Raw genomic sequence first — 131,245 nt, 5'->3', positions numbered from 1 at the left:
GGTGCGCACATAAAGAAAGTCCCTTTAATATTTCTGTGGCTCGCAATATTCTCTCCATTTCTTTCCCTTCAACTTTGTCACTCTCTATTGTAAAATCACACCCCGGGACATGATCTGTGTTTCACTCCTTGTGTTTCTCTCCATTTTTTGACTTCCCGTTTAGTGTTATCCGACGAGGAATCGAAATATTATCGAATGCTTTGCGAAGTCATCCATTGGATTTGATTTTGCTACACTCTTCTGATGATTTGGTGCTACTGTGGCGTGCTTCAAATGAAGAACATCTTAAATTCTTAATTTTAGTTACTTACAGAGCTTGATCATGATGACTATGACTTGCTGGTTATCTTCATTTCATTTCCGATTCTTTTGAAAAAAAAGATATAAACATGATGGAGACCTTGTTAAGAAACCAGTTCTTATAAAAGTTCCATTGGTACAGCGACCTTAAAGTTTGTGAAAGACGCCATTGATGGAGGCGTCGCTTTAGTGCTTCCAGTTCACCTCCATGGCGGATTGAACCCTAATCTTAATGATTCAGTAGTATTCAAATATAGAGACATTCTCCAAGCTTAAAACCTGACTAAGCCGCCTGTGGGAGGAAGCATTAACTTACCATGTCTTTATCGTTTCTTCTCCAAGTTGGATGAGATTAGGAATGTCCAGTGACGAAGAATCGAATGACTATGTCAATCAGGAACAGATTCTTACAGCTTCAGTTCGTATCATCCATGTCTGGATGATTAACTGAGTATGGGAAATCGATCTCTATTAATTACATAAAGGACTCAATCATGATATTGTTCCCCAGAGAACAATTCTGAGAATATATCATCGGCATTCTTCAAGAAAGGAAGAAAAGACACATTCAAAGCATTGGAAATTTTTATAAAACGCCATGAAAGTGTATGGTCATGATCGTATTAAAAGAGTAGAATTGACAGTACTTGAAGATAAGCTCGAATTAAAGCCGAGAAGGTTATTTTCACAGTATATCTTTTGAATTAGGAGACTGTGATCGATACTGATATAAATGGACGGTTCACTCAAAGTTGAATTATTGATTCTATTTTCTTCTCAGTCGTCCACTTGTTGGAGGCTGATTGAACACTTTGAACACCCCTTTTGTACGATTGCTATGTCTTAGACCCAAATAGTTTTAGCTCATATATAAATGTTGCATTATCAATTTTATCCTATTGTCCATGTTAACAGTACTTTTTAAAAAAGTGGAGACAACTGCAACATAAAGCTCAATCACTAGTCTACTACATGCTAAAATGGAGCAACCTTTCACAATAATAATGTCAAAAAGAGGATTGACCAGTCAAAGACTTTTTAGAACTTTTTCTTCCTACAAAGATCTTATCAGAGAACAGCTTTGATTGATGTTTTTTATTTGTGAAAAATAACATCTTTGAGGCTCTAATGAGTGGTCTTTTGATTGCTATCTAGGGTTGTTCAGCTTAATTCTTTATCATTTGTATCTAACTAACGATTTTAATGGTATAAATGCTTTTGTTTAAGAGATTCAGATCAGAATGGAGAAGCTTTCTCCCCTTGTTCTATAGATGAAGCTCACTAATTGAACCACATTATTGAGCTCTTTAGAATCTCAGTTTTTGCTTTGATTTATGCATCTCTACACTAACATTAATTCGACATGAATTTCACCTTTCTTCTTAATAATTTTTTTTGATGAAATCGGTTGTTCAATCTAGTATGCCTATCGAGGCTGCACTCAACAATATTACACAGTTCCGTGTTTTGAATGGTTTTGGTCTGAAGTTCCATTAAGGGTCTCTTTGAAATCCCATGGAAAAGAAAAGAAAATAAGAATTTGACTATTATTATTCCCAAAAGACCAGCACTACAAGCCCTGGTGGCCGGTGGCACTCTTGTCCTTCCCCAGACACGATGATTTGTGAAATCTAAAGCCTTAAACACAAAGCAAAGAACGAGATATTCTTCCATTAATTAAGTGGTAGACACATGAAAGTAAAGGTATTAAAATAACTCTTCTCCGCTAATTACTCGTTAATCAGATGACGTCCAAATTAAAAGTGGCAGCCTCTAGAGAGAGCCTTTTGGAGGTACATCACCTTAAAGCTAAAGGAGAAGCATTCTGTTTGGGCTTTTCTTGCTTTTTTTCCCTTCCCCACATTGTGACACTTTTAAGTTCCACGCATAGGACACATTTGTAGCTGCCATACTGTCAATTTAATAACCTTTCCTAATCTTTTAGAGGCCTCAAATGGGTTGGTCATAAAACAAAAGCTTACACTGACCTCTGATGTCAACCGTTGGATCAAAGCTATGGCAAGGACCATGAGAGCTGAAGATAAGGTGAGAAGAGATTGAGCAAAGACTCACTTCTCTTCTCTCTCTGTGCTTTACTTTAGTGCAGGAGGACTAGTTCAAGATGTCTTTTAATGGGATAAGTAACCCAAAAGTTTGAAAAACTCTCAATTTGATGGCGATATAGTAGCAAACTTGCCGTCTCAACAGATCGTAATGCCGGTTAGTGACATTGAACTTTGAAAGTTAGTTTATATGGGATTCATAAGTTTATCGATTTTTTTTTTTTTACCGACTTATTTGATCCTTTGAAGTTTCATGTTAGTAAGATTAATTTGTACTTAAGAACTTCACAAATTTTGTACTAGTGAGACATAAAACAAAAAGGATACCGTGTCATTGATTATTATAAATTTATTAAACCCTAGAAAATAAACTAAACTTGGTGGCTAAGAATTTTACACAAACTTCTATCATGATTGAGTGTTTGGAGCATTGGGCACCCTCAGAATCCGGTACCATCGTCTAAAATGTACACAGTCTATGTTGATTTTTTTCCCACTTTTGGTGCAAGCAGGTAGTACAGAGAAGAAGACATGATCCATTTCCTTTCTGTCATTTCCTCTGAAGAACTTTATAAAGAAACCCACGTAGAGAACCTCAAACCCAATTCTTTGCTGTCGTTTCTGTAAAATCTAACTTTCTTCACAAACCCTTTCTGAAGTTCCGAGACAACTCTATAGGGTATTTGACACAGTGTGCTTTCTGACAAAATATTCGTTGGGAATAAATAAATTTCTGTGCATCTCCAACCAGTTGCCTTGATTGCTCTTCTTTCGTCGAGTTCATTCTTTCCAGAATCATTCTCTGTAATATTAAATGTGTGGAGTGGATAACACCATCAGTAAAGGACCACTTTCAAGATTTCAAGGACAGTCCCATGCAACTGTTGTTATAGTTCCGATCCTTAGTCGTACAGAATTTGTTCTCTTCAACAACTTCTTCGCCTTTCTTTTCTGTTTCATTTTTATTTACCAGGTTCATTGTGTAGTTGGCGTCAGTGCGTTTAAGTGTTGGACAGTGCAAGCTTTTTCCAACCAAAAATTATGAGAGAAGACGCAAGATCGCACTTGCTTGCACTTCTCTCTCTCTCTCTCTCGTTTAACTTTCTTTCCTTCTCCACCTTTTATACCTTCAAGAGCTCCCAATTCAGTGACAAAAACCATCATTTATATCTTGATTAAAAAACTTAGAAATATTATAACCACAATCTCAAACAAACTAAGGAAATTTTTTGAAGAGACTGTTGCAACTTTTTAGAATGAAATGGCTAACTAGAAAGCTGATCCGGTGGACGAACAACTATGGAGACGAATTCGATGCTGTTCAGGGGTTTAGAATCAGTTTCAACCTTTGGTAACTCGAGTGATATGGGTTCCTCTTCAATTTCTGGTGTTGAAACCTTGGAGTCTTTGCTCTTTCCCCATACAACGGTATATAGACCGATCACTATAATAATTGCTCCTATTACACTGTAAAAGAGTAGAGAAAAGAAGCTTGAGATCAATTAGAAAGCAACTGATCAAGATATTTTGTTAATGAGGATTATGGCTGTACCTTCCCAAAAAGATTTGCTCTGATAAGATGAAAGAACCCAACACTGCAACTAAGATCATGCTTAAAGGACTGAAAGCTGATATAAAGACAGGTCCTCTTGTCTTCATCACCACACCTTGAACATAATAGGCAATCCCTGAGCAAACTATTCCCTGTCCCATAAGCATTAAAATGTGTTTATTTTAAGAAATTGGTTCTCATCAATCGTCACTCATATCTGGAATAATCTATTCTTGAGAAAGTGGTAATCTTATCCAAAGGCTCATGCGTCTACGCCCTGTATATATCTATCCTCACTGGATTCTAGTGGAAAATGGCATTCGAATGTGTTGCTGCTGATCACAAATCCTACTCCATGGAAGACACCAGAAAATTAATGGAGTTCTAAGTACTTACCGCATAAACTACTGTTAAGAGCTTTGCATCCCATCGGATAGACCAAACTTTCTTGTCGCCGCGCTCCATCACCAGTCCCACTACTGCACCTTCTATCGTCCCTGCTAAGCATACTAGGGCTGTAAGCGACAGTTCTGCAGGATAGCTCCTTAACGTGAAGGCCTAAATATCCAAAAACAAGATTTAATTAGCAGAAAGAGGAAGAAAGAAGCAGAGAAAAAACCTGAGAAGGCAAAAATGCTGATGAGAAATGGCTTATTTACCTGCAATATCATGAAACAAGCCCAACAGAAGCAACCTGCTGTGAGCATGAGTGAACCCTTAACCCATTCTTTTTTAACCAGCTCTCCAGGTTGAGCCCCGACATGTACTTTTCTTTTGGACCCCATTAGATCCAAGGCGGGGCCTTTGATCAGAGTCATGATCATTGCCCCTGCTACTGTAACTAGAGTACCAACCACCTTTGCCACACCGTGAGCTTTCTTCAAGTTCACTTTTTCCAATCTGCAACACCATTACCATACCAAGTCAGTACTAACAGATATATAAACAAGTATTTGAGCAAGAAGATGTGGCTTACCTGAATATACATGCCAGCAGAAAGGTTAGGGCAGGGAGGACGTTACACAAGGCCGAGGTGAAGGATGCAGACGTGTATTTAAGACCGGCGTAATATAAGTTCTGGTCCATTACAGGTCTGTGGACAACATAAGATGATTGTATTGTTAGTCTGTTTAGATAAAATATTCAAAAGGGATGCATAAAGAAAGGTCCGATGAGATCAGTTAGGAATTTACTCCAATAAACCAAGCCCCAATATCTTAAAGAAGGTGGAGAGTGACATCCTAGGCCTGACCTTTCTGTAAAATGAGGAAACACAAAACAATATTAGTTTGAGAGAGAGAGAAAGAGAGAGAGAGAGAGAGAGAGAGAGAGAGAGAGAGAGACCTCTCAAAAACAATAGCAAAAGGAGCCATGACAGCCATGGCAATAACATGGCGATACACAACGAGAACATAATGGCTCATGCCCTGATTCAATGCAATGGTTGCAATGATGTTCATGCCAGCATAACCAAACTGTAGCCATATCACAGCCAGGTAAGGTTTCGTCCTTTGCATGAACCCAATTGCACACGCCCTCATTTCACTAGAACTGAGAGTTAGCTTCAAAAACTACCCAAAAGACAAAGAAAGTGAGCTTGAGAGAATGCAACAGCGATATGCAGATCTTATATACTTGGCTTTTACGATCAAAATCCATCTAGCCAAAACCCATTTGGATTACAACTGATTGTGAATCTAGGGACTCCATTAGTCACCCATTGGATGATGGTTGCAAACCCATTTTCTCAAAAACCAAAACACGGAGCCTTCGCTGCTTGAAATTGCCTGTCAACCTCCATTGTGCAAACTCCCACTCGAGCTCTTAATTTGTTAATAAAGTTCTGCCCACTCATAGTTTGTTACTCTTCTCTCTCTAAGTGTCGCATTTGGTCTGTGAACGAATGCAGTATCGAAGGTGTTCTTGCTTTAACATGAGTATCTAAAGAAAATCATTGCAGAATTTTGTATATTTTGCTCTTAGATAGTGCGATAGAGCAACTCGCCGCCGCGAATAGGATTAGAATAAAGATGAGTTAGTGACATCGATGTCAAAAGGAAGATGAAAGAGAAGCACTGGCCAAGCTTTGCAAGTATTTGATGTTGACAATTAACAAGTAACCAATGAAGCTTGGCCAGCAACTGTGTTATAACCTTGTATTGCAACCTGCAACTTTTAAATAGCTTCTACCACCTTATTTTGGTTCTAATCTGGACTATTCCAACCCTATTATTCTACAGTATAGTTGGGGCCCTCTAATATGCCACTACCACTCATCCTGACATTAGCTACAGAGTAAACTTTGTCGCCCAATTTATTCATAAACTGTCAATTTTTCGTTGTCAACTTGATAAATGTATTCTTCACTACCCATTCACCCATCTTTTACTTTATCTAGTTCTAAGTATGCCCTGGTCCCTTACTCTCATGCTAACTGGATAGGGTGTCCTTCAATCTATAGGCCTGTTCATCAGTTTTTGCTATAATTCTTCTAATTTTCTAGTCCTTCAAGAAGCAACCTACTATTTCCCAATCCAGTATCGAAGTTGAATATAGGACCATCGTAGCAACCTATCTCGGGTTCTATGAATTCAATACATTCTACACGATTTGTACATCCCTTGTGTTAAATATCTTATTTACCATAATTATTTGAGTGTGACTTTTCTTGCAGTCTATCCAATGTATATGTATCATGCTAGAAGCAAGCACATTTAAATTGACTATCACTTCATTTGAACTTATCACTATTCGGATTTTCAATAGCTCTAAAAAAATTGCATTTTCAAACTTAAAATTTGAATAGCAACACTTCATTTGAACTTATCACTATTCGAATTTTCAATAGCTATAAAAAAAATGCATTTTCAAACTTAAAATTTGAATAGCAACGTACTTCTAATATGAACTTTGATTCTTTCGATGTTGATATCTCTCTGTGGAAACAATGGGTTGGGAAACAGTTTACTGGGTTAGAAAATAAAGTCAAAAATAATTTTTTTGACATCTAATTCTTTATATTAATTTTTTCGTATTAATGGCATAAAATGTCTCAAAAATTGAAGTTTTTTGTTGTTGTTCAAAGCCTTCCTTCTACATGACTTGTGCTATGTCAAATATCGATCTCTCTTAGTAAAAAATTCAATTACCAAAATTCCTTTTGTTTTGGAAACTAAACTAATAGATATTTCTATCAATATATGATTTGAAATATGAGCAATGTGGCATAATAGTTAAAACTTCAAATAAAATGGGTATTGGAAAATTATAAGACAATGGGGAAAAGTGAAATATTTCTCCAATTCTTTTTCTTTATTTTCTTTATTTTCTTCTTCTTCCCCATATTTTTTTTTCATCTTCTTTTCTTTTTCTATTTTGGAGTCTCACTCGCTATTATACCATGTTAAATTTCAGTGGATGAACATGTAAAAAAGAGAGGAGAACGAGAGAGAGACAGACAGAGGAAGAAGATGATAGGCACATTGGATGGAGAGAAGCAAGGGGAAAACAATGTGTAATTTCTTTTGTCCTTGTTTCTATGCTCTAGACAATCTTAGTAATAAAAAAAAGTTTCCTAATTACAATCTAACATCAATTTTTTCAGTCACCCAATCACACCCAAATATAAGTTGCCAAATTAAACATAAAGAAGGAAAATACAACTACGAAACATCCTCTTTATTCCAATTTTTTCCTTTGAGTTTGCTTCTCTTGTGAGTCTTGTCTTTTCATGAGATTCACCTCAGATTGCATGAAACTTGAGAGATGTTTTGCATGAGTCTCGTCTTATACTCTTTTATATGAAATATTGTGTATTTTTTCATTGGGGATTTCTTTGAAAAAATCATTGCGTTTTTCTACGATCCCCTATGAGAGATCCAGTCAATTAGAATGGAAGTTAGACGAGCTCTTTATCCTTGTTGTGTCATTTATATGGAAGTTAGAGGCCATTCCCTTGACTCGTATAAATGAGAATTTTAGGGGGGGGGGGGGGGGGGGGGGGGGTGGTTTAGTCCACAATGAAGTGGAATGAACTCCCCCTGTATTATCTAGTTCATAAAAAAATTGCGTTAGTGCAAAAAGAATTGAATTGAAGTGAAATTATACCATTTCATTCGCTCAGGTAAAAACGAGGGAAATTGATTTCTACCTATTTTGCGAATCATCAAATTTCATTGCGCGACGCACGTTGCTTCTTCCCCTCTGAAACGAAAAATTTCTCCTCATTCACTATTCTCCTCTCCCTCGGCCTTCATCTCCCGATGATTTTTCACCCCATCTTCTTCCTCTGTTCTTCACTCTCTATACTCCCTCTCGACCTCCGTCGTAGAGCACAGGAGGCTGACCATCTGTCGTAGAGCCTCCCGGCTTCTCTTCTCTCTCGGCCTCTCGGCGTACCATCGTAGCGTCGCCTCCGTTGTTGTTGCCCGCTGGCCCGCCGTTGAGGAAGACGAAGACGATGTTTAATTTTTCCTAAGTTAGGAAAATTAAACCATCGTCATAATTGGTTTAATTATCCAACTAATTAAACCATTAGTTTTTCATTTTTTGTTAATACATTATTAATTAATAATATGTAAAATATATATTATGTTATTGATAAATTCACATATTTATTTATTTATTATGTATTTTTATTTTGTATTAAAATAGTGAGTTTTAATATTAAACTATATCTTAAGTTATTACAAAATAACTTATTTATTTATTATATTCACTTATGTTATTTTTAACTTTTTTATATATTTTAAATAATTTATTCTAGTCACACGTAATTAGTATATTAATTTATAATAAACTTTAATCATTAATTGGTTTAATTATCCAATTGCTATAATTAATTAAACCATTATGTTTATTTATTATATTCTCTTATGTTATTTTTATTTTTTTATTAATTTTTTATAATTTATTCTAGTCACACGTAATTATTTTTTTAATTTATAATAAATTATAATCATTAAGTAATATAATATAGTTTTTCATTAATTAGGATATTAATATATTCTAATACTACACGTTAAATCACTTATAAGTGTAGTGACCACGTTTATTTTGGTTAATTATATATTTATGTATATGTTCTATTTAAGTATATTATAAAAGGTTACTCATTTTCTTCTTTATATCATATTTTTTATTTGGGGGCACTAACGCTGAAATCTATTTTCCAGCCACTTGAACTTATTTACACTAACACCCAAACATGAGTTGAAGTTGAATCAATTCATTTCACTTCAATTTAAGTTCATTGTGGAGTAACCCCCCTCCCCCCCTTAGTCCACGAGAAATTGAACAAAAAACTGCTGAATCGGCCTATTTCTTGTGCATTTTGAAATGAATTGAATAATGAAAGCTTTCCCAGTAGGAATCCCCTTTAATGCCTCTAGTATTGATTTGATTTTGGATGGTTTTGAAAATTTATCGTTTCAATGTTTTTTAAACGAAGTTGGAGATTTTTTTATTATGGTTTCAATTAAACATTTTTGATAAATTATTTTATAAAAATAAAACAACCATGACTTTATGGGTGTGGCTTCACATCTAGTAGCTTAGTCAATTAACTATTTAGTATAAAAAATAATAGCAAACATATCCTTTTGGAAAGGCGGTTTAGTAGGTTCAAAATATAATTTTTGAAAAACTAGACAGTTTTCTAGAAATTCCTGTAATTTGATTGCTATGATAGGAGGTATATATCTTGGCTTCCGCTTTCAGTTTTTATGAATTTTAGGGAAAATTAAGAATAAGTGCTTCAGATGATTAAAAGATCAATTGAAAACCAAACACACATCCCTATCAAAGTATCATACAATTAAACAATTGGAAAAACCATTGGAAAAACATCAAGGTGTTCGGGCTCTAATAGCAATTTAGAGTAATTCCTGTACTGTGTATACAGCAGAACCCACAGAACCCCCTTTCCAAGGAAGCTCGATCATAATCAAGGTAGCATTGGTGGCAGATTAAGCTGAGGCTTCAAAAGGATTCTTTTACAGGAAATAGGTGGCTAACACTGTCATCCTGTAATCTCTACGAAAGTTCCGAATTACTCCGATCCAAGCTCCTACCACTAAGAGCCACAAACTTGTCATTGTATCTCAGCAAAGGGCACTTGTCTATCAAATGTGTTCCATCATAAGCTTCTTTCAGAAAGACTGTACTTCGGGCTCCCTTATTTGTTAAATAGAAAATACCATGATTCTTTACCAAACATAGCAACAATTTACACGGTAGCTGGTACTCAGCATGGAACAAATCTAGCTGAGCAGTGGTCAACCTTTTCTCCATTGTTAGACTCAAGAGTTCATGAAGGACAGCTACTGCTCTTTTCCGAGCATCTGGCTTAGCAGGATCAAATCTCCTTGCATTCAAATATGGAGATGGAAACGCCATCTTCTGCCATTTCTGTATTTCCTTAAGATAGTTCATATTTGGTCTGAAACTGGAGGGGAGCTTCATTTTGAAGGCAAAGTCACCTGAATAATTACCAGCCATGGAGATTGTTCTCTCCTTCCGACCCAGAATCTTGTCAGATCTTTCATTTAGACAAGAATCAAGATTCAACTTTTCTTCACGAGCTGTGATTGCCAAGGATGAATCCCAGCTTTCTAAGTCAAGATAATCTTTCCCATATATGTCTTTCACTGAGAAAAACTCTGGGTACTTAGGAATCAAACAGTTTCTGAAGTTCTGATCCAGACCCAGTTCAGAATGTATGTACTCAATCTTTTCCAAAGGAACTCGGCAATCCATTGACATCATTAATAACTTCCTCAGGTTCCTCACCGCAATAGGTTCCATCAATTGTTTTACAAATGTCTCTTCACTAGCAATTTTGTTGGCTTTCTCTGTAAGTGTCACCATAATCGGTGCTGTTTTTCCTCCACTAACTCTGAATATTGATGGATTTTTCTCAATTACAGACATGAAATTCCATTTCTGAACAAAACCCACTTCTTTTTCGAGGTCCCTGAGTAAAAGACCATTTTTTTGGCTCAATATGATCGTTTTGAGTTTTAGAATGAGAGAAGGCTTCTTCTGAAGGTCCATGACTTTGTCTAAATCTTCAACTCTGTGATAGATCTTTTTCTTGGGTCTGCCATGAGAGGATTTTTGCCTAGTTTGCAACAATAAAGGAACAAGCACAAAGTGACAACTTGACGAAAAGAGGACCCCTTTGTGAATATTCAGCATTGTTAAGTCTTCGTTCACTTGAGGAATTATAAGATCAAATTTCTGGCCCTCATGAAAGAACTTGAAAAGCCAACAGTTTGCATTTTTGTGCAATCAGTGATGGAAGGTACTTGAGTGCACATGAGCTCCAAGTGCTAATTTATCAAATATATAATGTCCAAATCCCAATCTAATTTGCACCAGATGTGCAAACTTAAAATATTTTAAAAGCTTTTGTTCAGCAAACTTCAGCATCACACTGGGTTCTGGGCTGCATCATGACCTTAGATTCTTTATTCCATGAGGATATTCACGATGGAACTTTGGGCATGGATACAACTGTCAACATCCTTCAGTCTCTTCTTTTCTTCGTGTGGCTGGAAGTACGCCAGAAAAGGACATTGTCATCATTAAAAAGAAAACGTCAACTGAACATATAGAGAAGACGGCATCAAGTAAAATAGCTTTCCAAATTACAGATTGAATATGGACTCCTTAGTCTAGTTGCCTTCAAAATCCAACCATACCATCATCTACTGTGAATGGTCATCTCCTTGAAAGTAACTCCCACTCATGTAACTCCAACAATGGACAAGGAGACTATAGCCTATATAGAGGAGCAGTCCAACTTCGATGAGTTTCACATCTGAAGGCAAAAGCAGCGAATAGGCATTTGAATTGTTCTCAGAAAGGAACTTTGATGCATTTTAACTGTACCACAATCATTGCATAACTCCTTGTGCACTGGAAAAAGACTTTAACAGATATCTCCATGCAAAGCAATTTTCTCCATCCAAAATAATTTTGACAATGATGACTAGTAAAATGACCTATTCGAATTGACACACGCATACACACAATAATAACCTAGCTCCTAGAGGATGGGAAAAAAATTATAATAGATATCCGCATCCAAACAGTTTTGATAATGATGATGAGCGTAACGGCCTATTTGAACTGACATACAAGAGCACACACACACCACCAAAGCAGCCCACTCGATTCATTAACTCTAGCTACTCATATACGCTTTTGATTCATTGACTTCAGTGGCCTTCCTGTTATGAAGCAGTTGTTAGATTACATTTTTTATCAACTGAATGTGGTTTGAACTGCAGGAGATCTTGGAGGGAATATAGATAAGAAGAGAACCGAACTTAATTCACCAAATACTATGCAATGAAAAATAAATTCACGATACATACACTGAATTATTGCTTCAGAAAGAATTATAACTCTTAGCAAAAAGAAAAAAATAAAACCCATACCTTGCCATCAAATTTGATAACAACATAAAAGGTCCCCATCCCTCAAAATGGCAAACTCTGCTATCTGACTTCTTTCTTAATCCCCTTTTAAATGTTCTGGAGGAGCTAAAAACTTGGTCATGAGTTTTTATGGTCAGTTGCTATGAGTTGTCTTACACAACCTTTCACATTTGATACCTGACAAATATATAATCAATAGATACCTTGAAGCCACAATATTGACAAAAATCACTTTTCCAGATGAGATAAGAAGCTGCCATATCCCTGATTAGTTCTAGCATGCCCACAGAAGTTCACTAAGTCATCATCCCTAACATCTATTAAACAACTAGACCTGTTTATAACAAAACTGAAGAAAGAGGGAGTTTTGTAAGAGTGTAAAAAAAATCCTTTTGCATTTGGCAAAAGGAAGAGAAGGTACTCTGAAGGAACAATTATTTGTTGCCAATTAATGAGACCTTACAATAGAATTTCACCTTTTTAAATGTTGTGAGTTGGTTGATAATTGAAAAAATATGTTGGTGCATGCTACACACCTAGAATTAGGGGGACACTAAATATGTACCAGTAACTAAGACAACTATAAACATGAAAACATCAAGGATATGATACTTGATCGACATCTTTGCCACCGGAACTGTAAAATTCTTATCTTCAACAGGAACCCTATCGACCCTTTAATCCTTTTTTCTTCTTTTTTTTTTTTTTTTGCAAACAACCCTTTAATCCTCTAATCCTTTGATTGTTTAATTTCACGAAAGCTAAGAACACGACTTTGAGGCATTTCAGCAAACGGTCAAGAGACATTACAATGTCAAACATCTACATCAGTACAAATCACCAAATGAAGTAATTAGCACAAAAAAAAAAAAAAAAAAAAGCATAATATGAGCACGGTAGTACAGATAACTAAAATAAAATGTAGCATCCATGCAGGAAGACGAAAGCCACAAAGGGAAAATTCATTCGTTAGAATGAATTACACGACCAGTTTCTCATGGCACAAGCTACACAGAAAAAAAAAGAAAAAAAAAAAAGAAACAACTCCCAAACTTCGAAGGAGTGTTCAGAAAATTCAAACGGCAAGAGATAGTTCTTACCTCTGAGACAGAAGACGATAAGGCTTCGAAGCGAGACACCAGTTCCACAATGGGAGAAGCTTCGTTTGGCACTCAACAGAACTACTGGTTACTGGGTTTAAACCGATGCCATCATCTGAAGTCTGAAGAGGCCTGAATGGGAATTTGCAGCTGCGCTAGTACTAAACTGTTAATGAAAATTTTCGTTTAATTATTGCAATGGACCAATGGCAGATGAATCAGTAGTAAAAAGTGTTTCGCATGGTTAACTCTTGACTTAATTTAACTAGGAGATGCTAATTGAATTTCCAGACCCTGTCTGCAGGGAAATAGGGAGAAATCCTGTCAACTCTGTCAAGTAATTTGCTTTTATATAATCTTTTTCTCTACCTTGTCCTCATAATCCCAACCCATCCCCACTTTGGTCGATGACTCAATTTACCATTTATTAATATTATAAAATTTTAAAATAATTTGTGTAAAAATATTATTAATATAAATAAAATAATAAAAAACTCATAAAAATTAAAGAATTTTTTATTTTTATTTTTAAAGATATAGGTATAATTATAATTTTGAAAAGTGTATTTAAGTTATTTTTCCATGGGGTAAAACTTAAAACCCATTCCATGTCGAGTTTTTCTCGAAACTTGACCATGGCAATCCCCAACTTAATTCTTCATCCTCGAACCTGGTCTCACCGGGGTGTTTAACATAATTGTTGTACGTCGAAGACTATGAGCTCCATTGTATCACATCTATCAATCTATCAACAATCTTTGACACCAAAATGGGGAAAATTATTCCTTTAAGGAAAATTGTTTTTGCACCTTGGAGATCCTTATTCATTTTGTTTCTAAGTACTACTATGTCATAAGTGCCAGGGGTACCAAGTTACAATTATCTTTGATACTACATTGTAATTCAAAATAGTATGCGATTATTACAAGTGTCATGCTCCAAATTACAACTTTCCCATTTCATCTAGAAATAATCTTATGAAATTGGAAGTTACTATGTTAACAGTAGAAGCAATACTACATTACTTAAGGAGACGATACTAGGTTATTGAAAATTGAACAATCTCCAAAAGTTGATTGACCATTGAAGTTTTTAGCCATTTCCACCCATAAAATCCAACAATCTTCATCATCAACATATTTTCTTCACTTTGATGGAACCAATAATACAAGTTGGGCTGACATGATGAAGTTTCTCCTCATTGCCTTGGAGATCTCATATGCATTGGATTCCAACCTTGAATCACACTTTTCGAACCAACAACAAAATATACAAGAAATATGAAAGAAGAACAAAAGAAGAGAGAGGATGTCTTGCTATGTGGAGGCCACATCTTACAAGTAGTATCAAACCAACTCTTTGATCGCTACTCACAAATGAAGTAAGAGAAAGAAATATGAGATGCTTTAATTCAAAGTAGAAGAACAAGATATGGACAAATACCTTATCTCTAAGTATTTTGAATTCAAGATGGCCGATGACAAAGTTGAACTTGAACAATGCCCTGGGATTAAAATTTTAATAAACCAAATGAATGTTCTAGATATTAAATTACCAGAAATTTTCCAATTATGGAGCCATCATTGCCAAGTTACCCCCCTTCATGCAAAAATAATCAAAAGAAGATTATTTGGAAGACCAAAAATATCACCCTAGAGGAATGTCATCTAAGAGATAAGAAAGATGATGAGCTTGTTTTAAAGGCAAATATGATAAAAAAAAAAATCCATGGAGTAAGCTAAGAAAAATATTTGAACTAAGAAAAATAAAAACCTTGTTTTATATGTGGAAAAGTTGGACATTTTAGTAGAACTAATAGACATCAGAAGAAGGATACAAATATGGTTGAAGAGTCTATTACCATGGTAACTGAAGTAAACATAGTGGATTCAATTTCTGGTTCGTGGTTGGACAAGGTTTTAGGGTTCATATCTACAAAGATAGGTTTTATTTTAAGATAGGTTCAAATGGGAAATAAAAATTGGTCTAGAGTCATGGAAAAAAGTATATTGGATCTCATTTTCACATTCAATAAAAGGCTTACTCTTGTACATATTCTCCATATTCCTAAGATGAGAAAGAACTTGGTCTTCTTAGAGATGCTATATAAAAAGGGTTTTAAGGTAATATTTGAGTACAATATACCAATATTGTTAAGAATGGGGTATTTCTTGTATTATAATTGTAATGAAATGTTTAAGTTGCATGAAAAATATAATAATGCTTCATCATAGGAGACTCTTGTAGTTTATGGATGATGAAATGCAAAAGTGTGATATTTGCATTCAATTCAAAATGACAACGCTCACTTTGTTGTCATGCAATCTCATGTAAGTTGAGATCCTTGCCAACTGCAAGTCTTTTGTTTTTTTACGGTTGCAACTCCAAGGCTATGATAGAAGGGAATTGTTGTAGGAGCAAAGAATGAAACTTGACTGAACATGGGATGTGATTATCTACCCTATCCTCATTGTTGTGTGGTAATGAATTATATATTACAAATATTGCATATGCCATATATGTGAGATTTTTTTAAACTTAAAGAGAAAAAAAGAAGGGCATTGTGAGGAATTAATTCTCTTCAGTTCATTAACCTAACTTGGCAATTTTTTATCAAAGGGAAAGAATTCAAATTGGTGTAGTTACTAGTGGTAACCAATATTTTATTGCATTTATAAATGATTTTTCTAGATACATGTATATAAATCTGTGAGAAGAAAAGATGAAACATTCCTCATGTTTAAGGCCTGTAAGCTGAAGTAGAAAACCAAAAGGAGAAGAAAATCAAAATTCTCTATAGTGATAGAGGTGGAGAATATTTTTTATTTGAGTTTCAAAATTTTTATGAGGAACGTAGTATTATACATCAAATGACAGCTCCCTATTCTCCATATGAAAATGGTTTAGCAGAAAGGAGAGGCCATACTTTAGTTAAAATGGTGAACTCTCTGATTCTTAATGCAGATTTACCTTTAAATGTATGGGGAGAAAGTATATATTTATAATAGAATTCCCTCAAGAAGACTCAAACTACTCCTTATAAGGAGTGGAAAGGTAGAAAACCAAATGTATCATACCTTTTGTATGGGATTGTTTAGCTTATTATAGGGATCTAACCTGAAAATATAGTACCGTGGTCCTAGAGCAATGAAAATATTATTTTTAAGATATGCTCAAAATAGCAAAAGCTATAGGTAATAGATGTGAAATCTAATGTGATTGTTAAGTCTAGTGATATTGAGTTTCTAAAAAAAAATTTATGTCGGATACCAATGACAGTGAATATACTAAATGTACTAAGGATAATGTTTTAGAAGATGATAGTAAGAAAATATAAAGTTGTACATCTAGGTTGTGTCTCCTCTCAATCTATAATTTTCCAAGTAGAAGAAAATAGAGAAAAAGTACTCAATAAAACACCTCTAGTATTAAACATAGATAATGTTCCTAAGACATTGAGAGGCAATGACTTACAGAGATTCAATTTTTTTGGAAAAAAAAACTATTAATGATGAAATGGAATCTATAATGTCAAACAACATTTGGGTGCTGACCGATTTGCCTTAAGGTTCTATAGCTATTGGTTGTAGATATTTAGAAAAAAAATGATCCCAATGGACCTTGCAAACGTTAAAGGCTAAGTTAGTAGCCAAAGGTATTTAAGTAAAAAAAAAAAAGGAATTGATTGTTTTGATACTCATGCACCTTTAACAAAAATTACTTTTATTATAATTCTTTTTGTGTTGTCTATTGGTTGTCTATATCATTTACATATTTATCAAATAGATATTGAAATTGTATTTTTAAATGGTAATCTTAATGAGGAAGTATAAATGGATCAACCAAAAGGATTTGTTCTTCCAGACAATGAAAATAAAGTTGGTAAGTTAGTAACATCATTTTATGGTTTAAAACAAGCACCCAAAAAGTGACAAGAAAAAAATTGGTGTTTTTATATTATCTTGTAGTCTCAGATATAATAGTGCTGATAAATGTATTTAAGTAATGTTTGTTGTTGAAATATTTATTATGAGCACCAACATGGTTGGGGTGGTTGAAACTGTTAAGTTGGGTCCACGGCCTATCCCAAAATAACTAGCCAACTTAGGAAACCTCTTTTTCAACTAATAAATTCAAGATCTTTGTACTCAGTAATCCATGTGAGATTATTCCTTAACTCTTCCCCTCACGTGTAAACCCTCTTTTGTAGCTCTACAAGTGGATAATTAGCAGTAGGCAGTTAGCTGTAGGCCTTCTTTTGTGGCTCTACAAGTGGATAGTTTAGGTATATGCCCTCTTTTGTGGCTCTACATGATAGTTTAAGTATAGGCCGTCTTTTGTGGCTCTACAAGTAGATAATTTTTAGGTGCAGACCCACATATGAGTACCTACTTTGATACCATGTTAAGTTGGGTCCAAGGCCCATCCCAAAATGACTAACCAACTTAGGAAACCTCTTTTCCCGCTAATAAACTCAAGATCTTTGTACTCAGTAATCCATGTGGGACTATTCTTCAACAGAAACTATGAAGTATCTTACTACTATGTTAAAAAGTGAAAGACTTAGGTGAACTGGATAATATCATAGTTATTAAGGTGAGAAAGCATATTGAGGTTATGATTTCAATCAATCACACAACATAACGAAGATTATCGATAATTATACTCACTAGGGATCTAAATATTATAATACTTCTTATGATACGAAGTTGAGCATAAATGTTGTTAGAGCTACAATACAAGTCGAGTATGATAGTGTTACTGGAAGTTTAATGTATGTTATGCATTTATACTAGAAAAAATATTCTTATGATGAATGTAAATTGAATAGATACATTAGTAATCCTAAAGTTGCACATTGGAAAACAATTGGAAGATCATAAGTTACTTGAAGTTAACCATAGGGTATGAATTAATTTAAAAAGACATCTAAAAGTATTAGAAGAATACTTGAATGCCAATTGGATGACTAGTTGTCATGATCTACAAGTGGATGGATATTTACTTTAGGTGGTTTTTTTTTTCATGAGCTTGCACCTCACATTCAACTATGGAATCTGAGTATATTGCCCAAGCATCAACTAGACAAGAAGTGAAATAGATTAGGAATTTATTATTAGACATAAAAGTATACCCTAATCCTATGCCTCCTAGGCAACTTTATCTAGAGAGTATAATTCTATTTATAATTCTTCTAGTGAGTCCAAGGTTCTACACTTTAAGCACAAATAATTGATTGAATTGGAGTTGGTACTAGGATTAAGAATTTGACAAAGGATTGAGAAAATTGAAAGAGATTTGGAAATTAGAACTCAAAACTCTCTCTTTTCAAAAACTCACTCAAAAGAACTTTTACAAAAGGTTTGTACAGGAATGAAGAGCTTAAAGCTTCTAATTGATACTTAAACATGAACTCTAAACCTTATTTATAGGTTTTCCATGCCCAACTAGTTGTTGCTAGGGGTGGCTTCGAACCGAGCCGGTTTGCGACCCGGCTCGGTTCGGATCGTTTCGATTCGTTATTTATCGAGATCGAGCACCGAAATCGGCTCGTTTACCTTAACGAGCCGAGCTCGACTGAAGCTAGGTTCGGTTCGTTGGCTCGCGAGCCGGATCGAAATGAGTTGGATCGGTATGAATCGGTAATGGGATCGCGAGAGAGCGGGGGAGCGGGAATGGGAGCGAGAACGAGGGGAGGAAACGGGATTGCGAGCGAGTGGGGGAGCGGGAGCGGGAGCGAGAGCGAGGGGGGGAAAATTTTTTCCTCCCCCTCGTGATCGCCGACCCCTCCCATCAGTTGTTGTCGCCGCCTCTACCGTCGTCGTAGCTGTTCGCCGGCGTCTATACCGTCGTCGCAGCTGCTCGCCGGCCGCCTCTGTGACCAGATTCAAAAATTACAAAACAAGTTAGACAACAATTGGAGTAAAAAATATTAATATTTGTGCATTTTAATCCATTATTGAAATTTAATCCTGAACCTCCCTTATCATTATATTTTTTAAAATGTATGCATAGTTTTATATATAATTTATTCAAAGTCACCCCTACGTGCGAGATCATAAACAAGGGAAAAAAAACTCTTTGTCCCTTCTTCATGGCTCTTAAATAAATTGAAAAGATATTTTAGTAGAAATACGTTTCTAGAGACTATTAGTGGTTTTTTCAATAAATGTTGAAAAGACATTTTTAATAGAAATATAGGGACCATTAGTGCCTCATATTTTTTTAAAATATTTTTCTAATTATAAATTCTTTTTAAAAAATCATATAATTTTCCAAGTAAGATTTTCTTGCCAAGATGGGTTAGAAAACCATATAGAAAAATTTTGAATAAGTATTTGACAGTTGATGATATAATACTTTGAGCATGAGGCAATTTTTATAGCAATTTTGTGTTTGACATTTTATGTGATTAAAAATTTATCGATAAGTATAATAATATATTAGATTAATTATTAATTTTTATTTATTTCCTTAGAAAAAGCAATAAGAGGTCCATTTAACTTTCCTAAAAAAAAAATTAAAATATTTCTTGTAATTTTCTAGCAAGTCTGTAATAGTAATAGGATTTTATTTAAAGGATTTATAGTTTTTATTTGGGTGATTGTAAATTGATAGTGATATTTTATTTAATTTTGTTGTGTTTGATTATTATATGGAGTTTATTTATAATTTTATGCAGTGTATGGAGTGTTTAGATTATTTTATGGAGTGTATAAACAATTTCATGAAGTGTTTATGGAATGTATAGACAATTTTATGGAGTGTTTATGGAGTGTTTATGCGGGTATTATATATATTGATTATGCCCAATTTTAAGTAGAGGTCATGCCGAATTTTATACAAGTATTATATATATAGATTATGCTCAATTTTAAGTAGAGGCTATGCCCAATTTTATACACATATTATGTATATAAGTTATGCCCAATTTTATGTAGAGGTCATGCTCAATTTTATGTAAAATGTATGCATAATTTTATATACATTTTATTCGATATATATTTTTTGAAAAATTTTAAATGTTGAGGCACGAACTCGAACTCGTTGGGCTCGAGCTCGATAACAATTTTAGGCTCGAGACAAGGCTCAGCTCGAAGCTCGGCTCGATGCCACCCCTAGTTGTTGCAAAACATTGGAGAAGAGACAACACTTTTTGTGCTTGGGTTATTTTTTGAAATTCTTTAGCATGTTGATCGATTAGATAAATAAGATTGATCAATAAGGCTTTGTGTTGTTTGCTTGCAACACTCTGGATGATCGGTCACTTTGATTGGATTAGATCGATAATTCTCTTTAGGTACCCAACTTCTACATTTTGTTTGATCGATCATGCTTTGTGCAGAAAGCTTTGCTACTTTTTGTTTAATTGATTGTACTTGACAAAATGATCGATCATATAGTTTGCAATTGTTTAAAGTCCAATTTTAAAACATGAAATGACTAAACATATTTTATAAAATATTTTCAAGATGATATAGAGTTGGTTTTAGAAAATCATTTTATCCTAAAGCTCAAAAATTTATTTTTTACCGAAGTACCAGAATTTTGGATGCCAATTCTCTAACAGCACTAGAGTTTTTGAGTACTTGAATTTTACTTGGACTCTACTCTTCAATTTCCTTATGTTGGAGTCTTCTTAGGTGCATCTTCTTCAAGTGACTTGTTTTTCCTTATAAGCTTGAACTCTTCATGAGGTATTTTTTTTTCGATTCTTTTTCATAGAGATTTATTTATGTCTCTTGAAGGTATGGGCATTTCTATTTTTCATGAAAGGCTTGATATGGCATTAGTACATTGTGCTTATGTTTTGTTATCATCAAAATAATGGTGATGGTCAACTCCCCCCCAATTTTATGATGACAATAGCTTTGTAGAAAATGAAAAGAGTTTATTGCTCCCCCTTAATATATGTATGAACGTATCATTATTTTAAATAGTCCCTGATAATCTATCAATTTTCTCTTCCCCTTTTTGCCACATATAAAAAAGTAGATAGATGAGCACAATAAGAAAGTCATTGTCATTTCAATGAAAAACTTACATTCAAGTGGATTCAAAAGCTTACACCAATTGGATCTTACATTCACGAAAATATCAAAGTACACACGGTGTTAGAAAAGTCAACCTAAGGGAAAATAACAATAAAAAAGTACAGACAAGACATACTCAAATGACAAATCTTGGTTTTATTATGAAGCAATCATGGCACATACTCAATCTGTTACCAATAATCATAGATTGTCCAATATTAAAAATTCTTAACAGTCCAATTGCATATAGTCGATGCACTGTTGATAAATTTTTATCTCCATTAGTATTGGGAAAGCATAATATTGCCGATGAAGAAATTGTTCCCGATGGGAAAGGGTATAATTACTGGTATTATGTCAATGTTTGTTTTAAAATGTTTTATTATCATAACCCTTCACATCGACATTCTTGGTTTATGACCCTCAATGCTGAAATTAAGAAGCACAAACAAGAAATGATACCCATTCCGCTATTGGTATACTAGTGGTGGGCCAAATTTGGGCCGCCAATATCAATTCTTTTTGAATCACTTCAGGAATTCTATGGTCAATGACGGGCCATTATTCCATGTATTCGGGATGTGAAATCCATTATGAAAGGATTAGATACGTTCTTTTTCTTTTTAGAATTTTTCATTCCTTGGATTTGGAAATGGGATTGTAAAATTGCCTTTAATGAATTACAACTACCAATCTTGCAGCGTACTTTTCATGTAAGATGGTGGAATAAGTACCCCACCTTAGAATAAAATTGTAAAAATTAAGTATGCTATTCTTCAATTTCAAAATCAAACTCCCAAATTTGTGAAGAAAACAAATATGTTAGCCTTTGACATAATCAAAGCCCAAATCAAATCAAAATTTCCAACAACTTTTGACGTCGAATTCTAATAAAAACCTTAGACTCAATTAAGGAGTCTTTCTTAACTGAATTTAATAAAGGTAAGAAATATGGTAACTGTAAAAATATGTCGATCTCTGCCTAAGGTTCTTCCAAAGAAGGCTCCGATGGTAAAGGTGATAATGACAATCACGATGAAAAAATCAGTTTTGTCCCTGACTCTTAGCCAAAAGATGAAGATGCTAGTATTGCCGATTATTGGGATGTAATTATTAACCAGGTGGAGAATAAGTCTAGAAAGAAATAATTATTTCTACAGAATAATGGAATATGCCACAAACGCTACTATCATTTTTTTTTTGCTCAGTCTACATCGTTTAGACAAGAATGTTAATGTTGAATCCCATCACTGAATGAAAAGCTCAACAAGCCAAACGCCATGAAGAATACACAGTTGGCTTGCCCATATTATGGACAATACAACAAAAGATGAGTCATAATTAAAAAAATAGATTCCCTTACATATCACAACAACTGAAAGCTGAGTTTGGCAATTGGTCGACTTTGGTAAAAAAGGACAAACAATAGACACCTCATCATAGAATCTTATCTTGAAGTCGGTGTCAAGAAGCTCAACTATGACTTTGAATGATAGTGCTCAATTATTGGGGCACATGTTGTAATATGATTAGTGGATCTCAAAATTTGGTGAACTTCATCAAATTATTTTTCTTTGTGTGTAAGGTTCTGTCCTCTATAAATATGGAACCATCTTGTGTTTAAGGCATCAAATGGAAGACATTTGAGTATATTTCTAAGGTTGTTTGTGTATGCTTGTAAGTTTTTCTTTCTCTTATAAAAGTTCGAATTAATATTTTCTTTCAATTATATAGTCTTGAGTTGTTGAAATTTGCATAGTTGTAATAGCAACCTCTAGCCATCATGGCTCTGATACCATTCACAGACAACCTGGGAGACAAACTTAGACAACACCCAAGTGATACCTTAAACTCAAGATGGTTCCATATTTATAGAAGGTGGAACTTTACATATAAAGGAAAGTAATTAGAAGGAGCTTACAAAATTTTGAGATCCACCAATCATATTGCAACATGTTCTTCAATAATTGAGCACTATGATTCAAAGCCATAATTGAGCTTCTTTACACCAACTTCAAGACAAGATTCTTTCATGAGATATCCATTGATAACACTGAATTCGTCATTTTTGACCAGTGTTGGCCAATTGTCAAAGATAGCTTTTAAGTCGTTATTGATTTGTCATTCAACGTGATGTGTCGAGGAATCTACATTTTCAATTGCAACTACTCTTTTGTTGCATTGTCCATAATTTGAGCAAGCCACTTGCGTATCTTCATGGCATATTGCCTTTTCAACTATTCATACAGTCGTGGGGTCCAATATTAACATCCTCATATGACGATCTAGACTAAGCAAAAAATTGACAAAAGCATATGTGTCTTATTTCCTCATTTTGGAGAGATAATTATTTCTTTTTAATCTTATTTTCAACTTTCTTAATAATTGCATCAAAATAATCACCAATGAAAAAGAGTTTCATACAAGATACATGGATTTCCTTTTGAGCCCCTTTCTTAGTTGTTTCTTTTGTTTTTTATATGGGTAGCCAAATGGCATTGCATAAAGACGATTGAAGCTCTCTCATTCAGTAGGATGAGGATTTTAGTTATTTTTATAATTTCTTATATTGTAATAATTTTATTAATTATTTATTCATTTACCCATTTTACTATTCTAAATATATATATATATATATATATATATAAAGAAAAACTGTTTTTATATATTTAACATCAATGGAGCACCTTCGCCAACATAACATACCATCATCTCATTGGAACATTGTTGTTGTGCTGCCTATTCGTCCTCCAATCTTGTTTCCTTAAAGTATGGCTCTGGTTTTTTAATAAAGTTTTATTCTCCTTTTCTCCTTATGCACCTATATGAGATTTGGCTTGAAGATTTTGATCCTCAATTGATAATATTGGGCATAATGACGTTTGTTTGAGAGTTTTGAAAGATGATTTTTTAAGAAATAAAAAAATATTTTATGGTGGGAAGTTGTTTGGTATGCATTGTTGTGCTCATATTCTAAACTTAATAGTCCAAGATGTCTTAGTGAAATTAAGAATATCATTGATAATCTGAGATAAGACTTCACACTTTTTTTTTGAATCTTTGCAGCAATTACAATTATGTGCAAATAGGTTAGTCATTAATTTGTCCAACTTATTGGAACTCTACTTACGACATGTTGTTTACTGCATTAAAATTTAAATATGCATTTCCTAGATTCTAAGATATAGAGTCAACTTTTGATTATTTACCAAGTCTTGATGAATGAAAAAAGGTTAAAATAATGTGTTAGATTCTAGAAAATTTTAATGTAGCCACTAATATCTTTTGTGGGAGTGACTACACTACATGTAATTTGTACCTTAGTGAGATATATAATAAAAAGGAGTTTTGAATCATTATTCTATAAATGAAAATATTTTCATTAGGACAATGATTAGTAAAATGGAAGAAAATTTTGAAAAGTATGGGGTGAATGCAACTTGTTGATGATTGGATCCAAGGGTTAAATTAATATCGATTGAAATGTGTTTTCTAGTTTTGGAAGCTAGAATGAATGTAAACTTAGTTTGTAGGACCATATTTGAGATTTATGGTGAATATGTAGTGATGTGTAATGTGGGAATTAGTAATGAAAAAATTGTTTCATATGTTAGCTCTTTAGGTATTTCCACAAGTTATTGTTCACATTTTTCATCAAGTTCAGGTTGGTCAAAGTTAATGATTTATGTGAAACAAGTAGAAATGGTGAGTTCACCAAAGTCAAAATTAGATAATATCTTGAAGAATGTGAGTATATTTGTGAAGAAACTTCACATTATGATTTTGATATTTTAGAATGGGAGAAGTGAACAACTTGAAACTTGGGTATTATCTGAAATGACAGTAAAGATTCTTGCAATTCCCATATCTATAAGTAGCCCCAAAGTATACCTTTAGTATCGGTGGTAGAGTAGTAAATCCATATTATTCTGCCTTGGTACCAAATACAGTTCATGTTTTGATTATATTCGGGTTCTTTATGGTATAAAAAAATCAAAAGGTGAATTAATATTGCTTAATTATTATTATGTTTTTTTTATAGATATTCTTGTTTTATGTAATAAATTTTTGTTTGATGGTTGTAGCCAAAGAAGAAACCTATGAAGGTAATGCTACCCATTACATGATTTTTAAAATTTTTCTCATCTTATATTTTCCATTACATAAAGTAATTAGTAGTAGAAGGGTATTTTTTTTATCAAAAAAATAATAAATTTTGTTCTTTTGTTTATTTTCATAGGTGTAGACTTTGCTCATGCATTTGAGGGAACAAGAACATAAAGGCATATGGTTTTCTTGCACAAAGGGAAAGCGCTAGAGTGTTTCTTTTGATTTTGGTTTTTTAGGAATGAGTTTCCATGCTAAAAATCAGTTTAGTATTGTGATTGTGAACAACAAAAATACAAAATTTTGAGCTTAATATTTGGTTCCTAGTTTTTGTTTGGTTAATTCAAATATATACTTGATTTAAAGTTTTTGTTCGAGTGATCAAATTAAATTTGATAATGCTATTTGATTTGATATTTTGTGTTTGGGATTAACAATATTTATACACAATTTTATGCATAGTACATGCATAAATTACTAATAGTTTTATGTATAGTTTATTTGACATGGTATTTTATTTAATGTTTTCAATGTAGGTTGGAGCTCGAGCTTAAACTCAATAGAGGAGGAGGCCTCCCCATCCCCTTTTTTCGTAGTTGGAGGGCAACTACTGTCCCCTCCCTTCTCCACACAACACTGTCCCCTCCCTTCTCCACACAACAGGAGAAGCACACTTAAGGATGAGCATAGCCCACCTTTGCAACGTTTTACCAAAAGCTAGATTGAATCCCAACAACCCCCAATGAGCTAAGGACAAAATGTGCTCTCTCGAAGCCCTAAGGCATTGTAGACTTGTGTGTAGGGCTAATAGTGCCTTAGGACTTGTGCACTAGTTGCCCCCTTAGCCTTTGGGTAGGCCAAGAGTCAGGTTGGATATGGGTTGGACCCCCCATGTCTAGGTCCTCTCTAGATGAAGTTAATTAATTTTGATGACAACAAATATTTAAGAATTAATTATAAATTTTAAATAAGTAACTTGTGTAATTTGAGTTCAATGTTGTGATTCTAGTATATTAAGCTTCACATTTAGACCATCCCACAGCTTTTGAAACTCCAAATTTTGAGTTTTAGAAATCTCATTGAGCATATACTTTAAAATTATTTAATTAAAATTAAATTGAGTTACTAATTGTTGTGGTAGGATCACCTAGACTTGGGAGTACCATTTATCATCTTTTGTTATTGTAATATTTTTCCAAATTAGATGGTCTAAGATGTATTATAAAACAAGTAATTCTTGTCGTGCTATAAATTGATCTATGCTTCGATAAGTTGATTAGTAGTTCTTGCTGAAAATCCTTTTAAGGGTCTAAATACTTGTACCTAGTTGTAGTTACCCGTAAGTCTCTAGTGTTGGATGGTATTGTAATTTTGGGCCCTTGAGTTTGTTGCTTTAGATACCATTCGACTTTTACTAAGTGAAATGTTAACTCTCAGTGAAAAGCCATCGAAAGTTTCTTACTTAGTTCTAGACTTATATAAGTTGATTGATAGTTGTTGCTGAAAATTCTTTTATGTAAACTTTGTGCTTGTACCTTGTTGTTGTTGGCCATAAGCCTCATGTGTTGGATTGGTGTTGTAATTTGGACCCTTTGATCTATTTGTAGTAGATGTTGTTTGACTTTTACCTAGTGAAATATTAACTTTAAGGTGAATAGCTATTTACTCCTTTTTTTTTTATAGTTTTGAACCCTTTCCAAATGTGTTGCCTTAAGATTGGGTGGGTCCCTTATTGCTCTTTGTATTTGAGTTCAAATATGCAAAAATGCAATAAAGGTGCAACACTACAACAACCAATGACATTTTGCTAAATAAGAAAAGTTAGGTAAAAAAATCACGTGAGAATGTCAAGTGTGAAAAAGCAGCAGATAAATTGAAATTTGGTGAGCTAATTTAAATGTAACGAAATTAAATTCAAAATACCTAAGTTCTAAATGGATACCCATTTTTAAAATAAAAGTACCTAAGTTTTGAACAGATAGACAAGTTATGACAAAACTTGGGTATATGCCAAATTCATTTTACTCCACTTGATTCAATTTAGCTTTGTTAGATTCCATTTACTGGAATCTTGGCTCGTTGATGGTATGTTTTTCAAAAGATCCAAGTTCCAAATGGAGAGCAAAATTTTTAATAAAAATACCCAAGTATGAATGAATACCCAAGTTTTATCTACCAAATTTGTTGATAAGAACCACGTCAACCATTGACGAAACCTGATACCAAATCTGGAAATTGTCCCCAAGATTTTTCAAGTTTGATTGAAACCGCGACCAGTTGCTTAGCAAAGCAAGAACCTTGGTATGGTGAAGACGCCACACACGGGGATGAAAAATCCGTTTGATAAGTCGGTTTTGAATGCCATAAGGAAAACTTGATAAGTTCAGAAAAGTGAATAACTCACAATATGAATAATCATAAAAATACTTTTAACCAAGTCTTCTATTTATAGTGGAGGATGTGGTAGAATCCTAATTACATTCAAAGTTTAACTCTTAAAGATAAACCTATCATGATAAGATAACTCAATGTAAACTAGAATTCTAACATAACTCAAACTCTAACTCTCTAAGATAAACATATCTTGAAAAGATGACACAATCTACTAGAGATCTAATATAACTAAAATTCTAACTCTTTATGAAGACTCTTCTTGGCATCCCACGATTTCACGGTGGGTTCCACCAGCTCGTGCAACCATGGTGGGTCCCACAATGTAACAGAGTAAAACCAGCCTTTGTTCACATCATTTGTTTTAGCTCTACTAATTCAATTTAACTTTATCAAATAAAATCTTAGTTTTACTTAAATTCGTTTTTAATATATTGATTTTTGGGACTCCATAGATTTAGCGCATGGAGAAAAGGAGAAACGATATGTTGGGACAAAACAGAAAGAAGAAAAAGGTTATAGACTTATGTCCTAACCCTCCCCATGAGGCTCTATTTGTAAATGAATTAAACCATAATATTAAAATTATGCCCCTAAAACTTAAACTAATTATATCAAAATCATATTTATTAGATGACTCTTTATTTACCATTATGCCACCACTATGTGGGTTTTCTCCTTGGTTTGTGGGTTTGAACCCATCTTCCACCTCTCTTAAGTGTGTGAGTCTTCCTTGACCCATCTTCTAACACACTTGGACATGTGGGTTTTCCTTAGTCATATGGGTTTTGACCCATCTTCCTCAAGCTAGGGTGAGAGAACATCATGAATTCCCAACTTGTTACAAATGGTATATATGAACTTCTCGTATAAAATGACAACAAATAAAATAGATAATAAGGGCACAAAGAAGAAAGATAAAGGAAAAAAAATTGAAAAGGAAAAAAAATTGGAATTCTAAAAAGAAACCATAGCTACGAGTCTTAAAAATCAATGCTCTGATACAATGTTGATTTTCAGGACTCCATGGATTTAGCTCAGGGAGAAAATGAGAGACAACATATTGGGAGAAAACAGGAAAAAAAAAGAGGTGATAAACTTATGTCCTCCCTTCCCCCTTATGCTCTATTTTTAGATGAATAAAATTATAATATTATAATTATACCTCTAAAACTTAAACTAATTATATCAATATCATCTTTATGAGATAACTTTTTATTTACCATCATGTTACTTCCTATATGGGTCTTGAGCCCATCTTCTACCTTTCTTAGATATACATGTATTTCTTGGTTTGTGGGCTCAGGTTCTCTTCTAACATGAGATGTGGGCATATTGAACTTTCCTTGATTCCCCGTTCGATACATGAGATACTGTTATAGGTGGGTCCTTCCCTTTTTGGAGTGTCTGGTTCTTGCCACGAATTCCGTCTCGGTTCAGTTCAGCCGCCGTGGTCTCCGCGCCTCTCCGCTTCAGAGAGCCGTTTCCAGGCAGAAAAATTCTCCCACGCAGCCGTTGGTTATGCTGACGTGGGCGTCGATTCCTTTCCCAAATGCCCAAGACCTTCAAATGCTGAAGCCATTCGGATTCAGACAGACGCGATTCGGCTCCTCCTTTTATCGTAGTCCCTGCCATTGGAAGAGGACAGTCGCCAACTCCACCAGCTCTGTTTCCATGGCGACCGCTTCTACAGTCTCCACTGAGAAAGAAGCTGCTTCAGGGTCGGAACAGCCTACGCAGAAGACCCCTTTGTCTTTGCAGGTAAGTGCACAAGATGTACTCATGCTGTGAGCTCTGGATTTTTGGGCAAGCTAGTCTTTTGAAAAGGGTTTTCCGTCTTCTTCCCTTGGACTTGTGTTCAATATCTGATTGCATGTTGGTTTGGTGTGTCTAAGAGTCCTGTTATACATTTTGAGTAAGGATGCGTTTTTTCGGTTGTTTCTACTCTTCAGGCCGTTCTTTTTACTTGTGAGCATCCTTCGATTTGACGCACAGATGGATTCTTGGTTTTCAGTTTTTAAGAAAGATTTTTTTTTTCTTTTGCTCTCCATATTTCATATTAAGAAGGCCAAGTATGCAATGGAACTAACAAATGATAGAGCGGAATGGGGAGATATTCATATAGCCTAGGTAACATAATTAGGAGAAGGCTCTGATGAATATGAATGAATCAATAAGGTTAGCTTTTTCTTGGTGTGCATTTTAGTATATTAAACCATTTTGTTACCTTAAGAGCTGGAGTTGGCTTTCAAAGTGTTGTTCAAGAGTGAGATCTATATAATCATTCATTAACTTCTACTATCCTGTGTGTGGCATGTGACTCGTCATCACCGAAGCACAATGTTACCTGAAGAGGATATCACTTATTCCTGATAAAAAGGAAGAAAAAGAAATCCCCTCCTTAGTATCAATTACTAAGGATACTCTAATCTTGCGTGGGTTAGACCTTTTTCTCTTTCGTTCAAAACCCTCTGATTTGAGAGGTAGACATCAATTTGAGTTCCTGACCACATCAAACAAGTGCTACAGAGCCACCCTTTCTTTGTAAACATATTGGTTTCGTACGGAAGAGATTGACCTTGAGAAAGTTGATCTTTTTGGCTTTGTATTTGTAATTGCTGTTTGCGAAGGGAAAGAGGAGCCAAGAGTGAAGAAGATTTGGATTGTCAACTAATGCATATTACTTCAACTAAATGACCTTCTGCATGCACTTCTCAGTGAACCTCTGCCAGATAATTGGCTGTTGCCTACATCTGCTCAAATCTTTCCTTGAGCACATCAGCCAGTTTTCGTCATTAGTTAGGTCAGGTCTCTGGTGATGATGATGATGATGATGATGTATTAATATATTAGTTGACTGTTAAATTTCTTCATTCAATAGTTTGCATGAAAGAAGATTTAAATTAAACACTATTAAGGGTGATGTTTAGTTCAAAGAAACAGACGAAAGCACAATTATTTGGTTAAAAGTAATATTTAAATGAACAACATTACTTTTCCTCTCTAATATGTCTAGGTAAAGATCACTTGGAAACTACTTGTAAATCGATTCAAAAGTTTATTGCTATAAGGTGTGGATGTGGACTTTTACAACAGCTCAGATTGCAGGGGCCTAAAAGCATTCCTATTAAAAGAGCATGTGATGTTATGGATGTTATTTGGAAGGATGTTTAAAAGTTGATCTCAGCTTGCTCTGAGAAAAGCACCTGATGCATTTGGTATTATCCAGGAATTTTTGGGTGTGTTCTTTTCTTTTCTTTTTTTTCCTTTTTTATTTTCTTTTTGTTTTGAAAAGTTGCATGATTGGATGGAAGAAAGGAGAAGAGCAAGAGAAAAGAAAGATCTGAGAGATGGAGAAAACAGTAATGAAAGCTGCATTGAATAAGGGCTCAGAAATCAATGAAAGTTGAAAACTAGAGTCCTAATATAAAATCTAGGTGGTTGTAACTTTATGAGAGATATACAAGTATGCAAAATAACCAAAATACCCCTACATCAGTATTTTAATACTCCCCCTCAATATGGGGAATAAATGTCAAATAGAGCCAGCTTGTCACAAAATACCAAATGTTCACACTTTCCAAGGGACTTTATAAACACATCACCAAGTTGTTCAGATGCATTCACATATGGGTGACAACCTTCCCTTGCATCACGACATCTCTAATGAAATGGCAATTGACCTCGATGTGTTTTATCCTCTTGTGGAAGATTGGATTACTAGCTATGTAGATGGCTGTTTGATTGTCACAATTCATAATCATAGGGTTTGAAATGTGAAATCCAAACACAATAAAAATTGATTTCACCCGCATGAGCACTAACTGTCTTAGTCATCGCCTTATACTTTGCTTCAAATCTAGAGTTAGCCACTACAACTTATTTCTTACTCTTGTATTTTACTAGGTTACCTCCAACAAAACAACAATACTAAGTGGTGGACCTCCTATCCATCTTGCACCCAATAGAGTTTGCATCAGATATCCCAACACATCAATCTTTTAATCAGCTATGCATCTAGTTCAATTCATGCTGCCACGGTGGTCAAATTTTGTGCCTATGCATGTAGAAGGAAGTTTGAAATCAGTGCATATTCCATAAAATGCATGCATGTTTTTCAAGCGTTTGGACATATATTTTATGACATCCTGGTGGTTCTCTATGATTTTTTTTTTTTTATCTCACTTTGGGGACCAAGGTGGTCCTGCTCTCAATTTATTGAGTAATATGTTTTTTCATAACATAAGGAAGCAAGACTTACATCCTTATGGTTCCTACACTACAAAACTAATGCACCCGTAGAGTTCCCTAAAAGTATTTTTTGGAGAAGGAGAGCACATGTGCGCATGGCACGCCACCTTAATGTGTCTTCCTCTCGTTTTTCTTAAAAAAAAAGCAAAAAACTTCCACGGGAAAAGAACATTGTAAGTATCACTGTTGGTAATAAGTACTGAACATCTTTCCCCACACATTTTGAAGTTCTCCATTAGGAAAGAAAAAACTTTGATTCTCAAGTTTGATCCTGTAGATGACAGTTCTAATTCTTCTCAGTAGTTATCTGATATCTCAGAAAAGATTTTTAAAGCTATCATGGTAATAGTGGTCAATCATATGCAAGTTATATCCTATTGCTCATTAGGTAGTTGTTATACCTTCAATACCAATGTGGTCTTACTTAATGGAGCCTTCTTCTGGCTGGAGGAGACCTTCAACCCATTTTGCTGCATCCATAACTGAGATTGATATTCCTCCGTGCTGGATAGCTCCTAACTACTGTGTTTTATGGTGCATACTGAACAGTTTCTTTTTATTTGTTTTATTCTCTTACACTGGAGCTCCATTAAGTGGAGCTATAGAAGAATTAAAGTCGTGTTGCTGTTTGTTGTTACAGTAATAATTTTCCACTGAGCCACCTACTATTATAAACATGGTTTTTTTACTCACCGAGTTGATCCGTGACGTGGATGGTTGACTCGAATTTGTGACTGGGCAAGTCAGGCTGGGGGGGGAGGGATCAGACTCGACCCCTCCATAATGGGTGGGTCCCCCCTGGCTCAGGTGGAATCCGACCACCAGACTCGCGAGACCTGGTCCTACTTGCCCAATCCAACTCAAAAAATCAGGATCTCAATTCCAATTCAGAAAACCATGTTTCTAAATTTTCTATTCTTTAACAAGCTCAATATTATGTGACAAAAATGTCAGTTGAGGAGAATACATGTCCTTTTTTCTCAGGTCTCAGAGCGATTGGAGAAGTTTAAGACCACAATCTTCACCCAAATGAGTTCTCTTGCCATCAAACACGGAGCCATAAACCTTGGCCAAGGCTTTCCCAACTTTGATGGCCCTGAGTTTGTCAAAGAAGCTGCCATCCAGGCAATCAGAGAAGGGAAAAATCAGTATGCACGAGGTTATGGAGTGCCTGACTTAAATTCTGCCATAGCTGCTAGATTCAGAAAGGATACGGGCCTTGTGGTGGACCCTGAAAAGGAAATCACTGTGACATCTGGGTGCACTGAAGCTATTGCGGCCACCATGTTGGGCTTGATAAACCCTGGTGATGAGGTGATCCTCTTTGCACCATTTTATGATTCTTATGAAGCAACTCTTTCAATGGCTGGGGCTAAAATAAAGGCTATCACTCTCCGCCCACCTGATTTTGCGGTTCCTCTTGATGAGCTCAATTCTGCAATCTCAAAAAACACCCGTGCGATTCTGATTAACACACCTCACAACCCGACTGGGAAGATGTTCACAAGAGAAGAACTTGAAGTCATTGCTTCTCTCTGCAATGAGAATGATGTATTGGTTTTCACAGACGAAGTTTATGATAAGTTAGCATTTGAAGCTGATCATATTTCCATGGCGTCTCTCCCTGGAATGTATGAGAGAACTGTGACTCTTAATTCTCTTGGGAAGACCTTCTCTTTAACAGGCTGGAAGATAGGGTGGGCTATTGCACCTGTGCATCTGACATGGGGAGTGAGGCAAGCCCATGCATTCTTGACTTTCGCCACCTCAACACCGATGCAATCAGCAGCTGCAACAGCTTTGCGAGCCCCAGATTCATATTACGAGGAGTTGAGGAGAGATTACTCGGCCAAGAAAGCAATATTGGTGGAGGGTCTCAAGGAGGTGGGCTTTGTGGTGCACCCGTCGAGTGGGACTTACTTTGTGGTGGTGGATCACACACCTTTTGGGTTGGAGAATGATATTGCATTCTGTGAGTACTTGATTAAGAGTGTAGGTGTGGTTGCAATTCCAACCAGTGTGTTTTACCTCAATCCTGAGGAGGGAAAGAATTTGGTGAGATTCACTTTCTGCAAGGATGAGGAGACTCTGAGGTCCGCAGTCCAAAGGATGAAAGAGAAGTTGAGGAGAGTGTAAACTTTGTTAGAGTTATACTCTCTGTTGATTAAAGTAGCACAATAAAGTGGATCATGTTACTTTGTCATGAGGGAAGTTTCTGAACTTGTGATCTTGAATTTGATTGGTAAACATTGTTTTTCAAATGAAACTAGTTTGGACTTTAACCTGCTATGTCATTCAAATGATCAGTTTATACTACCGAAAATTCTTGTGGAAACTGCTGTGATAGCGTGCAAATAAATGTCCGGACAGTTCCACCCTTCCAAGAAGCTTTAACTGTCATCGTTTATGGAGAGGTTGCTCACTGCAATCATCTATTTACAGGCAGTTGGGGGGTACTCATTAAAGCTGTGTTTGGCAGCATGGAAATTGAGGAAAAGGAAAAGAAAAAGAAAGAGAAAATGAATAAGATTTATTTTCTCTTGCTTAGAAGTTGAAATAAAATATGAGAGAAAATAGAAGACAAACAATGTTTCTCTGTTCAGGTGAATGTGAAAAATATAAAAGAAAGTAGGAAAATTGAAAAGCCACTCGTTCCCTCCAAAAGCAGGAGAGCCAAAATTAGGAGCAGAAAGCCAACCGAACAACAAGAGAAAGAAGTCCTGTGAATGATTCACTTCCACTATACTAATGAGAGGAGAAATTAGATACAAGTGTGGAAAGAAGCATCAAAATGGCTTGTTTTGAAGGACGGAATTGAGAACATGCCAAAATTATAGAGAGAAGTAGAAGCTAGGGAGGAGAAACGGAAGGGAAGAGCAAAAATCGTGGCATGAGCACATGTGTAGCTCGAAATCAACACGGGCAGTGCTAAAAAGGGTATATAAGCCTGAGTGGATCAAACAGTGAAAGCCAAGTAAAGAAAGAAGGGAGCCAAAGTCAGACTGTGAGAATTCTATTCGGAGTTTTGAGTGTTACTGCTTCCTGAATAAAGAAAAAAGTTACATGCCAGAATAATGATGTTTTCAAATAAGTGTTCAATTTGGTGAAGACGGAGAGAGGCAAGGAAGCGGAGGTAGAGGAGAGGGCCCCAGCCTACCCTTTTCTTTCGGTTCGATGGAGGTGAGCCGGACAGAGCCGCCGGTGGAAGTGGCTGCCTCCATGCCAGCATGTGGGCAGGAGAGAGCAAAAAGATGGAGCCCTCCTTGTCTTTCTTTCTTTTCTCAATATATTTTCCTATATTTTTCTAAAACTAATTCTTATATTTTTCAATTTGAATAATATAAAACTATTTTTTTTTTCATCATTTGTAACATGTCTCAAATACAAGAGAAATAAAGAAGAATCAAGCCAAAGAAATTCTAGTGAAACATTATGATCAATAAAAAAAATGTTTTTATAGCATTTTGTTACATGTTCTTATTGGCACAAACACACCCCATCATAATATATATGTTATGAAATGTAGGCTTATCGGAGAAATACAAAGAAACGCACCTTCCCGATTCAGTCGGTGTTACCATGTGAATCCCCCATTACAACGACTCGTGTGCCTACATACAAAAGAAGTAGAATTTCAAGAGTATAAAGTATTTACATATTTTCCAAAAATATTGAGGTATTTATTTTTGGGGGCATCATAAATAATTAATAGAGTAAATAATTAATGAAGAAACTTTGAGGTGGGTGATGTCAGAGTAGTTCCATCTACTCTTGTATGCGGTAGTTTTTCGTACCTAACAGATCGGTGTGTTGGGTATATTGGCTAGCCGTTATCATGGTATCAGAGTTGGGCACGCCACATCCCGTGAGAGGCGCTCAAGAATAGGCAGGATGGGTGTCAGAATGGTTCCGTCCATTCTTGTAGGCGGTAGCTTTCAGCACCTAACAAATCGGTCTGTTGGATGTATTGGCTAGCCGTTGTCAGGTGGGCTATATCAAATTTGAGGGGTCCTAATACTAAACAACTCTACTACCAAGTTCAAAGCTCAAAGACGTATAGAATGGTTCACTTGGTGATCAACCCTCTTGCCATGCATCACATGACATCAATGATGTCATTCTTTAATAATAAAAAAAAAAAAAATGAAGGTTAGAAGAGCAAACTTCTCAAAATGAGGTAATGGCCAAACCATTTTGGGCTCCTCCCACTTGTTTATGCCAATAAGGGGAGTAATCTCCCATGAAGGGAAGGGAGTTATTAATAAAATAACTCCCACAAGAAAACATAGGTTAAAAGTTGTCAAATCACAAAGTTGTATTTAATCCCCACCACCATCACAAAAACACTCCAAATTCTCTTACTCTTCTAAGAAAACATCCAAACACAAACACTCATAAAAGTACTCTAAGAAGCTTGAGGAAAGAAAACTTTTTTATAAAGTGCCTACTTATCTAACATGAAAGATTATTCTCCTATGCATGTTCCATACCAAATGAGTACACCACACTCCTGACCAAAATTAGTGTAACTTGTTGTATCGATATATTTTTTTTCCGACTATAGAATCAAAGGTACCAATTGGCGAAACTTATCGATGTGCCAAATTCGAAGGACCCCAATATTTACATGTTGCACTAGGCTAGGGTCATAACTGGTGTTATACAAGAACCAACAAATTGTGGCTATCATGTATTTTATTTTACTTTTTTAAATATTTTTAATGTAAATAATTATTTTTAAATATGAACCAGAAAAGAGTCACAAGACAGTTTAGACTTTACTTTATAATTATATATCATCTTATTTTATTTATTTATTTATTTATTTTGGGGGGTGGGGTGGGGTTTTTGTGAAAAAGTTTTCATAAACGGAATTTGGAAGTGGACCCAAGGGCCCTTTCGTGGAGGATCCGGTTTCAAAATCCGGACCGCGGATGCTTTCTTTTAAAGCAATCCAACGCTACACGTGCCGAACAAGAAATACAGTACACTGCACCTACTAAACGGAAAGTGTTGCCGGACCCACCACACGTTCTGTCGGATCCCAGATCCGATGACCGGATCTTCCAATCTAAGGGCGACTCATTCTATGCGAGAAGAAAGCCGCCGGGGACTTGTATGACGGTTGATTTAAAGATCGACGGTGCACATTGAAAAGAAGCGGTCCGTTGAGAATCTCGCTCGCTCTCGCTGACTATAAAACCCGGTTCCCTAAACAGTTCGTGAAATTTTGTGTCCTTCCACTCCTCCGGTTTCCAGTTCCGTTTCTACTCCTCTGAGGTTATCTGCTGATCTGTACTTGGTTGTTCATATCTTTGAATCTGCTGCTTCTGTTCCAAGAATTACCGTCTGGGTTTCTGCAGAAGATGTCAGTCATAAGAATCTCTCGATACAGGTCCGGGGACTAAGTGAAAGGAAGAGGGGGAGGGGAAAATATCGTCATGGAAGGGAAAAGCCCCAGCAAGCTGACGAGAACTCAGTCGTCCCTTCTTCGCTCACCTACTGTTCGATCATCCATTCATAGCCTCTCGTCTATAGACGAGGAGTCGCAGGCCTTGGAGAAGCCCAAACCCCATAAGCCTCTTTCCTTCCCCGTGGGCGGCCATGTCTCGGTCGCCTCCGCCCACCGCGCTCTGCAGATTCTTGCCGGCGCTGCCTTCTTGGTTTTCTTCTTCTTCTTTTTTACGGAAGAAATACCCGTCTTCCCCAACTTGTTAGTTCCTGCGATTCTTGTCGCCGTCGCGTTCCTGGCGAAAAGGGGTTTTGCTGTTAAGAACTTTTGGGAGGATCGGAGCCGGAAGAGGAACGGTCTCCCGAAGGGGGTTTCCGTTGATTGGACTATCGGCGGGGGTGGTGATTCTTTGTCGTTGAAGAAGGATCGGAAGAAGATTGTGAGGGAAGGGGTGGAGTTTTACAGTAATGGGGATATCTACGAAGGCGAGTTTCACAAGGGTAAGTGCAACGGAAGTGGAGTTTACAATTATTTCTTGAATGGGAGATACGAAGGGGATTGGATTGATGGGAGATACGACGGATACGGGATTGAGAGCTGGGCTAGAGGGAGTCGGTACCGTGGCCAGTATCGGCAGGGGTTGAGACATGTATATGGAGCCTACCGGTTCTATACAGGAGATAGTTATGCAGGAGAATGGTTCAACGGACAGAGTCATGGAGTGGGAGTTCAGACCTGCTCCGATGGAAGTTCATATTTTGGCGAATTCAAGTGCGGAGTGAAGCATGGCATCGGCTGCTATCACTTCCGGTGAGTGCGTAACCTGATATCGCTTAATTCTTTTGCAATTGATCCCGTAGAGGATTGTTTTCCCTCTTTTTTTTGTTTTCCGATTCCAATTTTGGATTTCTCTTTGTTCTTCCAGTAAACCTTGTTTGTTTTCCTCACCTTTTCGCCGTTACTTCAGTGTAATTCTCTTCGTTTGGGGAATAAAACTCTGGGTTTTGATCTTCTTAGTTTGCGTTTCTTGCTTACTGGGGACCCGGAAATTCGTGGGTGGATTGGACAGTTAGAATTTACCGTTGATCGTCTCTGGGTTTTCTTTTTGGGGAAATTTTTTAACCTAGTAGTAAATACTGTCCTACCAATTTCTTGTGACTTTTTTGTCTTGGTATTTATATCTTGCATGGTTCACTGTTTGTTTCTGTTCATGTTCTCTGGATCAAGATCGGGTGAACAGTAGAGTATCTTTAGGCTCTTAATTTCTGGTTCATAGATTTACTCACTGAAATCTGCATGCTTTCTGAATCATTTGATGTCTGTAAACTCTCTTTTGATGGGAAAAATAAGAGAAATAAGCATCTCTTGTTCAATCTGCTGGGTTAAGATTAAAGCATTCTGAGGGTCGCTACTCAAACCTGAAAATATCTTCTAAAGGTAAAATTAAACTCTTGCAGGAATGGAGATAGATATGCAGGGGAATACTTTGCTGATAAAATCCATGGATTTGGAGTGTACCACTTTGCCAACAGCCACTGTTATGAAGGATCATGGCATGAAGGCCGGAAACAGGGCTTTGGAATGTATACTTTCCGGAATGGTGATACACAGAGCGGAGAATGGGACTCTGGAGTTCTAAAGAACTCCTTACCGCCATCATCTGATTCGGTCCTCCGAGCTGTTCAAGTACATCCTTAGTTCATTCTTGCTCTGAAATTTTTATCTATTCAGTAACCCGGATCTCTAATTGTTTCACTGATCATTCTTCTAGGCTGCGAGAAGAACAGCAGAGAAAGCTATTAGAGTTCCTCGAGTGGAAGAACAAGTGAACAAAGCTATAATGGCTGCAAATCGAGCAGCCACTGCTGCCAGAGTTGCCGCCGTCAAAGCTGTCCAGAACCGGATGGACGGAAAATTTTGCAACTTGGATGTCTAAGAACAGGCTCGAGTCGCATTGTATTTTTTTCTAAGCTATGTGTGCCCCTGTACTGCAGAGTTAGGTGCCGGACCCGGCTAGCAAAAAACTCAGCAGCCGGATGTCCAGCCGTGTTTGTAACAGAGAAAGGTGAGAATGAGAAAGAAGACTGACAAACCCCCTTCGTCCCCCTGGTGCTTGGGTCTAATTTTGTTAACATGCTTCATAGAGAAAAGTTGGTCATCACTTCTGTAACCTGTAAATAAACACGAAATGTAGATCAATTGAATATGATTTTTCCAAGCTTTTTCATCTCATGTTTTGTCAGTATGGAGGAGGGGGGGACCCATGTGCTGCTCTTTCTCTTCACCAGCATGAGTGGATTTTTTGCTTTCTTTTTGCCAAATGGTATCACTTTCCACTTTTGGGTTTCGAACCCATGTTACAGTGATCCGCGTCTGCCATTTTCATGGAGGAATCTGGTCTTCACTTTCTGTTTTTTAATTCAAATTGCTACAGATCTTGAATCCAAAACAGGGATAGAATAACTGGGTGTCCCCCACCTCTTATTTTTTCTTTGCTTTCATCTCTCCTGCCAAGTTCTTCAACCACTCCCACCTACATCTCAGAAACAGAGTGATAAACATATCCAGGTTCAGGGGACAATAATGGATGGTTTTGTCTGCTTTTGACTCCAACGAAGAGCTTGGTGTTTTGGTTGTTATGAGAAGGTTTTGAAAATCCCAAGGGGGGTTTGGACTTGAACTGGCCTGCCATTATCGGGAACATGCTATCTTCTTCATAAAGATCCAAGACGGGAGATTAAACAAAGCAAACTGTGTTTTTTTTAGTCTTACCCTGTGTCGAGATGTTTCTGCAGTGCATCACATAATGTGGCATGTCAGTCCAACCTTCCCTTTGAAAATTAAAGGCTACTTCTGCTTTGGGCATAAAGCTTCTCCCATTATAATATTAAAACTTTTTCAGGAGAGGCTTTTCAAAGGAAACCTTGTGCGTGAAGAAGGGAAAAGGTTTGATTGGTTTTTTCTATTGGATACGAAGATCTTCACCATTTGAGATGATCTTTCTTTCTAAAGAGAAGTCTGGATCATAGGAAGATAAGGTTTTGCAGGTTTTCTGAGGGCCATGGGTTGAACCCATGAGAGTGTGCCATGTCTGACCAATTTTCAAGTAGGGGGCAAGTTGAGAACTGAACCCCCTCCAAGATCTCTCTTTTTGGTTCAAAATCAAAGTTTTCAGAGCAGATCAGGAGTTCAAATTATTCAAAGCTTCAATGCCTTAAGAATGAGATATTAGATGGTGTTGAGGGGAATTATGGGATGAGGTTTCATCATTAAGGCATCTCAGTGGAATTAATTATTGGAATATTTATCCACTTTGCATATCTTAATGACATTATTCATGTGAAAATGAACTTGGCAAAGAAATAATCATCATTATCTGCAAGTTTACATGATCATGGTGAGCACATGAGAACAATTGACTTGAAGTTTATTTGAAGAGATGACATTCAGCAGAAGCAATTTATGCTGGGATTTGCCTGGTGGCCTACCTAAGCCACACTTCTTAGGTATTCTGAAGAGAAAATTATATAAAATGGTTGATTGACATCAGAGAGAAGACTTCTCTCCCCCTGAATGAGTCTATTTTCTCTCTCCCCCTCTGACAAATGCTACAAAACTTTTAAACAGGGCAAGGTGGCATCTCAAATAGGCTTTGGCTTCAATGCAGATGAGACTTAGATGATTTCCCTTTGACAAGGCCTCCAGTTATGAGTCTTTTATCTCTCTTGTTTCCTTCCTCCTGGCACACTTCTGTTTGGAGATCTCACTTTTGGGATTACTTAGCTTAATGAGAGAGAAAGCAAGAGCTATCAAGCCACATCATGTTGATTTGTTTTATTCAAAAAGAAAAATAGGATGTTGATGTGTTTGTTTGCATTAACAATATAGTGTATGATTTCATCATGAAATAAAATAAAAATAGTTTTAGTAGTAAGCAATTGAATATGACATTTTGGGTAGGTTTATCTTTCTGCCAACCAGGCTTGTGCTTGCATGGGAAAGAAAATACTCCTTTTGCCTTTAAAGAAAATCATGAATGGGATAGCACCGACCTCCACTAATGGAGTTGATACATTTGCTAGATCCTGAACTGTTGTTTAACAATATAAAACCTACGCTTTGCTGTTAACCAGAGAGGAGGAGAAAAACAATTGTTGAATGTCCCATGAGATAGTAGGCAAGAAATGCATAGGACAAACTTTCATTCTTTGTCCTCATGGGTGGCCTCCAACTTCACTATAAAATATCTTTAATCAATTACCAATTGATTTGGCAAAAAAATAAATATGAATTTCTCCATTCGCTCATTTGAAATACCACAACACCAAGCTAAATCGGTTCGCAAACCGTTCGAGATCGGTTCAGTTCAGTTTGTACTTGAGTTCAGGTCGAGTTCAAACTTGAAATAAGACATGTTAAGTATAACAAGCCAAATTCAAGATTTTTCAAGTTCAGCTTGTTAGTTTATGAAAATACCCTTTACTCTAATTGCTCTTGTCAAATCCTTCTTTAGTTGGTTGATAGTTGCTTTTATTTATCTCAAACCTCAAAAGGGTCGATTGTTCAGCCCTTTTGGGTTCCTTAACCTCTAATGTTATTGTTTTCCAATTAAATAAACACTATTGATAGAGGTGTTTGCTCTTATTAAACTGGTTATTATACTTTAGTATGCTCCATCGCAAAGTCTTGGACTCCTTTGTGATACCTTGAAGTTCAATAGTACCATAGCCATCACTATACTTTTTTTTTATAGTTTTAAATGTAGGCTGGAGCTCGAAGTCGGCTCGAGCTTGGGCCCCACAACCCCACCCCCGCTCTCTCTCTCTCCATAAAACCGATCTAATCTCGGACCATTTGTGCCCCGTCCCCTTAAAACCCATCTCTGACTTGTCCCTCCCCCATTTTTTAACCTCGTCTCATCCCTGTGGGTCGGGTTTGGTGAAACCCCTTCTCAACCTAAAACTCAAGGGGTTTTTGTTCCCCTTCCCCAACCTCGACTTTCGGGGATGAAACTCAAAACCCAAACTCGGGGTTTTCAGGTGAGGTTGAGGTCATGTTGAGTCAAATTTCCATGAAACCAACTCGATGCCCATCCTTACACAAGAGAGAATTTTAGGCATGTATTCTTAAAAAAGGATCAAATAGTTACATGTGGGCCATGCATATCACATATGTGACATATGGGGACCAAGTAAGTGGATGCTTTTACAAATTGATTAGAATGATTTGACCTTGGAGAAGATGAGGATCTTAATAATTGATGAAAATGGTTATAGATCTGAATCATTAGATTGACAATTACTGAACTAACCGGTTATATTAAACTATCACTAATCTGAACCATTAAATGGACGGTTTTTAGTCTAAATGATCAGATAAAATGGTTATTAATTTGATTGTTAGATGAAGCGGTTACATATCCGAATAGTTAAATAAGACAATTATTGATCTCAACTATTAGATCAAGTGGTTATAATCTAAAAGGTTAGATGAGGTGGTTACTGATCTAGATAGTTGGATCATGCAGTTATAGATCTGAATGGTCATATAAATACAAAGAACTATATAAATAGACCTCTCAATGATGTGAGATAGATAAAATGGCATACACATCTAAGAAGGCATAAGATTTGTTACATCTTGGGGAGGGATCTCTAATATTTTGTATCAAGTCTATTGAAAGTACTATTTTGAAAGAGATTCCATTTTTGAAATGTTATAATGGAAAAGTCCAAGAATATAGTGAACAAAACACTAAAACATGAACTTTTAGATGGAAAGAACATTACTAGATGGGAGGACATTAGAGTGATTGTAAATGAACCTCCTATTAGTAACTCTGAAGACCATGTATCAGGAAGATCAGACACTAAAAATAAATAGTAAAAATAATTATTATTGTGTAGTGGATCGATTTTTGGTGTTCTCAATAGTAGTTTATATGACATCTACTACTCAGATGCAAAAAATAAATGTGAGATATGTGTCCAGTCGAAACAGCCTAGGAAGTCATTTAAGTCAATAAGTAGAAACTCTTAAACTACTTGAGCTTATATATAGTGACATTTGTGATGTGACTCGTATTTTTACCAGATCAGGAAAAAATATTTTGTTAGTTTTTATATTGTAAAAAAAAAGTGTAAAAATTGTTAAAAAAAAAAAAAGTGTTGAAACTATTCAAGTATAAAAATTGTAAATTAATTAGCATACCATATAATTTTAGCATAAAATTTAAAACGAATGGTGGTGACAGTGCTTCTCAATTGAGGTATTCTCAAAGTATTGAAAGTTTAATATATTTATCAAATTGTACTAAATCATATATTTCTTACATTGTAGGAAGATTGAGTAGATATACAAGTAACCCTGATAAAACTTAATGGGAAGTTATTGAAAAGACTTTTGAAACATCTAAAGATATAATTATTGTTTATCCGGTGCAATATAGGAGGAGACAAATCTCTTTCGAAGACAAAATAAACACCTCAGACCTACTAAAGGTATTATTTAAATTATTTATTTTTGTGTGATTGGTGAAGCAGTTCGACAAAGAGGTAAGCATTGACACCACCTTTATTATGTTGGATTTATTTGTCTTATTTAAGTTATGTGAGTGATTATTTGTACCACCATAGGAATTCAAAATGTTGACCAATTTTTTATTAAAAAATTTCCTTTGATCCATCTTCTAGGACTCTTATGAGAGCAATACATGACCCATTTCTTTATCCTCAACATTTTTTAAAGGCAAGAGAAATTAAGAGAAATCATGTTAAAATCCTTTCATCCCAAATATTGGCATAAACAGCTAAAAAGTTTGGTTAAACAAAAAAAATTAATTAAATTTATATTCTAAAGAAAATGAAGAGGATGGAAAAGGTAAAGGGAGTAAAATTTTTTATTAAAATATTTATTTTGATTTTTTTTTTTTGAAAATGCAGACATTCATTAAGAACTCCATCAATCCACCTATAGATATTGCTAATCAATATGACAAATAAACTTAGTCATGAGGTGAGTTGCATTGAGGGATTGTCAAGTGGTCCATGAAAGTGAAGCTTCCTTTAATTTGTATTAAATGATGTTGTCAATGGTTGCTTGAAGTTGAAGCTTTGAAAAGGTGGATTTCTTGAGGCCCCAAAGTCAAGTTAGGAATGAATAAGAGAGAAATTTATGTAGGAAGAAGGTACAAGCTTTTGAACAACTCTTATGAATTATGAATGGGGGGTGGAAGGAAGGCAAGTGTGTATTCAAAGCTTTTTAGTTTTTCTTCCAGCTATTAATGATTCTAGCATGGTCATGAGATGATGATTCCTTGGGTGGGACCTCTACCATGGTAAAATATTTTTACCTTAATGTTAATTGATTAGTTTTAATTAAAATTAAGTAAGGTGAATTAGTGAAGGAGATAATGAAATTTATTTATTTTTAAAAAAATTAAGGTAAAAGAAAAAAAAAACTTCCTTGCTTTCATTGAGAGTTGAACTCAAGACCTCCCGCTTACTAAACGGGTGCTCTAACCAACTGAGCTATGAAAGCTTGGTTGTCTAAAGTTTCTTCTTTTATAATAAAAAAATGAATTCAATAAAAGGACAAATTTGGTAATTTTATCGATTTACTCAATTTTTATTTAACATATATTAAATAAAAAAAAATTTATTACTCGAATAAGCACATCGATTATCGATTCTACCATCTGATAAATAGATAAATGAATAACATATAGAACAACCTATTCAATATACCAATAATATTTTTGATTACCCGATTATCGATAGATAAATGAATAACATATAGAACAACCTATTCAATATACCAATAATATTTTTGATTGCCCGATTATCGATTCTACCATCTGATAAATAGATAAATGAATAACATTTAGAACAACCTATTCAATATACCAATAATATTTTTGATTACCCAATTATCGATTCTACCATATGATAAATAGATAAATGAATAACATTTAGAACAACCTATTCAATAAACCAATAATATTTTTGATTACCTGATTATCGATTCTACCATCTGATAAATAGATAAATGAATAACATTTAGAACAACTTATTCAATAAACCAATAATATTTTTGATTACTCAATTATCGATTCTACCATCTAATAAACAGATAAATGGATAACATTTAGAACAACCTATTCAATAAACCAATAATATTTTTGATTACCTGATTATCGATTCTACCATCTGATAAATTGATAAATGGATAACATATAGAACAACCTATTCAATAAACCAACAATATTTTTGATTACTCAATTATCGATTCTACCATCTGATAAACAGATAAATGGATAACATTTAGAACAACCTATTCAATATACCAATAATATTTTTGATTACCCGATTATCGATACTACCATCTGATAAATTGATAAATGGATAACATATAGAACAACCTATACAATAAACCAATAATATTTTTGATTACTCGATTATCGATTCTACCATCTGATAAATAGATAAATGAATAACATATAAAACAACCTATTCAATATACCAATAATATTTTTGATTACCCGATTCTACCATCTAATAAATAGATAAATGAATAACATTTAGAACAACCTATTCAATAAACCAATAATATTTTTTATTACCCGATTATCGATTCTACCATCTGATAAATAGATAAATGAATAACTTATAGAACAACCTATTCAATATACCAATAATATTTTTGATTACCCGATTATCGATCCTACCATCTGATAAATAGATAAAGGAATAACATTTAGAACAACCTATTCAATAAACCAATAATATTTTTTATTACCCGATTATCGATTCTACCATCTGATAAATAGATAAATGAATAACATTTAGAACAACCTATTCAATATACCCATACCGATAATACCAAATACAAATAGAATTATATATAGAATAGCTTATTTTCTTCCATTTATATACCTTTTGCAACTCTACCATTTGCAACAAAATAGTGGGCAAGGAAGTAGAAGCTTGCCACTTTCCTATTCCTTCTATTGGTGGATTAAGAGCCAATCATCTCCTTTGTTAACAGGGTTTTGGCCCTCTCTTCTGTTTTTTTTATTTTTTTATCTCCTTTTATTTTGCGATTTCTCTGAATCCCTCTTTCCATGCATAATCTGATCGGCAATGGTGGTTTTACTTTCTGGAATTAGTTACCTTCTTCATTCTGAAATTTCTGATTCTTGAAGAGACACAATACAGAGTAGTTTCTGGAATTAGTTTAGGCATCACTCATTCCTTCCCTCCTCTCTGCTTCTGACTCCGCCGCTCCTAGAAGAATCGCTTTCTGCGAAGCCGAAACCATGCTTGGAGTGGGATGTTTTAATCGAGAGAATAACTTTGGGATATCCAGAAAGCAATCCCCATTTCCCTCTCTCCCTCCCCTCCTCCCTCTGTATAAATCACTTTCCTCTTCCATCTTCCTCACGTTTCCACTTCTCCAAGGTTACAGATACAGGAACCCAGGAAACAACCACAACCCGTTCGAGAAACAGCTTCATCCATGTCTCAGAACCCTCCTCGTATTCTTAGAGTCAACCTTTTCAGAAACTTCCACCTCTATTGGTGCTACCAGTGCCAACGGACGGTCAGAATCTCCGTTCCGGCGTCGGATATCTTCTGTCCGCGCTGCTTTGGTCAATTCATCGTCGAGCTCCAATTCCCTCGTCCCCGCTACGTCGTCGAGTTTTCCAACATTGAGGCGTCCCCCCGGGACCGCCTTCTTGAAGCTCTCTCTCTCATGCTTGGGCCTGCGCCACCGCGGCTTTCAGATGAAAATGCCAGACCTCGGCCGAGGAACGAGCCTAGGTCCTGGATCATCTTCCGTCCTATAGACCGCGTTCGCCCCGCGCCGCAATCGCCGCCTTTTGACAATCCCATGGGGCCACCCGCGGCGGGTACCGATCCCAGAAACTACTTTTTCGGTCCTAGGTTAAATGAACTCATCGAGGAGATCACCCAAAATGACCGCCCCGGACTGCCTCCTGCGTCCAGTTCGGCGATTGATTCGATGCCAACGGTGAAGATAACCCAGGCCCATTTGACTGAAGCTTCAAATTGTCCCGTCTGTAAGGATGATTTTGAAATTGACGAAGAAGTGAGAGAGATGCCTTGCAAGCATGTTTACCATTCGGATTGTATTGTTCCTTGGTTGAGGGTTCACAATTCATGTCCGGTTTGTCGGCTCGAGTTGCCGAATTCGTACGTCGATGAACAGCAGAATAATGAGGCCCAAGCCAGAAGAGAAGACGAAGAGTTAACGGGTCCCCGTCGACTGGGAAGATGGAACCCGTTTGCTTTGTTATGGCCTTTCCGATCTAGATACGGCTATCGTAATTCTCAGGTGGATGACATTTCCAATACTAGTCGTAATACTTTTCTTAAAACATGGAATCCTATCCACTGCAACTACTCTTCTTCATCTTCTTCAAAATTCGCTGTCAGTTTTTTTTTTTCTGAAATCTTCTTCTTTGCTCCGGAGGTTCTTGAATTTCTCTGCAATAAGTTTCTGTTTCTTGCTTAATCATTTGTTTGATCTGACTGTATCTGCGTTATAACTATCTACTATTTCCAGCATTTAGTTAATGGTGGCGGTCTTGGTTACCTCTTTCCTCCTCTATAATCTCGGCGGCTGGTTTCGAAGCCATGAAACTTCCCACTCAGATTAAGTTCCCATGTAAATTCTGAATTTGAATGAAGCTGGTAATATCTTCATCTCTGGAACCTGCATTTCCATTAATTTAGCTTTGATCTTGGTATTAATTTTTTCAGCTCACCTTACACCATCGTGAAGCAGGAGGGAGGGTTCTGAATCTCTCCATTAATCAGATACTGAAGCTTCGGTCGCTGGGTGTTCACTTGATGTGGAGATTGAAACAGCTTCGTTTGTATAAATTATTGTTCTTCTATGTGAAAATCAATAATAATTTACGATTTTCTTGTTTCTTCCACATTGATCCCTACATAAATAAACGTAGAAGAAGAATAAAACGTGGATCAATCGTAACCGATCATTTAAACTAGCAAATCGTAAAGTAGTTGGCACAAAGTGGATAGCTCGAAGTCAGGAGAGAGGAGCTCTGCAAAACCTTTAACACCCCAGTGTGCGCCGGAGAGGGGGAAGAAACTCAAAATGCCTCTGGTCAACGCGACCGTCCGCCACTGGCTAGTGGAGCACCCATTGATCTCCTCCTTCGAGTGGATCCCCGGCCGGACATTCGGCGCCTCACCCGAATTCCTCGCGGCCGTCGTCCTTTCTTACCTCTCCCTCACACTCATCCTACGCCGTCTCCTTCCCGCAAGCTCCCTCGTCAGTCCCTTCCTCTTCCGCTCTGTCTCCGCCCTCCACAACCTCATCCTCCTCCTCCTGTCAGCCGTCATGGCCGCGGGCTGCTCCCTCTCCGCTTCAGCCGTCCTCCCCACCCTTCGTCACCTCTTCTGTCTCCCGAACCCCACCCCCTCCACCGGCCCTCTCTTTTTCTGGGCCTACGTTTTCTACCTCTCTAAACTCCTGGAGTTCGTCGACACCCTCCTCATCCTCGTCAACCCCAGCGGTAAGCGCCGGCTCACCTTCCTCCACGTTTACCACCACGCCTCCGTCGTGGTCATGTGCTACCTCTGGCTCGCGGCGGCGCAGTCGCTCTTCCCGGTGGCGCTCGTCACCAACGCCAGCGTACACACGGTGATGTATGGGTATTACTTTCTATGCAGCGTGGGGCGGCCGCCGAGGTGGAAGCGGGTGGTGACGGATGTGCAGATCGTGCAGTTCGTGTTCAGCTTCGCCGTCTCAATCATGCTCCTCTGGTACGAGTTTGCTGACAGAGAGGGTGGCGGCTGCTCCGGGATAAAGGCCTGGTTGTTCAATGCGGGGTTTAACGGCTCGCTGTTGGCGCTCTTTGTTAATTTCCATTTGAAGAGCTACGGATCATCCAAGAAGGAGAGGGAAAAGGCCACGTAATTCAATGGCATTTGGGATTTTCTTGTCCTCTGCTTTTCAGCTTCGGTTCAGGGCAAAAACAAAATTATGTTCCAAGACTACCAACTGTCCAATAATTGCAGCAAATTTGGTGAGACGTTCTTAATGTTTGATTGATTGTGGATCCTATTATGGAGTCACTTTGCCTAGTCTGTGAAGTGAAAACACTCAAAAATGATTAGCCGTTACTTTAATTGCCATAAATTACACTAAATGGACTATCATGACTCAGTTGTCATAAAGATAATGCATTCAGATTACTACCAAGTACCTAGTATCGATCCGAAGCATTCCAGTATCTTCAAAAGAAAAAGGGCAAAAATCTCGCAGAGAGGCTTTGCTGTTGACAGACAATCAGTCATCAATTGTAAATAACAAATGAAGATTGTAAAGACATTGAAACACATAAGAAAACTCAATTTGGATGTAAAATTATTTAGCAAAAACTTGGGAATTGTGCTTGTCCAAGGATATGGATGTCCCTTTATCATGCACAAGCTGCACATCAGCAGTGAAGGCTGGGAAGCTTTGTCCAAGCTTTGCCTATCCCAAACCCTTACAATCGAATTACTCAGAACCCATGTTCACAACCACAAACCACCTCATCAATGAGATTATATGTAGGAGACAAAGAGTTTATATTGGGCAAAACCAAACGAAAGTATAGATTACAATTAGTGCATTTCTCTGACAGTGTCAATATAGCATCACAGCATTTTACTTCTGTTCCTCATCAATAACTTTACACCACCCTCCCATTGATTGAGGAAGATAAACCAAACTTTAAGATGGTCAGTGAGTTTTCTAGATTTGAGCATATACAGAATTCATCAAAATTTTATATTCCTACCTTGTCTCTGACAACTGGAAGGCTTCTCTGTTATACGTTGAATCCTCAACCCAGTCCAAGTGCTGGGTCATGACTGAGTACTCTTGATTCCGTATCACCTCGAGCTGTTCCCACTCGGCCCATCTCTCAGCCAATCCGACTCCTTGCAGCATATTCACCACTTCTGTCATCTTGGGTCGATGTTCTGGTAAGTTTTGTGTGCATAGTAAGGCCACCTGAACCATCATTTCCACTTCTTTTGGATCATAATCTTGATTTAGGTTACTATCCACTATGTCTTGAAGCCTTTCCTCCCTCAATAGTTTTTTAATCTGTTGACAGAAAAGGCTGTAAAAGATTCAGAACCCACGACATGGAACCTTTTCACCTTTTAAGCTTTGTTTCTTCTTCAATTAGTACACCATAATTTTCTCTCAGCCAATAAACAAGTAAAATGTCATGTATGTGACTTTGACTCTAATTGGATTACTGAGTAAAGCCAATAAAGTAGATAGAAATCTTTCCTCACATCTTCATAGGTTTTCCCTTCAAAACATGTTAAAGACTTCACAGGCTCATGTAAAGAGTTGAGTTCTTGAAAATTTCAGTACGCTGTTTAAATTTCTTCAGGTTGAATGGGAGAAGCCTTCGAGAATCATTGTTGAATAATGGAACATATTCTAATATTCTTCTGAGCAATGTTCTTAAATGCTTTAATCAGGAATGCAAAACTGGCAAGATTCATGATGTAGATGAATTGGGGAACAGAGATCAGGAAACAGCAAAATTTGAATGTAGGATTACAGTGGTGAATTTGAATTTAAGGTTAAGAAATTAAACAATGTAAGAAGAGTAGAAGATGATATGCATTGGTTTCTGTCTAACTAAACAAGATCAAATGGCACATGATTTAAATGCATTTAGAGGTAAACAGGAAGAGAATCTCAAGAATATTAGGATCCTATCCTCCATTCTGTTCCATGATGACAGAGATGGTTCAGAAGCATGGTTGGCACATTGCCTAACTGTGGCTTCTTGCATACAAATTTTATGTTGCCTCCTTTTGTTTATGCTAGGCCCAGAGGGATACTCCATGAAACACTCTTATGTGTTCATGAGAAGATCATAAAGATTGTAAACAGTTACAGGTTAATGACTGGGTTGATTACTGAGAGCAATTGTTGATGCCTGAATAGAAGCATAGTTAATACTGTCTGAATAGGGATCATTGAGTGACTATAATGTGTATCCCTTCTTCGTGGAACCACCTCGAATAAGATTCTCCTCTCTTGGAGACATGCGTAGAATCTTATTGGTACCAAATATCTAGAAAATAAGCATTTCAGATTATTATTAATATTTTTTTTTTATAATTAGCATTCCAGATTTAACCAAAATACATAGAAAAAAAATATTGTCACCTACAGTATAAGAAGCAAAAAAGCATGATGAATGCATAAATAATCACAATCATGCTTGGTCATTCTTACAAATAAATAGCTACAGGAAAATAAATAAACAGAGAAAGATATACATACATGATCAATTAGTAGAACATCCTCCTCCTCTTCTAATCTTGAAAGATCTATTGCACGTTGCCCAGTTACAAGCTCCAAGAGAGTAATACCATAACCAAAGACATCTGTCTTCTCAGATGATTTTCCAGTAGAAAGGTACTCTGGGGCAATGTGTCCCATTGTCCCACGAATTTGGGTTGTAACATGAGTCATTTTTGTGTCAATCAGTTTAGCTAACCCAAAGTCTCCAAGAACTGCTTCAAAATCTTCATTTAGAAGGACATTGGCAGCCTTCAGATCTCGATGGATAATCTTAGGATTACAGTGCTCGTGGAGATACTCCAAACCATGTGCTGTGCCAAAAGCTATACGTTTACGTGTGGGCCAGTTCAAACCTTTCTCCCCAGGTTTCAAATCTGCCAAAATGCACGTAAGACTAGCAATGTGGAAGTACCACGAAAATCATCAGATCCATAACATATCATCAGAGATACACAACTTCAAAAAGAGAACCAATTTTTTTTATAAAAAGAATGATAAGGAATGTCCATATAAGTTCACCAAGAAATCACTAAGTTCTCACCTAGAACTTTGATCAAGTGGGACAAATATGCCAATTAGAGCTACAAGAAGTATGGATCACAGCTTACTCTCCTAAGCATGTATTTGTTGGTAACTTATGCTGGTTATTATGTATCAAACAATTAGCCTATCAAACCCCTTTGAGTTTTATTCAGCCTCAAACAATTTAATGTTGCCTCTTATGGTATCGAGCCTCAAAACGTGGAGAATAACTAAACTTGAATATGCTGTAGTTCCCAGAAATTTACACAACTCATGCAGATGAAGTCTAAAAAAGAATACCTGTGTTAACTTTATACACCTATAGAAAGCAGGGATACAATTGTTTTTTTTTTTTTTTTCTATGATCCATTACCCATGTTAGAGGATGCTGAATCTGGGGAGGAAAATAGACAAACCAAGAAAAGTGGCCCGCACCCTCATAGTTCATGATAGAGTAAATTTTGCCTTGATGGTTAATCTTTCGATTTCTATTGGAGCATCTTAAATGATATGATTTGGGGTGGCATCATCACTAGTCACAATCCATGACCTCTTATTTTCACGTTACTAAGAGAGTAACAGAAAATGAAGTACATTCCTTATAAGAAAGTAGATCATCTATGAATTCACATTCTACTCAACTTTCAAGGATGTTTCCTTACTGTTCATATGTACTTATGATGTCCAGTACCGTAAAAATGCTATTAGGAAAGCAATAATTTCATTGTTAGAGTTCACATCCAAGGTAAGGTTTTACTTTGGATCTAGATATAAAGCCAACTATCGTCTTCGAATTGAACACCACACTCTACTAATATTATTTTCATTTTTTTATTGCTTCTACCATCTAATCTTTGCTTATAGAATTTTGTCTTCATATCTTATAGTCCTAGTATTAGTTCTCAATGTTTCTTTAATTTTAGCACAGCTACTTCTGTAGTTAAAGTGTAAAAATAATGCAATTTACTTCATTCTTCTTCACCACCTGTGTCCTATACTGTTTGAAATAATATCATGTTCATGCACATACCAAGAGTAGTGCAAGGTAGTTTTCAGTTTCTTTTTTTTATTTTCCATAATACTTTTTTTTGAAATAGATTTTAGATACTACTTTCGATCATGTTATTTTAATAACTTTACACATTTATACAACTAGCACAATTTTTTTGTAGGGTGGGATGAGATTTCATTAAAGAAAAGAGAGGTTAGAATAAACGAAAATGCCTCTAACAACTCAAAAAAACAACTGCTAGAAGAAACAAAGAACCAAAATTCAACAACAACGAAGCCTAACAAATGACAAGATCAGCACTAAAGATGCCTTCCTTGAGAGGCTGTCCACAATGGCATTGGAGTATCTAGGCAGGTGGGTCCAAGTGATGTCAATGTGTTTGATAACTTTACTGATTTCCTCCACTTAAAGTAATAGACATCAGAGAGGAATGGTGCCATTCTTTAACCAACTAACAAAAATGAGAGAATCTCCAGTAATGAGCAAAGAAGACAATCCATCAGTAGCAACAAAAACACCATGAAGGAGGATCTGAGCTTCCACTAAAGGAGAGTCACCATGACCAACAGGACCCAAGAAGGATAGAACTTGAATGCTCTCATGATTACAGAACGTCTCAGAACCTGTAGGGTTGGCATTGCCAACTGTACTCCATCAAGGTTAAGCTTTAATAGTACCCCCAGAGGAGCATTCCAAAAAATAATGACCATCTCACAAGCCATGCGTAATGATGCAACACTAAACATAAGAGCATGGGAATTGAAAAAAAATCCTTGTAAATGTGAAGCCAAAAGTGAGATGAATAATGTTTTCTGTGACTTGCTCACATTCTCCTTGTTGAAAAATATTATAGAAGGGTAATTTGATAATTTTTCACTGTCTATATCTCCTTGGAATAGGCTTATCTTATTCAGTATGTTTGATAGTTTGTGTAGTTTAAGTTTCATGTGATTAGGAGGTGTAATATAGGAGAGATAAGGGTGTAATTGAGTTTAAGTCTTTCGTCCAGTGACTTCTTCACCACAACGAAACTCTTGGCATGAGACTGAGGACAAATGATGAGAGGCTAACTCGTCAAGTTACATTGCCTAGTTAAAGCCTGATCAAGCTGACCTGTGAGTAAGGACATTATTATCCTTATACTTATCTTTAAGTTGTAAAAGGTGATTAGGGGTGGACCAGAACCCTAATCACGAGAGATCCATCTCTCTTTTACCTCCATCTCTTCTCCCCTCTCTCCTCTTCTTCTTCCTCTCTCAATCTCTCTTATTCCATAATTTCACATGGTATCAGAGCAGTAAGGCCTAGTTACATGCACGTGAAGCTTCTTCTTCCTACCATTGAAGCCTGTGCCTTCTTGAAAGGAGGAATTTTTGAAAACTGCTTTGACTGATTGGTAAAAATCTGAAATTTGTTGGTTTTTCTGTGACATAAACCTAGGGTTGATAGCTACTACTATTTGAGCAGTTTTGAGACTATCTACTGCCCCATGAGGGTTTATTGAGTGAAAAATCACTCCTTTCTGCATTGTGACAACTCATACCGGGATCCATGCCTGTGTTTCCTTGGACCCTACTAATGTCAGCACTAGTTTCTTGAATATCTTCATGGCTTATGCAGTTTTAAGAGCATAGAACTTGATTTGTGCCCTAAAGGGATTCTTTATTGCAATATCCTCCCATCTACTTGTTGTGCAGCCCATTACTGGGCTCAGCTTGCCGGCGTCATCACTGAGTTGGTTAATGTCAGCCTTAAAAGTTGAAGTTTTTGTGGGATTCTTGAGTTTTACCTTCAACAGTACGGGACTTTCGTTGTTAGGGCAGATTCTAACTCCCAATTGATAAATCCCTAATCTTTTTGAGAAGTGGGGCCCACAATACCTGCACAGCTATTGATGTTGTGTTGATTTGGGGCTGTCTATTTGTGGCATATATGGCTGATTCTGGTGAGGTTATTACTTATTCGAGGGACTCTAAGAACTCAAAAGGGAAAATACTATTATGATTACTTCTGAGCGACTAAATAGCCATTATGTATTTGAGTTAATGTAATGCTATGATTGTTGCAGAAAAACTAGCGAAGTATCAGAATTTAGGTTTGCCCTGCACATATGTCGACCGAACTTCAAACTAAAGGAGAATTAACTCAGCTGATTTTTGCACCCAACATATTTTAAGAGAAGATTTTTTCTTATGGAAGGGTATTTTAGTCATTTAAAATGTTCTGTATTAATCTGTATGAGTGTTAACAAGATTAGGTATTTGTTAGAAGTCTATGGTTCAGATTACGTGTTATGCTGATGTGTAGTTAGAGAGTTACTGAGTTTTGAGTTTTGAGGGGTAGTTATGTAAATAGACATCAAGTCACTCAAGTAATTAATAAAAGGGAAAAAGGGGTCAATTTTCACCCCCATCGAGTGCTTCTCTCAATGCCCTCCTCTATTCTCTAATTCTTTTTCTCCTTTCTTCCTCCTTTCTCCTATTTTTGCATCCTTTTACACTACTAATTAACAGTGCATTTAATAAAAATGACATACCTCGTAAACGATAAGCCACACTCAAGTTTTCCATAAATGGGTAAACAAGTATCCTCTCAGAAGGAGTGGCACAAAGTCCAATCAACCGAAGAAGATTTTTATGAACTGCTACACTGATCAGCTCAACTTCCCTGAGGAATGCAGCCTCCCCACCAGGATTATGATAATCACATAATCTTTTAACAGCTATCTTTGTGTTGTCCGGTAGAACACCCCTGTAAACTTTTCCAAAGCCCCCTTGTCCAATGACATTACTCTCATTGAAATAGTCAGTTGCAATTTGCATTTCGCGCCATGAGAATCTTCTTAATTGCCCAAAAGAAACTTTGATGTCATCTTCACCTGAATTAAAAGAGAGTAAAGCTTAATACAACTGAGGTTCGTCTTAATAAGATGATTGCTGAGAATAAAGCATGTCTTGCTGTCTTGGACAAGACACAATCAAGAATTACTGGCTTCATAGTTGGCAACAGATATTAAGAAAAGAGGCCCTCGAGTGATTTGCTGGGCCAGCCATCTCTAGTGAATAGCAAGTCAAGAACGTGCTTTGCATCGTTTGGCTCAAGTGCCGTGTAGCATAGTTTGCACTTAAGTGCCTTGGATCCAGAAATGATCAGCAATTTACTCAATGGTCAGATGGCTTTATTGCATGCAAGTATGAGATTTTAAAAGCAAGGTAATGAAAGGACAATAAAATAGAGTATTGAGAAATTTAATGATAAAATGTTTCTGCTACATTTTTTAAGTAAAATGCTTCTACTACTTTTTCTTTTTTCTTGAATGTCGATTACACACACATGCACTAACCCAAAACCCCCAGTGAGATTTGAACCCAAGACTTCATGGCCAATGAACCAAAGGCTCAATTTGAGTAAGAGTCTCAACAGTTGAAATTGTGACATAATATTATGATTAATAGCAAGTAAAGGATACAAAATGCCTCCTGCTACAAACTACACCTAAACATAAAAAAATTGCAGAAACAGGTAGAGAAGATTGAAGTTTAAATATATGTACAACACGTATAGAGAGAGAGAGAGAGAGAGAGAGAGAGAGTACCAGTAACATCGACGAAAATGTCATGTTTAACACCATGCACATGGTGAAACCAATTCATGAAGAGTACCCCAGCTACCAGAACTAAAAGTAGACCACCTACAGCCCCACCAACTACAACTCCAAATTTTGACTTGCTAAAAGAGCCTGCAGTTGGAATAAAATTCTGATTTATAATTCAAGAAAAAACAGGAGACAGAAACAGAGAAGCTACAAAGACAACACCTGATGTAGAGGTTGTTGACACACAAGGCTTATGAAAGTTGGACCCACAATCAAGATGTGTTTCTGCAAAGCTGAGAAAATAACCTTCCTGTTTAATGGTATCAATTTGACATAGGATGATATCGCTCAAAAAAAGAAAAAGAAAAGGTGTAAATATAAGGTGTCATTATTTATAGTTAGAAAATGTTAACCTGGCAACCACTGTTACCAGTAAATCAAACTTCTATATAATGAAGTTGACATTTTTCTAAAGATAAAAGCAAAAAGGGAATTAAGAAACAGTGACACATAAACGTAAGTTTAGCTTGCTCTGCATAAATGATAAACTAAAGGATAACATGAGCAAGTGTTCATACTTATAATAGGGAATTGAAAATAACTTTGTTGGAATTCTTCCAATTATATTGTTGGACGAAAGGTCCCTGTGAGGAAAAAGAATGAAAGATATGTCAACTAAACATTGCAATCAATATAAAATTCCACTAGATAAACTGCTCGAAAGATTCTTACACTTCTTTCAATCCACTAATATTTGCAATTGAGTCTGGAATGGCTCCATTCAGCCTGTTCTGTCTGAGGACCCTGTACCACATGCAAAATTTTAACTTCTATGACAACACAACAGAAGTTATACTAAGAACAGTTGTCAACTGAATCTTCACCTCTAGCCATAGTGACATTATACTTTCAAAACAGGTTTGTGGATAAAGGAAACTCCTAAAAGAAAATTTTTCATAAGGATTCTCACAAATGCTTAAGTTCTGTGAGTTGACCCCATGAACTAGGTATAGACCCACTGAAGCTGTTGTTTGCCAGATTTAGATACTGCAGATGGTTCATGTTTGCCAGGTAATCAGGTAACGTACCATATAAATGGTTATTCTGCAACTCCCTGCACAAAATGTTTATTTGATGAATGAGGAATCAACAAATAATAATAAAATCCATCCATCGCTGAGAACTACATCTATAACAATTAATCAACTACTTAAGGTAAGCAAATCTTCCTTATTTTTCATTAAGCTTGAAGTTGCTATGCCAGAGTAGTAAGTTTTAACATTCTTAAGAGATAATAGAGACAATTTTCAGTGCAAAAGAACGTAGATAGTCAATCATGGACAGTAACCATCTCTGACAGACATATGAAGATCTGCTACAGCCTGACTGATAAACTTGCTAACGAGAGGGTTAATCTTCAATACCTTATTTTACCAAGTCTAATGAGTCTGTTATTCAACTTTCTCTTGATGTCGATGTTTGTGCTCCTAGTCCAGTGGAGGATGTTCCTAGCACTAAATGTAGTGTAGCTTAGCTGAAACAAGCCATTGCAAGTTTATCAACACAGCAAACCTTCCAAATCAACATCACAGATTTCCTCTCCTCAGTCCTTGCCAAGGCCCCTCTTCATCTAGCTCCTGAGGTACTTGATTTGAATCTTCCCATTGCCATTCAAAGGGTGTTTGTGCTTGTGCACAACATGGTATTAGACACTCTATCTCAAAGTTTGTTTCCCTTGATTCTCTATCTGGTTCCTTTAAGACCTTTGCCTTGTCCTTATCATTTTGTACTATTCATTCTACTATGCAAGATGTTTGTTGTTTCCATAGTGAAAACAACCATAGATGTGAAGATGGAAGATTTACATGACAAGGGTACTTAGACACTATGTGGCCCACCGGCAAATGTTGTCGTTGGGTTTATGCTGTGAAGTAGAAGGCTGATGACTCCATAGAAAGGTAAAAGGCTAGACTTGTGGCAAAAGGGTATACGCAGAGCTATGTTGTGGATGTTTTTTAGACTTTTTCACCAATGCCTAGGCTGACTTAGATTCAAATTCTGATTTATGTGTTTGTTCAAAAAGGTTGGTCCCTGTTTCAATTGGACATAAAAAATACCTTCTTGTATGGAGATCTGGAAAAAGAAGTATGTATGGAGCAACCTCCTAGGTATGTTGCTCAGGCTGATACGCGATAGTGTGGAAGCTGAATAAAGGAATTTATTGCCTCAAGCAAAGCCCAAGAGCGTTGTTTGATAACTTCAGCAAAGTAGTTATGTGCTCAGGGTTTTCAGAAGTCACCGTGACCACTCGTTGTTTGTTTTGAAGACGTTGTCTGGTGTTGTGGTGTTAATTGTGTTTGTGGATGACATAGTGTTGTCAAGAAGTGATGTTAAAGGAGCATCTTGCACAATATTTTCAAACCAAGGATTTGGGCTCCCCCAAGTATTTTCTTAGGATTGAAGTAGTAATGGATCTACTACAAAGGAAGTTTTTTTTTTAGTAAAAGGTGTAAATGTCATTAAAAGAATGAAGAGTACAATACTTGGCTAAAAAGGACCTTCCCCCACAACAAGGTGTTGGAGTGAAACGCATAATTTAGCTTGAGTATCCGCTAGATGATTAGTTGATCTAGGAATGTATTTCCAATTACATTGCAATTGAAAAATTAAATTATAAATATAAAAAAACAGATCCCAGTGCCTCCAAGGAGGTTTAGAGGACTTCTCACACCAGTTGATAACGATTTTTGAGTCATCTTCGATGCAGAGAGGGCCCACCTGACATTGCTTGAAAAGTTTTAGTCCATTAAATAGTCCAGAAAGCTCAGCAATGGTTGAGTCAGATAGTCCAATTGCCCCAACGAAAGAGAAAAGAAGATTTTCATTTTCGTCATGGATAACTCCCCCATACCCAGCAAGGCCTGGGCAACCAAATGCGCTTCCGCCAAAATTTAATTTGAAGTATCCCATCGGAGGAGGGGACCAAGTTTCCATTGCAGGGGGGCGGAATGGGTCTGACATTTCAACTACCAGCCGCCAATTTCCTCGTAAGTTGGAGCTTTTTAAATTTCGAAATTCTTTACGCATGAGTATCCATGTGGAAACTTGGCCCACAATTTTTTCAATCAAAATGTTACTAGGAAAAGATTTTAGATTGAATTTTCGGTTATTTCTTTCTTTGCATAAGGCCCAAATGATATGACCAATGCAGCAAGAGATTAATTTTCCAAACTTTGGGAGATGAGCACAAAGGAAGTATGTTACTAATATCTTACAAGAGTATGGCTTGCTAGGAGCAAAGCCGGTTGAGACACCTAAGGAATAGAATCACAATTTTCACACAGATGATAATGCAGAACTCAAGGATAAGACCATGTACAAAAGATTATTAGGCAAACATATTTATGCCATAGTGATGCGGCCAAACATATCATTTGTTGTGAGCATGGCTAATCAATTTATGGAGCGTCCTTAGAAGATGCATTTTTAAAAAAAATAAAATCCTTAGAAGATGCATTTTTAAAAAAAATAAAATCCTTAGAAGATGCATTAAGAGGCAACACAAAAGATATTGAGATATTTGAAAGGGGCACTCGAAAAAGGATTACTATATGAGCCACAACGTAATTTGTAGATTGGGGATATTAAGATACAAATTATGCAGGGTCTAAGTTGGATAGGAAGTTTACATCTGGTTATTGTGTATTTGTTAGTGGAAATTTAATTATCTGGAAGAAAAAGACAATTTTTTTATTAAAGGGGATTTCTTTCAAGCAAAGCAAGAAACAAGAAAAAAAATGTGGCCCGCTCTAGTGCAGAAGCAAAGTACTAAGCAATGACTTATACAGTTAGTGAACTTTTGTGGCTGAAATCAGTGTTGGAGAAGGTAAGGCTTTTCTACCAAAGTTATATGAGTGAGAGCTATGAGGGACATATTTTTAAACTTAGTCTTGTAATCACTTAAGTGAGATAATAAAAGAGGGAGGTCAACTTTCTCAGCCTCCAACGAGTGCGTCTTCTGCACTTTCTCCTCTCATATCCTTATCTTCTCTTTCCTTCAATCTTTCTTCCTCAATTTCTTCCTTTTTTACAATATATATACTCCAGCAGGAGGTGTTGAAATACATGTAACAGGGTATTTTGGTCTTTTAACTCTTGTCATATTGTCCCTTTTAGAATACCACTAAGTTTGTCTTCATATAGGAGTTATATGGTACAATTCTTATTTAATTCAGAGATGTATTTTGGGAGTTACAAGAGTTTAAGTATAGGAACATTTATGTAACTTTCTCTTTTTCACTTAAGTGTATATATAAAGGAAAAGGGGTTTAAGTTTTGACCCCAATGAGTGCCGCATCTATAGAACTCTTGCTCTCCTTCTCCCGTGCTCTCTTTTCAATCTCTTCTCTCTATCCCTTCAACAAATGATCATGATTTGAGCTTGTCAGAACCATTTACAAACTGGCTAATTCTTTGTTCACTTAAACACTCAAGAAACATCTAGTCTGGATTAAGACCACAGATACAACATCCAGTGGGGATTAAGACTATAGATATATGAAAAAGAATGAGAATCATACAATGTACATGTCTATATAAGAACCCCCAGGACATACGACAATAGTGTGTGTTAGACGATTCTTATTGACAACACAAGTGACAGAATCTTCACATGAGAATTAATAATATGAATGCAAAATATATGTACTATAATCATCAAAAGTCTAATACAACGGTTCCAATGATTCATTTTTTTTAAATAAGTCCCAATGATTCATTGAAAGACTTCACAAGACATTTCAAATGAATCTTTACAGAAAAAGATGGAAATTATCCAAAACCTCCGTATACAGAACTCTGGCAGAACTAGTTTTCATTGAAACTTAATTCCAGCTGCTTCTGCATGTACATATGTGTAATCTAACAAACATGAGTATCGGTAGACACTTTGTATCTATGAAAAAGTAGTAGATTTTTAACTGTTGGTGGGGAGAGAATGACCAAGTGGATGATGGTACAAGTTCTACCTGCTGTTCACTTATTTTTTAGGTGATGAGCTATAGCAAAAAGAACACTGCAGCTTTGAACAAAATTTCTGACTCCTACAATTTTTTCTTCACCATATTACTTGACCACAATATTGAGCTTCTCAGCATTTAATCCTGAGTCCATATATATTGCAGCTAAATCTAATGGGCTGAAAGCAACATGAACTAATAATTTGACTAACATTAAGATTGCATTATAGAAATCTATGTTACTCAACCATGAGAGCATCTTAGATTGGTAAAAGTTAATAATAATGAAAGATAAGGCTTATATTATGAAGGTAGAAACTTACAAGCTAACCAGAAACTTCAATTTCGTAATCGAAGAGGAAAGACTTCCAGAAAAGCCATATGATACTAAACTCCTGCAAATGGGCAGTCACACACTAACAGTACTGCAAAGATGCACAAATGGAAAAAGGAAAACAGCAAATCAATCAAACATAGAAGCAATTTTGAATTTACATATCCTTAAGCGACGAGTCATGAGAAACATACATAACTGCAAAATTTCCTTTCTGTAAAGATGAACTAAGAAGAACTTACAGAGACACAACATGTTCATTACTGCAAGTGATATGAGACCAGCTATCGCAAGGGCTCACAAGATTAGCATCCCAATCATCAATTACATTGTGGGTATCATTTAGAGCCATCTTAAGTGCAACTAATGCTTCACCTGAAATGTGATGTTCTGACAGTAATAAGTAAGACTTGCCACAGGCAGACTATAATAGAACTGAAACAAAACAAAGTAGGATGAGAGTTTATCAATCCATTTCCTACTTAAAGCAAGCAACAGGTGTTAGAAACAAAACTTGAGTATCAGAGTTAGAAAATACATTAAGTCTAAAACTGATATCTATTGGCACTTGGAAAATCATTGAAGGTTTTATACTTCACGGAAGTTACTAGCTGTTGGAAAAGAAGTTTCATTTTACTTTTCAACCAAATAAGGTAATACAATAAGAGCTGTACTTTAATGGATTATCAACAAAGATAAAACTTGGAAGTCCAAAAATTCTACGGAGAACCATTAGGATACATAAACAAAGAGCAGTGACAAGTTTCTTCTTACGTTCATAATTGGGCTCCGATGAAGAATAGCCAAACTGGGTGAGCTCGGAGAGAATAATCCATCCAATTAAAACCAAGTGGATGCCCCTGCTGCCGAGAACTGAAAATCTAAAACTGAAGCTTCCTTCCAGTAACGTTTTACTAACAGATAACTTAACCAATTTGCATCCTGTGGGAAATTCCATGTGAAAGTTATATCATTCATCATATCTTGCAAAAGAGAGGAAAATAATATTCAATAGACACATATGCCGCAATATAAACAATAATTAATCATTGTTAAGAAAAAAACGATACCATTAATTGTCAAGTTTACCTATACCTACAATATTAAGTATTTTCAGAACTATAGAGGTCAAGATATCCTAGCATTTTTTGTTTTTTATCAGCTTAAGATTACTTGGCATCAGTTTTGTATTACTAAGTCTCAGTTCTTTATGTTTTTTTCTTGTGAACGTGTAGTCAGCGGAGTTGTCCTGCCTAGCTTACCCAAAAGACATCTGGTTTGACTAAAACTACACACGGCACACTCAAGACCATTTGAAAATTTCAGTATCGTATGGCACTCATAAACAGACGAAGGTTTAGTCTGAGACGAGTTGACCGTAATTTTAAAAGAATACATCCTCTATAAATCATGCCTTGGCTGAATTATAGCTTAAGACTTTTGCTTCATATCAGAAATCACTAAACAACTTCAAACAGATGTAAAACTGCCAGCAACTGAGAAAAACAAGACTCGTAAGACGGTTAAACATTACGGAAATTACGACAAATCCAAAGAAAACAAGAACCATCATACGAATTCCATAACCCTTTGAACCATTGCAAGTGTCACGCAGAAAGTCCAAACATCCAATAAAACACCCTGAAAACAGCCCAACCGACATGCAAAACATTACCTTCTCTGGCCATTGCGGTTGCAGACCAAAATGGTGAAACACAATGGAACAAGAGAAAAGACGAGGAGGAAGAAGAAGAAGAAGAAAAGCATTGCAAACGTCCCGTCGTTGAGCACTAGTTGGTGGGTTCCACTCGCCCATTCAAAAAATCCCGGGTGGCACAGGCCTCGGATCTTTGCCGGGGAATGAGACTCCCACTAACTAGTTTTTATTTTATACCGATTGTGTTTGCTAAATGATGACGGTCGCTATGATGCCTTTCCAAGACCATTGATGTGGGGGATGATTGTTGCCTCACAATTAGGAAGCCATCGAGTTTTTTATCCAGAATGGATCTACATCTGCTTGCCAGTTGATTAATAATCGCTCCCTTTGTGTTTTTGTTTTTCCAAATGGTTATTGTGCGAAGAATTGCTTTAAATTTTAAATAATTAATTTAAGTTAAGCTATAAATATTTTTATTTTTATTTAAATTACTGCACTTATCATATGATAAAAATTCAAATTTTAAAAATAATATATATTTATTCTGTTTAAAATTTAATAAGTTATTTATTATTATAGAAATAGTAATATTTTAAATATTAACATAATCATGAAACATGAACATACTGACTTTTATTATTATTTTTAATATATTTGAAGTTAATTATATTTTTTTACAATAAACTTGAAAATATATTTTTATTTGTTTAGATTAATACAGCCATTTAACCAAATTAATATAAAAATTAAATGTGTCATTTCAATTTTATTTTATTTATATATTTATTATAGATAAGTTTTAATTTATGTAAGTAAAATTAACTTTTAATAAGGTTAATAATGGTAATTTTTATATTAATACAAAATATTAGGTTAAGTAAAACTATATAAATCTATTTGTCTTTATATAAATTAATTTTAAATAAATATAATATTTAAATTATAATTTCAATAATTTACTTAGTCATTTCATACAAATGACCAAATATTATATTATTATATTTAAAATTTTGAATAACAATAACTTCTTCATAAGTTTGAAAGTAATAACTTTTTTACTAATATAAAATATTTGAAATTTTAATAATATTAATATAATTTTATAATTATTATAAATGTTAGTCATTTGATATGTCTAATTAATTATATTAATATATTTTTATAAATATATTATAGAATCTCATATACTAGTAAAGGAATTACAGTCTAATAATTCTATGAAAAATAACACTAACATCACCTAAACCTTAATAAAATTTAAAACACATGGCTATTGTCATCATACCCAATATGGTCCAAGCATGAACCAAATATTTATTTTGTACACCTCCAATAAGTAATTGTCAGTGATGACTTTGCTAGGCCTAATTACTGATACATCAAGTTAAGTACTTTTGTGACAGGGTGTTAACAGCAATGAATGAAAAAAAAAATTTTATTTGTCATTAAAATTATGATTTTTCCTCTATTCTACAATGAAGGATTTTTTATTTAATGTATTTTTTGAAATTGCATGATGCATATAATTATTAATTAAAGTATATACTTGCATATCAATTTTTTAAAAATGTAGATAAAAAAGATATACTCTCTATTTCAGTAGGATAGTAAAGTATCTCTTGTTTATTGGCCCTAAACCCTAAAGTATCCGATAAATAGTTTATTGGATATGAAATTTTTGTAGATGGATTCCTTAGATAATTTAAATCCATAGTTTCATTTGGTTTACTAAGGTTGTCTTTGGAACACATAATGTGGAGAGGAAAGAAAAGGGAAAAGGTTTCGTTTATCTTGTTTGGATGTCAGTGAAAAAACGAGAGAGAAAATGAAAAATAAATATAGTTTCTCTTGTTTGGATATATGCTAAAAATGGAAAATAAAAGAAAATTGGTAATATTTTAAAATTTTCTCTTAAGTTTCTATTTCTTTTATTTTCTCCCCAAATTCCATCATTTTATGAGAGGAAATTTGTTAACTAAGAGAGAAAGTGACTTTCCCTTTTATTTCATTTTCTCTCAACGATTCTCTGCAGCCAAACAACTGAAGAAAAAAACAGTAAAACTTTATAGAAGTCTCCTCTACACATTTTATGAGTTAAGCTCTGATTACTAAATTCTCTTTAATTGTGTTGCAGTTCTTCTATATCTCTAACCAAAAAGCATGGAACATCCCATAAATAATTCCTTTTTAAGTTCCTTATTCACTTTACTACTTTATGGCATCTCTTTTTTGTTTGTGTTTCTCAAAGAAAAAGTCTCTCTTCTTTCTGTTGTGTCTCACGTTTCAAGTAATTTGATCAATATTTAATCAAAGTCCCCTCTTCTCATTCAAAAAGTAGTGAATAATAGCTTCCCACTCAAGTTATCCACTCATCTGCTTTACTTGCTGATAGGTGCAAACTACTCTAAGCACTAACATACTAAAAGTTTGGCTCTTAAAGTTAAAGAGGTCTGGCAGCAATGGGTCAATACACTTGTTGGGGACAAACAAACCATCTTCTGATCCAGAAGAAACCCAGAAAACTCAAAGAGGGACCGACTTCAATGTGCTGTTCATCATCCATATTGTTGGCCAGGTTATGATAGAGATAAAGGATAACGGATGAACTCAAATCAAATTGTATCCAGTTACAGTACGTAGCTGAAGAGTTGTAAACACTACGGCGAACTATTTTCTTCTTCTTCCTTCTGTTTGTTTAATATGGTATCAGAGCAGGCTCAACCGTTTTCATTGTTAATCTCGTGCAGACTCAACAGCAAATATGTATCAGACAATATTTGGTCTAGTTCCAGGACCTGATTGTTGGGTTGTTTTAGGAAATACCCATTTGCTGGCCACTAACCCAACAACTGATATATCCTTCAAGAAGGAGCTTTCTGGCTTTATGACCATGAACAACCAATTACACTTCACCATATCAGTGGTGAGCACAAATGGATGGCTCAAGGAAAAAGGGCAAATCTCATTTGCTGGCAAAAATATGGGCAAATCTTTTTGCTGTACAGATAATAGGCAGAGATGAGGGTGACAAAAGGAAAAGAGAAAGAAGAAAGAAGATAATGGATAGGAGGGAAGTGGAGAATTATAGAATTCCCCAAAGTGGAACACAATATGGAACCGAATCAGAGACTCTTTCTTTACTGAAAGAAGTGGCCATCACAATCGCCTTTGATTAAGGCCAACACCAGGATTATACTTCCACCTCCTAATGATCTGCTTACCTTTGCATATATACCTTTTAATGGTGCCTTGGTGCATCTGATCCAATCCCCATGTCTGATGAGTTGATTGTGACTTTGGTGCTTGCAAGTGGGTCCAGAGTCTCAGACTGTTTTTTTTTCTTACATATTTGACCCAGGTTTGAAGATTTAGTGATGCATTTCAGAGCTCGGGAGGTCTGTTCATGGACTGTTAAGTGTTTGACTATGATAAAATACTGAAATGAATTAAAGGTACTTTGATAGTGAATTTCTTCTACAACTAGAGTTATGATTATACTGGTTACACTTGTCACTTTGAGGGAAGGACCATCATCATCATAAGGAAAAAACACATTGCTCCACTATTAAAACCTAGATAATGCTGAATTAGATTTCATCTCAAGAATTTTCCACAAGGAAACATGGTTAACTCGGAAGGATTAAGGATCTATTTCGAACTCCAAGAAAAGAAAAGAAAATTGATAATTTGATAATTATTATTCCCAAAAATAGTGCATGAAAATGAAATAAAGATTATTATCTCATTTTTATTAACTATTTTTGGAAATAATAATGATCAAATTTTTATTTTATTTTCTTTTATTTTCCATGGGCTCCAAACAAACCCTAAGTGTGAAAGAACAAGTTCACGGTTGGTTTACCCATTACTTGCTTTTGATGGTGTTAATGGTCTTTCTTAGATTTTATTATGAACAAATGGAATTTCGATGAAGGTTTTGGAGTCGTAGTTGTCTTTTTTCTATTTCTTTCTTTCAGAGCGGTTTCCCTTTACTATAAGACTTGATAGATCAAATTTTCACTATGAAGGCTTTGTTCTCAATTCATGAATTGATTTCATCTCAAGAGGTTAATTGACTCAAATCATCTCACATAGGGTCAAATGCATGTGAGAAATAATCATACTAGCTTTGTTGAGGCACTAGATGTTGGGCAGCCAATCAGGCATTTAGGATATATTCGGAACCCCATGAAAAAGAAAAGAAAATAAGAATTTGATTATTATTATTCCCAAAAATAGTTAACAAAAAAGAGAATTTGATCGTTATCTCACTTTTACTAACTATTTTTTAAAATAATTTAATCAAATTCTTATTTTCTTTTCTAGGGATTCCAAACAGACCCTTAGTGTTACCTTCTTTCTAGGCAAAAGATATCAAAGATCAACTGTATCATGTTATTAAAAAATTGGAAAGAAAGCTATCCACATAGAAGAGTAGGTTTTAAATCTAATTGGTTTTGCTGTCATTTCTTAAGTTGATCCAAAGTGTGTCTACCGAAAGATAAAGGGGGTCTAGGTATACACTCCATTTGCCAGATGAATCAAGCCTCACTACATAAATGGTTGTAAAGATTTGGAAAAGAAAGAGTCTCAATGTGAACTTGGGGTTCCAAATAGACCAAAAAAAAAAAAAAAAAAAAATTTGACCATTATTGTTCCCAAAAATAGATAGTGAAAATAAAATAATGATCAAATTATCCTTTTCACTAACTATTTTTGGGAATAATAATGGTCAAACTCTCATTTTCTTTTCTTTTCTTTTCCATGGTTGTGTCGGAAAGCAACATTACCTTTATTTCAAATAAATCTAATCACTGTCCTGGAGTAACAATAGATAAATCCGAATTCAGATACGAAAAATGTTCCTAGACAACTTAGGAAACTAAAAAACATGATTAAATATGAAATGGGTTTCCTACAAGCATACAATGTAGATAATTTGGTGAAGTAACCTACCAAATCTCAAAATATAATTCCTCTTGAACATGAGAATGGAGGTTACTTATTCAACGATGCACTTTCTCTGCCGGCAAGAAACCCTTGTGTGTAAGCTGCGTTCTTGAAAATCATCTGCCCCGGAATGCCAACAGCAGTCAATACCAAGTGAAATCAAGTGAAAAAAGACACTAGATGGAAAACTTTCTACCATTAGAACTCAATACTTACTGCAACGTTCTCCAAATCCAAACCGATATGTTTCCTAACACCATCCAAGACAAGCTGATCATTGGGCACTTTAGGGGATTCATTGTTCACCTGCAAAAACAAGTACCAAATTCAAACCTTGGGGAAAAAATCCATACAATGGGTTTTACATTCAAGCAAAAGTATTTTGTGGGAAACAATCATCATACAAAGCCATCATGCTCACCTCTGAGAGGACAGCCTTGGATGTTTTCTCTATGATGTCATCTACAAATTTCTTTACATCAGTAACTGAAGCTAAGGAAGCTCTGCCGCAACTGGGCTTTTCCACAGATCCTTTTGCTGCAATTGGCTGCACCTTAACTTTCCCTGGATATGAAAAGAAATAAAAACAATAATAATCATAATTTACTCCCCGCTAAAAAATAAATTAGTTCAGTAACAATTATGACTAAATTAAACACTATATACACATAAAAAACCAAAACTTGCTATAGTGCATCAGACATCTGTCATAACATTTTACTTTTCTTAACTGTGATAGCTGTTGTTAAGTTGGGTCCAAGGCCCATCTCAAAATGACTAGCCACCTTTGGAAACCTCTTTCCCAACAAATAAACTCAAGATCTCTGTACTCACTAATCCATGTGGGACTATTCCTTAACATTCCCCCTCACATGTAGACCCTTTTTTTGTGGCTCTACAGGTAGATAATTTTAGGAGTACATAGTTTAGGTGTAGGCCCTCTTTTGTAGCTCTACAAGTGGATAGTTTAGGTGTAGGCCTTATTTTTGTGGCTCTACAAATAGATAGTTTAGGTGCAGGCCACATATGAGTACCTGCTCTAATACCATATTAAGTTGGGTCCAAGAGGACTCAACTTAACAGCTGTCATAATTTAGATGGTTTGCTGGTAGACAGAATAACCACTTTAACACAACCCTTAATGCTTAGAAATAGACTCAGTTCTGCAATAGAAATATTTATAGAGGGTAAAAGACGAACTGGACCATTAATCCAGTCAAGAGCTAGTCACTCAAGCAGAATCTTGGATTCACTTTTCAGGTCAGAATATCCAATTCATATCAGCCAATAATACAATCCTACTACACCGAAGCGGTGAATCATATTCTTGCTCTGTGCTGGAAGGGAAGACAGTAGGGATTATGCTGTTATATAATACCCATTGACCGGTTTGAAATATGAAGCAGAGATGCACTGCCGTTAACTGCACTCAGGCATTGATAACTATCTTTCAGAGATGAGGAGTACCTTTGACTTCAGCTGACTCAACATGGTTGTCAGAAGGAATTTTCATTTGAGTCTTTTTCTCCACGGGATCTGACAGAGCAGATGCACCAGAAGGTACAAGAGCTGCAAGATCTGGTGCTTGGTCCTTCCCTACGACAGGATTAGCCTACTACAAAATCATCATCAATACTCAACTCAATGTAAGCACTAATCAGAAGCAAAAGACCCATTAAATAAACAAACAATACGTCACCTGCAAGTCAACGTATGAAGGTTGCACTCCAACGGAAATCAGAAATTTGTCAAGATCACGAGCTGCCAATGCTGGAACATATGCAGAATAGCTTCATTATAAATTCAAGCATTCATGGTGAAAATTGATATCTCACCCAAGTCTAAAACCGAGGCATACATAACAAAGATGAAACATGCTTAAAATTGAAATTTAACAACATACAGACATCCAGAAGGAAATGCCATGTCAAAATTCCAGAAAGAACCCTATGCCAATCATATTGAGTTTTTTCCTTTTTTTCCCCAAAGGCATCTTGAGTTTTATAGTATCACTTACTTTTTAAGCAGGCATGTTAATAAGTAGTACAGTGACTATAATAATAAAGGTTGTAATTCCACACAACCCAATCCACATACTATATTGTTTATTCTCTAGAATAAGACCCTTTGCCTACAGGGATTGCAGGTGCCAAACTCTCCAGTTCTACATTCATGCATCTTGTTCTGAACAATAGGGCGAAACACTGGTGGAACCCAAGCTCAACTTAACCAAAGCAGATTTTAAAGTGCGACAGTTGAGTTCAAGTCAGTTTATTAGAGGCATGTAGCACAGAACATATTTCAACATTTTTTGTTCATCAGAGGCATATAGCACATTTTGACAAAGCCTAGCCATCCGCTTAACATCAAAAGACGCTAATATTTAAGCCGATTCACTAGTTCACAGGAGACCAATGGGCAGTCTCAGGTACTTCAATGTGCACTCGTTGTAGTACTTTCTTCCTTTCAATTTTTTCTTTGTTTGCATTTCTTTGAAAAGTGAAAGGCTTTTTTTAAAGAACTTCCTTCTTTTTTTTTTTTTTTTTTGGAAAAGAAAAAGAACTTCCTTCTTTCTTTTCTTTATTCACTTTTTATGTTTTAGATATGTATTATTAGTCCTTCATAGCCTTCCCTTCTTTTTGAAAAAAAAACTAATAAGCCCAAACATATTGTTAGCTGCTTCCATTGAAAATATTTCAAGTACATCCACTCAACTTTTTACTTGAAAGGCTTAGACAAGAAGAATCTTCACATTTTTCTTTAAACACAAGAAGGCATCATACAGTATCTCTCACATTGACTAGACAAAAATATAGTCCAGATTTCTAGAATTAAATAACTTATCCCATCAAATATTGCATATTAAACAATAATAAAGTGCCAGTCTCTGATACAATTGAACCAGCCAGTTGAACTGGGTTCGATCGAGCCCAGTGCCTTTTCCATGTCATCTATGTGCAAAACCTAGGGGAGGCTGAAACCTGGCTGAGCTAGCCTGGTTATCCAGTTTTTTTCAGAGAAAGCCTGGTTATGCAGTTAAACTGCTGAAACATGCAAACTGGTGGGCCAGTGTGAATAGGTATCCAAGAAGGGCGGGAGTCGAGACCAGAGGAATTCTTTTTCATCGCCTATGCAATTTGGAAGCAGAGGGGGGCACCAGCCTCCCTCACTGTCATCCGGACTGATTGGGATGGGGCCCCTATCACCCTCTCCCCTATCACAGTGTCCTTAAGGTGGAAGGAAGGGAACTGGGTCAGAATGGTGGTGTGGGGTTCCCACGTGGCCTCGAATTCAGGAAGGTACTTCCACTGGACAAGTACCTCATAGGTGCCATCTTGGGGTTGCTAGGTACTGAAAATATGAGCGGGTTGGACAGAGAGTACCATGTCATCTGTGAGGTACTGAGGGAAGGGTTTGCTGGAAATGGGAGGATGAGCCAGCTTTTTTAGTTGGCTGCTGTGGAAGATGGGGTGGATGCGAGCAAATGATGGGAGGTCAAGTCAGTATGCCACTTCACCACCTTTGGCCAAAATTTTGAAGGGTCCATAGAAATGAGGGTTGAGTTTCTCATTGGGTTTGTGGGCCAAGGAATGGAGGCAGTAGAGCTGTAATTTCAGGTAGACCAGATCTCCTACATGGAAGTGTATGTCCCTTCGTTTAGTGTCTGCTTGCATCTTCAATCTAGCCTGAGATCTATGTAACTTGAGCTTGTGTTCCTCTAGGATGGCATCACGGTCCTGAAGTTGTTGATCAACTTCATTTATCTGTGAGGTGCAGAGAGAGTACCGAAGTAGTGTCGGTGGTCTTGACCATATAAAGCTCAAAAAGGTGTCATGCCCGTTGCTTGGTGGAGGTGGTGTTGTACCAGAATTCCGCCCAAGCTATCCATTTAGGCTAATGTCGAGGGTGGCTGCTTAAAAAACAGCAGAGGTATGTTGATAGGCATTTGTTGACCACTTCAGTCTGACCATCTGTCTGAGGGTGATAGGCGGAGCTCATGCATACGTGGGTACCTGACTGCTTAAAGAGTTCTTTCCAAAAGGTGCTACTGAATATTTTGTCTCGATCTGAGATAATGGACCGCAGAAATCCACGTAGACGTATGACCTCTCGGATAAATAATGAAGCAACTTGGACGGTGATGTAGGGGTGATTGAGGAGGAAGTGATTGTACTTGGTCAACCTGTCCACGACTACAAGGATAGTGTCGACCCCATGAGCCCTTGGTAATCTGCCAAAGAAGTCCATGGAAATGTCTTCCCATACCTGGTTGGGGATGAAGAGAGGCTGGAGTAATCCAGCTGGAGTGAGCGCGCTATACTTGTTCCGTTGGCACACCTCGCAGCTAGAAACAAATTTCTGCATATCACATTTGAGGCCAGTCCAGTACACCACGTTAACTAACTATTTGTAGGTCTGGTAGTAGCCTGAATGCCCCCCCGGAAGGGGTAGAGTGAAACTCTTTCAATAGTCAGGAAATACAAGTAGCGGAGGACGGCAACCAGGCGGTTCTTATACATCAAGCACCCCTTGACGATATGATAAGGTGGGTGGTTGTTTCTATCAAGTAACAACACTTGCTGAATTTTGTGAAGCTCATCATCCTTATGGATCTCTTGCTCCCACTCTTCTAGTCCAGAGGAACAAACTAAGGATACGACTGATACCTCCATAGTTTCCTCCTTTCGTGACAGCACATCAGCAACCTCGTTGTGAGCACTGGGTTCATATATGATCTCGAAATCAAACCCCAGGAGCTTGGTGACTCACTTTCGTTGCTCCTCCCCCATGAGTCACTGGTCCGTCAAGAAACGTAAGGTATGAATGATGAAGTGCCGACCAAGAAGGTAGTACCAACATTTTTGGACAGTGAAGATGACTGCCATCAATTTCCGCTCATAGACTGATTTGAGGCGGGCTCTGGGTGAAAGGGTCTGACTCAAGAATGCCAAGGGGCATCCTTCTTGCATGAGGACAACCCCAATATCCTTGCCAAAGGCATCTATCTCCAAAACAAACGGCTTAGAGAAATCAGGTAGCGCTAGCACCGGCACCGTGGTCATGGCCTGCTTCAGCTCGTCGAAAGCTAACTGGGTGGCATCGGTCCATTTGAAGGCATCCTTTCTGAGCAATTGAGTTAGAGGTTCAATGATCTTGTCGTAGCCTTTGGCGAACCATCGGTAGTATCCAGTGAGGCCTAAGAAGTCGTGGAGGCTCTTGATGTCAGATGGAGGTGGCCATTGGAGCATGGCTGCGATTTTGGAAGGATCAGTCAAGACTCCAATTGTCGAGATCAAATGCCCTAGGTAATTCAGTTGGTGCTGACCAAATGAGCACTTCTTGGAATTCACCACCAAGTGATAATCTCCCAATAGTTGCAACGCGGTCTGCACATGAGACAAGTGAGTAGTATGGTTTGGACTATTTATCAAGATGTCATACAAAAGACCAATATGAACTTATAGAGGTGGGCTTGGAAGATTTGATTCATCAACGCTTGAAAGGTAGATGGAGCATTGGTGAGACCAAAAGGCATCACCAAAAACTTGTGATGTCCTTCATGTGTGCAGAATGCCGTCTAGTGGGAATCCTCCTCCTTTACCTGAATCTGGTGGTATCCCGATTTGAGGTCCAGCTTGGTAAAAACTTGTGCTCCTCCCAGCTCATCCAAGAGTTCCTCAATCATGGGGATGGGAAACTTGACTAGTATAGTTATCTTATTGAGTGCCCCGTAGTCTACACAGAATCGACGTCCTTCGTCCTTCTTCTTTACCAGTAGTATCAGGTTGGAGAAGGGACTGCTGCTAGGGTGAATGATCCCCACGGTTTACGTCTCCCTTACAATCATCCCAAGTTCGGTCTATTGGTAGTAGGGAAACCAATAGGGTCTGAAATTGGGGGAAGCCTCGCCTGCCCTGATGGGAATGGAGTGATCCTGAGGCTATGATGGTGGCAGGCCTAGTACCGGTTCAAACACCCGAGGGAATTCCTTGAGGAAAGAGGCCAACTCTGGTATCACTACTTCTATCTGCTCCATGGTTTCATGGGAAAGATCAAAGGACTCTATGAGGCATCCTTGTCTTTCTCTCTCTAAAATCTTGGTCATGGTCTTCATCGATACCCCTATGCTGCCTAGGGTGGGGTCTCCCGGAATCGGACCTTCTTCCCCTGGAAGATGAACATCATGGAGAGATTTGTCCAATTGAGATAGACATCTCCTAGCAGACGCAGCCAGGACACTCCCAGAACGACGTTAGTAGCTTCCATAGAAAACAGATGGAAGTGTTGTTTAATGGCCACTCCTTGGATGTTCAAGACTAAATCTGGGTACATCCCCTCACCCTTGATACAGTACTCGTCAACGTCCTTGACTCCAAATGGTCTGCTCTGGGTGATTAGAAGTCGCAGCTCTCAGACAAGGGAGGCGTTGATGAAATTGTGGGACGCACCACTGTCAATCAGAATGATGACGTCGCACTGGTCTATGGTCCCCTTTAGCTTCAGTGTCTGGCTGGAAGTGATGCCTTCGTGAAGAGCGTTGAGTTATAGTGTGACCAACTCGTGCTAAGGGGTTCCAATTCCTCGGCAGGGGCATTGTCATGGTCCGACTGAGGGTCCTCTCCGTCGGCGACGATCATTATGTGGAGTTGTCGCAGCTTGCATCGATGCCTAGGTGAGTACTTCTCGTCGCAGTGAAAGCAAAGGCCCTTCTCTCTCTTTGCCTACACTTCAGTGTTAGAAAGCCTTCGGTATGAGAAGTCTTGTCATGTCAGCGTCGTTGGAGACCTTTCTGACAGTGGCTGGGGAGGTCGTTAGGATGTCGTAGCTAGAGAGGAAAACCCTTTCAATTTGGGGCATGCCGAGGTCCGGGATGGGATCTGATCCATCGATCCCGCGATTGACATTGTCCCCACATGCCCAGGCCCATGCCACTTAAACTCGCACGTGCGGCCCCACACCGAGTTGGGCTCGTCAATTCGGTGAGTTGTTTCCATCAACACGATGAGCGACTCGGGCGGGTTGACTCGGAGCTCGACCAGTACATCGTTCTGAAGGCCATTGATGAATGCTCCCATTAAAAGCTCATCCGCTCTTTGACCAGAAGGGCTGACAAGAGCTCGAACTGCTCCTTGTAGATGATGATAGTGCCGTCCTACCGGAGTGCGAAGAGGACCTTGTACAGGCCCTCGGTTTACGACAGATTGAAGTGTTGTAGAAGAGTAGACCGGAACTGCGACTAGGTACGCATCGAAGCTCTGGTTTCTACCATCTGGAACTAGTTAAAAGTTCATCCTTCCATGCAAACGATGATGGATGAAATCTTGTCTTCCTCTTCGATGGTGTTGATTGCAAAATACCGGTCAGTGCAGTAAAGCCAACTGTATGGGTCTTCGCTGAAGAAAACAAGTAACTCCAATCCTCTTCCTCGCTGTTCCATGGTTATTTCTCCTCGATTTCCTCCTTTGAAGTGCCACTCCTCTCGATCTGCCGATGTCTCTCCCATCAACGACTTATCTTTGGGTCTCATACCATCCTGAAATTCTAGCAGAAGCTCACGAATCCATTGCAAGTCGATTTTGTGTTCTTCCTAGGGGTGGCATCGAGTCAAACCAAGCTCGAACTTGCATATGTTTGAGCTTGGCTTGATCTGAATTTCGAGCTCAGCCTCGAGCTTAAAATTGGACTTGAGCTCGAGCCGGGTTTGAGCTCCAACCTACTTTTAAAACTACAAATTTTTGTTTTTTTTTTTTTTTTGAATGAAGATGTATAAATATATTGATGGGCTTAGTACCATTGAACTGCATGTAGAGGAGTCCAAGACTTTGCAATGGAACATACTAACATACAATAGCCAGCTTAATAGACCTAATAGAAAGAGCAAACCCCTCCATCAATAGGGTTTATTCTATTGGCAAGCAACAACATTAGATCTTGAAGGACTCAAAAGAGTTGAACAATCGATCGTCTTTGGGGTTTGAGGTAAATAAGAGCAATCATCAACCAACTAAAGAGGAAACTGATGAGAGCAATTAAAGTAAAAGGTATTTTCTTATAAAAACTATACTATCGAATCGGCTCACAGGCTAACAAGCCAAGCTTGGAAAATCTTGAGTTGGGCTTGTTATACTTAATGAACCTTGTTTCAAGTTGAGCTAGAGTCGAGTTCAACTAAAAACTAAACTGAACCAAGTTTTTTTTTAGCCGAGCTCGACGGTTTGCAGACCGTTTGGCTTGGTGCCACCCTTAGTTCTTCCATTCCAACCTTCAATTCCGAAACCACCTTTTCCACTGATTCAATTCATCCTTCCATCTTCGATCCCACCATATCCAGCCCGACCTCGCTTTAATACCAGAGTGTTGAAGACCAAAGCTACAGTAGGCATACCTGCTGTCACAGAGGTGATGAAGACGATCTTTTCCAGACTTCGAGAGTCTAGAAGCCTCCCTTCTTCAATTTTTTTTCTCTCCCTCCTCTCTGCTTGCTTCCTCCTCTTTATTCCTTCTTCCAGTAACTAACTGTCCTTAAGGGACAGTCCCATTGTTGCTGCTGCTAGGTGGATTTGCTACACTGGTAGCTGAGTTGACTCCCCTCCCTTCAACCGGATTTGCCCTTTTCTTTCTGCTGTATACCCGCAGGATTGGGGGCCTATCATATTCATTCATTAGTTTTTGGTTTATTTTCACCCTTTGTTCACCTGAGGTTGGGAATGCATGTCGTTCTTTGAACTGTCTGATATTAGTGTGTTTTTTTTCAATACTTAGTCCGGCAAAGCCTCTCCCACATTTAGATAACAGGGAGATCCTCAGCTCCCCAAGGCCGAGGGAGGAAACACCCCAGACCAATTTCTTTTTATTTAAAAATATAACCTGTTCAACCGGTTAAAAATCTGATTGAATTGGGCTTAACCAGACCCAGTCACTTTACCGAGTCAGTGACTGGCCTGTGTTTATTAACATTGGTGTCAATACAAATAGAAATAGAATAATCTTATTGAGAACAAAATCCAAGTAAACCAAAACCCTATCTGATAGAAAAAGACAAGAATCCTATGGGAAACAAGCCACACTCACATATGGTTGTGTCATTTGAAAGCGGATGGAATAAGCAGCGCTCTTGGGCTTTGAATCCTTGATCCAGTAACAGGGAAACAGTTCTTCAGAAGTGAGAAACAGGAGAGTCAGACCTCCAATCAACAAAAAACTAAATCTCAATGATTTACAGACGTACACATCAGGGAGTGCAAAGCAACTCAAAATAACTAGGACCAAAAATGTGCAACATGGGTAGGATATAATCAGATGATTATAAGACAGCTCGGTTGGATGGACTTCCTTAGTCAAGGAGAGTTATAAAGAGGCAAATTAAATCTCCAAGGAGAAAGCTTAAAACAATATATCTCACGCACACAAGATGCGGCGGGTGTCCATGAAGCACCAAAAACAGCTTAGCAAGCATTCAGTTATAGTTTTTATCACGGAAAAGAGAAGATTAGAGTGATCAAATACCGAGCAGACTCATTAATTAAGGCAAATGGAGTAACACATCCCAATGGCACCTGCAAAAACATGATTCAAAGTGACTATAGTTCTCATTGACCATGGAGCAAAAATAGTTAAAAATTGACTACAGCTTTCATTGACCATCTATATATCAACAGTCAAGAAACTTAATAGAAAATATAAGGATGCTAACATCTTGATGGGGAAAACAATTTCAACTTTTTTCTAGGAAGATAAAAAAGAAAAATTGCTATCAAGCTCAATGAGAAATTTACAGCTGAAGTTTAACTCTAGTCAATGTAGGGACTGAAGTTTAATTATGGTTGGGGGTTTTAGTTATAAATTTCGTTTTTTCTATTATTTGATTTACCCTATCTTGGATCAACTTAAGGCCAAACAGCGTTCCTTTTTATATCTTAATCTTTGTTATTTGTTTTTAGTTCATGATGATTATCTGGCTCTTTAAAATTTAGGACATTATCTCCCACTAGAATTACTCCATGGTCCCCTCCTGAAAGAAGATGTCTTAAGCTTAATACATTGGTGAATTATCAGAGACTACTTTAGTAGAATGTATATGGATTCCAAGAAAGCTGAATGTTGTGCCCCCTCTTGCAAGGACTGATATTTTTCTCTCTGCAATTTAGCTTGCCAGTAATAGTCGAAGGACATTCAGCAATGTCATTAGTTGGATTAAACTAAAACAACCTCCCCTCCGCCACCCCCCGCCACCCAGTGTACAATGGCAACATTCCCTAAGATCTGCCAATAGTACCTCAGATTCCTCAGCTACAGAGGACGCATAAAGGAGCTCTCTATTAATTGGGAATTCTTTTCCACTTTCTTTCAAGGCATAAAGATTTTCTTCCTCCATAATGTAATTATTCATGCTTTGAAATAATAAAAACCCAATAACTTCACCTTCTCCAAAAAAAGGACTAGTAGATATATATTAAACAAGTTGATGAATTAGAATTACAAAAACTTTGCTTTTGGGCACTGTGTGAAGCTTTTTGCAAGCCAAGTCCAAACCAAGATGTCTGGTCTTCCTTCTCTTCTTTCTTAATCTTTACTCTCTCTTTATCTTTATATTTCTGTTAAATGTAGTATAAGGGGTAGTTTAGTCATTTTATATTACATGTATATTTCAGTGAGTGTACTGTCATGTTCAGAATGTTAGGTGTGTCTTTGGTCCAGATTTTATGTAGTTTAGAGATGTGGTTAGAAAGTTATAAGGAGTTATATGTAAGAGTAAATAAGTAATTATTTCTCAAAATCACTTAAGTTAATAAGAAGGAAGAGGGGTCAATTTTAAACCCAAACGAGAGCTCTCTCCTATGCTCTCTTTCAGCAACTCTCTTCTTCTTTTCTTCTTCTTTTCTTCTTCTTCTCTTCTCTCATTCTTCTATTTCTCATTTCTTCTCACTTTTCCTTCCAAAACTTGTCTCAAAATAAATAAATCTAAAGCAAACATCAGTATAGAGCACAACATTGTAGCGAACCATTCTAATGTGCACTACAGGGGAACCCTTAAATTTAGAGATTCTTTTTTTCTCTTTGCAACCCAATTTCTGTGATTTCAACCATGTTAGAATTAGGTATAGGCCAAACCCCAAATGAATAACCAGGTTAGAAGGTCCCTTCCCAAGTAATAAGCACAATGCTCTTTCTTATTGTAAATCTAAGTGGGACTATTCTTAACAAGCATCCTTCTCTCATTAAAATACCTTTGTTTAATTCTTTTCATCTTTAAACCTTATTTCTTTGGTTTTTAAATTAACATCAAATTGGCCCAAACCGGAAAATTTTAATTCCTACCCTTTCCCATATACCATAATGTCTTAATCTTGCAAGCAAAATCTTCAACCCCTCATATGCATGAAAGATTCTTGCCTATTAGGTAGTTTCTTCTTCACTAGTATCTTATTAGATGTGCTTGTTTTTTTTTTTAAAAAAAAGGTGTGAATATATTACTGAGAGAGAAAAAAATACAAACCATACTAAACAGGACCTTTATTAGATGTGCTTGTGGTTATTTGGTTTAGTTTTTTTAGTTTAAATTAATTTTCCTATGAATTAAGCATGCAACAGAATTGTTCTTTTAATCTAGTAATTGATTCTAATCATTCATGTTAGGTAAACCTATCTAAAAAGAACTACCTTGCTGTCCTATGTTGCATCATTTAGAAAAATTTCCCAACCAAAATTAAAGAAAAGGCAGACCTGAAGTAATTCTTTCAGAGCTTCTTCAGGAGCCATGCGCAAACCACCTTTTCCCAAACCAAGCCTCTGCGACAAAACTGTTCAGCTTAAAAGTTACAAAAGTTTGAATTAAAATTTGAGGAAAAAAAATTGCGGAAACAGAAATGCTATCACAATTACAGCTCTCCAAGTTGAACAAACAATTAAGTTATACCTTTCAAATCCACATTTGTACTCGCTAGAGCAGAAACAACATAGAATCTGTGTTTTTTGTCCTGTATTACACAAACAATATGTAGTAGAAATTTGACTGCACATAAATTGATAAAGAAAATATAATAATATGTTGCTAACAGAGGATAATCGTATGATAGCCTTAAGTTGACAGGACTACTATTAGTTACGCATGCCTGTTACTAAGTTGATGGTTAGTGGGCATCGCTAGCTAGTTGTGGAGTAAAAGTGAACATATTTCTTAAAACAGTTTTGGGATCTTTTTCGGCTGCTGTCCAGTTAAAACCTTTGAGCATTACTAGCTTCTTCTGTCTATAAATACTCAATCATGTGACATAATTAGAGATGCTCTCGATAGCTTCCATGTATCTCCTTCAAAGAATTATATTTCCTTTACTCATCTAGCCCTCTTTTATGAACTCAATAGCAGGCCGAGTCATGCAAAGGCGCAGTGGCTAAGTCATTTAGTATTGAGTTAATTGTTTTTCTTTCTATTTACTTTTACTTCATTTTTATTTCAATTGATGAGTTAGTATGCCGCAGGGGCATTATTGTAATTCTTTCTCTTGAACCCTTGTTAGCGTAAACCCTACTTAAGGGGTGAAAGGAATGAGAAAAGGTAAATCTGAATTTAGGTTAAACAAAGGGTTTTGTGTTCTCCTAAACGAGCACAGGGTTGTGTGTTCTCCTTAACAAACCTAGGGTTTTCAAGCTTCCCTTCGGCTTGATTCTTCTCTTCTCTTTTTCTTCCCTACGAATTACTGTGTTAGATCAGGGACCGTAACAACTGGTATCAGAGCGGGAACAAAATGAGTGATTCTTCAACCTGAGAGGAAATACTTGCCCTACTCCAGGATATGCGCAAAACAGTATGTAAGATGCATTAAGATATGCGCACAACAGTATGTAACATGCATAAGGAGATGCATCAATCTTCCATTAAAATGTCCGAGGAATGGGCCGCAATCGAGACACATCTTGCTAAGGCTGCAGAGAGGAAGGTCATTTGACTTCAAATCTCCGAGTAGGGAAATCCAGAGCCAAAGTCCAGAGCCTGGAAATCCGAATTCGTGGAGCCTGGAAATTTGAAATCAGAGGATTATTATGCAAAGATCTCGTTGGAACTTCCTGATTTGGGTTCGACCTCAAAACCCCCCTTCTCACGGCAAGCAAAACGTCTCCCAGAACAGGAGAAGGAAAAATTCCAAGCGGCCTCTGTCTCGGCGAATCATTTCGGCCGTCCCGGAGAGGGTCGACCTAACTTCTCCAAGCTTCTCCGAGTGGAGAAGCACCATGTGGCTACTGTTCGCCGTCGGCAACAAGTCAGGTTCGACTTTGTCATGGGGCATAAAATAATTTCTACCCAGTAGATTCATTTTTTTCGCCGTTGACGGTTTATGCAAACCGAAAGGCAAAAAAATCCAAAGACTTCGATTTCGAAGCGGAAATTGTTGCCCTGGCGGAAGATAAGAAGTCGGGACCAGTGGGTTTCGATCTGAAATTGCTACCATCGTGCTGCAGCCTCTCGCTCTCGGCCTCCAAGCTGGAAACCGACTTGAACAAATTTTGTGGTATGTTTCTAAGCAGATTTTCTCCGAATTTTCGCTTGTTCATTCTCCAGTCCCTCGATTTTGTAAGAAAAAACTCTACAATGGTGTTGAGAGTGTTCAGTTGGGCTGAGAACCAGAAAGGTTACTCACACGGTTATGCAAAGTGGGGTAATATGGCGTCTGCAAGGGTGCTGTTCGAATTAATGCCTACACGAGATGTTGTTGCTTGGTCGGCCATGCTATTGGGTTATAGCCAATCAAATAGAATAATTCGTCTTTCTGGAATAATTGACAAATTAAATTTCCAACTGAAGAGGTCCTTTGGTATGGCTACAGTCAATTTTTGTTTCACCACTGCACAATGTTCCAGCAGTATTGAAGGTCAATCTGCACAAAAACTACATTTTCTGATTCAGACCCTTAGCAGAGATGTGGCTCTTAGACAGCCTAAGAAATTTAGAGATACATCAGATAAAACATCGCAGCCAGTGGCATTACATGACCAGAAAGAAATCTTCTTGCTACCCACAGTTCAGATAACCAATCTCTTGCAGTGGGCTAATCTTATACTTGATGAAATGCCTACAAAAGAGGTGGAGTCCTGGAATTCTATAATTAGAGGTTATGTGGAAAAGGGGAATGTGATGATTGCTGGATATTTAAATGGCAGACAGTCCTGGCATTCTATAATAAGAGGTTATGTTGAAAAGGGGAATGTGATGATTGCTGGATATTTACACGGAATACACCCAGGTCATGGGCTGAAGCTGTTAGGGAGATAGAGAAGTTGGGTGTTCCAGGACCAGCTACTTCGATGGGTTCTGGAAATTATATTGTGGACGATTATGAAATGTGTGGTGATGTTGCTGTGGGCAATTCATACAGTCCTGTGCCAACCTTAATTCTGGGTTTGGCCATTATTATAGGTGTGCTCTCTGCTGGTAGTCCCACGGGTTTGGCCGATGAAGTTACAATTATTGGTCTGTTATGTGCTTGTGTTCGTGAAGGATTCATGTCAGAGGGCCAATAGTATTTTAATGACATGTAGACTATGTATGACAGCAGCCCCAAGTTTGCACATTTCTGTTGCATGGCTAATTGTTGTGCTCATCTTGGTACTCTGGAGCAAGGGAGAAAGACGCACCAGTCTGATGTCCACAATGTCTTGGAGTTGTGTTTGGCCTTGAGAAACTCCATGATTGACATGTATCCTACGTGTGGATCCATAGAGGAAGCTGCTGGTTTTGCAGTACACGAGTTATGCAGAGATTCACTTGAATTGTTTGGTAAAATACAAACTCATGGAGTTGGACTAGATGAGGTAACTTTCCTGGGTCTGTTCAGTGCTTGCGCTCATGGTATTTTAGTACAGAATGCTGGGCAATTTGATGAACATGGACTGGCTCCAATGACTGAAAACTATGCCTGCAGGGTGGCTGTTCTCAGTCGAGCAGGTCAGTTCCATGAGGCGCTTGAACTTAGTGACCAGTTCACTCCAAACTCTTCCAACAAACCAAAGATGTGGACTAGTATGATTGCCGGGTATGCCCAGAACAGGCCACCTGAAGAGGCTGTTGGGTTCTTCAAAAAAATGATGTCTGCAGGTGTTAAGCTAGATGGTGTTGCTGTTATTTCAGTCCTCTCAGCTTGTGCCCAGTTGCAGCACTTAGATATTGGTCTGTGAATTCATGACTTGGTTCATAGAGACAATATTCCTATGAGTAGCAAGTTGGTAGTGACCTTAGTTGACATGTATGCCAAATATAGAGAGCAGGTACCAGCAAGTTCTACCAGCATGGAATGCTCTCAGTGCTGGTTACTGCAAATTGGGGAACCTTACCAGTGCTCGCTCAATCTTTTATCAAAGGGACAAGAAGAAAATACTGATCTCTGCCTTGTGTTGGAATTTTTGTGGAGCCATAGCAGCTATGTATTTTTCAGCTTGTGTGCTAAATCTTCATGCAGGTGCAGGGTTTCTCATCTTCTTTGTGGTTGTTCTCATGGTAGTTACATTGACATGGCACTATGGAAACATGAAAGAGTATGAGTTCGATTTATACAATAGGGTCTGCATGGACTGGCTAATTGATCTCGGTCCAAGTCTTGGAGTTGCTCGTGTCCCAGAAATTGGATTTATATACACAGAATTAGTCAGGGCCGTAACCAGTACTGCTGCGGCTGCTTGTGGAGTTCAAAACGATATGCAGAGTGATCCTAGAGCAGCAATTTATGTACAGAAGAGTGAGGGTACACTGGAAGAACTTGGGCAGACAGCAGTAATTATGAATGTTTGGATTTCAAAAATCAGAGTTGTGTCTCAAATTGAAACTGCCCAACCACTGGTATGTAAGGTGTATGATGTTGCTCACCAGTTACATGACATGCCTGTGAAGGCACTTCAGGTGGATGATACTAGAAGAGTCTTTGACCAAATCTCACAAAGGAATTTAATTTGTTGGAATGCAATGATGGGCGGACACTGTATTCGTGGATGTCTTGCAGCAATGGTGGGTTTATTCTCACATGGGTTTCAGAAGATTATGGTGGAACGTTGTTGACAAGTCATGGTCTTGCCAAAATGGAGCAGGTGATAGTTCAGACTGTTGTTTGGTTGCTTGACCGTGTGGTTGGTTGCTGCAGCAAGTGATGCTCGCAATGTTGGATTCTCACCCAAAAAAAAAAAAAAAATTCTGGTGGAACATTCTGCAAACGGGGGCAACCAGTGGAGGGTTTTGGATACAGCAATTTCTCTGTCTGGGGTGTTACATTGGAGCACTTACACCGCTTGTCTCGCCCAGTGGGTTGACACAGATGCCACAGATGTTACTTGGGAAGATGTGGAGACGTTTTGGCACGCATACCCTACCTTCGAGCTTGAGGACAAGCTCTTTCTCCAAGGGGGGAGTGATGTTATGAACTCAATAGTAGGCCGAGTCATGCAAAGGCGCAATGGCTGAGTCATTAGTTAATTGTTTTTTTTCCTATTTACTTTTACTTCATTTTTATTTCAATTGATGAGTTAGTATGCCGTAGGGGCATTATTGTAATTCTTTCTCTTGAATCCTTGTTAGCATAAACCCTACTTAAGGGGTGAAAGGAATGAGAAAAGGTAAGTTTGAATTTAGGTTAAACAAAGGGTTTTGAGTTCTCCTAAACGAGTTCAGGGATGTGCGTTCTGCTTAACAAACCTAGGGTTTTCGAGCTTCTCTTCGGCATGATTCTTCTCTTCTCTTCTTCTTCCCTACGAATCCCTGTGTTAGATCAGGGACCGTAACAGTAAGGTGAAGGAGGCCTTCACTTTGTTATTTTTATCACCTTCTCTTCACCCTTGGACAAAGACATCCAACTGAGATGCTCAAGTTTGAAGCGGAAAACCCTCACCCAAAATCTTAATTATAAGTAATGGGACATTTAACAACAAATGTGGTACTGCTTCCATGGTACCAACTCCCCCCCACTCCCTTCTCTCCCACACTGGCCCCTTATGAAAAAACAAACAGAACATCCACTCCACTACCATGACAAGTATCTTACTCAAAAGCTCAATCTTATTGCAGAGAGATCCCAGTGGAAGTCTTGATGCTAAGTTGAGCACCACTTTACAACTAACTTGGTTCTTTCTTGAGTAACCCTCTCTATTGAACCATGAACTATTATTTATAGTTTTAACAAAAAAACCCATGACCTTGTTTTTTTATAAAAATCATGACCTACTATTTTCGAGGAAGGTATAGAATTTCAGTTAGACACTTAAAATCTATAAAGAAGTGATGAAAAATCAAGAAGAACCAACCCCGTGCAACAGAAAAGACTAATGTCACGATTAAGTTTTTGGTCAAATACAGAAGAGAAAAGTCCCACCATGTACAAGGAATATTCTGATCCTCAAAAGGACTAGGTGTAAAAAGTAAGAGAAATTGAGAAGAGAAGAAACAGAGCAGAAAACAAAAAGAGAAGAAATTTCTGAAGTGCTGCAGTATGTAGCACACTTCTTAGAGGTCAAAATTCGACCTCACTATTTATTAAATAGGTCACTTAAGTGAAAACTTAGTACAATAACATAAATGCCCCTCGAAACTCAATTACTTATATCTCCTAGTATATATATCATATAAACCTGAAAATTTAACCCAATGTACATCATAAATAGATGAATACTCTTCTCTTAGAAGGGAAAACCAAGTTTGTGGAATACCCAAAATACCCTTGACAGTTACTACTTTAACACTAGGCAACCTTAGCAACCCAACAATTGGTCTGATCTTTTGCATGTAAAGCATTAGATCACTTGTCTCACAACCATTCATCAGATCTCTCATTTACTTGCAAGTTGTTAAACAATGGAAAGATTCAATTTGTAGATAACAAAATGCAACTCCAAAAGGTGGATCCACACAGCCACCATATACCAGCAGAAAAAAGTCCACCCACTCTAGGACCTGTCAACATCACTGCATTATAACAAATGTTTTTTTCCTTCTTAATCTACATCCCTAAAACAAGTAGATTGATAATCGCAATATCACAAAGCCCTTCCCAAATTTGTACCAAATGAATATACTTTTCTTTCAACACATAACAAGGTACAAACACTGTGGTTCTCATGCACATGCATATCCAATAACTACTACTCAAAGTTTATTGTTTAAAATTTACAAAGACCTTACCTTCAAGATCAAATTTTTACTCAATGCACCTCCTAAATGTCCAACATACTTTGCCTGCTATAAAAAAAAAAAAAAAAAACTCGCTCACTACATCAAACTAATTCCCTTTACATATTTTAAGTTAATATATGGAAAATAAAAAAAGTAATATAACCACATTTACTTACCTGAGCATCAACAGTCAGCACAACTGGATGCTCACAGATGGCATATTCAATTTGTAGTTCCTAAATGCACAACAATAAGCTGGTGAGTCCTTAACTGTTACAACCTGACATCATCTATCAAACACCTTGAATTGTCTGCTCCAATCAGACATTTTTTTTTTTAACTGGAACAATCAATTACTACAATTTTCATTTCAGAAAAAATAAACTGACAAAGATTTTTTTTGAATGTCAATTACGAACACAAAGATAATCCTGATAATCCTAACCCGGGTGAAACTTGAACCTGAGACGCAACATTAAGAACCATCCCATGTGGTCAATGAGCCAAAGCTCCTATGCACTTTGAAGTAAGATAATGAAAATCCAACCTTTCTCAGAGACTTCTCAGATCCCATTGAATTAGGTCAAATTCCCAATGAATGTGCTCAGACTGCAGTTCATAACAATACAGTATCTGAAGCTGAAAGAAACTTTGTACTGAGAGGAAGTAATGGTTGAGAAATTTGCATTCTCTGGACCAAGAGAAGATAACTAACATTTTTTTTAGAGGTTAGGAACCTTTGGGTTCTTGCACATGAAGCATTTACAGACCAATTTTTGAAGGAAGAAGAAATTAAAAATAAACATAAATAACTTGTCAGCTTTTTCATGATTTGAGGGGGACAGTGTACTTCATTTCATTCTCGAAGTGACGAGTCTGCATCCTTCTAAATATACAGCAGAATGATTGGATGACATTCTTTATTCATAGTTTATTTGTTATAGGAAGCAAACACCTGTCATTTTCCCATAATGATATACCAAATAAAAATTGAATACATGTGCACATTTGACATTGTTGAGACCGCCCAGAATCATTTTATAAGTTTTAAAAGATAGTCAGAGATGGATTACGTGAAGCACAAACAATAGAGTAGATCATCACATGCTTTTTATGAGTGTAACTCCTTTAGGTGAACTCCTTAAGAAGATAATTGTCTCTGCCCCTTAAGTCTCAACAAATAATAGAGTAGAAGGACTACCAAACCATTTAATTTTTATTTTTAAATGGCAAACCTTTTAATAGTTTCCAGTATAAAACCCGGTGCACATTTAAAAATGGAAAAAAAAAACAACTCCAGGTAACTGTAACCCAGGGACTACTATGAAATACTAACCAAATTTTATGAAGACAGGATATTAATGGAATTAGTAAAATGAAGAAACTTTGAGATGCAAAGGATTACTTGACGCATTATTACCTGGCAACAGAAACGAGTTAGCATCTACTGAAAAATATCGTTGTTCTGCAATAGAGGTGTTCACAAACAAACCCACATGGCACATATGCTATCGTAAAAGAAAACTTGTTTACTTACACATGCACAGACATCGTCAAATACGCAGCAAATGGTCTGAAGCTAAAACCACCATCATTAATCTTTGATACCTTTTTAAATACATTATATAAATTCCGATATATAAATAAAAATACAATTGAAAATTGAAGGTAAGGGTCATAGCCAATTTCAGTAAAGTACGCGCAGGTGCAGCACATCGAAGTGAAAAAAACCAAACGAGTTTATGTAATAAAAACTATGGAAAGTAAGACAGGTTGGTAAGAGAAGAAAACCTTTAAACGAGTAAGCAACTCCTCCTTGGAATAGCCCATCCTCTTTTCGCTCCTCCGTCGACAAATTCACGAAAGTACGGACGAGAGAGGGAGAGGTGAGGGCGAGGGCCAGAGGAGGTTTTAATTTCAGCCTGCGAGGAAGAATGCTAGTGGCACTCGCAGGGCACAAAAACGATCACCCACAGGAGGGCGTCAAACTTGAATCGAAATGAGACGAAATCAACCCATAATGGCCCATAATTGGCCCACATGAGATATGTGAACTATTCAAACCTTTGAAGGGTTCCTTAGAATCAAAATTGTTAGGTCCCATGAGGAACAAACCAAAGGGAATTGAATAGGTTTATGCACTTTATTGCCAAAATTTAAACTCCATTTTCTAGATCTTTGTGCTTCCTCACTTTTGTTATTTATGAAATCCTGTTTTACAATTTTGATTTTAACCTAGGATTAAATGCAAAAGCAATATACAGACAAGATTTATAGAGGTTTAAATGGCCTCGAGTTCCGAAGGCTTATCGGTTTGCTTCGATATTTCTACGCTAGCTGAGCATTTGGATGTTGGAAATCTTTGGTTGTTCTGCTTTTGCTCAATATTCGAATACCAGTTAAACATTATTTGAATGATCTTCATACTTTAATACACCTTTTTGCTTCAAGTAGAGAGCATAAATTTTTTTTACTTGAACATTTGAACGTTCTATCAATTTTTCTTTTTTAATTGCATCACCATCTGAATATAAAAGATTTATTGCAATAATCAAGTTTCACAAAGCTTTTGGTTCCTTCATCTCTTTCTTTTATCATTCAAACAGGTTGAGCAATTCAGTTCAAACTCAAATAGAACATTCCAATGGTGGATTCATGTCAACAGAACAAAGTGTTTCCTACCAAACTCAACCTTTTTATATGAGGGATTTTACACACTAGGCTCACTAGCTTAGATGCACATACAATTTCCTAGCTTACCAGTCACTTTTTAGTTGGGAGTACCTAAAGGGAAATTGGCATGTTGACATGTATGAGCCAAACACACCATGTGTGGTTGAAACATGGATGAAAAGAAAATGTAGTCGATGATGCATTGTCCATTTATTTACCTTACCTGGTTATCAAGGGTAAATGTGTAGATGAATAAAGTTTCTAACATATAAGGTATAATATATGATAAATTTCTAAAAAAAACTAAAAAAATAATGTTTATATATCAAAATATATAAAACTGCAAGGTAATGGACTCCAAATTACATCCATATATTAAAACCTTAGTTTGAGGGTGGGTACTGCAATCCAGAACCTGTTCTTGAGCTCCCTTCTTGTTAAACATTGCTTGGTTTTGCCTGGTATAGTGTCTTGTTTATTCCAAAAGCAACCCTAACAATTGATGAGAGATTAGTCTCCCTTGAAAGGTAAAATGCTAGGGTTAGCAAGCTGTGTATTGTTATTTCTGTTAGTCACTGGGTGAATAAGAGATTGGTAGATTGTGACACTGACCATCTCGGCTAACAGGAGTAAATGATAAATAACAGAAATGGGCAATCATATTACTGCAGATATCATTTCTTGCTCCTCCCTATACTCATTTCTTATCCTCATTTTCCTCACACACAAAGTGCTAGAGAACAAAGAGGCACTGCTCATTTTGGATGAGAACTTTTAACATGCAATGTACAACATGTTTCAATTCCAAAAAGGGGATTCTCATGCAACAACAAAGTTTAAGTCAATGATGCATGATGTCTGTGTACCTTGTGACCATCTTGAAAGTGATGTTGCTCGCTCCAGTGGCTTCAGTTGCAGACTTCCTCGGGCAAAGGCTCTTCACATCATCTTACATTGGGCACTAGCAGGCACATGGCAATAACAACCTAGATGAAACTTTCCATTTCCCGTACTAGGTAAACAGATTTTGAAAAGAAATAAATGGGATATCACAATATCCAGAGAATCTAAGGATAAATACAGAAGGAGAAAAATGACAGGATTGCCTAAGGTTTGCTAGAAGAAAATTGCAGTGTACTATGCACACACGATTTAAATAATATGAGCTTCTGTTGGAGCTTTCCCGATGACCATAGAATGCAAAAGTAAGCACTACATACTGAGATGAGCTTAACCATAACGTTTTCTAAATAGCTGATGCCTTTTTGCTGGATCTTTTGGCTTTTTCACCTGACCGTGCCCAGCCTGCTTGCCCCGTCCAGTGCTGTTGAAAAGGAAAGCGTTTCTTAGGTTAAACAAACCAAAAGAGGCAGAACTAATGATTCATAACTAACTATAAAAAGGTTGAATGCCCTTGACTAGGGAGTCCTTTTACATTGGATGCCATGAACAAATAACTTCTACTAGTAAAAGTATTTGCGTCATTGGACTCATCAATAAATTAGTGGCTTGCCGAAAAGACAACAGAACATGTGTAAGCAGGTCCTAGATCACAGCAATAACCCCTAATCCTAAAGAGGAAATGGAATGAATAATACCTGTACTCCATGTAGACCATGCCTTTTGCACCAGACATTGCACTCATTGAGCCCACAGCTCGGCGGGCCTTAAGGAGAGTGATATCATCAGCGTCTTCTTCTAATTGCTCCAAACCAACTGCATCATCGCCGGCATTTAAAACCTGTGACAGAAACCAGCTCTGTGACTCTACAGTATTACTTTTACAAGTTAAAACTCTATATAAACAAAAAAGAAGATAGTGGCAGGAGAGAAACCTTAGTGAGAAGTGCAAGTTGTTCATCAAGTCGATGATAATGGAGTTCAGCTCCAGAATCAGGTGGAGGCAAGCTTGTAATGATCTAGAATGATTTTGATCACTCGTTCGTGAGATACCAAAGCCATATAAATCTAAAAAAAATTCTTTTTTCCCTGAAATTTAATTTATCAAAGACAGAAAACAGGTAACAAGAGAAAACCCAGGCCATTAGAATGGGAAGGAGCTCCAATCAATAAGATGTTGATGGGAAACACCTTCTTCAGCAAGCTTATCAGCCATCTAGAACTTCCAATAACAAGATATTTACAAAGAAAAGATTTATTCGATCTGGTGATCCAGCTTCCACTTAGAAGAAGCATTTTTGCTACAACAAATTTCTCACTCATGAATAGTGTCCATAGTAACACAACTGATTGGCATAGAAGACTCACAACAAGCGAGTTTCATAATCCTCTTATGAATGAAGTGAATGACTGGCACATGATAGACATCATACCTTGAAGCTATAACCTTGGTCAATCAAAAATTGTTGCCTTTTAGTGGAGTAATACATCTCCTGCATCAGAAAGGGAAGGAAATAGGATAATGATAGTGTAAAAATAAAAAAATTTAGGAGAAAAAGAAAGAAAAAGAAGAATAATAGAGAGAAGAGTGTGTCTAAACAGCACTTGATGGGGGAGAAAATCGACCACTATTCTATGTAATTACTAAAGTGAAAGCTAATGAAAGTTACAAAATTACCCTTCATCACTTAAACTCATTACTAAATACTTCTCAAAACATTATGAAAACTGAACCTTGTGCTTCTAACAAAATACCTAACTTACTGCTTCTTCTAGAAGGATATACTAGGAGGATAAAATGACCAAAATACCCTAACATGAATTTTAAACCCCTCGCGCACACACACCACCCCTCCAGCTGGAGTGTATATTGAGAAGCACCAGTTTTCTACAAAAAATCCTGAATTTTCACCAAGCTGATTAGTAGATTGAATATATGGAGTGTCCGTTGCTCCACTCATCATTGCGTCAAGAATGAAGTAACAATCAATTTTTACATGTTTAGTTTGTTCATGGAATACGAGATTGCTATAGTGAGAAAGTTCAACTCCTATAATACAAACCTATCCCACTTAAGTTCATTAACTGTATGCGCCATAGCTTTGTATTTAGTTTCTACATTAGAGCGGACCCCCACATTCTGTTTTTTACACTTTCAACTAATTAAATTCCCAAAAAAAAATGCATAAAAGCCTGTAGCAGATTTCCTATCCAATTTGGATCCCACATAGTCTGCCTCTAAATATACCTCAATTTTTAAGTAACCATGTGGCTCATACAAGAAACCTTTTCCTGGTGCCCCTTCAAGAATCACAATAATCTAGGAGTTTCCACCAAATGAACTTTATGAGGGCACTCCATAAATTGACTAACCATGCTTATAGCAAATTATACATTTGGGTGTGCAACTATTAAATAAGTTTACCGACCAGCCTTTTATACATGGTCTTATCCTAGAGTTTAAATAAGATTTTTAGTCTTCTACTTGGCCTTATGATGGATTTGAACTCATTTTGACCAGTTTAGGTAATTCTGGCCATTCAATTTTTTGGTAAAAAATCACAATAGTATCCTTTCCATCTGAATTTCCAATCCCTCTAATCTAAGTAAACACTTTCAGCAAAGTTAGCCATAATAAACCAGAATAATTAGATCGAATAACCACAAAAAAATTCAATGAAATGCCTACGCAAGTTATGTGGCCTTGCACTAGATATTAGGGCAACTAACAATTCCAATCCAATCACAACTATCCCATAAAATGAGCAGCAAAGACAAATGAATTTCAACATACCATAAATTGAAAAAAATAAGGATGGTGTCAGCATCCAATAAGGTGATGCAGGCGACAGGTACAAGTCTGGTGACCTGTGCCAGTAATATTTGGGATAATCCCAAAAAACACAACCCTTTTGGGGGCACAAATCTCAATTGAACTGCTCAATTGGCAATAAAAGCCATCAATCTTAAGATTATGGTACAAAAGAAAAGGAAGAACATGACCCTTAACTTCAATTAGAAGGAAATCCTAGAATTCCCCCTTTTCTTGAGTATGCATAAACTTAAGAAAAAGATAAGATAACGCCAGAGAAGCTCCACAATAGAATCTCACTACTCTTATATATATAAAAATATAAACTTCTTGAAGAGCAGGTATGAAAGAGTCTCACATGACTCTCACAACAAGAAGTCTTACAGGGCCAGAATTATTATGGAATGAGGTCTCATAAAAGAGTTTCAGTTTAAAGGTATTTTAGTTATGTCAGTCTTCTATTTGTGTTCAGTTGTTCAATTGTTCTAGGACCTATCTTTTAGTGTTAAACTTTAGGTGTAACTGGAATAAGGGTAATTTAATTGTAATTGGTCTCTACTTGTTTCTTCTATTATAAATAGAAGTTCATTGTACTCAAATTACAACAAGTTAATGAAGTAATTCTCTTTTCTAGAAATTCAACATGGTATCAGAGTCACACATATAATGTGATCCTTTTCTGATCTATCATCTCAAGTAGTTTAGGTTCTTACTCTATCTTTTTTCTTTCTGTCTTGTCCCAGTACCCATTGTTTTCTAGTTGTTCACCCCCCCCCCCCCCCCCCCCCCCCCCCCCCCCATACTAAGCTTTTCATAGTTCAAATTATATATTGACGGAAAGGTCTTTGAGTCTAGTTTCTAACGCAAAAAGAATTTTGGTAATCGGAGTTTTCTACAAACAGAAATAGATATTTGAAACCGCAAAGGTCAGACTGCAAGAAAGGTTTGAGTAGCAGCATAAAACTTCAACTTTTGAGCTGTTTTATGCCATCAAGCACAAGATTTTATATAGATATTTACATGTCAAAAGAAAGATCTGTAAGTCTATTTTCTACCTTATCAAACCAATTCTCAATCTGAGTTTTCTAGAGGAAGATATAAATTTCGCAAGGGTCAATGGTCATACTGGCCAAAGAAGAAAATAGTACTTAGTTTGACCAGATTACGGAGTCCGAAATCTATCAGATTCTCTCTCAAAAAAAGTATATTTTATGAAGATATATTATACTTGGATGAAAGGTATCGAAGTCTAGTTTTAGAAGGAGAAAATTTCTTGTCAATCTAATCTATATTTAAGAAAATATTTGCATTGGAGTCAGCAAAGGTCAAACTACAGAACGAAGAGAATCAAAAGGTCATAAAAGATTCAAGAACGAATCTTTTTATGTCAAATTAGATATCAAATTAAAGTTCTTTGAATCTAGTTTTTTGAGCAAAAAACCTTTTGTGATCACGAGCTACATTTTGGGAGCTATTGATATCAAAAATACTGAAAAATAGGTGATTTGGGGAGAAAATAGAAGAGAAAATGGATTTCTGGAAGAGAGGCAGCTTTGCTGCCTTGGAATTCGAGCCAGAAAGGTCCTTCCTGCTTCTTTATAATCAAGGTTTAAGTGAAATTTTACAATAGGACAAAAATGTCCCTCAATACTCAAAATTACATATCTCCTAAAATACATGTCTAAATTGAATGAAAATTTAACTAGAGATAAAATAAGACATTCTCTATCTAATAGCCATATTATAAGAGAAAAATGTAATATTGATATTCTTATAAATGACCAAAATATCCCTGAAATTATATTTTAACACTCCCCCTCAAGCTGGAGAGTAAATATCAAACAATCCCAGCTTGTCACTAAAGGATACATGTTCACGTCTCCCCAAAGGCTTGGTAAATATATCTCCCAACTGTTCTGAAGACTTTACATAAGGAGTTACCACCTTTCCCCTGCATAACTGCATCTCTAATGAAGTGGCAGTCAACCTCTATATGTTTCGTTCTCTCATGGAATACAGGGTTGCTGGCAATAAAAATGGTTGCCTAGTTATCACAATTCATAGTCATAGGGCCAGGTAACATAAAACCCAACTCAAGAAGCACAGACTTAATCCCCATAAGCTCACTAACTGTATGAGCCATTGCTCGATACTCGGCCTCTGCACTGGACCTAGTCACAACTGTTTGTTTCTTACTTTTCCAACTTATCAGGTTGCTTCCAACAAAACAATAGTAGCCTGATGTAGAACGTCTATCCATCTTACACCCAGCATAATTGGCATCAGAATACCCCCAAGTACATCAATTTTTCCATTATGAGTACACAAAAGACCTTTTCCAGGTGCCCCTTCAAGTACTTCAAAATCCTCTGAGCAGCTTCTAAATGGACTTTTTGAGGATTTTCCATGAACTGGCTCACAACTCCTACAACAAATGAAATATCCGGCCTGGTAACTGTAGCATAGATCAGTTTACCTACTAACCGTCAGTATTGAATTTTATCCTTGAGTGTAGGACCCTGGGTGTCATGTAGATTATGATTAACTTCCATGGGGGTGTTTATAGGTTTAGCATCTAATAAACCATACTCCTGTAACATATCCAATATATATTTTCTCTGAGAAAGAACAATACCTCGCTTGCTACGAGCGACTTCGATGCCAAGGAAGTACTTGAGAGAGCCCAAATCCCTTGTCTGAAAATGTGTGGCCAGATATTGTTTAACTTTTGTAATATCATCAAGATCATCACCAGATAACACAATGTCATCTACATAGACAACCAAAACCACCATACCAGTCTTCCTTTTAAGTAAGAACATAGAATGATCACAATGACTCTTATAGAACCCAAATTGTAGTACCACATCACTAAACTTTTCAAACCAGGCCTGTGGACTCTGTTTAAGTCCATAAATAACCTTCTGCAGCTTACACACCTTTTTCTGTCTCCCCCTGAGCAACATACCTAGGACGTTGTTCCATATACACTTCCTCATGTAGATCACCATATAAAAAGGCATTCTTCACATCGAGTTGAAAGAGAGGCCAACCCATATTAACAACCATAGATATTAAGATACGTACCGAAGTAAGTCAGGCCACGAGAGAATGTCTCAAAGACATCAACTCCAAAAGTCTGCATATACCCTTTCACTATCAGTCGAGCTTTGTACCGTTCAATAGAGCCATCAGCATTATATTTGATAATATAAACCCAACGATACCCAACAATAGCTGCTCCTGTAGGTGAATCACATAGATTCCATATTCCTCGAGACACCAAAGCACTCATCTCATCATCCATAGTTTGTTTCCATTCTGGAGAGCACAAGGCTTCCTGCACTAAACAAGGTATATGGGAAGTAGACAATGACATAGCAAACGACTTGAAGGATGGGGACAAAAAATCAAGTGACACATATTTGGATATCGAATGAGAAGTACAAGACCATTTACCTTTTCGTAGACTAATAGGCAGGTCCAAATCAGAGACAACAAGATCTGCAAGCAATGAGGAAGCTAGTGGATCATGAGAAGAGAGCTTTGTAGAGGTAACTGCTGGAGGCACTGCAGGAGTACGGAGCGACGATTGTAAACCCAAAGAGGCAATGAAGAACTCGATGACGCTGGTACATCCAAAACTGCAATAGGAACAGGACAGTCTGAAGGAGACTCAAGTGATACAGGAAGCTCAATAGATGATGAAAAATATGGAGTATGTTCAAAAAAGGTCACATCGGCTGACACATGTTTTCCGTCGAGTAGGATCATAGCATTTGTACCCTTTTTATTGACGAGAATATCCCAAAAAACACATTTGACAGACCGAGGTGACAACTTATCGACTGAAGTTCCAAGCATATGAACAAAACAGGTACATCCAAAAATACGAGGAACCACACCAAACAATTTACAATTGGGTTTTAAAATCTGAAGTGGAACTTGACCACTCAAAACAATTGAGGGCATACGATTACCCAAGTAGCACGAAGTTAAAACTGCATCTCCCCAAAAAAATTTAGGAACATTCATATGCAATAATAGTGTCCTTGTAACCTCAAGGAGATGTCTATTTTTACGTTCAGCCACCCCATTTTGTTGTGGTGTATAAGGGCAAGATGTTTGATGGGTAATACCATAAGAATCACAAAATATTGAAAATGTATGGTTAAGATATTCCAAACCATTGTCAGTACAAAGTACATGAACACATGCACCAAATTGATTTTTTATTTCATTGAAAAAATTGAGGAATACATCAAATACTTCGGACTTCTCCCGTAGGAGATACACCCAAGTGACTCTACTGAAATCATCAATGAACGACAGAAAATACTTAAAACCAAATGGGCTAGGAACCCGACATGGACCCCATACATCAGAGTGGACTAATTCAAACAACTTGGTGCTTTGACTAGAACTAACTGGGAAACTGGAGCGACGATGCTTTCCCAATTGACAGGATTCGCAATCAAATGAAATATTGGCTAGCAGAGAAGGAAAAGACTGACACAACTTAGTTGGTGAGGGATGTCCCAAGTGCAGATACTACAAATAAGAAGAATTTATAGTAGTGAGAGCTATAGCTCGAGAAACGGATACATCATCCAGCATGTAGAGCCCTCCCTTCTCATGTCTTGAACCAATCGTCCTCTTCGTCTGCAAGTCTTGGAAAACACAAGAAGTAGGATAAAAGGTTACTGAACAGTTTAAGGATTTAGTTATATGACTCATAGACAAGAGATTAACTGAAAACTTTGGTACAAATAAAACAGAATCAAAGGATATTTGTGGAGTAGTGCGAACTATACCCTCCCCCTGAATGGGAGAGGTGGATCCATCAGCTAAAATAACTCGACGATATGAATGAGATGGACTAATGGACTGAAATAGAGAAGGCATATCTGACATGTGTGTAGAGGCTCCTGAATCAATGATCCAAGAGGGAGAATGAGACACATTTAGTGCATTCATACCTGTACTAGCCATCGTGGCACTTGCTGAGGAAGAAGGAGGAGTCTCGGTAGTCTAAGAAGCAGTAGATGAAGCACAGTTAGTTGACCCAGTCGTTGTAATAACTGCTGAATTTCCTCATACGATCCAGTGTGTGAGGATGCGTCCTTATCTGTGATTATAGAATTGGCCCAGGTAGGTTTACCAAATTTATCCCAGCATTTCTCAGAAATATGATTAGTCCTACCACAATAAACACATTTTTAATCCCCCCGATCATTTTGGCCACGACCACAGGTTTTTTAAGAGCGACTTCTACCTCTATTATTACCATCATGAAACTGACCATCGGGCTTACCAGTAGAAGATTGAAGCTTAAGAGCAGTTGCTTCTGGGAGGGCTCGACCTGACTCATTCTTATTTACAACTACACCTTCAACTCAAAGAACTCTGTTAAAAGCTTGCTCAAGAGTGGTCACATCCTCATTAACCAACAATTGGGCTCTAATAGCATCATACTCATGCCCCAAACCATCCAAAAATCGTGCTACTTGAATCTGATTTTCTTTCTCACGGATGATTTCAACATTCGTATTAAAAGGATGGAATATACTAATCTCCTGTAGTACTCCCCTCATCTCAGTGAAATAATATGTCACTGATCTATCTCCACGCTTCATATTAAAGAACTTCACATATAACTCATAGATCCTTGATAAATTACTGGAAGCCAATGTAGTCCACATTGCCTTAGCAGTATTGCAACTCAAAATCTTATCACTAAATCTGGATTCCATACTATCGACCAACCAGGTCATTACTAAATTATCTTCTGCCACCCAATCTTCAGTAATAGGTACCGGGGGATCATCATTTATATATTTTGCCATTCTTCTAGCCCTCAAATACATCAAAACTGATCTAGACCAGTTTACATAATTCGATCCATTCAACCGGATAGTAGTTATCTGAATAAACTGAGAGAATTTCACATCTGAGCTCTCAGCAGTCCTTTGGACAGCAGCCCGTGTGCTGGAACCAGCCATTAAATATCACTAAACACCACAATTCAGTACACTAGAGCGTCAATTAACCAAAGGGAAGCACTTTTCCCAAATTTCAATATTTGTGTAGTCAAGTGGGCCCCACACCGAATTCATTTAGGGCAATGCAGCACCCGATTCATTCAATTTAGAACCAATAGTGATCAATTCCAGCAATTGAGGCCATAAATCAATGAAAGAATGACCTAATTGCAAGAAATCAAGATGGCGTAGGCTATATGGATGATGACGCAAACATTAGATTGACGATGCAGGCAGATTTGAGAAATTACCTCAAATTGGGATCATTAAATACTTCTAAATCCCAACATTCAGTCAAATAGAAGCAGTAATCAATAGCCAATAGGCTAAGATAGGCAGAAAAAGAAAAAAAAGAAAAATTTTACCCTACCAGTCCAGAAATGTGGAGAAAACCTTCAAGGAGTTGCTAAAAATGGAGAAAAGATCCACAAAGTTCAAAGAAACTTGCCCAAGACTTGCGTTACTGCTCTGATACAGTGAAAACTAGGTGATTTGGGGATAAAATAGAAGAGAAAATGGATTTCTGGAAGAGAGGCAGCTTTGTTGCCTTGGAATCTGAGCCAAAAAGACCCTTCCTGCTTCTTTATAATCAGGGTTTAAGTGAAATTTTACAATAAGACAAAAATGCCCCTCAATAATCAAAATTATATATCTCCTAAAATACATGTCTAAATTGAATGAAAATTTAACTAGAGATAAAATAAGACATTCTCTATCTAATAGCCATATTATAAGAGAAAAATGTAATATTGAAAATCTTAGAAATAACCAAAATACCCCTGAACTTGTATTTTAACAAGTACCAAAGGTCAGTTCAAACAAAAATTTCTCTTTTTTTCGTTTTCCTTCCCTATTATCTCTCTAGGCACTTACGTGAATTGAGTTTTATTTTCTCCGAAAATCCAAGTTTTTTATTCAAATTTGTCTTCTAATCGGAGAGTTTTGATCCGACTTAATCACTCTATGATGTGCTAATTCAAGATATACAATAACTTGCATCAATGTTGTTTTCAAGTTTTGTGTTTTTGTTACTTGATTGTATATCTTCCACATAGTAGACTCCGAAAAATTGTAGTCACCCCAAAACAATTGTAGCACCCCACATAGTCAGCCCAAAATTGTAATTCCCCATTAACCTTTTACTTGGTAATCTTTCTCCTACCATTTTTTTTTACTCTTGTTTACCGCCTTTTTTGGCCAACCATTTGGTATGTTGCTTTGGTTGGTCCTTTTTTTATATATGGGTGTTCTTAAGTCTAGTGAGATTTTTTTATTGGAGCCCTTGGGTTTTTTATCGCCGTATTATGAGTGACAAGCATTACCCACTTTAGTAATTATTATTACTATTTTTGTTCAAAATCCTTTGAGGTTGGTTTCGACTTATGTTTTTATCACCCATTTTTTACTTTTTGAGAGTGTGTCCAGTTTCGTATTTATCCTAGGGACACCTTGATGGAGGAGATCATTACTACAACTATTTTACTTGTTTCAAGCTAGGATCATTGCCATTACCTCCCAGCTTGAGGGGGAGAATAGAAGGAGAAGTATGGGGATGAGATTGGAAGTTGAGTGCTACAGTGGTTGCGCCTCCTTTCGAATTCCATGTTTGAGAAGTAGTATAATCTACAATAAAGAATTCTACTTCTTATGGTAATTTTTATGTGACCAAAATATTCAAGAACAAGATGAGAACAAAATATGAAGTTTTTTACATCTTTGAAAAATTGCATTTGTGAAGAATTTTTTTTTCTGCAAAAGAAAATTGAAAACCAAAAATCCTTTTTATTGCAAACTGAAGTTATAGACTCTAACTTGAGGGGGACTGTTGAAGAATGGGTATGGAAGAGTCTCACATAATTCTCAAACAAGAGTCTTATTGGGCCAGAATTATTATGGAAAGAGGTCTCATAGAAGAGTTTCAATTTAAAGGTGTTTTAGCTATGTTAGTTTTCTAGTTGTGTTCAATTGTTATAGGACTTATCTTTTAGTGTTTAACTTTGGGTGTAACTGGGATAAGGGTAGTTTAATTGTTATTGGTTTCTACTTGTTTCCTCTATTATAAATACAGGCTCATTGTACTCAAATTATAACAAGTTAGTAAAGTATTTTTCTTTTCTAGAAATTCAACAAAACTTGTAAGATTTTTTATTTTTTTTGATAAAAAGAGAAAAGAGTGACAAAGAAGAAAAATAGAGAGGAGAAGAGTGTATTTATCCAGCACTCAATGGGGGAGAAAATCGACCACCTTTCTATTTAATTACCATTGAAAGTCACAAAATTACCCCTCAACACTTAAACTCTTATAACTTATTAAATACCACTTAAAATATAATGAAAATTAAATCTTATGCTTCTAAAATAATACCTAACTTATTGCTGCTGCCAGAGGGATATGCAAGGAGGTTAAAATGACCAAAATATCCTTACATGAATTCTAAGAAATAAAATCAAAGCATGAATAGTAAATCTGATTCATAGTGGTTGAACTGCCCAGCTAGTTCATCAATGCTCTTCTAACTATGGCAACTGGGTGTAAATATCAGATGAACCATTCAAAAAGGGTCATATTCCAAGTCAAGAATGTAAACCCAATCACATGTCACTCATAGACTTAGGCTCATGTAATGGGAACATACAGGAAATAAACATGCATATTAAAAAGATACTAAAACACATGATACAAGAGATAAACTGGCACTGCCTGGACAAATGACAATGGAAGAACTGACCACACCTGTGTGTCTGTGGATACCAGTGAGTAGAAGAAGGCATTATACTCCTCTTTACCTCCTGCCAGCCGATCTTGAAGTTTACCCTATCAGTCAGATACAGATGGCATGAATAAATGATGACTAGAGTCACCTTATGTAATCATAATACAAAATCACTACAGATCTAGGTAAAGGCCCAGCTTCGTTAGTTCAAACCACAGATACAGGTTATGATGATGATGTTGAATATTATTAGGAAAAGTACATAAGAGTCCCATTTTATGTACTTTTCTGTAATATATATGGCTTAATTGCCAACATGCCCCTGAAATATAACAAAACAGCCCATGTATCCCTAGGGTTAAAAATAATGGATAAATACCCTATAACATCATCAAAATTCTCTACATCACTCTACAATTAAATATAGTTAGTTAACTTTAACTTTAGTATGTAAAAAGACGAAAGTACCCTTACAAAAGATTATTCTTCATCTTTTCTTGTGTGCTTATGAATTATTCAATGTGCCTTCCATATGAGTCAGGCCAACTTAAGATATGCCCCAAAAAATATGTGAGACCCACCAATAGGTTCATTTATGTAGGCTCATATGCATGTTTAAAAGAGAAATTGATTTTACAATTTTTTGTCATTTTACATGCTAAAGTTAAGAGTTCTCTGATTTTGTTTGATGGTTGGGGTATTGATAGGCCTCCAGTCTTACAGGTATACAGCAGAAAAATGGGCAAATCAGGTAGAAGGGAGGAAAGACAACTCAGCACCCAGAGTGGCAGATCTCACTAGCAGCAGCAGCAGCAACAGGACAATCTTAAAAGACTATCCCTTAAAGACAGTCAGTTACAGGAATAAGAGAATAAAGGGGAGGGAACTGGCAGGAAGCGGGCAGAGAAGAAATTGGCAGAGAAAAGAGAGGCTTTCAAACCCTCGAAGTCTGGACAGGATCATCATCATCGGCTCGGTTGCAGCAGGTAAGCTTTCTGAACATCGGTCTCTATCAGGTATTTAGGCAATTTTGGTGATAAATAGTAATGTAGGGATATTTTGGTCATTTTACATACTCATATGTCTCTCATAAAGTTACAGTAACCTAGACTTCATATTAGGACTCTAGTTTTCAATTTTCATTGAATTCTGATTTGTATTTGTGAAGTTATGAGAGTGCTTAAAATGAAGGGCAGAAATGTCCTTTTAATGTAAATTTTATTCGAGAGGTGTTATTAAAAGGAGAAGGCTCGATTTCTGAGCCCTCATCCAACGCAACCTCCAAAGCTGCTTTCTCTCTCTCGTCTTTTTCTTTTCTCTCTCTCTTCTATTTCAATCTTGCAACTTTTCAATATTACTTAGGGGTATCTAAGCATTAGATTAAAATCCAATGTTGTGTAGGCAATCATATCATTACTACAATATGTTAGGAGTAACCCTATATTCCAATATATGAAGAGAGACAGAGAAGGAACTCAAGCACGGCAACCATTAACTGCATCCAAGTTTTTCACATTTTAGAAATCCAAGACATTAAAATTGCATGTCATTTCGTTGTATCTAAATCTATCTCTATTTTATCATTAAACAATCTAAGGAAAAAATAACCAGAATGGACATCACCTATGAACACACATGAAAAGCAAATGATACTTAATAGAATAAATTATTTTTTTAAGAATGATATGAATTTTATTGAAGAGACAAAAGGACAGAAGTATAAAATAAAATATAAGATTTAATGGTTGGTGGGGACACCAGTATGCCCATTGGGCCCAGTGAACCCACCAATTATGGTTGAAATTATTTTAATTTTATTTTTAGTTTATAATTCCTGATTTTATTGGATTTGATCAGATAGTGATCTAATCTATTTTCAATTTTCAATTTTAATTTTAGTTATTTATAATGCAAGGAAAGGAATGGAAAAAGTGGTGAACTTTTCAGAACAAGATGTTGAATTCGGCTTTGATAATAAATTATTAAAATCTCTTTGTTTCTGGTCTCTCCCTGTTTCCCTCCCCTTTCTTCTTCTTCATCTTCCCCTTCTTCTTTCTTCTCTATTCTAATTGATGGTGAGACCGGTATGCCCATTGGAACCCACTGGACCCACCAATTATGGTTGAAATTATTTTTATTTTATTTTTAGTTTATCTTTCATGATTTTATTGGATTTGATCAGATAGTGATCTTATCTATTTTGAATTTTAAATTTCGATTTTAATTTTATTTTATCTTTTATGATTTAATTGGATTTGATCAGATAGTGATCTTATCTATTTTGAATTTTAAATTTTAATTTTAGTTATTTATAGGCTGTCATAGGATATTGAATTCAGCTTTGATGATGAATTATTAAATCTCCCTGTTTCGAGTCTCTCCCTCTTACCCTCCCCTTTCTTTTCAATTCTCCTATTTCTCATTCCCAATTATTCTTTCCTTTTCTCTATTTTTTTCCTTTCTCTTTCTAATTCCAGCAATTAACCAATACTCGCATACGACGATTAAAATCGTGATTCGTCCCGTATCAGTTTGGTGTAGAGCAAAAATCCTGCCTCTTCCTTCTCCTCTCTATCTTTTTTCTTTCTTTCTCTCTTACGGCAAAACCATAGCTCCTCCCCCTCCCCTCCCCCCCCCCCCCCCCATCACCTATGCTATATTTCCTTCTCTTGGCTGCATGCGCAAAGACCTCGCAGTGCCAATGATTTCAACCCATACACGATTGACGCCCCAACCCTCGTTGACGGCCATTCTCCACTGTCCCATCTGTCATCAATGACACACGGTAACCAACCGACATCCCTCAGCCATCATCATGTCACAGATGCCACGACATTTTTTTTGAGAAGAAAGTGTGAATGTATTACTAAAGAAAGATTACAAACCTTGAAGTTATAAAGACATTTCCTCCACAAAAAGATGTTGGAGTGAAACGCCCTTTTTGCTTGAGCATCGGCTAAATGATTAGCCGATCTTGGAACATGTTTCCACGTACATTGTAAAGCAGAAATTAACTTACAAATTTCATCAAATAACTCCCAATGACGCTAAGGTGGTTTGGATGGCTTTGTGCACCAGTTGATAATGACTTGAGAATCTCCTTCAACTAAGAGAACACCTTCCTTTTTTTCCTTGAAAAGTTTCAGACCGTTGTACAGCCCATATAACTCCGCACAAGTAGACTCAGAAATACCAATTGGGCCCGCATATGTGAAGAGAAGATTAGCGTTTTCATCGTGAATTACACCGTCATATCCAGCAGGACCCGGACATCCAAGAGCACTTCCATCAAAATTTAACTTAAAATGCCCAGGAGGGGGTTTAGACCATTCAACCATTTCAGGGGCTTTTGTCGGATAAGACATACCTGCAATATTTCGCCAGTTTCCTCATATGTTTGTCCCCTTTAAATTGCAGTATTCTTTTCGAAGGAGAACCAAAGAGGTTACTTGACCGATAATTTGATCACAAAGTATTTTCTGATGGAGAGTTTTCTGATTGAATTTTCGATTATTCCTTTCTTTCTATAAATTTCACGCAATGTCGCCCCCTTCACTCAGGCCTCCCCACCATCATCTCCAATTCCCGTCGAACTATCGATTGAGCCATCGCTAATGATCTCTCATTCTTCTACCATTGCCTAACATTCTCGACCCCGCCAATGCCACCTACCACCACCGCCGTCTCTATCGTTAGTTCTTGCCTGCGTTGTGCCGTGTCGAACTTTCCCACACCCCCTCCCTACATCGTCTTTGCCACATCATGTAATGGACGAACTAAGCCAGGGAGAGAAATAACACACCCCCCCCCCCCCCCCCCCCTAACCCCAATGTTCTTTGTTCACACACACGCAAGAAAGTTTTTTCGAAAACAAAAATGCAACAACAACAGGTGCACCAAACTGGCATGGACTTCGTATTTCATTTTTCCTATGCACAGGTACACATACATCTATATTAGACATTTTGGGTTTATCATTTTTTTTTTTTTTTTGATAAAGATGTATTGTATTAACAAGCGAAAATTTACAAAGGAAGAGGGAGCAAATCCCTAACAACAAGATGTTGGAGGGATGCTCCCTGCTTGGCAAGCACATCTGCTGCCGTATTTGCAAATCTCGGAATGTGAGACCAAATACAAGAAAATAATGAGGTAATCTCTAAAATCTCCTGAAAGATTTTCCAATGCCTCCATGGCGGAAGGGAAGCACACCGACACCACCCAATGACTACCTTGGAGTCCCCTTTAATGTGGATTGGACCACTGCATTTATCTCTGAACACCCAGTGCCCATTGAGAAGGCCATATAGCTCTGCAGACGTTGAATTGGAGATGCCTAATGGACCCGCATAAGAAATACACTGATTGTCAGATGGATCCAAGATCACACCTCCAAAACCTGCGATCCCCAGATTGCCAAGAGAAGAGCCGTCAAAATTCATTTTTAGGTACCCAAACTCCAGGGGAGCCCACTCTTTCATAACTTGAAACTTGGTCCCAAAATGCATCTTTGTCAGGTTTCTCCAGCTATCACGAATGGAGGTGCCCTTGAAAGAGCAGAAAGGCTTCTTTGTCAGAAGCCAGGTGAAAATTTGACCCGTCACTTTTTCCACTACTCTTGCCTCAATTTCAAATTTAGCATCGAACCGCCTTCTATTACGTTCGTTCCAAAGCCCCCACGGCACAAAACTGGCACAGGCTGAGAGCATCATTTTACCGAGCCCAAGAAGGGGATAGCCGATGATCGACTTGCTAAAACTGATCAGATCCGCAGATATACATAGTGTAATTACCAAAAAAGCTATTGGCAAGAATATTGCAGCCCCAGCTGCCCATTCATGCTAACAAACAAAAAACAAATCAATTAAGATGTTTCCAACTGAAAAATTATGTTAACGTCATTGCATATTGTCTTCACCAAGAGGTCCAGGACTGATATCCAGTCCTCGATCTCTACACTTTGCCACCCTAGAGAGCCCTCTAAATAGAACCCTCTTTCTCATCGTTATCGTAAAAAAAGATATCAATGTAACTCTTCATATACACAACAACAGTCATATAGCAGTTCAAGGGCATAAACAAATGATAAGGGCACATACCTTTGCTCTCAGAATACGGCCAAGTCGCTGGGCTTCTTGACGCCGAGAACCAGCATGAGATGAGATCTGGATAATTACATTAGCCTCAGGAATATCTATGGAGTTATCTCCCACCTACAAAGAACCGGAATGAGCATTACAGGGTACAGAAGTCAAATATCTGTAGATGAGCACAAAGATGCACCTAATTTCCAAAAAAAAACAGATCAACAGTAGAAAGGAAAACAAGTTGAAGAGAAAATGGTCAAGCCTTTTAACAAGTCCAGCATGGATATGGCAAAAAAAATTACTATATAATTAACTACTGAGGAAATAATGCTCTGAATCAAATAGATGTCTTTTCAAAAAAAAATTAATGTAGTCTTGTTTTCAGTCCATGGAAAAAAATCTGACTGAGACTCAAAAGAATACTGTGGAGCCAAACTACACAGCCAAAGATTACCTTGGAGAGAAAAACAGTGTTTACATCAGGACTATGCTTGAATGCATAGAGGATTCGTGTCCTCTCATGGTGGCTGAGCACAAAAAATAGTTAGTATTGCAAAAAGGAGAATGAATGAATATCAACTTTGGCACAAAATAATAACAACTAGACAATAATTGGGACAAACCTGGTTGCACCGTAGATCATTGGTTTCTTGAGTTTCATAGCATATTCAGTAAGGGCAAAAAGATTATCAGCAAATACGATAATCTTGTCACCACGCTGTTGTTCATGAAACTGGATGAGAAACTCGCATGCCCGGAATTTATTTGGGTTCATTACATACAAAGCCTGGAAGGAGACGACACAATTCAGTAAGGTTTAAAAAACCAAACTTTGACCATATAGAGAAAAGGGTCTTTTTTTATCCTAAATCCATGAGAAAAGTGTTCACTGACCAAGTAACAAGTTTTAATAGAAGGAACAATTCCAAAAGATTACATCAATCACCTGCTTTTTTTTAGAATTTTCCTTTTTTAAATATTCTGCGAAAAATTCCTTTGTCATTGGACACCATACTTCGGCACACTGAACATTTGCAATGAACCCTCCCTTTACAAGATCCAACCAGTTTGCCTCATATAATTTGGGGCCAATGAGGAAGTTCAAATCTGTTATACGTTCATCCTCTCTGACAAGGGTTGCTGTAATACGAAGTTGGAAGTAAGTTTCTGCAAAACTTAGATAATGTCACTTAAAGAAGGCAATTGGATTTCAATAAAGACCAGTTAGTCCAAGTTTGCAGTGAGATTTGGTGATACTGATGACCTTTCGAAACATATGTGCAGGGACCACATGCACCTGCAAACCCCGAGTGAGCCAAAATTAAAGTAAGTAGTCGATAATCTGGTTCAAATACATGAAAGAATGTTAATGTGGTAAAAATAAGAAAGTAAACAATAAAAGTAGAGTTACAACTGAGTGAAACTTCCACTTCAGTTGCCCAAGTTTCACGGATACACATGACACCTACTCATGCTAAATACATCCACTACTTGATTGTCAGACAATAGATGGAACCCACTCGATGAAATCCTCATATTTCTTAGGGACGCTCTCAAAACCACTTGAGGGCAAAACATGAATGTGTTCCCAGAGTAAATATAATCTGCTAATAAAATGGGAACTAAGGGCTGAAGCTTTTCTGAGGGCAACTCGACAGAGGACATTAGTTGGACCACTCAGCAGTCTCCCCACTAGCCTCCTACAATACCCACTTCAATGACATGGAGGAACTTTTGGCCTTCCTGGACATCACCAGGCCCCACATCCTGAGGGAAGCCAACCACTTGGCACTCCCTTGCTGGTGGTCAGGCTCTCAACAACATTTTGTAGTCGGAGATGATCAGGCATAGTGGCCCACCTGCATCAGCCTTTGCTTTTTCTTGTAGCGTTTGCTCGTTTGAATTCACCCTAGTTGGTCCTGTTGGTATTCTTTTTCCTCTTTAGTGAAATTTCTTCCCATAATTAAAAAATAAAATTTCCAGACAAGTAATGTCACTTGAACACTTCTTTGTATACATAGTACACTTTGGAAAAAAAACACCTTTTTTTGGACTAGTGGGTTATATTCATAAGGCATAAAACATGATAACATACAAGATGGGGAAGATATAATGATTAACCCTCGAAGCACTTTTTTGAGAATGCCAACCACTAAAAAATCTGCTTGTGCAAGAGGAGATGATCGTGGCTAGATTAGTACTACAATTTCTCAGAGTTTATGACCATTCAAATGTTTGTATGGTATTTTCAGGCCACCAATCAGGCAGCTAAATCATCCAACAGGTAAGATTGGTGGATGAGACATCACACCCAAATACAAATGACTTTTTTTCGTTCTGTTTGTCACTACTGCTCTTGTACCTCTTCACTTTCATTTTACCATTATAAGCATATCAAGAAAAGAGGACAGAATCTTGATCAGACACAAGAATATACCTCATCCATTAGAAGTAATCCCCATTCCCGGTTTCTCATCTCCTCTATGATCTTCTCAGATTCCTCAGATCGTTTCCCACCAAATGCAACCATGTTGTAAGTTGTCACAACCACCCCAGCGTTGCCACGGAACCTCTCTTTACTTTCAGATGTGAAACGGCAAATTTGGTCATCTCGGATGGTGGACCACAACTTGAACTGGAAAGCCCATTGGTCCACAGAAACGGCATTTGTCGCTAAGCAAAGGCAGCTCTTTCGAATTCGACAGGCTGCAGAAACACCAACTAGAGACTTCCCAGCTCCACAAGGGAGCACAATAATGCCAGATCTTGCTCTACCTGTAGTTTGGCAGCTCTTAGAACCTTATGTGAAGCTACACAAGGAAATGGAAAACTTGTACATTTTCACAATCAAATAAGGTTTCCCCTGCTAAGTTCAAAAAAAAAAAAAAAATTGCACCTGCATTTCAGATACAGTCCTGATTATGAAAGCCTTGACCATACAACAACCTTAGGGTTCTAGGATCAGTCCCTAGTAAGCGCAATTGATATATGCTACTCTATTCGGGCTTAAGCAAATTTAAAGCTATTGTGAATCTTTTTCATTGTTGTGAACCCTCTGAAGAGGATCAATTTCCAATAACAACAGTTCAATACGAGAGGAAAAAAATGTCCATGCTGCAGGCCACCAAATTGCAAGACACCATTTCAACAGGTAATGTCTGAAACAAAATTGCATTATATGCATGCAAAAAAAAAATTCTCATGATGATACAAATATGGTCAACTGATCACTAGATCTCACAGACTTCGGATGGATCATGATAGATAAAAGGCCACATTCTAGATTCGTAGACAAGTATGATTTCAGAAAGGTTACTTGGTAGATCCATAACAAATCAAATGGCAGAGCAAACACAACAAGAGACCACAGATAGAAGATAAATCAAACTTTAAGAAATAGGGGGAATACCAAAAAAAAAAAAAAATTCAATAAATTTGAGTTTTATAACATGGCATTCATGTAAGCATCCATAGAAGCTAGCTACATTTATTATTATTTTTTAAGAGAATGGTAAGAAATGCATTAAGAGAAATTGTACAAATAAAAAGCCTGAAAAGCCACTTTCACCTCAAAAAATACAGAGAATAACAACGGGCCAAAAGGAAAAGAGTTAGTAATGAGAAAATCAGGAAGATCTACTCCATCTCTTACTAACCAATTAGCTGATGAATTAGAGTTGTACGGCTTATGAACCCACTTAATCTCGAACTGTCTACTAATTCTATGATCTCATAAAAAACATGAAGAAGTCTCCAAGGAGAAGATTTCCCAAAGTGAAACCAAGAAACCACCACTAAAGAATCACCCTCAATCACTAAGGGACCTGAAAAGTTTCGAAGAAAGACCTTCACATCACATAAAAGGGCCCGAAGTTCTGCCTTGATCAAATCACTATGACCCAATGGTGTAGAGTATAGCTGGGGGCCCAACCTGCATACTTCCCAATAACAAACAGAGCCGAGATTTGCTCTTGAATTCCCATTGAAGTTCAACTCCAGCCATCCTTAGGAGTTATAGACCAAGGAACAATAGTGGGAGGGAGATTGTCAGAGGAAGCAACAATGTCTCTCTGATGCATTCTTAAAATAGTACTAAGATGATGAACCCTTAAATATTTACTCAACTACAAGTTCGTGTAGTGAATAATCCTCTACACCCCAGCCAAAGACCTTGCCTACCAAGAAAAATTTTTATTGTTTATTTCTTCCACAAAGCCCAAATTATTGTCACAAAAGCAGTTTGCCATAATTTTCTCTTTCGAGTTGACAACGTTTAGTTAAAAGCTGAACCATAAAATTTAAAGAAAGCATTGGGAAACACATGGAAAAGCCAAATTTAGATAATGCAACACCCAAACCAAGAAAAAAAAAGGACAATCGACAATATGACTAGTTGACTCCCCTCACATTTACAAATTTGCAAATTAAATCATCTATCTGGCCCCTTCTAACTAGCTGATCAGTAGTTAAGATTTTTCTTTTGGAGGCACACCAAATGAAATGTTTAATATTAGGAGTGAAATTTTCCATGTTAAAAACCAATGTTTATGAAAAACTGGGGGATCAGACATTAAAAAACATAAAATGAAGAACCTGAAAAAGATACCAAAAGGGGCTGCATACATTATTTTATTTTATTTTTTTTGAGTAAAAGGTGTGAATGTTAATAAAAGAGTGAAGATTACAATACCTGGCTAAAAAGAACCTTCCTCCACAACAAGGAGTTGGAGTGAAACGCCTAATTTAACCTGAGTATCCGCTAGATGATTAGCTGATCTAGGGATTGAGTTGAAGGGTCATGGCTAGATCTTAAATTTGTTTGTCTTCTGAAATAAGTTCGAGAGATGGGTAGCCTTAGAATTTGATCTCTCCCTCTCTTATTTTCCCAAGGTCGATTATGAAGGGAACTAGTTGAGCGCATTCATGGGAGTAAGCTCATGCACTGGCTAGAATTGGTAGATGGGTTGGGTTGGGTTGGGCAGCAAAGGGAAAATTGACAAAGGGATTTTCACTAATGTAGCAAGTGAAATTTTGGGAGGGGGAGCTTAACAAGGTTCAAGTGGTAAAATTGACGGGGTTGAAACAAGGATTGCGGAGAGATGGGTTTTGGTGGTCAGAAGAGGGGGTGAGAGACTAGAGAGTCACCAATAGGCTGTAGGTGTGGCATTGGTTTGGTGGAGTGGGGGAGTTGTGGGAGGAGACCAACGATCTTGGTGGAGGAGTCCTAACGTGGTTTGGAGCTGAAGCTTGAATCATTTCTGGGAGGTTTTTGGACGGGGAGGAGGGATGGGGTGATGGTCACACGCACGGAGGGGGTCTAAAGCCACGTAGGGAATATCAAGAAAAGAAAAAAAACAACTGTTTCATAGGTAGTATATGGAAAAGTAGTGGGGATGAGTTGGAGAATTATGGAATCTTGGTTTAGCAAGAAGTTGGATTCCCCTTGGAGGTTGCTTGCCCAATCTCTCTCTCTCTCTCTCTCTCTCTCTCTCTCTCTCTCTCTCTCTCTCTCTCTCTCATGGACCCACATTCCTAAATTGGTGAATCGACAGCAAAAAATTGGCAAATGATGGGTCTTCCCTCTCCTACTTGGCTCTATTTGGTCCTCCATAATCTGTTTGTTTTTGGAACAGTTTCTCCTAATCTTATTTAGGTGACCCCCTGGCCTGTGGGGGACTCCTCTCCTTTCACTATAACAAAATTCAGGCTATTTCCGTAATAAGATATCCCAATGTGGTCAATGAGCTAACAACTCAATGTAATTTCTTCCATGATTTCATACTTCTTTTTGGGAGAAAATTCCTACATTTTTATGGATAAACACTCCCTAATTGTCATCAACTGGAGCAGCAAGTAGAATACAAATGCGTGGGAGGCTGCGGCATCTTTTTTTTAAATCCTTGATCTTGCAGATAACTGCTTTGCTAAATCTTTTTTTCCAAAAAAGGGGTCTCCTTCCAACCCCTCATTGTAAGAGCCTCCCTCTTCACATTTCAAAAAAAAAAAGGGGCTCCCTCTTCCATTTTGTAGCTTTACCTTTGGGCTTTCATACAACGACCCTTTAACCCAAAAACCAAAAATAATAGATAAACATTCTCATCATTTTCATAAGAAAATCAAGGATAAACATACCTATCTAAAATTTCCTGTCTGAAAATAAGGTTTACCAATTACAAACATGCATACATAATTAAAAACCTCTTATCTCAATAAGGTTTACCATTTCCAAACATTTTACTCAAACTCTTTTCCTGGTATGGACGGGGTTGTGCCTGAGGCTTCAATTCCATGTTCAAATCAGGGTTCACCTATTAAATGCAGCATCAATCAAATAGTATTCTTATCTGCCAGAGCTCATAAATAAATCTTGATGAAACTTTAGAAGGAACAAGTCATACATTGTCATTTCTGAAGTCATACTCCTCCAACATAGGATAATTTAACGCATTTGGTAAGCACCTTTGCTTTACATTTTCTACCTGTAAAAGCATTTAAGTGTAAGAAATTAGCACAATTAAGTGCTCACTGTAGAAATGTGTATCATTGTTTTATTCCACCTGAGCAGGGTCAATTTCAAAAGCATGAGTTTCTTTCTCTTCAGCAGCAGCTGCAACGTTAGCTCCTTCGAGCAACTCCTCATGCCCGCTACTTTCTATTTCACCCAAAATTTTGCTGACAGAAAATGCATCACTTCCTTTTGAACCCTAAACAGAACAAATGGCATCACAACTAGAAATATGTCAAGAATGTTGTGTCAAACCTGAGAGGAGCCATTTCCAAAGGTTCAACTAACACTAAGAAAGATTTTATCATATTACATGTGTGCTATTACTCAAAATTGATTTTACAATTTTGTTTCACATTAGAGCTAGATTTAGTGATGCCTCTTTATATCTGAAAAAAAAATTGCTTTTTCTGTTACAAAGCTTAACCGTTTATCACTCTATTTGAAATGACAGATAGCACAAGTTCTTTCCTTACACTGTGTCGAGTAAAAAGCAAAACTTTGTTCTAATCTTAAAAGAGTATAAGTCAGAACTATGTCAAAAGAATGAATCAATCAGAGCATAATTAATATAAAGTTGATTTACTCTTATGGTCAAGAAATGACTGATTAAAAAAGAAACAATATAATACATGCCTAGTAAACATATGGATAAATATTAGCTGTTGTGAGGAAACGAAAGAAAACAGATGTAAATTACCTCATTGGAATAAATTCTTGCCTTAGATATGACGTCATCCCTAAGCAAGGTCTTCAGTACCTGCATGTATCATACGAATGACGAAGGATTTCATTTATAGATACAATCGAAGAATAGTGGCAAGAGGGTAAAGGGGATCACACCCGTACCTCAGGCAAAGGGGATTCCACAAAGTAACGGTTCTTCTTCAACACAAGTTTTACTTTCCCGTAATTGGAAGTGGAAGCATAAATAAAATCAATCATCTCTTTTGGGAGTTTAGTCTTTGATAACTTATTCAAGACGGCAACTATCGTTTCAGTTTCAAGCCCAACAGAGACAGCAGCGTACAAGGAATGGGGCGTCAAGTTATACTCGTGCATAGACTCAGGCCTGTGCAAAATTTCCAATCAACTGAAAGCGATCAATCGAGCAGAAATAAAGAGTATGATTCAATGTAAAATGAGAAAAAAAGTGAAGGTAGAATATGTACCGGCAAACGGGTTCGGCAATGGCAATGAGGAAATCATACGCTTGCTTGTACAATGGGGAGAATGTCTCGAGAAAGATCCTGCCATCAGCGCAAGCCCACAGAGGGCGGTTTCCATGATCGGGCTTCAGTTCTAGCTTAGTGAAATCTCTCTTCTTCGGCTCCGTTTCATCTTAAAAAAACCACGCCAAAACACAAAATTGAAAACATTCAGCTAGAGCAAGGATGATAACTAGGTATCTGGAAAAATGAACAACCAGAATACCTTCGCGACGAAATTCATCAAAATCTTCCGCGTAATCCAGATCATCGTCAGCAACAGCATTTCGGTCATCCTCCTGCCATGAAGAGATAGTCAGGAAAATAATAAATACATGCTCATCAAAATGGGAGATTCGAAATCTGAAGGGGTTAAATTCGACCTTCGAGAAAAACTTGAGCTTCTTACTGGGACGACCTTTTTCGCCTGAAGATAACAAGGAAAACAAAACAATCAGATCGTTTCATTCGTGGTTGTAAACCTAACATTGGGAAGTAAAGCGAAAGAAGAATTCGGTACCGTGACCCGCCATGTTCAACAGCCGAAAGAACCAGACGTCGATGAGTTCCGTGCTCTCCTTCACGTTGGTTGCATCGCGTAATTTAAGAGCTATTTTTCGACAACGGGGTCCCAAAGTTTCAAAAGCTCTGTTTGTTTGTTTGGTTTTTTAAATGCTGCAAAAATAAAAGGGGGCACCGAGCAAAAAAACAGTTAGGCTCTGTTTAATTTTTATTTGAACTCTGGCTCGATTTCAAACTTAAAATAAGATTGTATAACACGCCAAACTCCAGATTTTCTAAGTTTATTTTCTTAGAAAAATAATTTTTACTCTAATTACTTTCATCAATTACTCTTTACTTGATTTATTGGTTTTCTTATTTACCTCAAACTTCAAAGATTATCGGTAGATCACCCCATGGAATAAACACTATTGATGTAATTGTTTGTTATTTTTTTGAATAAAAAAGATAGCCTCTTTGGATTGATTTCCTTCCTGAGCTACTTACATTGAGAAAGAAATATTTGATCATGTAGAAAAAAGAAAAAAAATTGAAATGGAGTCAATCCTTGTCAGTAATCTCTCCTACAATCGAAGTTAATCAATGAAACAATGTATGAAATCCATGTAAGAAGGAATTAATCAGCAGAAGCTCCATAGCCGGATATCGCCGCCTTCTTCGTCCAACTCGTCGATCATGGGGGTCGCAGGGGGAGCAAACAGTAGACACCCGGTTAGCAACTGATCGTACTTTGGCGAATGTAGTTCATCGAATTCCATCCATGGGTTTGGCAATGGCTTCTCATGGGTGTCGCACGTGAAATAGCTTTCCGGTGTGAAGATCTCCTCGTAGTTATCCGATGACGAAGATGAAGACGATGAGCAAGAGGTTGAGGGAGGAGGCGGCGATGGGGTGGCATTGGCTTTGGCATTGGCATTGGCAGCGGCCGCCGCAGCTACTCTCTGGATTGATTTAGGAGACAGAAGCGCATCGTCGGGGAGATCTATCAACGATGTGCTAATGGGGAAGTTGAGGGAGGCAGAAGAGCCCTTGAGGCATAGGAGTGCAGCATCATAGGCCCTGGCAGCTGCCTCAGGAGTGGCGTAGGAACCCAACCAGATTCTAGTCTTTTGGTTTGGCGCCCTAATCTCAGAGACCCATGAACCCCAGCTTCTCATTCTCACTCCCTTGTATTGCTTCTTCCTCAGGGAGACGGAAGATGTGGTCTGCTTCGAACGGATCCTGTCTGCAACTCCGACGGTGCTTTCTGGGTTACTGCTGTTTTTGCTGATCTTCACCATTGATGTCTGATAGCCCAAGAAATAAAAGGACGAACGAATGTTGATGATGAAGATATGGTGGGTGGTGGTGATATGTTGATGATGGAAGAAGAGCTAAATACTAATGGCTATTTATAGACAAAGGAGGTGAATGACAGAACTATAAACCATGGGAAAAGAAAATACAGACCCTGAAATTGAGGGAATATGAGGTATTTCTTGGATTGAGTGGTTGGTTTCTTCATGCCCACTGCTTCTAACAAAATGAAATCTGTGTCCTCTTCATTTTATTTTTTTTGTTCTTTTCAAATGAAGAAACCCAGCAATCTGTATTAGTATTCAACGGCTAGAAAAGGTTGTTTGGATTCGAAGTTCTCATCTGCATTCTAGCAAGCACATGATGGACACAGTTTTCTTCCTAGCAGGTGCGTCTTTTTCAGTTTCAGACTAGAAATTTCAGAACAACGCGTTGTCTTTGTTACGTCGGAAAGTTAATTTTTCTCCATTAAATAACCGTTTCGTCTTCTGCAAAAGATAAAGCTCCATTTCTGCAAGGCTGGCTGAGCGTCATGAGCAGATACTCTTGTTTCTTGCATGGCAATCTTCATCTATTATCATTAAAGGCTTGACCCAAGAAAAAGCTCCTTCTTCCCCCCATCGTCAGAGGCAGCGGCTCTCTGCCCCACACCCCACATGCTCAAACTTTTCAGGATGATACGGGCATTAAGATCATTAACAGGGTTATCTACTGAAACGAGCATCTTCTTCTTCGTCTAAATGATAAAAGAAAACACATTTAAGCATTAAAAAAAAACAGAAAAATAACCATGGCCGAAGATCGAAAGAATCACAGGATGCTGATAGGCAACTTCCGGGGACTTGATGAAGGGTCAGACTTCGAAAGGCGGTTATTGGGATACACAAGCGGAACAGCAGAGTCAGGCCAAGGCGTAGCTAGCTGTTTCATCACTGTCTGGCAAACCCAAAACGCGTCAAGACTCGCCCCTCAAGGGATTTTATTAAAAACCTGCAACTAACCCACCAAACGCTTTCATACCTCCATGGATTGGGTTTTACCTCATTCTAGCCATTTTCCTCCCTCTCGGAGCTCGACTTCTGGACTTTCGACTTGTAAAACTTAAAACACTACTTAATCAACTCTTGGGAATCTACTCCACAGTAGACCCACCTGATGTGTATCTTCCTCAACTCATTTTTTAATGTTTCTCACTTCATCTTCCCGGGTCTCCTCCTCCCATCTCCATTTCATTTTAAACGTATCACATGACCTGGAATGTATTGGGGTTGGTAAGATCCAGCCATCAAAGCCTCCGATTTACCCTTTTTGTTTAATTCCCAATTGGGGTTTGATTGATACCCTCAAAACCGAAAAACAATCGCCCAATCCCTCCTCTCCTCTCACATTTTGACCAGTTTCCTATTCATTTTACGTTGCCGTGAGAAGAGTGTCGTCAAGCCGTATTAACCGTACTAGGAATCTCTCACACGCTATGCACAACTGGGGAAGAGGGCATCTGAAAGGAGCCAAGCGCGATGCTTCCCACGAAGGTTTAAATTAAGCAACGGAGAATATTAAAATTCTGAAGCTCACATGTCGCCAAATACGCGAATAATTGCAGCGAGGTGGAGATAGAACGAGAGAGAGAGAGAGAGAGAGGCGTAGCTATTACTTGGCCTCGGAGGCGTGTCGCTCTGTTGCATTGATATCTTCGACAACCTGAATAATGAATTCAGTCGATAAGATCTTATTTAAGCTTAGATTGATTCTGTAAATGTTTCTGTAACTGTGTTTGAGCCAAATGAATTTTCTGTAGCTCTGTCAAAGCCTTGGAGAAATGACTCTTTTTCTTTTCTCTCATTCAAGTTTCAACTTTTGTTAATTCTATCTTCCAATTGCTGGACATATTTCAAGTTTAAATATTAGAAATGAACTGCACCCTTTCAGTCTGATACCCTATCAAAACCAACTTGACCCAAAAAGGAGTCCTCAGCTTCCTAAACAACTCACACACACTGCCATTGATGATCTGAACCAGTCGTATTATTCTATGAGAAAGAGTGACAACAAAAAGATAATATATAATAGAGAAGGACATCAGCATGTGATGGCTCACGCAAGCCTTTCTGCATGTTTCTCTCTCATGGAGGTTCTTTCACACTGGGTTGAGTGGGAACGAAGATAACAAAAATGGGTTTGGAATTTGGACACTTGAGTAGAGGTACCATGTCACAGGTGATGGCTGGCTTTTCTTGACTTTGACTCCTCTCTCTGCACTTACGCGTTGTGGCCAACCTCAACTGCCTATTTTTTTTTTTAATGAATTTCATAATCCAAGGCCAATGTAATGAACAAAACATGTTTATTTAGTGAAATAAAACTATTACAAAAAATTTCATTCTTCTTTAATTTGGTTGAAAGGAGAGAAGACATTCAAAAAAACAAAAATTAGAATGTAGGGTTTATACAAAAAAATTGAAGTAATTAGAAACTGATCTATCCTAGTAATGGAAATCAAGATATGGGGTTTGTTGGTCCATTAATAAACAAATTAGATCTAATCAATAGATGGGTTGGACTTGTCTTAAGGTAATATCACACTTTGGTAAGATTGATAACTATTGTACATTTTTTGAATGCTGATTTTTTATTAATATGTTATATATATATATATATATATATATATATATATATATATGTATGTATATATGTATATATGAAATTTTTTTTCAGAAGGGGGGGATGTGAAGAGCCGATTTGTGCCACTACAAGAAAATAAAACGATTGGAAATTCATTTTTCCTTTGGTTAATTTTCTCATTGGGTTATTGGAAAAAAATTCCCTTTGATTAGTTTTTTTTACGTTTTTTCTACCATAAAAAACGACGTGAAAATCAATAATGTTGTTTTTATTTATATTAGTAATAAATTAATTTATTTTATAAATAATAAAAAATAAGGTTAAAAGTAAGAGTAAGTGATCAAGAACGAATTTAATGCTTCTTAGTTTAACTTTCCTATAATTCTTTATTATAGGAAAATAATTATTATATTATTATAAGTTTTCTTATTTACTTAAAATTAAAGGAGAATTTGATCATTATCTCATTTTTACTAACTATTTTGGGAAATAATAATGGTCGAATTCTCATTTTCTTTTCTAAGGGTTCCAAAGAGACCCTTAAAAGAGAAACTTGATTTTAGTCAAATATAACAGGTTTGAAAATTTTATTTTTTCAACCCTTGTCTTTCTTGCACAAACTAGGAACAGTGACAACACTGTTCAACTCCAGTTTTTCACATCACCCTCTCCCATTGTTAGCAACAACAATAGTATTTATTACATAACAAAATTCATTAACCCACCCCCCCCCCCCCCCCCCCCACCACCCACCCACACACACATCAATGACAAAAGCAACCTAACCACTCAAGTTACAGGACTAACCTCCAAAACTACTCAAGGCACTGATCACTGATTCATATATTTTAATGCCCTTCAGGAAAACAGTCTCTTCCAGGTACTGTAAAGAAGAAAAGCCAAAAGATAGTTGAGAAAAGGAAAGAAAAATGATAGCAGAAAAGCCACACATGACATGGAAAACTGGAGGTACAAGCAACACACCTCATTATGCTCATGGAGGAGGATTGGAGTATTCGACATTGGTGAAAATCCGAGAGTAGGAATACCCCTTTGCCGCAGGAATCGAGCATCAGTAGTGGAAGATAATATTTCAGGCTTTGCAAGTTTTCCTCCTGCATCAATAATAGCTTGCTTGAAAACAGACCACCAAGGGTTGGTCTCATCTGTTGCAGTCATTATAGGTCCTCCTCTATGGTCTCTGGCGGGTCCTGGCTCAATTAGCTGAGTGGAAAGAACTCAAGAATTATTCAGGTTTCAGTTTCAGTGGAACTAAAAGCAAGGATATTTCATATATAGAAAGAGGAATATGTAGTATTACTTCCCAAAAACAAAAATACTGAACAAAATATGTCTGTACAATTTCCACCATCACTTGAATGTGCTATCATCATCATTTAGCTTTATCCCAACTCTCTTGGTGTCAGCCATACGATTCATCTTCACACATTCTGCTCCATCCATAACTAATCTTATGGCTAAAGTTACAGTTCTTCATGTCCTCTCACACTTCATTATTGCTGAAATTGTACAGAAAAAAATAAATGTGCTCCAGGTAGAAATATTTGTTATTTCGAATGGCTTACATTTCTGGTGTAGTAAGTTAAGCACATGGTAATTGTACATTTTAATTGTGAAATTCACTTCTGGCTGGTTAATGTAATGACCAACCTCATGACTAGCTCCAAGTAGAATCAATGACACTCACATGAAGAGGATCCAAAAGGAGGAGAGGGTCATACTTCCCTTGTTTGTTTAAATCAGGGCTGCTAGAGTAGGCAAAATTCATAAACGTGAAAAAATGTTCTAAACTTGCAGTCGGCGATTGCTGATTGAGCTCTGATACCAAATAGAATACGAGGAAGAGGGAAGTAATAGCTATATATTCATTGATGGGGAGTAAGGTATTTATAGAGATTTACAGAGACTCCGATTGCAAAGATTAACTCTTCAGCTATGTGTGGTAACTGGATACAATATTTACAGTTGAAGTTATCTCGAACTAACTCTTATCTTTATCTCTATCATATACCACCTCCTTTACTAGGCCTGGAACCAGGCATGAGATAGTAACTGTTACAGACTTAATAGTGAATTAGTGAGTGCGGTGTCACTTGAACAAAACTATTCATATTTTCAATCTGCATATTTGCAAGTATTTCACTGTCCAGAGTAACAGGCTATCAAGTGCAACTATATTTTGATTTAAACCTTTGCATGTTAAGTTTTAGAATTATGTTTTGTCTCTGATTTACTTTCAAGTTTTTGAAGACCTCAATCAACTATTTCAAGTTACAGCATCAAACAGCAGTTTTATCGAACTGCAACCCATAAAAATAAAAATATAAAAATTAAAAGTATGACCTGATATGACAAGTTCCTTCCACTGGGTACCCATTCATCCAAAATTCTTTTCCTTAAAAGATCTGAATCTTCTGTGGGAGGAAACCGAATGTCAAACCCTGCCTCTGCTTCTGAAGGTTGCATATTCATCACAAAACCCTGCAAACCTTACCATTTAATACCATCTGACAATTGAACACATCCAAATAAACTAAAACCTACGCATAACAATATGAAATGCGAAGTATCATCTTATATAAAAAGAAGAAAGCAAATGTCTCTACAGATGGAAGAAACCTAAAAAACTAAAAGATTGCCCATTGCTCTTTATCACAATTAACGAACAACACTTCTGAAAGTACAGTCGTGTTAGCGAAAGAATATTCTACAATTGAAGGGATAATGTCGCAACTGCTCCCTGTAACTTGCCAACCATAGATAAACAGAGAAAAAAGAGAGATTTCAGGACCACTATAGCTTTTCCTTTGCAATCACCAGGCCAAAAGAGAAGTGGACAATTACAGAAAAAAACTGATAAAAAAATGACAAAAACCTAAAGATTTCTTTGTGTATACCCTTCTATCAAAGTAAAAAAAATCATATAAACCGTTTCTGCAATTAAGTTTTCATTTAACAGAGAAGGGAGATCGTGGTCTTTCGAAGACAATGTTATGTAACGTATGCTCAGTTTGCTAAGTTGAGCTTGAGTTCAGAGGAGAATCTAAGAGCGAAAGAGAAAAGCTAAGAAATCATCTTACAGTCGGAGAAGGCGTTCCAGCTTTTAGATACACCGGATTCACCGAAACAACTTCCGAAGCCGGCTTCTCTCCACCCTTCACCTTGTCAAACTGACACTTCCTGAAATTCCCAATTACCTCCATCGTCTCCGCCAAGTTCTCCATCGCCATACCGTCAAACATCCTCGACCCGTGCGCCGGCGATCCCACCGCCTTAACGATCAGTTTCCAAGGCACTCGATCAGCGTAAAACACCCGAAACTCGTCGTTTACGCTAGCTTGCCCTTCATCCAACGCGAACCCAACATTCATCTCTTCAAACTCCTTCGATCGCACGAGTTTCTCCGCCCCATCAACTCCTCCAGTCTCCTCATCGGGGACGTAGGAGACGTGGATAGTCCGAAGGGGGGAAAACCCAGAAGCCTTGAGATTTCGGAAGGCCTCCAGGTACTGAATGGCGATACATTTGTCGTCCTGGGAGCCGCGGGCGAAGATGCGGCCGGCGTCGTCCTTGTGGGCTGCGAAGGGCGCGTTGACCCAGTGTTGGGGCTCTGCGGGGACAGAGTCAAGGTGCGAGTTGAGGAGAAGTGAAGGGAGGGATGGATCACGACCGAGCCAAGTGAGGAGCAGAACGGGTTTTCCAGGGGCGAATTCTAGTACTTTCGATAGGAGACCGATAGCACGAGCCTCCGCGGAGAGAAGAGAGATGGCGGCGGTGTAATCGGGATTAGGATGATCGGTTCGGATACGGAGGTACTTCTGGAAAAGAGTAACCGGAGAGTGATCGGAAACTTGATTCCCTGAGGCTTCGGCGGCGACGAGGAAGATTATGAGGGAGGAGATGAGTGTCTTCAGTTGGCGACAAGCATCCATGGTAGGATTGCAGTTCGACTGAGAAGAGACTCTTCTGTGTGATAGAACCGGTTTGGTCCCGACTAATATTGAACCAACGTCCTGGCCCAGAGAATAAGACAACGGTTAGAAAGAGAAAGTGAGACCGGGAGAGAGAGAAGCACTATCTTGGCAGCCTCTGCCTGGCTTCAGGCCACTCCGGAAACCGCTCGGCTACCTTCGGAGCCGGTGGCGCGATGACGGCTTTCCCGCGAGTGCAAATTCCAGTTCCAGTCGCGGACCTGCTCACCACTTCCGCCTCCCTCCGCCTTGGCCATCTCCTCCACGTCCATCTCCGCCGCAACCGCATTGTCCCTCTCCTTTGCTCGTCCGTCCAGGTAAACGTACGATACTTACGTCAAATGTTACGACAGACTACATCTTGATTCATGTAAATTCGTCAATTCTTAAGTGTTCCATTTTAGTTTTCCTGTCATTTACTTGAGAAATGAGAATTGCTTGAGAAACACTTCTAATTATTTAGAAGTTCATTAATCGCTATCCAATTTTTTTGTGGGGTTAATATTTGTAGTTGAATGGGGAAATAATACGTTCCATTTCATCTTTTGTTGTTTCTTTGTGTAGCTTGAATTAGTCTCTGGTTAACAGTGTTACTGCTTTAAAGCTTAACTTGTGCCCTATTTGCTGAGGTGTAATAAGTATGAAGTAAAGTAGAAGACAGTGGAAGTGGCATTTGTTGCGGTTAGGTTTTTCTGTTTGTTTTATCATGCTATGAATCCTCGTCAAATTTATGCTGTGGGATAAGAAGATGTTAAGGAGAGATGATAGTCTGTTCCAATTTTGTTGCAGATCGATTAAATCAAGTGGGGTATGTGCATGGGCGCGTTTGTGCTTACATGCCTTCTAAGGTTGACATGGACTTTTTAAGTAGAAAATAAACAATGTTAAGTACAAAGAAAGTGATTTACATGTTCAATATTTGGCCAGCCATCCCAGAGAATTCCAAGCATTAACTCTGTAATGTCAGATTTTACATTATTTGGTTGTTATGCAGCTGTGGCAGTGGAACTGAATCCTGAAACATGTTTTCAATTTACTTTTGTGTCCCAGTACATTTTAATATGAATAAAGTTTACTGGTTTTATTTTCTTGAGAAAAAAACATTATGGCAGTGATCATGAAGAACCTGTTTGTGCTTCAGTCCGTGCATGCATGCATACAATTCCTTTTCTGTTGCTCACTTATATCCTGAACTTAACAGGAGTTCTGTAATTCTAAACATAGACTTGGGATCAAGATTCTCTGTCATGAAAGAGCACTGATGTCAAAGAGAGATATGTTTCTCAAAGCATTGTTTGGTGTATTCTCAGCCACAAATAAATCTTGCTTATGTGTCTTTGGTGGGAGTGGATCTGAAACAGGTGATAAGGGCAAGATAAAGTCTAAGATTTTGAGCAGAAATTCTTTCAACGGCAGGCTTTGGACCAATTTACTCCTTGCTATTAATGTTTTGTAAGTCACATTTTTTCTTGACCACCACACATAAATCTTGGCAGGCTTTTTTCTTTTCCTTTTTTTTTTTTTATCTGTAAGTTACGTTCTATCAGTGTTTTTTTTACTTCTTTTTGCACATGCATGTGCTTGACAGGATCAAAACATCTATTAGTCTAAATAAGCAAATCTGCTAGATACCTGCCAATATACCAAAAAACTCTATAACTATAGAAAGCGGAATGTTAGGCCCTTAAATCGATGTTGTATTAGGCTGGGCTAAACCCAAACTGATACTCCAAGTTGGGCCCCATAAAACCATAATAATCCACCACACTTCCATGTCGACGTATACAAGGGCTTTACTCTAGCATCGATTAGTCCTTTTAGTAGGATGCCTTCTCTAGGATTCTAACAAGAGACTTAGACCATGAAATTTGGCAGCCACAAAAAAAGAAAAAAAAAAAAAAAAAGGGGCAGATAAAGCCAATAGTTGTTTTGAAGTAGAGAATCATTGAGAGAAAATAAAATAGAAGAGAAACACGTTTTCTCTCTTAGTTATGGTATTTTCTCTCTATAAAACAAGGAATTCAGAGAGAAAAGAAAAGAAGGAGAAAAGGAGGAGAAAATTTATTGTCCACCCTTTTTCTCTCCCTCTCAGTCATCTTCTTTCTTTCTTCTCCCTCCAACCACCCCGACAGATGTAGCTTGAATTTGAAGTGGAGAAAGTTTCCCTGACATAGGTGGAACAAGTAAACCTGGCTTGTGACAATTGCTCCTTCCTCCCCAGACCTTGCCACTGTTTCCTTCACAACAATGCCAATCACCATGGTGGCTGAAGCCATGATTACCATCATTCCTCTATAGGCCGATACTACTAGCAGAACAAGAACAAGCAATATTTCCTGTTCTGGGCATCCATTGGAAAGATGGAATTGTGAACAAGAGCTCACATTTCTCTCTTCTCTCTTCTCTCTGCCAAAGCACCTAGTCTACTCCCCAGTATTCCTTCAATGCTGCATGGGAACCCAGAAAGGATAGCCTATTTTCCCTTTATATCCCGAAAATCAAACCCTAACCAAGACCAACAAACCTCTCTATTATTCCAAGAAAATCCAGTAACGGAATTGTCACAGTTGCAGCAACTAAAGCAGCAACCGAAGAAGATGCAGTTGCAGAAGTGGCAGAGCTGCTACCAAGTCTAAGGAGGAAGAGCTGGAAGCTGCTAAGGGTGTGTGCAGATGTTGAGGTGGGTGCTTTCAAGAGGCTGGCGAGTTATATCGGGAGAGATTTTGGGGAGTTTGGTCCATGAGAGGAAAAAGATTTAGGGTTTAGGCTTTGTGAAAGAAAATGAAGAAGGTAAAACGAAGATTGTAAATAATTTTCTTCTCATGTCTTGTCTCTTGTTAATCCCTCTTCTCATCTCTACCCAACTTGCATTCATCGCATTCTTTTGCGTCTGTGATTCTGAAGTAGAACTTTAGTCCTTACCCTATCAATGTCGGGGTGCTGATGACTCTGCCCGTGGTAAAGCTGTTACACTAGATGAAACTATAAACTATGTTCAGTTGTTGCATTACCAAGTTGAGATATTTTCCAATAATTCTGGTTGCGTATCACCAATTTCAGTCTGTAATTCTTGTTATATTGTTGAAGTTTCTACTGTTTCTCACAGTTTCTGTCTATGAAAGTGGCCTGTGTGAATCCAAGATTGGATTTCAACAAGGACGCACTGCTTTCAAAGGATTTAAGTTTGTGAGAAACTTACATTTATCAATCGTTGTCTATTTTGCCCACAAATCCCTTGTTCTTTGGCCGTTGTTTCTTTACACTTGATCCAAGTGCTTCGATCACAGAACTCTTTACCATGAACTGGGTATACAGTAGATTCGTCAGCGTAGGCATTCCCCTACGGTCATCCAACTCTATCAGGATCCATTCAGATTGTTTAATATTATAAGATGGAATTTTTTTATTGTATACAGTTTAATATTATGTTATGCAAATATTTTATACATTTAAAATAAATATTTTAATAAAATTTATATTATACTATTGCAAATTCATTACAACACATGCGTATTTATTTATAATGAATTTATAAATGATAATCCCCTGATTGTTCTAAATTTTGATTTTGAACTTAAGATATTATTAATTCTCCTTTTCTTTTGCTTTTTCCATGTACATCCAAACAAGAGAAAAGAAACACCTTTTTTTTTCTTTTTTTTCTCTTTTTTCTTTTCTCCTCTTTCTATGTTGTCAATCACAGCTTAATGCTTGCTTTGAGACCACATGTTAGGTATCAAAACAATATGCCAAAAACCTCGGAAGTAACATGTTTGTCTTGATAACGGTGTGTATGATGCCTTGGCTAGAATGGGTATCTCTCATCAACACCTTGTTGTCGGAGCTCCTTACCTCTCAACTAGAGATTCATTCTTGTATTTTTGCGGGTATTCGTTACCTGTGTCCTTCGTTTTCAATTTTTATTTCTTCTTCAACAAATCTCCTTCTCCTTGTTGTGTGTATATAAATTAAGAAACCTCCTGAACTAATGGAAATCAGAAACTAAGCTCTTAAATTGTTCTCATACAAGACTGGTTGGCTATTTGAGAAAGTATATTTCTGTGGAGGTTGTTTTTGTTATAGCATCTTTGGGTATTAGATTTCCAATCTGTACTACTATGTTATTGTACAAGGAGTTTGTTATTTCAGACTCTTAGTTTCTAATAGGAGTTTAGAATGAGTTATACATGTTTTGTTAGAGTTGTTAGTATCATGGGTAATTTTGTCATTTTACATACATATTTTCCCTCTAGGAGTTGGACAGTGTTTAGCCAGTTATGGTGGATATTAGGGTAAATTTTCAGATTTATATGCCTTGTATTCTAGGAGATATAAGTAGGTTAACCTAGAGTGGCATTTCTATATCAGTCACTTAAGTGAACTATTTAATGAAAGTAGGAGGTCAAAATTTTCCTCAGAAACAGTGCCACACTTTGCAGCACCCTGAGCACATTTATTTGATGCAACTGTACAAGTCTTTTACGTGCTGTTTAAAGGATTTAAAATTTATTGTTATACCTGAGCACAGTTATTTGATGCTACTGTTAGTACTAATCTTAACATCAAGAGGTGAAAGTCTTTATGCAACCATTAGTATCAAATTTCTTAAGATGGAAACGATTCGCTGTGATTACTTGGCTGAGAAGGTTCTACAGTTCCTTCCAGCCTATAAGCACCAAAGGTAGCAAACAAACATAGATTGGCTTAAGAATCTTTTCCATCTTTGTTTCTGTTTTCTTCATTTGTCCTATACTTTGATCTGGTATCTCCTGGTAATTTTATATCGAAAAGCACTTTTATTTTTTGCTCATCTGGAAAGTTTAAATCAACAAACAAAACTAATTTCAATAAAAAAGTGTCACATCTGTCATAGAACCAAGATAATGTAAGAATTATTAAAGGGTGATGTGTTTCCTTTGTGCCAGTCTTTTGAAAAGTCAGTAATCTTTGTTGAAGAGGCTCTTTTGTTGCCTCCTGTTTCCAGGGTTTTCAGTGCTCAAATTGCAACCAGAGGGAAAATGACAATGTGGGGGGCCAAGGTTAGAGTTGTAGAGTTCTGTTGCCTTTCTCTTACCAGCATTCTGCTTTATGGGCCTAGCTGAGTAGTTTCTTCTGTTCTGCAGATCAATAGCCTGATCGATCAAGGACAATTGTGGAGATTGCTTACCTCATCCTTTTTGCATGGAAATGTTGGACACTTATTGGTCTGAATTTTATTCTCTTAATGGCAACATGGGTGTAATGCATGGATATCATGGTGCTTTTCTAATACTTTACTGTTCAGGTTAACTGTTATTCATTGAACTCTATTGGTCCTGGCGTGGAGAACTTCAGTGGACCCAGAAGATTTCTTGCAGTTTACATCACTTCCATAATAGCAAGTACTAAATTCATTCTCTTTGGTCAATGAATTTCGTCTACACAGTTACATTTCTGATTAAGTTGGTTGTGAAACAGGTTCTACTATGAGTTACTACTTCTGCAAATCGCCTTCTGTTGGCGCATCTGGAGCTATTTTTGGACTGGTAATTCTTAATTTCTCATCAGAGTTTAAATTTTATTTTTGGGAAAAATGTCTATAACAATGATACTTTTTGTCATGAGTGTAGAGCCCTGTTTGTTGAGTGAAAACTGCAATTCCTGACAGATCAATCTCTGGATATTATTTTACCCTATCATACGATGCAATTGATGGGGCCAAAATCTTCAAACAGCTGTTACCAATCTCCATTTTGTATCCTGAACAAGTTTTTTTCTCATGGTTTAATGGTGTCTTTTTCCACTTTAATTGACCATATGGTGCATTATTTTCCCTAGTTTACTTGTTTCCTTTGTGGATTTATTCTTTGGCTTGTCTGACGATCCTATGCATAGTGATCTTGATTTTTTATAGAAGAATCCACCTACTCATTCTGTGGTTTATCCATCATTAGTAGCTTTCAAAATATATGTATTTTTACATATGGCTGCAAGTCTTTTGTTGCATATGGTTGTTATATTTTTTTAGGTATTCTTGTATTTTTTCAAAACCTGAAAATCAACTACCATAGTAAACTGATCATCAGGAAGACTGGTGGAAATTAAACTTTCTTTCTCCTATGACATGCTCTTTGTACCCAATGTACTCTTGGATTTCAAAGTGAAAATTTAAGATACTACAAACGATGCAGCAGAGCAATGCTTCAGTTGCCACCTCCATGGCTCATTTCTTCTTTCATTGCCTTAGTTCAGGTAGGTTCCACTGCTGTGTTTGTTTGGAGGCACAGAAATCTCACTGGAGGGGGTACAGAAGATTTACGGCATATAGCAAATGTGGTTGCGCTAAACATGGTAAAACCATCTCTTTCCAATCGAAATTGTTTTCATCCAGTATATGCTGATCCCTAACAATTATGCTTCTGCAGCTTGTTGGAGTTCTATTCAAGGGAATTGACAACTGGGGCCACGTAAGTGTAGTGTCCTGGTTTATTTATTTGGTTTTGAAATCATGATTTTGATATAAGATTCGAAATTTCAGATGGGAGGCTTGCTCGGTGGAGCTGCTATGTCATGGTTTCTGGGCCCTGCATGGACGTATCACTCTAAGTCAGTAGTTGGGAAAGCAATCTATATTGATAAGGCTCCAATATTCTACCTCTTTGACAGGATAAGGGGAGCACGCTGATTGTTCTTGTGTTAGGATTGGTCATGTGAATCCTATTCTTGGGACTTATGAGATGTGATATTGGTTTTATGCTGGAGATCCTTCCACCTGACACAAGCCACACAACCCTCCATCATTAGGACTTGATACCAACAATTAAATATTAATCGGGACGATCACATTGTTTTCTTTGGTCTAAATTATAAAATATTTGGTATTTGTTTGTTATTTTTTCTTTTATTGGAAATTCTGCACCTCTCAATTTCTTAGTATCCATATTGATTCTTAGCTCACTGTGGGATGCTATTATTGGGAGTCTCTGTTCATGACCTCACATAGAACCATAGCCTACAAAGGATGCCACTAACAGAGGTACATTCAAGCCTTGCTATGTTGATTGAGTAAAAATCCGTCATCTAGAAGAGTAAAGCATCCAGTGGAGTTGTAAATAAAGGGAACACCATGATGAGGACATTATCCAAGTTGACTGCTTTACTGTTGATCTCGTTATACAACTCTGTAGAATTTCTCTATGTACATGCTCATACTACATCTTGAGCAATATCTTTCTTTTTCCCCTTTTTCTTCAGAGAACAGTATCTGTTTTAGGGTGTAACTTCAATAAGTACTTGTATACCATTTTATGGTCTTATAGATAATCTTTTTCTCTTCTGATGTAGTGTATGGGTGTATTTCTTTCTTTAAGATCTCTTGTACTAAATGAAATAAAACAAGAAAAACTTTTTTGCCTATATGATATATAACAAGGGATACTTTTGTGCCTGAAATGGGTATTAGAAAGCTGAACTTATAATCATGGAATGAGCTCTATAACACAGTTTGAGTCCATTGACAGTATATACGATGCAATTTTATTCCAATTTTAAAGACTTTTAATCATTTTCTTTTCTTAGATGTAGTAGAT

General features: G+C 37.2%; 12 protein-coding genes and 1 non-coding gene across 23 annotated transcripts; 5 read left to right on the top strand and 8 right to left on the bottom strand.

The window, feature by feature from the left end:
- Positions 1-3,628: 3,628 nt before the first annotated feature.
- On the bottom strand, positions 3,629-5,432 carry LOC137940241 (WAT1-related protein At2g39510-like). The gene is made up of 7 exons (XM_068785189.1): positions 5,260-5,432; positions 5,109-5,171; positions 4,892-5,008; positions 4,575-4,815; positions 4,312-4,473; positions 3,916-4,067; positions 3,629-3,830 (listed from the first exon to the last, which is right to left on the bottom strand). The coding sequence occupies exons 1-7, from the start codon at positions 5,430-5,432 to the stop codon at positions 3,629-3,631; spliced, it is 1,110 nt and encodes a 369-aa protein (XP_068641290.1).
- A 4,251-nt stretch (positions 5,433-9,683) lies between these two features.
- Positions 9,684-13,711, bottom strand: LOC137941634 (protein WHAT'S THIS FACTOR 1 homolog, chloroplastic). 2 transcript variants are annotated; one of them, XM_068787130.1, is made up of 3 exons: positions 13,460-13,711; positions 12,360-12,536; positions 9,684-11,468 (listed from the first exon to the last, which is right to left on the bottom strand). In XM_068787130.1, the coding sequence occupies exon 3, from the start codon at positions 11,110-11,112 to the stop codon at positions 9,949-9,951; it is 1,164 nt and encodes a 387-aa protein (XP_068643231.1). In that variant the 5' UTR covers positions 11,113-11,468; positions 12,360-12,536; positions 13,460-13,711; the 3' UTR covers positions 9,684-9,948. The 2 variants fall into 2 exon arrangements, with proteins under 2 accessions (XP_068643231.1, XP_068643232.1); XM_068787131.1 differs by lacking the exons at positions 12,360-12,536; positions 13,460-13,711 and adding an exon at positions 11,619-11,738.
- Positions 13,712-29,403: 15,692 nt separating this feature from the next.
- LOC137942100 (uncharacterized) lies at positions 29,404-34,510 on the top strand. Its single transcript, XM_068787782.1, has 2 exons — positions 29,404-29,751; positions 33,226-34,510. The coding sequence occupies exons 1-2, from the start codon at positions 29,512-29,514 to the stop codon at positions 34,375-34,377; spliced, it is 1,392 nt and encodes a 463-aa protein (XP_068643883.1). The 5' UTR covers positions 29,404-29,511; the 3' UTR covers positions 34,378-34,510.
- A 2,982-nt stretch (positions 34,511-37,492) lies between these two features.
- On the top strand, positions 37,493-40,004 carry LOC137941600 (uncharacterized). Its single transcript, XM_068787082.1, has 3 exons — positions 37,493-38,503; positions 39,151-39,379; positions 39,465-40,004. Exons 1-3 carry the CDS (start codon positions 37,683-37,685, stop codon positions 39,627-39,629), a joined length of 1,215 nt encoding a protein of 404 aa, XP_068643183.1. The 5' UTR covers positions 37,493-37,682; the 3' UTR covers positions 39,630-40,004.
- A 5,154-nt stretch (positions 40,005-45,158) lies between these two features.
- Positions 45,159-45,232, bottom strand: TRNAT-AGU (transfer RNA threonine (anticodon AGU)). The gene has a single exon. It is a non-coding gene; the product is annotated as a tRNA-Thr (tRNA).
- Positions 45,233-46,827: 1,595 nt separating this feature from the next.
- LOC137941855 (E3 ubiquitin-protein ligase RZF1-like) lies at positions 46,828-48,649 on the top strand. 6 transcript variants are annotated; one of them, XR_011110446.1, is made up of 3 exons: positions 46,828-48,049; positions 48,281-48,382; positions 48,478-48,649. XR_011110446.1 is itself a non-coding variant. In XM_068787458.1 (3 exons), exons 1-2 carry the CDS (start codon positions 47,210-47,212, stop codon positions 48,372-48,374), a joined length of 927 nt encoding a protein of 308 aa, XP_068643559.1. In that variant the 5' UTR covers positions 46,828-47,209; the 3' UTR covers positions 48,375-48,382; positions 48,478-48,649. The 6 variants fall into 6 exon arrangements, 5 of the variants coding, with proteins under 5 accessions (XP_068643559.1, XP_068643561.1, XP_068643558.1 ...); XM_068787458.1 differs by having other exon boundaries at positions 48,288-48,382; XM_068787460.1 differs by having other exon boundaries at positions 48,288-48,408; positions 48,503-48,649.
- A 118-nt stretch (positions 48,650-48,767) lies between these two features.
- Positions 48,768-49,875, top strand: LOC137941857 (fatty acid elongase 3-like). The gene has a single exon (XM_068787462.1). It carries the CDS (start codon positions 48,839-48,841, stop codon positions 49,661-49,663), a length of 825 nt encoding a protein of 274 aa, XP_068643563.1. The 5' UTR covers positions 48,768-48,838; the 3' UTR covers positions 49,664-49,875.
- Positions 49,876-50,364: 489 nt separating this feature from the next.
- LOC137940289 (LRR receptor kinase SERK2) lies at positions 50,365-64,262 on the bottom strand. 2 transcript variants are annotated; one of them, XM_068785251.1, is made up of 12 exons: positions 64,226-64,262; positions 63,325-63,492; positions 62,793-62,925; positions 62,540-62,611; positions 58,169-58,312; positions 57,931-58,002; positions 57,777-57,842; positions 57,421-57,491; positions 57,199-57,342; positions 56,140-56,481; positions 52,049-52,443; positions 50,365-50,842 (listed from the first exon to the last, which is right to left on the bottom strand). In XM_068785251.1, the coding sequence occupies exons 1-12, from the start codon at positions 64,236-64,238 to the stop codon at positions 50,528-50,530; spliced, it is 1,935 nt and encodes a 644-aa protein (XP_068641352.1). In that variant the 5' UTR covers positions 64,239-64,262; the 3' UTR covers positions 50,365-50,527. The 2 variants fall into 2 exon arrangements, with proteins under 2 accessions (XP_068641352.1, XP_068641353.1); XM_068785252.1 differs by having other exon boundaries at positions 50,813-50,858.
- A 4,722-nt stretch (positions 64,263-68,984) lies between these two features.
- LOC137941335 (uncharacterized) lies at positions 68,985-89,245 on the bottom strand. 2 transcript variants are annotated; one of them, XM_068786700.1, is made up of 12 exons: positions 89,097-89,245; positions 87,482-87,541; positions 87,315-87,371; positions 81,078-81,138; positions 80,885-80,961; positions 78,668-78,717; positions 78,233-78,315; positions 70,860-70,930; positions 70,628-70,772; positions 69,582-69,724; positions 69,377-69,466; positions 68,985-69,280 (listed from the first exon to the last, which is right to left on the bottom strand). In XM_068786700.1, exons 1-12 carry the CDS (start codon positions 89,133-89,135, stop codon positions 69,209-69,211), a joined length of 948 nt encoding a protein of 315 aa, XP_068642801.1. In that variant the 5' UTR covers positions 89,136-89,245; the 3' UTR covers positions 68,985-69,208. The 2 variants fall into 2 exon arrangements, with proteins under 2 accessions (XP_068642801.1, XP_068642802.1); XM_068786701.1 differs by having other exon boundaries at positions 87,315-87,368; positions 89,097-89,244.
- Positions 89,246-90,231: 986 nt separating this feature from the next.
- On the bottom strand, positions 90,232-115,893 carry LOC137941103 (general transcription and DNA repair factor IIH helicase/translocase subunit XPB1-like). Of its 3 annotated transcripts, none has more exons than XR_011110360.1 (21): positions 115,766-115,892; positions 115,629-115,672; positions 115,472-115,544; positions 115,210-115,378; positions 114,887-115,109; positions 114,738-114,797; positions 114,090-114,236; positions 113,931-114,011; positions 113,753-113,840; positions 109,970-110,307; positions 108,754-108,829; positions 108,479-108,672; positions 108,156-108,319; positions 107,987-108,059; positions 107,545-107,658; positions 102,466-102,546; positions 92,312-92,371; positions 91,814-91,897; positions 91,577-91,719; positions 90,845-91,302; positions 90,232-90,470 (listed from the first exon to the last, which is right to left on the bottom strand). XR_011110360.1 is itself a non-coding variant. In XM_068786362.1 (21 exons), the coding sequence occupies exons 1-20, from the start codon at positions 115,776-115,778 to the stop codon at positions 91,209-91,211; spliced, it is 2,319 nt and encodes a 772-aa protein (XP_068642463.1). In that variant the 5' UTR covers positions 115,779-115,893; the 3' UTR covers positions 90,629-90,939; positions 91,199-91,208. The 3 variants fall into 3 exon arrangements, 2 of the variants coding, with proteins under 2 accessions (XP_068642463.1, XP_068642462.1); XM_068786362.1 differs by lacking the exon at positions 90,232-90,470 and having other exon boundaries at positions 90,629-90,939; positions 91,199-91,302; positions 115,766-115,893; XM_068786361.1 differs by lacking the exon at positions 90,232-90,470 and having other exon boundaries at positions 90,629-91,302.
- Positions 115,894-116,298: 405 nt separating this feature from the next.
- On the bottom strand, positions 116,299-117,087 carry LOC137940327 (ethylene-responsive transcription factor ERF014). The gene has a single exon (XM_068785332.1). It carries the CDS (start codon positions 117,045-117,047, stop codon positions 116,388-116,390), a length of 660 nt encoding a protein of 219 aa, XP_068641433.1. The 5' UTR covers positions 117,048-117,087; the 3' UTR covers positions 116,299-116,387.
- Positions 117,088-120,436: 3,349 nt separating this feature from the next.
- LOC137940325 (uncharacterized) lies at positions 120,437-123,683 on the bottom strand. Its single transcript, XM_068785330.1, has 4 exons — positions 122,787-123,683; positions 122,050-122,187; positions 120,670-120,909; positions 120,437-120,568 (listed from the first exon to the last, which is right to left on the bottom strand). Exons 1-4 carry the CDS (start codon positions 123,636-123,638, stop codon positions 120,488-120,490), a joined length of 1,311 nt encoding a protein of 436 aa, XP_068641431.1. The 5' UTR covers positions 123,639-123,683; the 3' UTR covers positions 120,437-120,487.
- Positions 123,684-123,776: 93 nt separating this feature from the next.
- LOC137940326 (RHOMBOID-like protein 10, chloroplastic) lies at positions 123,777-130,582 on the top strand. The gene is made up of 9 exons (XM_068785331.1): positions 123,777-123,994; positions 124,879-125,129; positions 128,662-128,716; positions 128,801-128,881; positions 128,962-129,058; positions 129,135-129,202; positions 129,909-130,007; positions 130,082-130,123; positions 130,195-130,582. Exons 1-9 carry the CDS (start codon positions 123,854-123,856, stop codon positions 130,339-130,341), a joined length of 981 nt encoding a protein of 326 aa, XP_068641432.1. The 5' UTR covers positions 123,777-123,853; the 3' UTR covers positions 130,342-130,582.
- Positions 130,583-131,245: the final 663 nt, after the last annotated feature.

The sequence above is a fragment of the Aristolochia californica genome, unplaced genomic scaffold (genome assembly GCF_029961685.1).
Source record: "Aristolochia californica isolate CCGP_79_NKW_82.1479 unplaced genomic scaffold, dmAriCali1.0.hap1 SCAF_9, whole genome shotgun sequence".
Classification (NCBI taxonomy): domain Eukaryota; kingdom Viridiplantae; phylum Streptophyta; class Magnoliopsida; order Piperales; family Aristolochiaceae; genus Aristolochia; species Aristolochia californica.
This window is presented reverse-complemented; position numbering and strand designations above follow the sequence as displayed.

What these genes read in the sequence shown, in the direction of transcription:
- LOC137941600 (XM_068787082.1), top strand. Translation starts at nt 37,683, where the DNA reads ATGGAAGGGAAAAGCCCCAGCAAGCTGACGAGAACTCAGTCGTCCCTT. An exon ending in ATCGGCTGCTATCACTTCCG is followed by an intron (nt 38,504 to 39,150) that starts GTGAGTGCGTAA and finishes AAACTCTTGCAG; the next exon opens with GAATGGAGATAGATATGCAG. An exon ending in CGGTCCTCCGAGCTGTTCAA is followed by an intron (nt 39,380 to 39,464) that starts GTACATCCTTAG and finishes TCATTCTTCTAG; the next exon opens with GCTGCGAGAAGAACAGCAGA.
- LOC137940327 (XM_068785332.1), bottom strand. Translation starts at nt 117,047, where the DNA reads ATGGTGAAGATCAGCAAAAACAGCAGTAACCCAGAAAGCACCGTCGGA.
- LOC137940325 (XM_068785330.1), bottom strand. Translation starts at nt 123,638, where the DNA reads ATGGATGCTTGTCGCCAACTGAAGACACTCATCTCCTCCCTCATAATC. An exon ending in GAAGGAACTTGTCATATCAG is followed by an intron (nt 120,910 to 122,049) that starts GTCATACTTTTA and finishes CTTTCCACTCAG; the next exon opens with CTAATTGAGCCAGGACCCGC. An exon ending in TCCTCCATGAGCATAATGAG is followed by an intron (nt 120,569 to 120,669) that starts GTGTGTTGCTTG and finishes TCTTCTTTACAG; the next exon opens with TACCTGGAAGAGACTGTTTT.
- LOC137941855 (XM_068787458.1), top strand. Translation starts at nt 47,210, where the DNA reads ATGTCTCAGAACCCTCCTCGTATTCTTAGAGTCAACCTTTTCAGAAAC. An exon ending in ACGGCTATCGTAATTCTCAG is followed by an intron (nt 48,050 to 48,287) that starts GTGGATGACATT and finishes TCCAGCATTTAG; the next exon opens with TTAATGGTGGCGGTCTTGGT.
- LOC137941335 (XM_068786700.1), bottom strand. Translation starts at nt 89,135, where the DNA reads ATGGGCTATTCCAAGGAGGAGTTGCTTACTCGTTTAAAG. An exon ending in CTCTGAAAGAATTACTTCAG is followed by an intron (nt 78,718 to 80,884) that starts GTCTGCCTTTTC and finishes ATGTTTTTGCAG; the next exon opens with GTGCCATTGGGATGTGTTAC. An exon ending in TTCAAATGACACAACCATAT is followed by an intron (nt 70,931 to 78,232) that starts GTGAGTGTGGCT and finishes CATATGTTCCAG; the next exon opens with CATTGGCAGCTCGTGATCTT.
- LOC137940289 (XM_068785251.1), bottom strand. An exon ending in ATTAGTGGATTGAAAGAAGT is followed by an intron (nt 57,843 to 57,930) that starts GTAAGAATCTTT and finishes TTTTCCTCACAG; the next exon opens with GGACCTTTCGTCCAACAATA. An exon ending in CATTTTCGTCGATGTTACTG is followed by an intron (nt 56,482 to 57,198) that starts GTACTCTCTCTC and finishes CTTTTAATTCAG; the next exon opens with GTGAAGATGACATCAAAGTT.
- LOC137941634 (XM_068787130.1), bottom strand. Translation starts at nt 11,112, where the DNA reads ATGCTGAATATTCACAAAGGGGTCCTCTTTTCGTCAAGTTGTCACTTT.
- LOC137940241 (XM_068785189.1), bottom strand. Translation starts at nt 5,432, where the DNA reads ATGCAAAGGACGAAACCTTACCTGGCTGTGATATGGCTACAGTTTGGT. An exon ending in TTGGGGCTTGGTTTATTGGA is followed by an intron (nt 5,009 to 5,108) that starts GTAAATTCCTAA and finishes TGTTGTCCACAG; the next exon opens with ACCTGTAATGGACCAGAACT. An exon ending in TCTTAACAGTAGTTTATGCG is followed by an intron (nt 4,068 to 4,311) that starts GTAAGTACTTAG and finishes CTTATGGGACAG; the next exon opens with GGAATAGTTTGCTCAGGGAT.
- LOC137941857 (XM_068787462.1), top strand. Translation starts at nt 48,839, where the DNA reads ATGCCTCTGGTCAACGCGACCGTCCGCCACTGGCTAGTGGAGCACCCA.
- LOC137940326 (XM_068785331.1), top strand. Translation starts at nt 123,854, where the DNA reads ATGACGGCTTTCCCGCGAGTGCAAATTCCAGTTCCAGTCGCGGACCTG. An exon ending in TCCTTTGCTCGTCCGTCCAG is followed by an intron (nt 123,995 to 124,878) that starts GTAAACGTACGA and finishes TGAACTTAACAG; the next exon opens with GAGTTCTGTAATTCTAAACA. An exon ending in CTGGAGCTATTTTTGGACTG is followed by an intron (nt 129,203 to 129,908) that starts GTAATTCTTAAT and finishes GCCTTAGTTCAG; the next exon opens with GTAGGTTCCACTGCTGTGTT.
- LOC137942100 (XM_068787782.1), top strand. Translation starts at nt 29,512, where the DNA reads ATGCTGACGTGGGCGTCGATTCCTTTCCCAAATGCCCAAGACCTTCAA. An exon ending in AGACCCCTTTGTCTTTGCAG is followed by an intron (nt 29,752 to 33,225) that starts GTAAGTGCACAA and finishes CTTTTTTCTCAG; the next exon opens with GTCTCAGAGCGATTGGAGAA.
- LOC137941103 (XM_068786362.1), bottom strand. An exon ending in TGATGAATTTCGTCGCGAAG is followed by an intron (nt 115,379 to 115,471) that starts GTATTCTGGTTG and finishes GGTTTTTTTAAG; the next exon opens with ATGAAACGGAGCCGAAGAAG. An exon ending in GCCGTATTCTGAGAGCAAAG is followed by an intron (nt 102,547 to 107,544) that starts GTATGTGCCCTT and finishes TCTGACTGATAG; the next exon opens with GGTAAACTTCAAGATCGGCT.